The following is a 144,179-nucleotide window of genomic DNA, read 5'->3' as shown; positions in this document are numbered from 1 at the left end:
TATGCAGACATATACGAGCTACGAGATACATGTGTACGATTGCTGATGGAAAAATGTGGGTTTAAAAATGTTGCTTGCAATTGAATTCTTTTGTTGGTCAAAATCAACAACCAGTGCAATCGTGCCATTTTGAGATGTTGCATTTTTAATGTGGCAGAATTTCTTGTAAAATGAAGGCCAAGAAAAATATTCTGAAAGAAATACGAAATACCAAAAAGGATATTCACTACGATTATAGATGTAGTGTAGCTAGTATGGAGCGTAAAAAATACTATAAATAAACCAGTAAAAGGACATTGATGCATTTGCATGAAGTCAAAGGATAAAGGATAAATAAATGCATTCAATCAAAGTATATTTTTTTCATGTTCAAAGCAAAAAATGTCGGAAAGCATGCACAAGTAATTGTGGGATGTTGGCAATGCCGAAAGGCTACAGTGCTCGGATTTGATTTCTTAGAATTGCTTTAGTTGTTTGTTGTCAGAAGCAGTTGAGGAGCAGTTGCATTAGCTGCTAGGAATTTGTGTGCTCGTTTGTTAGAACAGTAGTCTATGTGCTTACGTCCTTTGTTCAAGTTAACTTGTTAGCAGCCATTTAGTGTATGAAAAACAAACTGCAAAATTGCACATTTTTATGACTATTTGTCCGTTTTGCTTTCTGTCTTTATGCCATTTTTATGTTATGTTGTCTTTATGTTAGTTAGTGTTGATACAAATGATTCTCTGCATTCTGCATAAGTACAGCGGGATTACTTGGAATACACGTCATCCGTCACAAAAAGAAATGCTATAAAAAATTATAGACTACTAAATCTAATGATGGAGTTAGCTTTAGAGGGCCAATGAACGCATTCAAGCTAAAGCAGACAATCGTAATGACAACAATTACTTTAATAACTACTCTTCCATTTGATATGCACTTTGCGTTTTAGTGGGTATAAGCACTTGCTGGCGACGTTTATAATTTCAGAATAAAATAGAAATACACATTGAGTCAACAATTGTAAATACATCGAAAGGGTGGTTGCATACATTTTACTAGAATATCTAAAACTTTTAGTATTGGTAATAGCTGAGCAGAAGTGACTTTTATTGTAAGAGTGTTCGCTTCTATTGAAGCGCTACCATTGAAGTTGTAGTGTGAACCGGAAAGTAATTATAGAAAATATGTATGCAATTTCGTTACGTTTTTGTTGACGTACAGATGTAGTATTTAGGTCATTTACTCACGACTTGTCAATTATGTAGTTAATGATACAATCAATCGTATTTAAATAAATTGTTTTCTGAAAACTAATAGAGTGGAACATGCGAGCCATTGCTCATTTAGGTAAAGGATTATTATAGACTGTAAACTGTTGAACATTTATCAATTTTGTAAATTTATTTGAAAATTTTTTGAATGAAATTCATTGATTTAATAATACAATTATTTTTATATTTATTTTATTTATCATCTACTATAACACTTTTTTTTAACATTTATGGGGTATTTGAAAACATTCGAAGGATTCATTTATTAATTTTGAAATGGAGTATATATTTAATTTTACACACACTTAATAGATCATACAATATACTTTTATATTTCTGTAGCCGAAAGAGTTCTCATTTGGCCGAAATAAACTTACTTACTTACTTAGTTGGTCATTAGAGACGTGAGTCGTACTTGGGTGCATCCAAGTAGGATTAAGTAGGTGACGGAGAATGAGGTAGTCTCCGTCAGCCAACCTAATCAGTGGCTTGCAGTTGTAAGTTGATAGTACCATATGCCTTCAAGTCGTTGGCCACTTGGTCTTGCCACTTTAGATGCAGTCATTTTTTACTGCTCTTTCAACCAGTGGATACCTTCTCGAACTCCATTTTAACCGGAGCGCTTTTTTTTGTACGCTCTGTACCGGGACATTAACATAGAAATTTAAAGCGGCTTCGCTGGCTTGGTGATATCGTGCGAATAAAAAAAAGTGTTTCGGCTAGAAAGGTTCCATTTAATTTGATACTTGTTGCTAACGTGTAAGGGACCATAGACATTCCATAGATTTTTGTTTCAAATGCTCCTAACAATTTCTCATCACTGTTGGTTACTGTCAAAGCTTCAAGACTATATACTTTATAGAAAAACAGGCATGACAACAGACTTGTAGACAGTAATTTTTGATTGTTCAGAAAAATAAAAAAAAATAATTCAAAGAAATTACAGTTAAAGAGTTGCATTTTAGATTTACAAAAATGTTTAAAACGTTTATGCTATGTATTAAATACTGTAGAGAAGAGGGAGAAACTGCATACCATGTGCTTGGGGAGTGCCCAGCACTGATGAACAAGCTAATCATTAGGGTTCAAGACTAGGAAAGATAGGCTTTATACTGTCTTTCATCAACACGACACTTATATCTTCCATCTTGACATTAATGACTGATTACAAAAAAAATTATTAAAAATTATTTTGAAAATAAATTGTTAAATAAAATGCTTTATAATTTTGATCTAATGAAAATGTGTATCAAACAAATTTTTTTGATTAACTTTATTATTATTTGTTTTTTTAACAATAATATGATACGAGTGTATAACTTATATTATTTTCTTTTATTTCAGTTACAGAAAAGGAAATAAGACAATGGTAAGTAACTAGTGCTTAGTAGATCTTTCCAATAATTAATTTATATTCTTTTGAATTTGCTTCTAATTTCATTATTATATCAAAAGTTTCATTTAGAAATCTACATAATATTACATTTAATTAATATTTTCGTAATTTTTTTAAACAAGGCATAAAGGATTTCTCAAAGACTGTCCGAATGGCTTGCTAACAGAGCAAGTAAGTATTATTTTGACTAACAAAAATTACAATTAAATCGTTTTTAATGACTTATTTTTAACTATTCTTTTTTTCTATATTTCTCTTTTTATTTTTTTTAATCAACGAAACCACAAACAAACCAAAATGTTAATGTCAACAATTAAACACGTGTGGCACGCTATCATAAAAATAATGAAATGTCAATTTCCGAAATAAAAATATTATTGAAAATTAAATTACAATTTATTTTTAACAATTTTTGTGCGAATAAAAATAAAAATCCTTTGGAATTATTAAAATTGTCGACGCTTTGGCGCTTATACAAAATTTATGTTGTTATTCGCACATTCTGCAATGTGGCAACGCTTCGCTCTCACTTGTCAACTGTACACAATAAAATATTTTACAACTAATGCTACACTAATAACAACAATAATCAAACAACAAAAATAAAAACAACAAACCATTAACAACAATGTGTACATAATGTGACATTTGATCAAATGAAATATTCTGCTGCCGACGACGCCATTTTCTAATGTGAATGTCACTGCCGTTACTATTTTTGCTGCCTCATATATGCTATTGTGCTATGTTGTTGCCTTGCTGCGGTGCTTGCTGCTGCCTTTGTGGTTGTGGTTTAACAAATATCAACGAAACTCAAAAACCCATATACAAATGCATATATTTCACCGCACACTTACAAACATCTACATCTACATGTACATGTACATGAATTTATGTGCAATTTAATGCTTATCATGTATTCATACGTACGCCGTATATTACGATTGTTTGCTGGCTTGTTTACCGTTCATATGTATGCGTGTGTGTTTGTCTGCACGCGGGTGTACTCTCCTTAGGGTTTTATTAAAATCTACAAACAATTCTTTCCACAAGGAGATCCCAGCAAATTTGCGTCGCTTGTGTTTCGCGTTTTCGACGAGAATAACGTAAGTATGAATGTACTCGTATAAATATGAATAAATAAATGCCCAACTTAGTTTATACGATTTGAAGGGGTTTTGAGGGATTTGACTTGAGCGCGAGTCAAATTAAGTTAGTTTGAAATTAAGTAGCGTAACCGCCCATATGTGTACTTTAAATAAAGTTAAATAATGCATAAGCAAATTTAAATTAATTTTGTGCTGCAGTGCGTTATTATTGGTTGGTTTGGTGTTCTAATGAAATTTTTGGCTAAGACACAAGGAAATTTAATTATCAAATAATTTAACAAATTTCGTAGTGAAATACGAATGCATTTGATCAAATGCAATTTTAATCAAATGAAAATTAAGCTGATTAGTGCTCTTGAAGAAATAGGTACTTTATTAACAATTTATCAGACTCTTCTTTGGTGAGACCGAAAGATCTATTAATTTATCTTAATTTAATAGAATGGATTTAGATTTTGGCTTGATGCGACAGAAAAACGGTGGCAAATCATTAATTGCAGTCAGTGGAAAGTTACATGCATAGCTCCTACTGCAACCAACCAACCAACCAACCAAACTGAATATGAACGTAAAGGACGGTATTGCTTTAATATTGACAATTCTGATTTCTTTAGTGACAAAAAAAATTATAGACACTAGGAACACTATTGATTCATTAAAGGATTACTGTAAAACTACTCGGCATAGATATTGTTTTTATTTGGTATTATACATTGAACACACTTGAGTTGGCTAGTTTCGAAAATTTTAACATTACCAAAAATTTTCTAGGGCATTAGTTCTAGAAGAAGTTAGAACCTTTGCTGCAATCTTAACCATGATTTCGTTAAGATACACCAAGAAGGCCGGAAAAGGTTAGTAGAGGTTCTTTGATGGAATATGACACTAAAATGTTTGAAGAATATTGGACTGTATTGAAACTGAATAATATAATAATATGTTTGCTACTTTAAGAAGCTATAAGCTTTGCTGCTATCTCAGCCTTTGATTTATTTAATATACATAGAAGGCTTGAAAGAAGGTTGTTAGATGGGACATGATCCTTAAGAAGCTATAAGCTTTGCTACCATTTGAACTCTTGATTTTGTTAATGTAGGTATATCAAGAAGACTTGAAAGGCTGTGTCGTGGATAAGAATAGATAAGAATGGATAAGAATAGGGAAAGCGTAGCAAATTTCTTTGCTATTAAGTTTTCATTGTATTTACTTGTATTAGGTTTTTCAATATTTTATTAAATTTTTAATTAATTACATAGTTGTTTTCAATTTTTTTTCTTCAAATAATTTTTAGTGTTTATGTGTCATTGTAGAAAGTCTGTTACTTTAAAGTGATGTTTTTTTGTTTTAAAATCAAACTCATATTTAATTAATTAATAATTAATTAAATTGCTCGAAAGGAAGGGCTATTTTTGATTACATTAGTAATTTTTAAAAATGTTTATTTTATTAAACAGTCCTGACATATATTCTGCGTACGTATTTTAGCCTCAGTGTTGCTAGAATTAAGGTCGCTACACTGCTGTTAGTTTTAATCTATGTTTAAAAGAATGTAACTTCTTTGTATGTAAAAGAAAAATGTAAAAAATCATGTATTTAAACGCCAATTCTTAGTTTATTCAAAATTTTTTAATTACTTTCCTAATACTAAAGCTAAAAATAATTCATTTCTGTTTTTCATTCCGTTTTTTGTGAATATGTACTCTTTTCTGTTAATGTGCCTAAGATTAAGTTGATTATTTCTTAATTACTTAATTAAGTTATATTATAGTAATTAACAATTTACTGAAGTTTTTTCCAACCAGCATAACTGACACAATCAATAAAAAGTAACAATTAGCACAGAGTTATTTGGAGCTACTTCTCGTTTCCGACTTACTTACTGAACCTTATGAAAATAAATCAATTCCTATGAGCACTCAACCCAGAGTGAATTAATCGTTATTAGATTGCATAGTTTAGTCTGCTTAAGTAAAGCGTTTCGTCTCGTCTCGTCTCATCGCATCGCGTAAATGTTTGAGCTAATAAACTTTTCTCTCAGTTGTCCTGTTCCGTTTGCTACTTTGGCGGTTCAGTGTTTGATTTATTGACTAATTTCGTTCAAAACTAATTACAAAACTTTGAGGTTATATTTTCAGAAATGTCTCGCAATAATTTTTCTAGCTACTTTCTTTCCAATTGTTTATCTAGCAATAGGTTTTGTCTTTTTAATTTTTTTTTTTCTAACTACTCTGATTTTAATGGTTTTTCTGTTTTCTGTGTTTTTAGGATGGTTCAATAGAATTTGAAGAATTTATACGGGCTTTGTCGGTAACATCGAAAGGAAATTTGGATGAGAAATTACAATGTAAGTTGTGGAGAAATCATAGAAGACACAAAGAAAACAAAATGAAAAAGAAAAAAAAAAAAGAAAATCAAATAAAATTGTACAATAAAACATGTCCGCCAAAGAAAAATTTATGTTGTTCTTTTTAACATTTTTATTGGTATTTGTAATTGTTTATGTATTAAAGATTTATCGCTTTATTTCTTGTGTTGTTGGCTATTTGCTTTATTTTGTTATTTTCGTAGAAGAAAAATGATTTATGTTTGAGGTTATGTATCCATAAATGCAGAAGTATGCATAATTGGCGTGTCTTTTATACCCGAATATCATTCCACTTTACGACCGACTAATATCACTTTTATGCGTATTTTTTGCTACATAAATTTTATTACATATTTTTTTTTTGTGTGCTAAATTCTTTTAATAATGCAAATAAAAGCATTAAGTTTAAATGTTTCAAAACAAAATAAATCTTTTGGAATTATTTATAAATATTCAGAATAAATTATATATTTATGTATGTTTGGTTGTAATTCAGTTGCTATAAACTAATGCATATTGTAAGTATTATTAAAAGCGCCAAATTTTATTTTAAAGTGCATGAAATTGTTAATAATAATATAATAATAAATTATAAGTAATAATTGTAATTTAATTACATTTTTGTATATTTAAGGATATATAAAACAAAAAATTAAATTGATATTAATATTTACAAAAAAAAAAAAAACAAAAATAAAGAAATTATAAATATAAAAAAAATATATATAATAAATTATCAAACCAATCAATAGAATCTTTCAAGCAATCATTTCGTTTATTCTCCCCTTTTCAAAATTGACTCTAATATTTCTTTGGTTAAATTTGCATTTTTAATATAAATTTAATGTATTCCGTGCTATTAATCATTTACAGGGGCATTCAGATTATACGATGTGGACAACGATGGCTACATAACAAGAGAGGAAATGTACAACATTGTTGATGCAATTTATCAGATGGTGGTAAGTGTAGTACAATATGCTTTTGTTGCTCTTTAAATAATAAATTATATTAATGTAGTAGAAGAAATTATAGATGAGGTTAATGAAGTGTTTCTTAAAAATAAGCAAATGTACAGATAACTAATAACATTATAATTTGGAATGTTTCAAGTCATCTTCAAAAAAGTGAAAATAATTTATCAAATATATTTAGACTTTTCTCCATCTTATTTATTAATTTTTATTTGTCTATTTAGTTAATAATTGATTCTAAAAATATTTTATAAAATAGTTTAATTTTTATTATGATGTCAGAAATTATTGCTATTAATTTAGAGTGCATTTACAATAAGTCTACATTTTAATATGGAATATTAATTGAAATTAGCCAGACATATTTAATAACTATACTTGGTTATTAAATATTAAATAAAAATATTGAGCTTTTAAATAACTATTGGATTCAGGCTGAAGTTTCAGTCTTCGATTTCCATACCAATTCATTGAGAAGAGTGCACATATTTATATTCCTGGATATTTATACTGATGGTAAGTTATACTTCGCGATTTTGAAGCGTTTCAGCACTAGTTTAGAATAAACTCTTATAGAATATACTGTTGACAGTACTCGTCATAGGCACAGTTTTTTTGAATTAAAAGGAAAAAACATCTTCCAGAATATGGAAATACTATTGTAGAAGGATTGAAAGCAACAGATGTTGTGACCATTTACTATAACATTAAATACCGTGAATACAGTGATTTGTGAAACCGTGGTTCGAAACCCTACAATTCGTATATATGCCGAACTATGATAGCTGATCATTCACTATTGTATGAGATACACAAAAGATATGTAATACAATGAAAGAAACGTTCGAAATCCTGCAATTCGTATATATCCCGCACTACGATAGTTGACCATTCACTGTAGCATTAGATACATCACAGATTTGTAATGCAGTAAACAAGAAGTTCAAGACGAACCTGTAGTTCGCATGTATGTAATTATGGTACGTCAACATTCACTTTTCTATTCCGTTAGATACTTCGCCATTAGGTACTTTTGTAAGGCATTCGAAACCTTATTATTCACATTTATCTCTAATTACAACTATCTTTTCACCTGTTATTCTATTAGTTTGTTTGCCTGATATTAACTATTTACTAGCTAACTTACAAAGCTCATAAATTAAAATATTTAATAAAACCTTCTTATCATTCCAAACAGTTGCAATTTCTATAAAAATGTAATTGTGCAACGATAATTCTAAGTGCCTGACTAAGACACTGATCTAAAATCGGTCTATGTTTCTAATATATATTCTATATGATTTAACCTCAAAACGAAATTTAAAAATATAGCTGAAAAAAGTAACTTGTTGAAAATTTATGATTCACAAAGAGATGTTTCTTCTCATTAAGACGGAGATAAAATTGTTGACAGGTTGCTTGGCTGCATATCTTAGCCTTCGTTCTTATCTTAACAAGATTAGTCCGCTTAAAGCCTAAAATTGTTATTTCGGCTTAAAAGAGCATGAGACTCATTTTATTTAACCTCAGCATATTGGTAGTTGTTAAATAGACGTAAAAGATCTGTCATTTTAACGACATAAGAAATTGTTACGAGTTTCTTTATCCTTAGTACAGTGCAGTGCAAATAAAGCTTTATCTTCAGTAAATTCAGTAAAATCCATGCTATTATTATATGGTAGAAAACAATTTGCTCTGAAACAAAATTAGAAAATGTCAGTTATACACATAAATTTCTTTACTATTTTAGTAAGAAAGTCCCAAGTGTTTCTACGCTGGAGATTGTCTTTAGATTTTATATTATCCTTTAGTAATACCTATAATATTAAAACTATATTATATTTAATAGTATAGTAATAAATATTGTTATATACTTAGATAATAAACCTATTTATTTTTAGGTTTATACAAATAGTTTTTCAAAACTATCTCTATCATTTTTATAGTAGTATCTAAACTAATTATAATCACTATTTATATAGTTATTAAAGTTTGTTTTATATATTATATATATTTGAAGACCCTAGTAGTAATTACTTTAAATTTCTATACATTTATTTCTAGGGTCAGCAACCGCAAGCGGAAGATGAGAATACGCCACAGAAGAGAGTGGATAAAATATTTGATCAAATGGATAAGAATCACGATGGTAAATTAACATTAGAAGAATTTCGTGAGGGTAGTAAAGCTGATCCACGTATAGTTCAGGCGTTAAGTTTAGGTGGTGGTTAAAACATCACAATGATTACCTTAAATCTTTTAAACTCACTTAAATAATAAATTTTTCCAAAGCAATAATTTTCTTCTTATATTTTTAACTAAAAAGCTTTAGGATACACTTAAATTGAAATTTACTCAATTATTTAAAGAAATCTTTCTCTAAAAGATTGTCAAGGAAGATATATTCGAGAGCAACGTTAAGCATTGTTATATATACTCTTTTAAAAAGATATTTGATATTGATTCTAGATTTTAAAAGCACAAGTATAAAGTGAGTTTGGGAAAATGTTTTGTGAAAATCAAATCTTTTCTAAATCATATTCAAACTGATTAAAATCAATTTAATGATAAATAAGATAATAATTTTTAAATAAAGGAAGTTAAGCTTTAGTCTTAAATAAATAAAAATGTTCATAGCAATTAAAAATAAATCAATTAAACAAACAAGAAAAAAAAAGAAATACACCAATATTTAAGCGAGAATATATTATATATATATATAAATATATAAAATTAAAATTTTACGAAAAGCCTTTAATAATAATAAATTTAATAGAATCAATATGTATCCGTAGTTTAAAAAATATTTGATATTAGCACAATTAGCCTTATTGTTAGCATAGCATGATTTAGCGTGAGTATAGATAATTGAAAAATAAACAATATTTAAGAAATATCTAAATCAGTTGAACTTCTTCCGCAAACGCTACATTTTTTAAGAAAACTGTAAATCAATCCATCATACTGATTTAATTTCTATTCTATATGCGTTTCAGCTTTATTATCATTTGCTTCGATAAATAAAAAGTATCTATGCTAATTATAATAATTTATAAGAAATGATATATATACATATATATAGACTATAATGTAAGCAAATTGAGAGAAAAACTTGCACCCTTAATAAATATCCTCTTACCACTTCAAACCTTTGAACGCAAATATATTTGCTAGAAGATTAAGGTTAAGATTTATGAGATCTTAAAGGACATAACACATTTTATATACTAAAAAAAAAATCAGAAGAAAAAATCAAACATAAACATAAACCTCACTGAAATTCTTCAGAAATATTAAATTTATATTTACAGAAATAATTGTAAAAATTGAATAACCAATAAAAAGCTGTTAAAACAATATCTTACATAAATATTTACAACAATAATAATTTTTTTTTTTATTTTTGGATTCTTTGGATTATGTGAACAAAATCCATTTAATATATTTAAAGCAACTAAATGAGCACAAATATTTTTTAATTTTTCAAATTTTATGCTAAAAGTATGTAAATACTAGAAAAACATAAATAAAACTTTATATATTAAAAGAAAAAAAATATTTATATTGAATATAAAAATAAATCTTCTAAACAAGTTAATTAAAAAAACTATATATATACATATGTATTTAAAATGAAATTCAAATAAAATTTTGAATTAGGAATTTGTTAATAATTTTTTAGTAAAATAAATATATTGCAGCAATTAAAGTCAATTCTTAAAATTATTTAAAAAAATAATAAAAATTGAATATAAAACAATTCCGATAATTAGCATAAGCAATTGTTTCAAAAGCAATATTTTAATCTTATATACATTAAAAAAACAATATGAATGATGATAATCTGTATTAAATATTATAATTATAAGAAATTGAATAAATGAAACTTTGCAAAAATTTAGTGATAAATATAAGCAAATATGATGAAATATGTTTATTTAATTAAATATTTAAAAATAATAAGGTTTAAATAAAAAAGAAAAGGGAAAAGTTTTTAATAATATGTACGTTTTTTTTTCATTAATTCATTATGAATTTTATTTTTTAAATTTTGATTAATATTTTATAATAATAATTTTCTTGTTATACTTTTAAATAATTTTAATAAAATATTAAAAATTAATGGCATTTTATTTATTTTTGTGAGTTTGTAGAATTAAACATAAAACTATGAAAAAAGAACTTAGCTCTGAGATGACTTTTCAAGATACCATGGTACATTAGGACGTACGGCATCCTCAAGAACCTCAAGATTGATCCGTTAAAAAAATATATAAAGAATAGAGCCCTGAAATTATTTACGAAAACTGACAGGCTTACCAACACCGCGTTATCAAATTTCAGAATGGTTACAGGCTACGCGGAGAGGTATGCAGACCTGAGCTCAGTTATTGCTTAGTCTGATGAAGTGATAAACAATAAACCAGTCAAGGCGCAGAGAGGGATTATGAATAAACCTCGCAGTTAATAGACATAATAATAACATAATAATTATAGAATTAAATATTAAACTATGAAAAAAGAAATTAGCATTATAATATAAGATTATAAGTTTACATTAGTTGGTTTTCTTTCAGAATGCTCGAAACAAGATTAACTACTATCTTGATAAGGTATCTTGATTTAAAATTTTATATTGTACCGTTACTTTTCAAGTTTTTAACAGAAAAAATCATCAGTGGCTAACACCTGTTAGGGAAACTGAAATGTTTGCTTACAACAACTTCCCTATGGTATATCAATGAAATTGCTTCTCTGCTTTATATCTAGTGCCAGCTTAAGAGCATAAACGAGACTTTGGAATATATCATATTTATGCCTTACTTTGTCCGTACATATTTAAAGTGTTTGTGGGCTCCATAATTTGGAAAGTTGTAGGATGTCTTCAGCTTCATTGACATTTAACTTTAACTCCTTTTAGCATCTGGCTTCAGTAGCGATTAGTGTAGCATGTTGCCAGAAAGATAAATTAACCTTACTTAATGGCAGTCCTAAGCATACTGAAAATAAACTCTTTAGAGGTGCATATCTAGTTATTAGTCTAATTTTTGTTGTAACAGATTAGTGAATCATTTGTTGGAATAGACCCTATGTTTTGTCGTGTATACCTTGGCGTAGAAATAAAACCTTTGTTGCTCTGTTGTCAATATATTGTAGGTGTGAATTTCATTTAAATCTTTTTTGAACTTAAAACTTGAGTATTAAAAGTTTGTGCAACCTTAACTATTTGTAGAAAAGCCCGATAAGATATAGTTTGTCATTTGGCAGGTACAAGTTCTTAGCCTGGCACTTGCAGTTCCACTAATTATATACGGACTAAAACTAATTAAATAAAAAATTCGAATATTTTCAAGATCACTGATGGCAATACTCGAAACAGCGTTGTATGGTCAGCCAAATTTCAATAAATTAATTAAAAGCTTAGTTGTTGTTTCTTCAATACTATTCGAACCCTTCTAAATAATTTTTCTTTAATGACAACAAAGTAGTTATTTTTGAATACATATATTCGAAATGAAACAATAGCTTATAGATTGTGATTTGTAATTCAATTGAGTTGGTAACAGTTAGTACTTTTATTGATTCCTTTGGTTGTGACTTATTTCATCGACAAACCTACTTAACTTTTATGTAACATTTCTTTCAGTTTAAATTATCGCAGAAAGGATAACAGTTAAACCTTTCTTCATTATTTGAGCTCTTCTGAGTGGTGCTAAAAAATTCCAAGATGACCATTTCACTGAAGACTTTACGGAATGATTTAAATGCTTCAAATTGTATATACTTCGTAATAGTTTCAATAGAAAGATTTTTATGAATATCAGAGATCCTGCTATAGATTAGGATAGGTTATATCGGAGATCCATTAGGGATCAACTTCGAACTATTGGGTTATTAATTACTATAAGCGGAAAAACTTGAAGATTTAAAAATCATCATGAACCTTTGGCGAAGCTCGAAATGCTATTTGATGGAAGATCTTGTAGTTGATCAAGATCCTCAAAAAAGGAGATCCATAGAATAGTAAGAAACGAGCCGCAAAGAACACATTGAAAGATAAATTTTGCTAAATGAAAAATAAAAAAAATAAATTAACTTCTTTGAATGGGTGCGCATTTCTACTGACGTAAAAAGTGTTATTTATAGAGAAATTTTTATAATTTCAACTCATTTTTTTGCATATAAGTTTATTAGGGTTTTTTTTTGTGACCAGAATGCAAAACAATTAAAATTATTTTTTTAAATTTCCGCATATATGTATTTTTAGTTGAATATCTCAAATATAAAACACTCAACAAGTCGTGAGAGGGCTTACGTTTTTACTGTCGCATTGGTACGCCTCGACGTATGAGCAACACAAAAACTACTTGAAATTTGTGTTCCGGTGCAAAAACTTATGTGAAAGGCTTGTGTCTGCGGTGTTCATAGTCATTCTGTGTTACAGAGTTTCAGGCTCTAAATCCGAGTTTGTGTGTGACTATGCGGTCTGCCGGGTTCCGTATTCTGTATTCCATATTCCGTGTTCGGTGTTGCATGCATGATACATGAAGTGTGCAAATTTGTGTGTATTTTTAACTTGAACATATGTGAGAATTGTGCAAAAATAGTCATTTTCTCTGTGTTCTTCTTCTGCATTTGTTAAGCGATTAAAGAACAAAAATCCAAACACGTAACAATTACTTTTTGGTTTTTATTTTAAATTTTGCATGACAGTAATAAACCGTCGTTCTTTCACGAAAACGAAAGAAGAAAAGATTTATGAAAAAATTAAATGAAAAGTTGAAGTATATTTATTTAAATGAAATATTTGCATATACATTTTAAATTATATAAAGAATATAATAAACGGAACACAGAAATTTTTAATTAAAAAATTGACATTGAAATGTTTTTTTTGTAAGCAAAAGTTGAGTTGAGTAAAAATGTAATTAGCCTGAGGTGTGAACTTTGTTGACGTCATAAAAGTCAATACTGAATTCAATACGAATGCTACTAAAAGAATATGCAATGGTTGGTTGATTGGTTGCAGTAGCAGATCAGCATTAACTTTCCACTGACCTCAATTAATGATTTTTTTACCGCTTTACAACCATATTGCTCTCATGAAATTCTAAGCTATAACAAAAGAAAAAAACAAATCCAACAAGTTATCTTAAATCAAATTTAGATGCTTTAATAGATAGCTAATCGCTTTGTTAATTTTTCGTATCATTCTTGCCAAATTGTTTAAGAATTTGTTTATGTTACCCCTATTGGTTTATTTTTTTTTTTGCATAGTGTGAGACCTGAACCCACTAAAACCACCTGTTTGGAATAAATATGGAAGATTGCAACCATCTGCGCATACAACCCCATTCCAGTAATCAAGAGAGAGAGATTAAAGCAATAGGCTTAATACCTACTGGATTATGTTCTTCTAAGCAAGAAAGCATGAAAGTCGTGGTTGAAGAGATGAAGGGATGATACAGGCGTCAGAGTTCCTATCCCTATCGAAGTAAAGGCATAGGTATTGGGGGGTTTGGGCGTAGGGTTTGGTCCGCAAGAACGGTGCTAGGGGCTGAGATGTCAGGCGGGAGGTTGTGTTATGCTACTCTTTTAATATTTTTTACTCTTATTGGGCCTATTTACATTATCAGGAACGTGAGATGAATTTGACGACAACATGAACTGTTGTTCAGTTTACACTATCATAAACTCTCATGAGCGTGAAATTCACACTCATTCTCTTTTCTCTCTCATCAATAAGCAACCGGTTTTCAAGTTCATATTCATGATAGTGTAAATAGGCCCATTCGTTTGCTGTTTTGCTCAATATTATTGTTGTTCTTGGCTATTTTTGGTGCCTCTAGCTAGCACTTTTGTATATATTTTTTGGCTGTTCTGTAAAACTCTTTTTTTGTTTGGCTTTTATATAAGTGTATAAAGTAAAAATTAACTGAATATTAAATGTATATTTAATTATTAATAAAAATATGATATTAATAGACCGTTAATATTCATCTTGTGCGGTTGTTCACTTTTACCTAATGTTTGAAATACATTCATTATGTTTTAAAAGTACAACACATAAGAGATGTGACAGTTGTAACATGTGACTTAATAACTTCAAAAAAGATGTCGCAGATTTTTAAATATCCAATAATCAACACACTTCATGTTTTTTAATATGTCAAACTTTTGAGATAAAAGATACAATTTATTTCCGTGATTAACATAGTTATTAATGATATTTTTTCAACTAAAAAGTTAACTTTATAAAAAAGACTTCCATAAATAGTGTAAATTTCTTGTTTAAGAAAGTTTCAACAAAATTTAGATATATTTTAAAACTCTTAGTTTTCGCTTTGAGAATATAAATTATTTTTATGAACTTCAGATTTGTTGCTTTCAAGTTTATATTTTGTTTTAAGCTTTTATACTTTCGCATTTATTTATTTTAATACAAAAATTCCATAGCTCGGTAGAGGAAAACCCATTTAAAACCTGAAAACATTCTATCCAAAGTAATATCTACAGCATTCCGAATTAAGATTTACGCTTCTAAGATAGACAAAACCTTCAACTGCAATTTTTGTTTGTTTGAGTTTTTTTGTTTGTAAAACGTAAGAAATTTTTCGAAAGATTAAAAACTATAAACTTCATCATCAAAAGATTTATGAAAACTCCCGTAGGATTTAAGTGAAATGAACATGACAGTCTTTTTGAAATTGTTTTTGAGTGAATGGAGGAAAATCTTTTCAATGGGTAAAATATTAAAGAAATAGAGTAGTGCCGAAAAGTATTATAGACGAAAGGAAGTATTTAAGTACTTGATGACAAGAAAAATGAAGAAAGATAGATGAAAATAATACGATATTAAACGTATCTAATAAAGTGCGGCAAAAGGAAGTGGCTGTAAGGAGTTATTATCCATAAATATATTTGCAAAAGTGCAGTTTAATATAGAAGTATTATTTTGAACGACTTCAATCCAAAAATATTAAACGTAAATAATGCTGGGGATGATATTTTGACTATTGTTGCAGTTTTTTGAAAATCTTAGAAAATCTTAGTAGATAGAATATACTTGCTTTTAGTTTACGACAAGTTTTTTTAAATGGCTTTTAAGCTATTTATATATTAGTCTATATAGGTAGGTGTGAAAACAATATATTAATGACCACATTCAAAGATAGAGTACAAGCTGGGAATAAAGCCTATTATGGATTAAACTGACTAATCACAATTAATAATATTTCGCAGAAAAAAAAAATAAAAATGTACAAAACATTGATTCACTCAGTAGTAATAATAAGGGTGCGAGTCATGAAGATTAACTGAAACTGAAGCAAACAAGATAGCAGTGTTTGAAACGAAAATACTCAGAAAAATTTTTGGCTCCGTGATAGAGAACAGGATGCATAGCATAAGATACAACCACGAGCTGGAACGTCTAGCTGAAGGTGATACAATCAATGAATTTATGAAAAAATAGCAATTAAGATGGGTTGGACATGTGATAAGAATGCCGGATATGAGAGTATCGTTTACGATTTATGAGAACGAAGTAGGAAGCAGCAGAAGAAGAGGGCGCCCAAAAAAAACGATGGAAAGACAGTGTCCAATAGGATTTAGATGAAATGAATATAAGAAATTGGAAAACAGGAGCAAAAAAAGAGAAGAATGTAAAGATGTTGTTAAACAGGCTTAGAGACTACACGGATGACGATGATGATATAGTTAGGTAGATTATACTGGTGATCCCAAGGGACTCAGGCTCTTGGCTTATAGGCTCATTAGTAATACAATAATTAAAATAGTAATTTATATATTTTTTTAGAAATTTCACATATTAGCTGAAATATTTCAAGTCAAAAATTGTTGAAGTGCTGCATGCAACACTTAAGCAAATAAAATCGATTAAAAAGTTAATAGTACTGCGATTTATATGTTTATAATCTATTAATTTTTATAAGTTTAAAAACTATTTTTAAACGTTTGAATATGAAATTATTTTTAGAAATTCCATAAAATAGTATTTTGTTAAAAATTTGAATTTTTATTATTTCTGCATATCAATTTTATGCGGGAATAAACTAGTATAAAATAGTAATTTAGTGTAAAAATACATATACCATAAAAATTGATATTAAGAGTTTGATTCTAAAAATATGAACTTCAAGGGAATATGAATATATGAGTATATGAATATATGAGGGAATAAGGGATTATCATAGAGTTCGCAGAATTTACAAAACTTTTCACGTATTTTTAGGAAATTTGTGTATCATAACGACTTACTTCAGATTGTTTCAAATTTTGTTATGCTTTTTTGATTTTAGATAAAATTCTTTTTTTTTGTGGCAGGAGCATATTTTTACAATAAAATTGAATTAAATAAAATACTGCAGTTGCACATTTAAATATTATTTTGTTGAATTTTTCGATTCATGCACAATATAGCAGCGCACTTCAGACTGCAGATATTTTTGCTGTTGAAAATATTTTCACAAAGTACGAGTACTATTCACTTATATTGTGGTCCGGCGGTCTGTTGTTGATACTCATTAGCCGAAAGGCAATGTGAGTCACATTACTTTGTGCCTCTGATTAATCTAGGCATTCTTAATTAATATTAAAAAGAATTTATTTGCCTTTAATTTTCAGATTTTATTTATAGCTTAAAGGGGAAAGTATACAGTAAATGGCACTAATGTAAATATTTATTTATTATTTTTATGTTTATTTATTGTAATAATTTTTGGTGTGAATTGCTTTATTTTTTAATGGGGATAACGTTAATTTACTCTTAATAAGTAAATAAAAATAATTTAATCCCTTTTGTTTGCAGAAAACAGCTGAAGCTGTTGGTGCGATACTTAATGGATCACACTTGCTTCACCAACTTATTAAGTTGAGTCTGTCTCAGCTTACAGTATTTCGTGTTTTGCTTGATATAAATGACTATTGCAGTAACACTCTTTGACACTGTCCATCTTCAATATGGGCCTGGAGAACTGGTTGTTAGTTTCTATTGTCCACAAATATTTAGAAGTCCTCGACTAGATACATTCTGACTATCGTTCGAAAGTGACTTCTGTTTGGGTGTCTTTTGTTTGGTTAGTATCAATTGTCTGATCTTCTTTTATTTGTGGAGGAAACTAAAAAATTTCAGCTTAGAGTAGCCTAATCTATGTTATGTATTTAATGTCTTGTTGGGTTTGGGCTCAAAAATAAACATACAAATTTTCTAGATGTCAAATGATATTATTTTTTGGATAATATCATTTGAAGATCACTATTAGTTACTGGGTTATTTTTTTTTTTTTTTGGCTGCGGTCTAGATTATAATTATAAGCATCACTATATCGATTTGTTCAATTTTTATCATTATCAATTTTTATGAAACAGCCCAACATTTTTTTGCTGATATAATATATATATTATAGGTATATATTATAAATTATATATATAATTTCTTTTTCTGTTAGAGATGATGCACAAACTAGCATATTTATTGCTGAAGTTAAGATCAGATATATCACCATAAATATTCAAAATTATCATTTTTAACATTTAATAATGTTATAGGTGTTTCATATATTTCATAAATAATATTTATAGTTAAGACGGATAATTTAAACAGAATAGAATAAGTATTTATATAATTTCAATATTTTAAGATTTTGCTTTCTACTCTAGTAAAGCTGTCGAAGAGCCTCGAGTTTATTACTTTTCAATATAAAAAAAAACTTAATGTTATTCTAATATAAACTTTGTTGTAATTAAATAACATTTAAGACTTTTTTAAATATCTGCACTAAGTCAACATATTTGAGGAACACATATTTCTCTCTAATACTTCTAAATTCTGCTTCATCACTTTCCTAACATACAAAATGATGTGTAATTAAATTTTCGTAAATTACTATATATACACTAACTTAAATTATAAACAAACATCTCTTTAACCTGAAATGTACGACTCTGCAGATTTTGCTGATTTGCATTTAGGATTTATTTATGTTGATTTTCTGTTGGTTTCACTGTTGCCAGTACAACTTTTGCTCTGCTGATTTCGCACCGCCCAGTACGATTCCGTAGCTCGCAGTATCGCGTTTGTGATATATTTTGTCTGTTCTCCTCAGTGCTTAAAACAATAAAACTTAATATAATTTTCCTGTTAAAATAAATCTATTGATATGTGTTTTTTATTCAGAAATAAAAGAGCAGAAACGAAAAAACCAACAAAAAATATTTCAATTTTTATATTGTATCGATGCAAATGAGTTTTCCATTAAATAATTGAAGCTGAAAATTTGATTATTCATGTGGACATGAATGTGTTACTATTCTGACATAAAGTACATATTCAAAAAAAATACATATTCAAATAAAATAAAAATATTTTAAAATTATTGTTATTCCATATACATATCTATATCTATATGTGCTCCACTTAATGATTTGTTTATGTAAAAAAATTTATGGAAAATATCTGTTCAATAAATCCACAAACGTTGAGGCAATTATTTAATATGGTTTTTAGTGTAAAAAAATGATAAAACTGTTAAAATTTTGTGATATGTTATAAAATAAGTGTTGGTAAATTGTTAATTGTTGAACATTTCAACAGTTGTAAAAGACACATTTTATTGGTTTTCGTATATACAATGTAAGTACTTGAAGAACTGTAGTCCATTTTTTTTGTCTTATGAATATGGCACAGGCATGCAGTCATATTTAGTATATAGTATAGTAAGGAGTGTTCTGAGTATTTAGATTTATTAAGTGTTTAAATTATTTAATATAAAACGAATAACGTCAATATATCCGGCTACAATTTAAACTATTTGCTGATCATATCATAACATATATACAATATTGTTGTATAGAAATAGTTGCATTTGTAATATTGAAAGGATTAATTTATAAATTATTATAAAAAATTTAAATAGTAATTTGTGTGGACTATCTTGAGTCTCACTGTTTCCATTAATTTACCTTAGTTTCCAAATCTTCCAATAATTCAGGTACATGATTTATTGTTAGGGGATGTGGAACTGCGACCGTCGTTTCTATTGTACCCGGCTCATGATATGAGACATTATTATTGTTAAAAGATCAGAAATATTCAAATACTAAGAAAACTTAAAAACATATCTAGTTATAAACCTCAAATAAATGTTATGAAGATAAATGAAAATCGTATTGCTTAGAAGCGTTTAATCTAATTTATATTTACATTAAATATATCTATATATACCTATAGAAAAGGAAATAAACTTTTACATAAAATTTAGCTTTCCAATGTATTTTGATTTTGGAATACTATAGTCGTGTTGAAGAGTATAACATTTCTTCTATGACAGTGTTAGGTTAGGTTGAACATATGTTTATAGCATTCCATAACCACAATAGTAGTTATTGTGGTTTCCTCAAAGGTGCCAAGGAAGGCGAGTTAGACAATTGTTTTTTTTTATTATGATATAAGGAAAAGTTTACTTCTGTTGTCTATTTCTCTCACTTCAGTGAAAAAACGATAGTTATTTTTAGATCTGAAAAGAAATATAGGTGATTGAACCATCCACTTCATGATGATAGCTCGTGTGGACTTCGTTTATTATTCAGAAACATTCGTTCTTAATTATGATATAAACGCTTAATCAGTTATAAAAAATTTATAATGTGTTATCTAACAAAAATTGTTAGAATTCTTCTGGGAATTAAAAAGACCATAGATGACCAATAGGGCAATCGACCATAGAATTATGGTAGAAATATACAAACCAAGAATAACAAATAAACGTGTTATTTGTTTTGAATTTGTACATCAAAAAGTTAGGCTAATTATATGCAAAGTTGATAATTATTGTATATAATGACGTTTTATATGGTAAATGATATCTACAGTAAGATTATTTCCTGGTCTCTTGAATCTAGTCATCACATATCTATTTTAACTATATACATTGTTATTGCATCATAACTAGTTATAACTAACTAGTAACTAGCTATAGCAATTATTATACAGCAGCAAGAACTAGCTCATTGTTAAATTCAGTGTTTATTTATAAATAAAATATATTTAAAATATTTTTCCGTTGTGCATTAAAAAGTATTTATATTATTTTTAATAAAACATCACGAATGTTTGTTTATAAATTTTAAAATAACAATTTTCCATTTCAAATAAAATCATTTTTTTATTTTTTTTTTATTTTGTTAGATAAACTGAATACCCAAATAATTAAATAGTTACCTGTGGTGCTATTTAATAGAAAGAAAATATATTTATTTTTAATTTTTTTTTTATTAAATATTTCTTTAGAATATGTATTCATAAAAAAAATATTATTTTTGATAATTGTTTTCTTTTAAGTTTTTAATATCACTTAGAACTTATTAGGCTTAATGTGCACTATAAGGGGGTTTAAGAAAAGATTTTCCTTATAAATGAAGTAAATGCTTTACAGAAATATTTCTTTTTGAGTTCAAGAATAATACTTCAAGAGGTAACCTTCCAAATTATCAGTTGATTTTGCTATAGTTACAATGATCTTATTTATATTATTTATTTATCAGTTGAAGTTATATGTTTATAATAAGTGCATTAAATTGCATAAAATAATCATCTAATAAAAAAAGGGAGCTTGTTGAGTTTCATCTTCATCGTATATGAAAAATGTTGCAAGAAGACTTAGTTATAAGAGCACAAGAGTTTAATTTAAAATTACAATTACAAGTAATTAGTAACGCATTTTTAAATAATTCCAAAAGTAATGGAGCTTATGGGTAAGCTCTCCATAAGGAGAGTTGTTGGGTGTTTTTTTACTGACTTTGGATTAGACTGTGTGCTCTTAAGCATTTTTTACTGCTTATTTAAAGTGATTTATAACTTACCTTTAGTGATCAAAGGGTAGAATCAAAACAGGGGATTGAAAATATGTATGACCTTCCTGGAAAGCTAAGACTATATTGTTAGTTGGAAAGGTTTTGACTGAAATTTATTGCGGTTGGCCAGCGCCTATACTGATGGTCTTCATAAAACAGAATCGGAAAATTTTTGAATCTTATACAACATTATTAAATATGTAAGACATCGAAATTGTCAAATAACAATTTCTTATGTAAAGGAGATGTGTTTTGTTTCGGTACCAACAACAGCTTACTTTTACGAATAGTTTATTAAATTCATTGTTCATCGTTATTCAATAGATCTGACCCATAGTGACTTATTTTTAGTTTGATTGAAGAAATTAAATTCTTGTGAGACAGACAAAACTCATATTAAATAGACACTTTAAAAATCAGACGAAGTTAGTTATATTAAGGCAGTCGTAGTATTATTAGAAAATATGTATTGAATTAAGAGGAGAATTTATCAAAAAAAAAAAACAAAAAAAAATTCAACCTTAAAAAATATTCATTGATATATATAGGACTTTTTAATTAACCCTCGTTTACTATAAGATATTCTATACAAAATAATATATATTTTCTGTTTAATAAAGTACAATCAACTGACTTGGCATATAAAATGTTAGCACGTACAATTGTTAATTGAATTCACATTCCAAATTAAAATTTATTTCAGCTCAATACTTTTCTTATGGTGAGACAACCTCTTGATATACCAAATTTGTTAACTTTTATTAAATAAAATTTTCTATTCAGTTCTTAGTTATTTCATTCAATAAATAGTATCACGTTGTGATAATTACTAATAAAATTGCTTATATTTTACGTGGGTGCAAAGTAATGGAAACTCAGTATACTTCGGTTCATATTTTTGTGTAGAAAAGTTTGGATATCTGTTTAAACGTTTGTATATAAGAAACTGAAACTGTCAAACCCTTGTTCAAACTGACATGGATATTATAAGATATTTGTATATATATATATGCTACTTACATATGTATAATGATATATATCAGTATGTTATTTTAATAAAACATATTTATTTTGAACATATGAGAAATATATTTTGGATTGGGAACAAAAAATTTAATAAATGGAATATTTATAAATATATATAAATTTTAAATAAATGTAGTATTGAAAAACCATTTAGTCTAATTTTCATAAAAAGTATTATATTATCTACAATATTATATATGCATGTATATATAAAAATATGTGATATATAATGATTTACTGAATGTATGTTATACACTTAGTCAACACATAATACTAATATAATAATAATAATAGTAATAATAACAATAACAATAAGCCTTGCTCGACATCAATGATTTCGAGCAGCCTCTTATACTGGGCATAGGCTGCCTTTAAGTTGCTTTCACCTTTTACGCCGCAATGATACGTCCTTTATATCAGTAATGTTGCTTATTCTTTTCCTATGGGCTGCAAAACGGTATTTATTTCATTTAACGTTGACCTTCTCCATATTGTTTTGGGTGACCTCTTCCTTGCGCGTTGTATACCAACGCCTGTTGACAAATTTCGGTACGAGCTTTCCGAAGTGTATGCCAGATGCATTCAAATTTTCTTTTGAGAATTTCAAGGCTGACATCTCTAACATTTGATCTGGTCCAAAGGTTTTGATTTGATATTCTGTTTGGCTAGAAAATACAAAAAAATCTGCGGAGACAGCGCTTAACGGCCAATGACGACTCAAGTCCTTATATATGTTATATAAGAATATATATATGTATAAGTATATATATAAATAAGTAAAAAATATATATATCTATTTATCTTTTTTATTGCTTAATTAATTTTTCGTGTTGCTTCTGCAATATGTTACTAAAATATTGAACAAATTTGTCAAAAATTGATCGTGATCAAAAAATTTATATACATTCATAAAGTTTTTTCTAAAGCAGTTACTAGCTGCAGCTGCTATCAATTACTAGCGCTTGAGATATACTACTGTATTCAATATGTCCAAAATTACTGTATCCAATAATTTAAGTGGCTTTTTGAAAATTTTTAAAAAGTTTTATATCGCTGTTTACTTGAATATGGTCTGATCCTGGTCTCAATTTCATAAAAATTTTGATAAATCCGAATTTCTTTACATCTCATTGAATAATTTCTCATTCTAATATCGCCTTTCTTTGCTTGACTGATTTTACTACCTTATTCATCATAAACTTAAATATGAAATACGAATTCCAGTAAAATATCCAGTAACTGAACTGAAATAAAATAATATAAAATAAATAAAAAATAAAAAATAAAAGAGGAAAAATAGCAATAACTTAGTAAGCAAAAAAATTATAACATACGTTCTAGTCTCCTTATTCGTATACAATCATTTGAAGGAGGAATAGCACTACTCGAAACTAATGTCACAACACATGCTTATCGTTCTAGAAGCGATTTTTTGCTCTCGTACCAAAACAAGGTATTGTTTGGATTTAAGGATAATAGTATCTGCACTTGCTGACATGATAGTTGTTTGTGTATCGCTGTTCGCCAACAGTTTTGACAGCAGCGTAAGGGTTTTACTACTTCCATCATGTAAGGAAAACTAGAAAAAATATAAACTCGTGTTAAAGCAGAACAGCGATAACTTTAATGTTGGTCTTAACTGGTTCCGAGGATGTGAAGCCTTTCACAACGTGTAGTAAAAAATCCCAAAAATACTAAAATCACTAAAATCTCTATGCACGAGCACTTTAAGTACTAAAGTTTCATAGATGCGTCTGTGTAAGTTTCTTTTTCCTATATACATAATATATTTGATTGTTTGCTTTGGCAAATTTTTTTTAGCCAACCAAGGCAATTATGGGAAAAGATAATACAGTCAAAATAAAAAAGAAAAAAGAATAAGAGGGATACAAAGTATGAAGAGGAGCATAGTGTTCTGCTTCAGTGTTCGGGAGTGTTTACGAAAAAATTCTGTCGCCATCAGCGTGATTCACTTAAATAGAAAATTCGGTGGTGCTGAGGGTGTCTGTGTGTGTACTCAACTCATGCGTTTGTTTGAACAATGAAAGCTGTAGACGGCTTTTCAGCGCTTTTCCAACACTAACAAGTAGTGGCTGATGCTGCTGTTGCTAAAGGAGCAATGATAGCAGCCAAGTTTTGAATTGGTGTAGGAGCAATAGTCTAGTATCCGTAATAAGTGGCAGTAAAATCAGGCATTTATAAAGATTTATGAGTTGTTGTTATTGTTTAATTAAAATGAAGTACCGTGTATTTGGCAAAATTATTTTTACTACTTCATAAGAAATTTGACTAAGTCGGCAAATTTATGTTTGTTTGTAAGTGTCGCCTTGTGATGGTTGCTAAACAGGGTTGTTTTTTTATATTGATAGGAATTGATTTATTATGTTATGTCATATTGTGTAAGTTTGTTATTGATTAAAATTTAGCTTATAGTAGATTCAATAATATAAATATTCTGGTTTTACTTAAATTAATTAAAATTAATTAAATTAAAAAATTTAAGAGAGATCTAGGGTTGAAATATTAGTAACTTGTCTTACCATGAGCGCAGTCAGAAGCGATTGTTGAATAACATTTGCTATATAAAAATTATTATAAAAGAAATAGTGTCGCTTTAGAGAACGAAGGGCTTACTCATTTAAAGGTACTTGTATAACATTAAAGCTAAAAGTTAATATGGCAGAAACGGTAAATATAAACAATCAAAAAAATTGCTAGGCCTTTTAGCAATCAAAAAAGGAGTGCGGCTTCAGACCTGCATGGTTTACCACTCACTCACTGAACTTGAAGACCAAGTGGTCTTCTCTGAATTATGCAGACAATGAAGAGCTAAAGAAGAATATTACTCTGTCGAACACTTTTCTATTATAAATTGCGCCACGACTATAGATACCTTCGTCTTTTTTCGAACGTGTTAATTCCAAATTTACTGAATTTAAATGCTCAAAATATCCCTTATTTCATAAGTATATTGTTTTGTGTGATTTAAGTACCAAGTTATGATTTTAATTTGGTTAAAAGATACGCTTGTGTCAGGCTATAGTCAAAACTAGACGTTTCTTGAGCAATCATGCTTTTACCTCTCTTAAAAAGTGTCCAGCATTAAGAAAGTCATACCTGATACTTAATTAAGGTTGTAAAAAGTTTAGATAAGTAATAGAACTTAAAGTAACATGTTAAGCAGAGTTATCACTATGGTTAAAGCTATTTATTTGAACGATTGCTACAATAATCTAATATAACTTAATCTAACTCATTATCAATAGTGGACTTTATGTTTACAATATTGTCAGAAACGTTATCATTATCATTATGTCAGAAATATTATCAGAAACTGATATCGGAAGCCTTAAAACATGCTCAAAGAAAATAAATTGGTAAATTGATAGTAGTAGTTCTCGAATCAGGAATACACATTTCATAAAAAAGTCTATGGAAAACTAATTATTAGAAGGAGGGGCATTTTAAAAATAAGAGCTCCAGCTCTACACAATGAAGCTATAAACAGCCTATGTTGAATCCAACCTTGTTGTTGTAAAAAATAGTTAAATAGATGCTAGACGAAGGATAAATTACTAAATTAAGACATTGTGATTTCTAAATTGACTGTAAAATTTAAAATTGCTTTCGAACTCTCAAGAATCTCGTTGTAATACGAATAATAGATACTTTTGTTTTTCTTAAATGTGTTGGTTTCAAATTAACTCAATTGAAAATATACCCCAAAGCCTTAGGTATATAATTTAAGGCTTTTTGTTTTTATTTTTTTTTTAATTTAGAAATAAAAACACCTACATTACTTGAAACCTGAACTCACCCTGTAAGCGTAATTGTTTCTACTTATTATGGAAAATTTACTTTAATAAGATTTTTGGCTTAAATTGAGATGTCAAGTGTTAATAAGGAAAATCAACATGAACAGTAAAATAGCATTAAGCCAAGTCAAATATTATCAGTTCAGATGTCGCCAGTGGAGAATTATTTCCAGGAAAGTGGCTAAAAGGCTGCTGGAGGGAGGACGTGAAATTTATGAGGTAATCAGTTAGCAAAATCGACATAATTTGCATTTCTATGAAATTTTCACGCATTTATTTTCGTAACATAATACAAAAGTATATATTCTCTATTAGTCGAGTAAATGTCGAGATACATTTCTGTGATGTATGTGTATGTGTGTGTGTATCTTTGTTTTATGTAGGAATCGTGTGACTGTGAAATACGTGCGAACGAGGTCAATGATTGTTTACACTTCCTTGGCTGTGGAAATTGTTGTTAGGTGCTGCGCCTACGCAAAACGCAAACACTCATGGGCACATGGAATAATTGCACGCAATAGTAAAATTTAATACTTTTTTTTTAATTTTTATTTGGTATGAAGTAATTGTTTCTAAAAATTGTTCAGAGTACAATTTAAATTTAGCACGTATTTGGTATATAATGACTATAATTATATGTTACATATGTATGTATATGCTCCTATATGTGCATTTGAAATGGAACAGTATGTATATAGTTGTTTTACACTGTATAGTTGTTGGAAATAAATACTTGAATAAAATTATTTTTATATTAAAAACAATAAAAGTTATTATAAATTTTAATTGCTTGTTTTAAACTAAAACAAGTAGTTTTAGAATCCAATTTTAACTACAAAACTTTCAGCGAAATTGTATGTGTAACTTATATTATGTTAAATATGTATGTTAAATGGGTATGTTAAATAGGTATGTTAAATATGTATGTTAAATATGTATGTTACATTTGTATGTTGCACATGCATGTTACTTACATTAATTAACACCCTGAGCTGTGCGAGTAAACTAGTGTGCTAATGTGTTTACTTGCCATGGATATGGAAACCTCTAATGTGTAACTAAAGTTCTGTTTTCTTAGTTAAATTATTTATTTTGTTAGTTTAGCATGTACCTAAAATTAAATTCTCATATTAACATTTTTACTGGTTAGATTCTGTATAATCACAATTTTAAGATTTTGTAATTAACTAAATAAATACACTAAAGTTTTTATTTGCGTTTTGCCTTTTTTCTTTTTCTACACAAGCAAATTAAAATTATTTATTTAGCTCGTAAAACGACTATGATGAAAGAATTGAGATAAAAATTCGTAAAAGTATATCTCATTCGGTAATTGCAATTATAATTTTTGTTTATTACACTCTACACATTAAAATGGTTAAGGTATATTAAGTTTGGAGAGAAATTTGCAACATAGTAAAGTTGAACTCAAACATTATGTTTGATTGCGCATATTGGATATTTATGGTTTCCTTTAATGTGTCTAGAGCTGTATGGGCAAACAATATCTATTCTGGGATTCTGGGGCACCTGAAAAGTCCTTAGAATTTCGGAAACTCAGAATTTTGCAAACAAAAAATGTTAATTAAATAAATTAAGACTGATACATTGATAGTCATGTAATAAAGCTATTTACAATCTCGGTAACAGCGAAAGTTAGTAATAGAAAAGAGATCGTATGGGTCGTAATATCCCTTATATTATTTTCTGTTAGATTGTATATGTGTCGTATCTAGAGTAGTTAAATAGTGCATTACTATGAGTAGTCAGATAGTGCAGGAAATAAACGTGGAATAAATTATAATTACCACTGCGGGTAATTAATGTCAGGAGCGACTAATGTTGGAATCCACTTAAACTATACTATGAGTAGTCATATAAGAATTTATGGCATTTAAATAACTGATAAAAAAAGTTTAAAAAAAAGAGCTTTTGAGCTATTAGTTGAGATCGAATTATTTTGTGGGCTTGGCAAGAGTATTATACTGTATTATACTGATTATACTGATCAAATAAGAAACCAAAAAACAACTTTTAGAACAAAATAGCAAGCTTAAAGTTCAGTGATAAAGCAATTGGGACACTTTACATTCTTAGGACCTCTTGAATATATAAATGTAATTGTTATATATGGATTTTAATCGTATTTGTGAATATTTGCATTTTTCTGTGTGCGACGTCCAGGTTATAATAAATATCTTCAACCATGACTCGTTATTTAAGCCATTTTCGAAATTAGAATTGTAGTAATGAAGTTTGTAACAACTTTTTAAAGCTGAGCAAAAATGAATTAGAAAATTTTTATGGCTTTCTTACAAAAACTGTCGGTTCTGTGATATCTGGTACTTGTTGCCAATTATCTCTTTCCAATTCCAGATAGCTCCCAACTTACTTTATACTTTGGAGTTGTAAGTTTTCAGTGTTAGTTGAGATAAAGATGTGCAATATACTATTATTATATTTTCACGTGCCTGTAACTACCATATATAAGTGATACTGTATATAATAGGGTTTAGATTAATCCAACCAACTGTTCCAGTTTCTTTTTTTTTTGTACATTATTGGATAGCATTTTAAATTCCTCGAGCTGTATAGAAAGAAATGTCGAGTCGGACAGATAACTTACCTTGTATCTAACCAAAACTGAATTACAATCGGAAGACGCCAGTTATTAACATACAAGAAATGATTGTCTTAGAAGATATAGTGTATATATTGAAATTGTAAGTAGTGTGAAGGGTGTTGAAGCTTTGTTAAAATCAAAGACAAAATTTGGGTCTTCTGGTTTTCTAAAATTTTTTGTACTTTGCTTTGTTGAATAAATAAAATGGGCATTAGGACTAATTAAATTTCATTAAAATATTTCTAAATATATTATATTATTAAAGTGTTTTTTCTTCGGTCTCAGAACAATATTCACTTCTGTATATAATACAGAAATTAGTAAGAGAAATTTAAAAGAATTATATTTCTAAGGTTTATTGCATAGTATCGATAGGTGTTCGTATTTTTACTCTAAAGTATATTTATTATAAAGATTTGAATTAAAGATTTTGTTAAACTATAAAATATTTTAACAATTTGTTTAAACACTTGTTTTGTGTGGTCATGCTAGAATATTATTCTTTTTATTATTAGTCACAAGAGCATTGACAGATACATTGCCAAATAATAAGATAATAAAAACCCAATGGCTGCTAAAATTTTACTACTAGGAAAAACCACTAAATACAGAATGAATCATGAATTAAAGCAATTTTGTTGGATTGGTGATGTCCAGATGATAAAACAAGGTGCCATACCAAAAACGGTATTTAAAAATGAACTCGAAAGAAAATGAACTCGAATAGTTTTCTCAATGATAAAAAGTTAGTTGAGAAATGAAACTAGTATGAGGGAGGGAGCAGAAAACACATGTGGTGTAAAAGCATCTGGAGAAAAATTATTCGTCAGGTTGTAAGTCAGTAACGGACTGTTAGTTAGGATGGAACTATGTACCATAAATGCATGCATAAGTACTTGTATGTAAATCTCTTATATTTATTTGTACATGATTATTAAAAACAGAGTTGTTTGCTTCAAAGTTAAATACAACTGGCATACAAGTTATTATTGTAAATAATATAAGAAAAAGAAAAAAAGAATAAATACAAGAAACTTTTTTATTTTAAGCACAATTTTTTAAATTTTAATCTGTAATTGATCTGAATATTACGATTAAAAATTTTATTGAATTAATTTAATTTTAATATTCCTGTAGCGGCTATAAGATATGTGGATCTAATTGAAAGAACTACTTTGTAGAGGATATTTAAGCTCTGGTTAAAGGTACGGTTATGTTTTTCAGTTACTGGAATTAAGTAGTGTAAAACTCCTAAAAATAAAAAAGAATACTTATAAGAGAAGAAAAAGACCATATTAACAGTTGAATTAATAGTTGAATTGAATAAATATTATTATATTTGGAATTTATTTGGACAACTTTTCTATTAATTAATTTCACTTTAGCAATTAATTTTTAATTTTGTAATGTGTTTGTTTAAATGTTTCAAATTTTGCTAAAATTATAAAAATAGAACAATTCTTGTATCAATTATTTATATTTGATAAGTGAATGCTATTTCAAAGTAAAGATATTTTCTGTTTATTCAAAATTTGAGCAAATTTACAATATAAGTGCATACAAGTGTATGTACTCTTGTTCCATAATAGAAACTACCATCAAAGAGTTCAATATTCCCTTGAGTGCGATTTGTATTGCATTGTAATTGAATTTTGTTTAAAATAATTATAACATGAATTGATGAATCAGTTCATCCATTAAATGAAATTTATTTACAAAATGTTTAAAGTTGTATTTGATGGCAGACGTTTAATATTTCACTTCAAATCTGATTGATTTGCTTTAAATGGAATCATTAGACATTCATCATTTTTATTACGATTTTAGTGATTTTATTAAATAAAATTTATTTTAGGTTTGTATAAATTAAGGAAAGAAAGATATATACATATATGAATAGATTGTTCAATGAATCTTATCGAACTGCAAATAAACATTACTGTATATAGTCGTTAATTGTTTGAGAAAGAAATATCAAAAAGGAATATATCCAATAGAATATTTAATAATTCATTAAACTGCAAAATTAATATGGCAAAAGTGTTCAAATTAATATCATTCCACATCTAACACTTCAATTTAATTATTTAGTTATTTGTGTTGTTTTTGTATTTAAATATTACAAAAAACTTATATATAATTGGGTGACACAATATGAACATATGAGTATTTGACTCCCTAAACATTACTGGTTATATTCCATATAATTTGAGTACAGAACTTAATTTTTGAAACGATATTAGAAACATATGCCGTACGTATAGTACGGAAGCAGTTACGAAATCAGTCTAAATCAGAAGGGTTATTGAGAACTTTAAGTGTAGCTTGACTGTCACTGCATACATGGATGTATTTTCTATGTCATTTATTTACAATAATTCAGCAAGCTAGCTTCGGTACGGCATGGATTTCTAGTAAGAAGTTCTGCTTCTTCTTGTGCTGAATATATATTTGAGCACATATCTTATTAAGATATACCAACTTAAATTTCTACATGTATTGATTGAAGAATATTCTATTAACAATCCGACTAAGTATGGAAAAGGGTTTTTTAATTAATTTTTTTCTGAAGCTACGTTGAAGCAGCGTTACAAAATTATTGATGCTTAAAAGGACATTGTAGAGAATTATATTTTATTGTAGTTTCGAAAAAGGTAAAAAGAAAATAGAATTTTATTTGTACCCAGGATCGAAATGCAATGAGATGCAAGTGTATATTTATTTCATAAAGAGTAAAATTGTTGACGTGTTAGAAGCCACAGAGCTAAGTTAACGTAGCTTAGAATTTAAAAAAGAAGAAATTTACAAGCTACTTAACGGCAACTCATTTATTTGGCCACAAAAACTCTTTATTGTCTTTATCTGAATGCAACATTCAACTTCAGGCGCCACTTTTGAATACTTGCCTCTTTCAATCTGGTACATAATTTTGATGAGTGCTCTCGCAACTTGACTATTTCAGTGTAGTCATGACCTACTTCTACGACAATGTATATATTTACATACTTATATGTCCACAAACACTCTTTATTGGTTTCATCTGGACGCAGCTTTCCTTTCTGGTACATAAGCGTGGTGAGAATTGCTCCCCTTGACCTTTTCAATGTAAACACGATCTACTACTACTTTTCTTCCTTCAACTGCCACTTCAAATCTTTTTTGCTGAGGCATCTTCAATTAATCACACAAAAGGAGATTAGCGAAACCGCTGGATGTTCTTTTGCTGAATGATGATGATGTTATAATAAAGCACATTTGTTAATTTAAGTCTGGTAACCGTCGCCAATTCGTAGAGGATCTTAAAGATCTTATTTGCTGTTTTCAGTAGACTCTCGAGAATGTTGGAGTTAACAAAGCAATGTGTCATAAGTCATAAAAAAATAGCAGCGCAGTCCTTGTCGTCTATAATCGCAGTTGTTGCATAGTTTCTACTAGATATCGCTTGGTGGTTATTTAACAACCGCTGGGTAATTAACGAATAGTTCATCCCGAAAAATTCCTATTGTGTTTGATAGAAATGATAACATTCTTTCAATTTTCCGTTACAGTGGTAATGGGCATCTTAGTGAGATAGAATGCTTTACCTTTAACTGTAATAACAGGATTTAGATTAACCGAAGCAGTTGCTCTTTCTATTGTATATTCTGCATTTACTATTCCCGTAGAATGGAGAAATGTAAATTATTGTATGGTGTGGGTTTAATGAGTAAAGTGAGACCGAGCACAGAAACTGATTGTTTATGTTAATATAAAAACTTAAATACATAGTTATTAGTAGTTCACTCAAAGATATTCATGTTTAGTTGAACTTAGTTAAAATAATTATTTGAAAATTTTTATTATAAAATATCGTATCTCCAGTTCCATTTTAGCTTTTTATTACATCTTTCAGAGATAATAAAATGTAAAAATCAGGAATTACTGTGTAATTTCCTTATAACCTTTTTAGTTTATTAAGAGTATATAAAATTCTCTTTAACCCGTAGTACCAGATTAGCATTTAGTAAAATTTACAATTCACTTAGTGATCTGAAATTATGTGCGGTTCTAAAGCAATTTTACTAAAGGAATTCTTAGTGAAAATAGCGTGACTACGTGAAAAATATGCTTTCAGTTAAACTAAAGTGAGGAAGTCAATTAGGTTTTATATTTCACGGCCAATAAAATTTAATTAAATATTTTCTTTAAATTTATGTTTGCTTAAATTTTCGAGGGTTTTTCCTTAATTTAAGTTAACTCATGCAAATTAATAGTTTGCAAAATTTCTGACACCCGAAATCTCGCACTTTAGAAACTTCCAACATCAGGTTGAGGAGGAGTCGGTCGTGTCGTTTCACACTTTGGAAACCAAAACAACAGATGCAGGCGAAAGACGAAAAAAAGGACAATTCTGTAGAAAATTGAAAGTTCGTTCGTTAGTTGCGATGAGATAAATACAGCAGGAATGTTGATGCTTATGCAACGTCAAAGAAAACAAAATTGCTGACAATAGAACACAGAGAGATGACAGATAAAACGTAATTTGGCATTTAGCTGCGAAGTACGCAGAACTAGCAGAACTAGCACAAATGCCATCAAAGAAATGTTGATTTTTGAGCAAACTGTTACCATAAGGATATTTCGACTGTGCTTAAAATACTTGAGAAGAAATATTTAAAACTTAAGTTTTTGATTTATTAAAGTGTGAAGCTAAGAAGTTCCAAACGGTGGAATATAATATTAAATTTCCATAAATTTAAGAAGTAAAGTTTGTCCGAACACATTAAGCTCGTCTGCTTCAATAAATTACATCTGGATATGTAATCAAATTAATTGCAGCTCCAACCTTTTTTTATTCATTGGTGGATTTAACTTTTCCAATGAAATATTTTTCTGTCGATGAACGTTAACCTTGCGGATACACAAACCAACATTGCAACAAAGCAGCAGATGCGCATTTAATTCATGGAGCGTTTTAAGTAAAAATAATTGTATGGCTTTATAAATAATTTTTTTAAAAATTTTTTCACACTTGAGTTTATTTTGCAATACGAGATTAATTTGTGCAACTGTAACGTAGAAGAAGAAAAAATAATCATTATATTTACCTTTAACACAAAAAATACATGGAAAAAAGTTGTATGTTCCACGTTTATTTGTTCTCAATTAAGGATTTTAGTTTTGTTTATATAGTTTTATGAAAGGTCGCTTTAGGATATTAAATTTAAACAAATAATTTTTTTTTTAAAATATTTAAAAATAACAAATGCAATTAATAGATTTGAAAAGAAATGAGTAAAACACCGCTTCTTTAATAACATATGCATAGGAAGAGGTGACAAACGCGGAAACTTCTGGAGCTAGTTCGTCCATAAAACTACAAAGATGCACGTCTGTTCAGTGGATAGTGACGAGCTTGAAACTGAACCTTAGCTTATTAATCTGTGATACCCTTTCCTTACGTTGAGTTTATTAGAAATGGTAGGTTATGACGTCCTCTTTGCCTGTAAGAGAAAGAACCTTCTAGTAACAGTACATGAGGATTAAAGGACACATTGGTATTGAACAAAACGAAAAAATAGATGGACTTGTAAAGTAAGGATCAAACCTAAAGCTCAGAATATTATTGGGCTACAATTTCGACCTATGTCGATAGGTAGATAGTTTCACTTCATCTTAGCAGGTGGAGAAAGACAAGACTTGTAGACAAGCTAAACATATGATGTTAGAATCAGTGTTCAGTGAAGCGATAAAAGTGTTTAGCTATTCGTGCAGCATCCTAAGTTGCCGGGTCTCATTGATAACTGCACATGAAAACTTCCTATATTACCTCAAAAATATAGCTCATGTTACGAAAAACACTTGCAGATTATGTCTAGGAGATAAGGAAAAAAACGGTGCATATATTGTGCCAATGTAAAGCACTGGCAAGTAGGAGTGTGACTGTCTTGGAACACCATTGTGTTGGTGATAACTTAGTAGCCAATCTCAAGCTAAATGAACTGCTTGCACTAATTAGGGTGATGTTATGCGAACAGAAGCCATTTTACTTTTATCTCAATAACGTTATTCAAGGATCAAAGGAAGGAAAAGGACGTAACGTCACATGGTCTACTTACCCCAATTCTGCCCCACAATAATATTAACATTAATATAATGAAATTCGAGAATCAAAGAAAGAAAAAGGACCTGGTCTACTTTATCTAATTCTTCACTTCAGTAGGGCCATATGATAGAGGGTGTGCTGTCCCAACGCCCCACAAAAATTTTAACATTCAATATGAGTGTACGGTATTCATTTGGATAAAGAAGAGGATACTTAGGCGGTTGTGTCGTTGTTCAGTAGTACTCATTTCATGACTGGATATCCTAATCTGCGCTATCAGATTGGGATGTTTGCTAGAGATGATAGTTTATGATATGGTTTATGCCTGGAAAAGAATTTAAATTAAATTCTAAATTCACCTTAATTTGAATTTCGGTCAAAAAAAGAATACTGAGGTGGCTCTGTCTTTGATCAATAAGACAGTGGCAAGGTTGTAACCTGGTTTCATGACTGAACATCTAAATTTGTGCTACCTTAGTATTTAATACTATGACAATGTTGGAGATGGTTGTTTATGATATTACCTTTGCCTATAAAGTTTTAGTAACATTCTTTGTGACTACGATTTTCAATTAGATCAGAAAGAGGATACTTAGATAGCTCCGACTTTTCTTAATATGACAGTGGTATTTTATCTTATTACCCTAATTACCATTTCAATTAGATGAGTTTGTTCGAAATTGTAGATAATGGCGTTCTTTTTGCCTGGAATACAAGGAAACTTCTAATAAATAAATAAAACTTATAATAAATGACTGTTCGGTTTTAAATTGGATTTCGGAAGAGAATATGTTTTTATCTAATATCAGATATTACTTAACGAGGAATATTTTGGTCTGTTTATTTAAAATTGCCAAATGGTTTATTGTTATCACCATGAGTGATATGACCAAATATTATTTCTATTAGGGAGTTCTTGTTCTTATTAGTATAATAATCTAAATTCCAATACATACATACTATATAGTGTTGTAGTTGCTATCTTTAAGAGAAAAAGTGTCTTTAGTCATCTTTCTAATTGTAAACGAAATATATAACCATAAATCAATCGGCATCCATACTTTTAGTTAGTAATTTGGTTTTTTGTTCATTTTTTTAAATATTAAAATTAATTTTAGTTGACATTGTACCACATTATGCAATCTTGCTCTGTTTTTCTATTTAGATCCGCCCGGAAAAACTATAGGAAAATTTTATATGGTAATTAGCCATCTACTTAAAATGCAGGAAGGTTGTTTCTGACAGTTAAAGCTAAACTTTCGCTCAACGACAACTGTTAACCGCGCCTGCCAATTAAAAGTTTCACTTTAAAAAAGTACAAAAATAAAATAAAAAAAAGAACAAAAACAAAAAAAAAAACAAACAGAACTACAATATTTAAGGAGCATGTTTTGCTTACAGTTTTTACAATTTTTCCGCTAAGGCACCATAGCAAACGCTTACAATTGCAGGAGGAACTTCCGATTCACTTATTTCCTTCGTCGTCGTCGTCGACACAGTCGTACACATTTTTTTGTACTGTACTTTTCAATACTTGAAACATAAACTCGTATTTTCAAGTTGTTGCATTCGCTCCTGTTGTTGTTTCTGTTGCTGTTTTTATTGTTATTGTGTTTGTCGCTGCTTGGTAGCATGCCGCTTTGTTTGTTATTATATTGTTGTTGTTTTTGTTATTGTTCTTGTTGTTGTGGTTATTATTGTTGTTTTTTGCAGTCATTTTTGTTGTAAACATTTAACCACTGATAATTAGTTTGCAGTCTGGGTAATTACTGGGTGCCTAGGTGCGGCCGTTGGTTGCCGTAATGGCTGACTGCTCTCCTCGGCTGTTGGGCTGTAAGGCGGCTAGGCTGTAAGACTCTTTGGTAGTTTGGTTAGTTATTTAGTTTGCCGTTTGTAAAAACGTACAAACAGGAAAAGGCTTCAGTGAGTTTGTAGTTTTTTATGAATTTTTTCCTTTTTGTTGTGCTGTTGTGTTAAAATTTTTAAATGCGCTTAGCTAAAGGCTTAAAAAATGGAATATGGTAAACAAATGACTTTATAATTATAATGGAGTGCAAATATGGTTGATTGTATGAGGTAAATATTCATGAAGTGTACTATGTAAGTATGTGAGTCAATGGATAATTCTAGGTTGGTTTGCTTGCATAATTTAATAAATGATTTTTTGCATTAAATCTTTGACGTTGTCATGAATTTTATAAAAACTGTTTTGAATTCTAAACTATTACTTAGAACCATTAAAGTTTTAATTGCGGATTTTTTTTAGCTCATTTCAAACAGATATCTTAACATAAGAGTAGATATAGCAATAAGCGGCAGAATGATTTAAAAACAAAGTGAAAGTACGTCGCTCAAAAAGTTGGTAGGATGACATGTAATGTGCATTACTGTTGACAAATTAAAAATTATTTATGAATTCAAAAAATTAATGTTAAGTACTTTGCTTAGTATAATTTATTTTAAATATTATACAAGTTAGAGTCCGTTAAAGTAAAAGTTAAAAGAACGCAGGTTTACAACCTCTTGGTATTGCATTTCTTCAACCGCTAATTTTGCAGTGTTGTTAAACGTTTTTTTAATTTCTAGAATTGTAGATCGTGGCAACCTTTAAAAGATAATTCATGAGTTTTGCGCATAGCTGATTCTTAACATTGGATTAAATTTTAATATAATTACAGATATCAGATATAACTGATTTTTTTAAAGACACTGGAAAGTCAAATACATTTTTTTCGTATATAAAATTTGAATTTTTAAATTTGAAACAAAAACAAACAGTATGTTGACGCCACTTAACACTACTTGGAGCTATTTAAACATAATATATATGGAGCACATAAAAATATAAAGCATAAATCTAAAACTGCACTTCAGAGTCATATTATTACTCAACTAAGTAGATGATTATTTTCTTCATACTCTATGAAATGACACAAAATAAGTTAAAAATTTGTCCAAAGCTACCAGAATCCATATGACAGTTTCGGTTTTTACCAAAAGATAGATCATTGATCAAAAACTACACTTTAGAACTAAATTAGTTATTGACTAATGAAGTCACCCAGAGCTACCTTACCTTAGTGAAATATCATGTTTTTTTTTATTTGACTATAACAACCCGCTACTGAGTTTTGGCCTGATACAGCATGGCACCTCAGGCGCCTCTGCTGCGTGCGCATTTTCTCTAGTCTCGTACATCAAGTCCAGTAAGTTCCAGTAAGTTGCTCCCACAACTTGAACACTCCACCGGAGACACTGTCTATCTCTACGTTTTCATACGCCAACTACTGCTTTAAACGCCTTTTTGGCTGGAGCATCTTCATCCATTCTCACGACATGACCAAGCCAGCGAAGCCGTTCGATGTTAATTCGTTGAATTATAACAATGCTGTGATAAAGCTCGTACAGCTCGTGGCTCATTTATATACGGTAGTTGTCGCCAACTCGTAGAGGACCAAAGATCTTACGAAAAACTTTTCTCTCGAGCACTCCCAGCGTTACTTCATCCATATTCCATATTTTCATATTCCGTATAACAAATAATACGGAATATTACATTGCATTATTGATAAATGTAAAAACAAAATGAAATTCGAAAAATATGTGACCAAATGAAGCTAAATATGAGTAATGTGATGCTTAAATAACTGTAATTGTTATTAAATGCTCTTTAAATATAATTATTGATATCGCAACAATTTTATTGTACAATAATGCGAAATCACGGATTCTATGACCTGAATTGATTTTAAAATAAATAAATAAAATATAAATACATTTTAAAATAATTTGCACATAAACCATTTCACCATTCCATAAAAATTGCATAAAAATCAGTTCATCACAAATTGCTTTCGAGTTTATTCGAGAGTCGAATCGCACACGTGTAGTATTGTCTTCAGCAACGCATAAGGACGGACGTGAGTTTATTTTAAAGTTCATTGGGTTTGCTTTTCAAGTAAAAATAAAATATAATTTCGGCAATTAGGTTGAAAAATTTATTATTAACTGATTTAAAGCTGTCGAAGACAAAATTAATCAATTTGTAAAGTTCAATAAGAGGTAAACCAAATAAAAGGTAAAATCCATTAAAACAATATTTTACCTTTATTTTCTTTTAAAAAGTATTTAGACCTTCGTCAAATTAAAGCCACATTTTCACTGAAGGAGCCATTAAGTTTAGTACTTTTACCGGACTTTTCAGTTAAAGTGATAATTCAGGCATTGTCTCGTGCTTTACAAAGGGTTTTTGCCTTTTTTTATTGATGGCATATTCTAAACTATACTTGCTTTGCTTTCTATACTTTATGAAAAAGTAGAATTAAAACAAAAAATGCAAGAGAAAAAAGAAAGAAAGAGCGGAGACAGGTGCTAATGAACGGACGCACCGCGTACGCAATATGCCAAACATAAACAAAAACTTTACGGCAAACGCGAGGTAAACGAAAATAAAAAAACTCACACTTTTACTTACAAAAATACATACACTGCACAAGTAGTGTAGGTATAAATAAACGGATATGATATCACGTCAATTTATTTATTTTTTAATTTTTTTGTTTTGTTGGTTTTTTTTCTTCGATGCTTAGGAAGCACATTAATAGGTGAGCACATACACTTATAAATGCCATTTGGACTGCGAATTTTTGTGTACACCGTACTTTCGTACTTGTGTAAGTATTGCGTGAGTATTAGTATGCGGCGTATGGCGTCTGACGCATTCATTACGCATTTTGATTCGGCATTTAACATTCCTAGCACACTTTACGGCAAGTGTTCAGTTACACTTATCCGTCCGACTCCAGCCATTTATTTATGACATGGCATGCCATGCCATTCGTACATGGGCGGCGTTACATTCAAACAATGGCCAATTCAGCGCCGTATTATTCATTTCGCTTTTTATTTTAATGATTTTGTAGAGATTTTGGAGTATTTGAAGCCCTTCTTTCGAGTGGCAATAAAATGAAAATTAATTTTTACACGCCAACATTATCGCTGTTGGAGAGAAGTTGTTATGAGAAGGAATATAAAAATTTTATATCTGTCTAAATGAACAAATAAACATAAATTAAGTGTACTCTTTTATGTTTTTTTAACAAATTTTCTATTGTCATTATAACGCTTAGGTTTGTTATTATGCTAGTGTAATCTACGTGGTCCACTGAGCGTATGAGCAATATTAATTCGGGAAACTAATTAAAATCCGAGTACGGATACTTGCCCAACAATAGCACGAAAACTGTTTGAATTCTTGTGTTAATTAATTTGTTTATTTAGTAATACTTATATAAACAAAAATTCTATTTAAATTTATTTTATAAACATTTAAACTTAAAAGAAAATTTTTAAATATAATTAAAATAAAATAAAACTTTATTTATGTAAAAATGTTTTAACAAATCCATGTTTTTTTCAAACAATTCTATTTCTTATTATATTAAAAATTTTAAAATTAAATTTAGAGTAAAATAAAATTTTATTTTTATTTTATTTTTTTCAAACAATTCCATTTTTTATTATTTTAAAAGTAAATTTAAAGTAAAATAAAATTTTATTTTCGTATAAATGTTTTAACAAATTTTCATATATATTTAAACATTTCTATTTTTTATTAAACTTTAGTAAAATTTTGCTTATACGCTATAATTAGTTTATGGCTAATTATTTCGATGTTTTGTTTATAAGCACTTGAAATCTTTTGTCGTGCACTTAACCTTTAAGAAGGTGTCCTTCGGTTGGCAATAATATTGACACCTGAAATAATTAAATTTACTAAAGATTTCTTTATGTAGACTTTTTTCTTTTCTTTTGATTTTGTCAGTGTTGCCAGCTTTTGAGTTTATCACATAAAAAAACTTCACTTTTCACTTTTCATTGACTAAACCTAAAAACAAAAAAAATTTAAATAAACGTTAGCAAAATGAAAAAAGGCGCCGAACTTTAAATTCGAAAGTGACTTACATGAATAAAAGAAATAAATTTTATTCAACTTAATAGCGGTACAAAGCTTTTAAAGCTTATTAACAGAGCTTTTAATTATTTCAACACAAACAAAATTGAATATCAAAAGCTTTGCGGTAATAATGTTATGTCATTTAATATATTTTATTGGACTATTATTCTTGGATATAAAAAGGTCATAAAGTCTTTAAATATTTTTTAATATAATTATAATTTCTATAGTAAATAATTATTTAGTTTTTTATTACTTTTAAATTTTTGTTATGTGATTTATTTTTATCTTTTACGTAATATTTTTCATGAAACCGCTAAGTTTGTGCTTTAAGTTTTCTTAAACTAATCAAGAGTTTCAAAGCTTGTGGTAAAAAGCTCCTTAAGCTTGTTTTCTCTTAAATGTATTATTTTATTGTGAAAAATATTCTCTTGGGATTATTAATTGCTGCGTACAGTGGAGTGAAATTAATAGAATTACATGTTCGTAAAACTTAATAACATATTATTCGTATATTATACATACTCAAATTGGTTTAAGGGCCACTATATTCAGCACATTGTGTAAAATTCGAAGAAATCATGGAAATTTTATCATAACATATGAAATAAGTACTTCGTAAACTTTTAATAACAAAGTAGTCTTTTTAAATAATTTAGAATAAACATTTTAGTCAATTCAAAACAATAACATAATTTTGTTAATTCTATAAAATAAAGACAAAACAGAAACAGTGTTTACTTAGAACGCACAAAATATTTATTTAAGATTAGTTTTTTTAAATTCTTTATTATTGGAATAATTACTTTATTCTAATAGCGATTGAGGTTGGGTGTTTATGCAAAAGTTTTCCACAGAAATTTTATTTGTTATTTTTCAGTAATTTCAGTGCAGTTAATTAGCATTCATTTCTTCAAATTTATTATAATTTGGTGCTTTGGTGCAATTAACCAATATTTTGTTACTTGTTACAATTATTTGGTACTCTTAGTGCAGTAAACTAGCACTTTCATTTATGTAATATATTATATTTAATTAAAACATAAAAATATGTACTTAAAAAAAACTCCATTTTGACTTACAGAATTTAATTTTTCCACATGTTATAAAATATTTATGTATTTTACTGTTATTAAATATTTTGTAATTTTTTTAATAATGATTATTTATTGCTTTAATATTTAAATTTTGTTGAACAAGAAATATATGCCGTCTCAAAGGATCAGATTTACTGGCATACCTTTAATGCATCCTAAATGAATTACCACATTAAGTTCAATTATTATTAAAAATCAAAAGTTAGGAATCTTACGTTTTAAACAAAGAAAGTTAACGTAGTGACATAAACTTTGAATAAATATTTTTAGTATGTAAGATTTAAATAATTATTGTTAGACTTTTTAAGTGATGCAATAAATAAAAGAAAAAGAGAAAAAAAAATTTTTTTTATTTATAAATTTTTGCATGTATTAATATGACAATCGCTTTAATAAAATAAAACTTTTCAAATTGTTTTTAAATATATATATTAATATTTTTAATTATTTTTAAAAATATATTTTCATAACTTAATTTTAAAAAAATATGTTTTATTCTTACCAATATTTCAACTATAGTCAATAAAATTGTTATATTAGTATCCTAAAGATGACCATAGACTATAGCTGAATATTAATAAAAAAAATTATATTTTTAAAAAAAGTTCAATATATATTCTTGAAATAATTCAAAAAGTTCTGTTTTATTTAAACATTTTAACGATTAGTTTGTGCAAAAAAAATATGAAACAAATTATTTTAGTTTAAATTCATTCATTTAATTTATTATAAAATATAAAATAAATTGTCAAACTATGCTTGTACATATGACTTAATAATTTCAGTGGCTTGACGTCATTATTATATCACCTTTAATAATAATATTGTTTTTTAACATATGTGAGTCATATTTAGAAGAGTTTCCCCACGCTCACTGCTTTTTTTTGTAAAAAACTGAAAAGTCACACCACCTGCAGCAACATTTTGTGCTCTCCGTTTGAGTTCTTTTGTTGCTCACCTAAGGGATATTAAGAGGCTCTAAAACACGCCACAAAAACAGCAACAAACATACAAAAACAACAAACAGTTGTTGTGTCATAGACTTCGGCTATGCATGCAAACATCGTGTGCTTAAACTTCGTCCTTCGGGCTGATATCAACAAGATAGCAGCAGCACTCAAAACGGCTGTTGAATTCAAATTGAAGCTTTCAGTTGAATTTCAGAACGTGCCGTGAGCAGACTGCGTCGTTCTTCGAAAGTGGTCTGTAAAAGTGTAACGGTTTTTCAAATTCAAGTGCAACAAAATAACAACATCAAGTGAACATTGAATACACGAAGGCACGTTGAACGGTGAACGGTGAATGAAAGTTCGTTCGCTGTGTGAGCTCAGAATGTGTAGTTCACGTTGATACTCGTTTAAGTAATTTTTTTTGTAAAGAATTTATTGATAAATCATAAAGTGTAGTCTTTCAACCTTTCACCGCTCTCTCACCCACATACTGTCTTCCTCTGACAACGAGAATTGCGGCTCGGTAGGAATACTTTTAGGGAATAAATAAATTGTTTTTGTTTATTTTCCGTTCGTTGTTGTTGCTTGTTTATTGTTGTTTCGGGCGATAGCATTTTACCCTTTCAGACATTAGTGAAGTGAATTTTGTTGTGTGTGCGTGACTTTTGAACGGTACGGTACCAACAGAACCGAAAGGATTATGTAAAAAAAATTTGAATATAATTTTGTGAATAAAAGAATTTGTTGTGCTTTTGAAAATCAATATTCAATATTTATTGAGATACAATAAGTTTGTTTGGTTTTATTTATAATATCCACATCGTGCTAAGGATATGCGGTTCTAATCTTATTGCTAATGGTAAATAAAATAATTTTTTTTTTTGAAATTTTCAATTCCTTCTTATTTATGTTAACTAAAATTTATATTCAGTTGAGGTGTTGCATAAAGACTCATGCATTTGCATTCATTACGTATTCAAATATTATTCCTCATTTAATGCCTCATATTGCATATTTTACGGCTACCGACTGTTGCACAATTGCTCCTGCTGCTCTTTCTGCTCCTACAGTATTTCTACCCGTCGTATGCAGTTTTCAGTTAATGACATTAGAAATGCACACAGACCATTAATATGAAGTTCCAACAGTCGAGCAATTATTTACTTACCAGTTGCCCATAAACAATGAGCTTAACAAATGGGTCCATAATGTTAACAAAACGAGGGCACTAATTGAATGCAAATGGAAAAGGTTGTCACGGTAGTTTCATACAAAATTTATGTCTAAATGGAATTTATTCGTAATGAAACTAAAACTTCGAATAATACAAGAGCTCTGGGTCAGCTAAGAAGAGGGTATTATCTGGAGGACAGGTGGAAACATTGAGGAAGTGAAATTAATTGAACAATTTCTGAGTTAAGTTTTAATTGGAATTATGTTTTTTCTTATTTTAGTTATTGAATGGGAGATTCTATTATTTTTGCGTTAAAATTACTTTCAATTTCCACTTGGATATTAGGATTTTTAAATAAGAGCTTAATATCTAGTTAAGGATAATGTTTTGTATCCATTTTGATATTATATCTGATAGTTCTTAAGTTAAAGAAATTTCATTATTGATAAAAGTTCAGATATGTGTTACACCTGATGTTCTCAGAAAATCCGTCTTAAAAATTGACAAGTGAACTGTGCCCATGTGTCCTAAACCATCAAAAGCTTGCAATTTCGGACAATTAAAAAGTGTTCTTTTAAATAGTATTTTCTAGTGATGGAAATTTTTTTTGGCATTACTATTAGTACAATAGTGCAATAAAACAGAGAACAGCGGGATGGTTTGTACTGGATTGAAGTTATAGAAGGCCTTTAAATCTGCCAAATATTTCATTGCATTTGTGCAAGAGTAAGTAAAAAGCAATAAATTATGGCAGTTTTTAGGAGTATAAGAATCGAACGATCTTATAATTATACATAGTACTTTTAGGCACTAAAATATTAAGTGTTCTTTTACAATTTGTTCTGATGTACACTAGCAGTATTACTAGCTCTTCGGTGTTTTAAAGAACGGAGAAGCGCGAAGCCTCCCTCAAGTTTTGGAGAACCTGAGAATGTGAGATATATTTTAATGTAGTACCATGATGAGATCTTTAAATTTCATGACATTTCTAAAATCGTAAATGAATTGCACAATCATTGCATTCTTATTAGAATGAACACAGAATCATTAATAGGAGTATGTTATTATATATAATTAAAAAAATAAAAATTGTTTTTTTTAAGAACCAGTAAGAATTCCATATCTTTTCGAAAGGAGATTGAGGTTATTGATTTCATACCAACACCATTCACAATATTTTTTTTTGTAATAAAATAAGAAACCATTAAAAACTTCACCGCTCTAGGTCTTTTATTTGCTTGGACTGCCATTATCTAATAGTGCTACGTTATTATTAGAATGTCAAGCGAACATTTTAAGAATTCGAATTTGTAGTAAGTTTATCCATTGGAGATAACATCGAATCTTCACTTGTATACTGTCAAAACTTTATAACACTTGGCTGAATAAAAGCGAATTTATTGCGTTTGAAATGACAGTCTTCCATGATTTTGGAATGCTACCACAATATATTCTTCTGCTATTGTCATATGCAATTTTTGAAAAGATAAAAATTTCACAACACAAATTAAATGAATGCAGAGCGTGGTTGACAGTTGAAATGCAATTTTTAAGAAAAAAATGGGCAACAATTATCAATCGATGAGAGCAGATTTTGGTAGTCAGTAAGTTTGGGTGGAATAATCTGTGCTCATTTTATTCAGTGCTAAATATTCAATTAAATTACAAGAATTCTATGACTTTGCGGCACTCCACTCCAAGTCCTGGAAGACCGATAAAGAGTGTGGCATGTCGTAGATGAATTCGCGCACAGTTTTAATAAAATCTGCTGGAATGTCTGTTGGTTAACATTTTTAAACGGTATAATCAATAAAAATAAACAAATAAATAAAAAACCGAATAGGCTGTAAATACAGGATATTATTTAAAAGAAAGATAATGCGGAAAATATATGGGCCGGGGCATGTAAATACATAGAATACATCGTGAAATCTATATATTTATGAATTTATTCAGCTAATAGAGGATTGTAGGGCATAATAAAAAAGCTTGTAGTGAATATAACACGTTATAAGTATGCCTTAGACAAATATTGGAAGGTGAGTTTAGAAAAGCTAGAAAACGAAGAAGCTCAAGAAAATATGAATTGACGGTGTAAGACAATATATCAGAGACACAAAAATTAGCAAATGGAAAGTGAAGTTAAAAAATAAAGTAGAGTGGAAGAATTTGGTGAAACCTGCTTAGGTTTTAAAGAGATTCCTTAGCAAGAAAACGAAAAAGACCAAGAAAAAGATGAGGTGACCGAATAAGACAATTATCTCAGAGACATGGAGTTCAAAAAGTGTAAAGTAAAAGTAAAAACACATACAAATTTGGAACGATGTCGTGAGACAGGCTTAGATTCTAACTGGATTGTATAGTAAGAAAACGAAGAAATAAAAATGATTTGATGGAGTCAGGCAAGATGTTAAGGACATGAATATCAGCAAGTGGAAAATAAAGGCAAAAGACAGAAAACAATGTAAGGATATTGTGAAACAAACTCGGGTTCTGAATGGACTTTGAACTTTCTTAGCTCTAAATTATTTGTGCTTTATACTAGTCAGTTGGTAAGTTAAAGTAGAGGGAGGAACGAATATTCCTTAACTAGCTAAGAAAGCCGTTTTGAATCCACAATCTCTCGTAATAGTGGGTAGAAGTTGGTCGAACTAAAATTAGCTGGAGCAAGAAACTCCGCTTCTATTTGCCCAAGCGTCATAAAATTTGGCAATAAAGAATTTACGTTACTGAAGTATGTAGTTCTCAATAGGTAGCCAGAAAAAAATAAACACTTGCTTATAAAAAGGCATCTTTACTTTGGTATACAATTTGTATTTACTTTTTTCTCGTGACCCCAACTCACTAAGTTTTTCAACTCATTTAGTTTAATTTATAACAAATTTTTGCAAAGTTTTCTTTCGTAGTTTTTTAAGCAATTTTTTTAAAGTGAATTAAAGAGTTTCAAAGAAGTGCTTTTAAAAGAATTTGATGCAATTGAAGTGTAAAATTTTCTTCTATTCAGTATTTCTCAAATCTATTTGAAATTTGTTGAATAGTATGTCGTAACAAACTTTTTATTTATTTTATTTATTTATTGCAATATAAGTTCTTATAATATTATTTTAATAAAAACTAGATCTAATAAAAAATAAACATTTTTTTTAAATAGGGCCATAATAAAATTTTTTGGGATAATTCATCACTCACATAAATTTATACAATGAGTGACTAAATGTACATAATTTTCACATATTTGAAGCAATTTGAAGAAAATGACTACGAGTTTTGCGATACTAAGCTGAGGACACTTAGCAAATATAAATTGAACCACAAACAAAACAGATCCATCAACGGCGGCAACAACTACAATTGCTGTAACTGTTGAAGCATCCTTCGCCATATCATAGTCCTTCCATTGCACGGGAGCAATTTTTGTGTTGCCTGTCATTCTCCTTTTATATGTCGTTATTGCGCCAGGATGCTTTTGTGTCCTCTTCTATTATTCCATTTTTGACTTTCGTTTTTCTTTGACAACATTCGACATTTCATTTAGTTCTTCTCTTCTACAATTTTGTTTTCCTTTTTAATTAATTCTTTGGCTTTAGAATTTAACGATTGCTCAGTGCCATTTCATTGAATAATGTATTAAACAATGGTAGATTCTAATTCGAAAATTAGATTTTTAATGTTCTGGAACTAAAGGAGATATAAAAAGTTGTTGGAATATTTTTTCAAGTGAAGAATTTCATTAGAAACTATACTCATGTGGTTTACACATTGCTTAAAAAAAAAGTAAAAAATGTTTAAATATATTGATATTTCAACTTAATTTTTAATGGCATATTTATTGTCTATATATTTATTATCTATTGCACTAACACCAAATGAATTCTGTTAAATAATACTTTTCTTAACTGAGTTCATATATGAATATGGGTATACTAAGATCATTCCCTTAATTTTGTAAAGAAATTTAAAAATCTATTATATTCAGATTTTTAAATTTCTTTAAAATTAAAATCTAGTGAAATTTGTTGTTAATGTAGTTCGGATATATCTTTTCTGCTAGAAATCCCTGATATTCATAACTACAAACAGTGCTATGACGACATGTTTATTAGATCAATTTAAAGCTGTGGTTCTTAAGTCGGTACCTGTTTGGGAATTTACCATAATAGCCATAAAAATCTTTATCAAAATGTTTTGAGCTATAATTTTAGTGAATGTATCTTTTACTAGAAGAAGAGGCAGTGCCTCGTCTTCTGTACGTCTGGACGTTCTCTTAATATTGTATCACATGCTCGGTTTTGAAAAACTAAGTTTTGAAATCAATCTGCGCGGTTGATAAGCAAGGTTAGTTTCTGTAGATCTATATTTAAGTGTTTATACATATTTATATAATATGTATACCATATAATATAATATATACAATATGTTCCTGTTTAGTGAAAGAATATAATTTAAGCAAATTCAGTGTTATTGAAACGGTATATATTACAAAATATATTACAGATTTAATTTTTAAGATAATAGTTTTGTTCGACATATGTCACTTAAATATTATTTTTAAATTAGAACTATAAAGTAAACAACCACACAATGTTTAAAAAAATGTGAAATAAAACAGTTTTTAGCACATTCTAACAATTGATTGGTATGGTAAATTAAATTAAATCTTACACAAATAGTTTATATTATTTATCAATATATGAGCACAAATCTCATCTTCAACACTTCACTAACAGTATTTATTATTATATACCAAATTTAAAACAATATATTGTAAAAAATGCTGTTATGTTGCATTTAAATCTTTGATACTTACACTAAAAAGATATATTAAGTGTGACGTATTCTTAGTAACATGTGTATAATTTTTGATACCATTGTTATTACTAATGGTCGGTGAATATGCTAACACATTCTTTGATTAATATGGAAAGAATCTTTTTAAAATGATAAAGAAATTTATATACCAAGACAATTTATCTGTAGATGCCTAATACTAACCATAATGTCGTCAGCAATCGATGCATTTTTAAAATTTTTTTTTCAATCAAGGTTCACCATTCTATTAATTAAATTATTTATTGAATAGTTTATTGAATATACTCAACTTCTCTAATTTTAATTTATTAATTCTAACTAATAAATAAAATAAAAAAAGTTTACCCTTAGAGCCTGTTGAAGTGTCCTATAGATACTTCAGATACAAAATTATGATTAAGAAACTATATGTTAGAATCAAAAATGTTTAAAATTTAAATATTTAAACATATATAATACTAAATTTATATTAAGTTCATATTTCAAAATAAAAAAAATAAAGAAAAGGATATTTTCTCTATGAAGCCCTTTCTCTTCACTTAACTGTAAAGGAGAAATTTGTATGGTATGGTTATTGCAGTATTGTATGGAAGTCAAACTTCCAAAACTCGAAGTACCATTTTGCAAATAAAAGGTTTGACTTATGGCGACTTCGAGTTAAAGAACTTTTTGTAAATGTATCTAATTTGCTCTTTAAACCCTGTGTTTAAACCATTGTATTTAGTTTGAGTTATAGAAAATTCAAGTTACAGAAGTTGGAGTTATGGAAGCTTCACTGTAGTTTAATTTTTATAGATATAGATTATTGATATAGATTTAGATATAGATATAGATTTATAGATATATTATTTTATTTGTATATATTATTTTTATAGTTAAAATTCTTAGTTACCGTAAACTAAATATTTACTAAATATTAAATATTTGTAAAAATTAAACATTTGTATTGCCTAGTTTGTTGAATTACGCTAATAACCCAATTTTTGGTATTTTTCCAGTAAATGTTCTTAACGATTTGTTTACGTTTCTACTTTTCATTAATAATTTATATATCTTATTTGAGTCCCTAACAGAAAACCAAACCTTTCACCATTAATTATTCAAAATTTAAAATAAAAACCTCAATAAAAAAAATATTCCTGTTAAATTGTAGCAATTATTATAATGACGCTATACAGTTCCTGGCAGATGAGTAGCATAAATGTCTTCAGCTGGAAACAACAAGTATGAACTGTAGAGTAATTGCTTTTAAATAACAACACCCTCACCCAACGTTCCCTGCCCCTCGCTTAGCATATCTGCTAAGAATTCTATGTTAAATTTACGTATCCCAAGTCCGCGCTATAAAAAAGAAACTTAATTTGTAGGGAGTGAAAGCAAATTTCAAATTTCAGCACTTAAACCATAAAATGCCAATGGCAGTAATAAATTAAACACTTTACGGGAAGTAACAGAAGAAGATATGGAATTGCTCTGCAACTATTACAATTTTTATGTGTTTTTAAGTTGTTTATTTAAGGATACAATGACTTGTGTAAATTCAATTTATCTAATTAAACAAAGTCAGAATTTATTGTTAACAGAATTGCTACTTTTTCTTGCATAGAAGAATTATTTGTCTTGCATTATTTAAGATTAAACTAAGTGGGAGGTCGAGCTGTTATCTCACAATCTGCTCTATGATACAATTTCATTACAAAGTATTTTAGTTTTTTCGTTTTTTGATCAAATAAAATTGGCCTAAATATAAACTTTTGAAATGCTAAATGCGCACGATGAGGAAGTATGACGTTTTGAGCAAATTACTTTTTCGGATTACTATTCTACTTTATAACCTAATCAAGGTCAATTTTTTCCTCACAAACAGCAACAGTCTCAATCGAATTTCTTTCATTTTTTCCAACGTCAAATCTCAACTTTTAGTTGCCTAATAGTCTTTCGAAACAACAGCCCCGCAGACAAAGAGACAAGAACAGTTCGAGCTAAAAATGTTGAGCCAAACTGAAATGAAAATCATGCCCTGCCATTCAATTTCGTCACATCTGCAAACTTTTTACGTACGAGTATTTTCTTTGACTCTGCAGTCTACCGCAATCATCGACACACAACGAAGAAGAATACATTAAAAATGAATTGCCAAAATGCCTAAAAATATGCTACGTTTCATACTTAGTTTGTCATTTGTCGCGTCTTTTTTGTTGCTATGTACATGCTTAAGGCCAATTCAGTGTAGTGTTTTAGGCTGCGCTAGTGTTATTGTATTATCCTTTGCTATTATTTTTATCTCAGATATTCTCAGCAGATTGTCTATAATCAATTTTCTAGGAAAAGTGTTATTGTACTGCTTTCGTCATGTTAAATAATTTCGTTTCTTATCTCAAAGCTTAATGTTCTATACCAAAGCAGTGGAATTTTAGTTTTTTTTATTTTTATTTGGCTTACCAGACCTAGTGAGACTATACAATAAGGAATTTCTAAAGCAATTTCAAATCTGCTTATTTCACTGCTTCAATTAGTATACTTCTTTCTTTGTTGGGCCTTACGTTTTGCATATAAATTAAGTGTATACATTCGTTCTAATGAACGAAGATTGGAGTCAATTTGATAAAACAAAAACAAGAAAATGTTAAAAACAAGAATTAGAAACTTAAACAATAGAATCACAAAGATTGCTTTTAGTACAGCAGGATTAAATTTTAAATTTCATTGACGTAAGCTTAATACTTCATAGGTTCTAAGCTGCAGGAATATGTGGTCGTAAACCCCAACATAAATGACGTACGTAATACTATATGTGGTCTTCTTTGTATGGACTAAGTTTAGAGTGCAGATGTAATGTGCAAAATTACTTTATCCTTTATGAGTTGCACTTAAAAGCAACTTTGCTTTTTGATTACAGTGAAAGGGGAAAAATCAAAGTTAATTTCATAAAAAACCTTACATAATATATAATATTTACGTAAATTATTGAAGAGCTTTTAGTAATGCAAGCACAGAAATAATATTTGTGAAGAATATTTCTAAAGTTAATTTTTGAAGTCCTTGGTTTTATACCTAATAGTTACGCCATAAATTAATTTATTAGATAAGAAAAATATTGGTTATATTGCTAATATTACATTTATTAAATGTAAATGTTAGAATTTATGATTAAGTTAAATTTGATTATATCTAATGATAAAATCAAGATACTTAGACCGTTAATTATGATGTCCAAGCTCTCATAAGAAACTTACAATAACGTACGATATATGTAAAGAATAAATATATTGTGATATGCTTTCAAAAACTTAAAATACACTTAAAACGGATTGCTTTATATTCTTGAATATAACACATAACGTAGACAGAGGTGCCGAGACAGAAATATATTCATTCCTGATATTTTTAATGTTAGGTTAGGTTATACCGGCGAAACCTTAGGTTCCACTTAAGCTTATTACTCCATTTTGTAACCATATAGGGAACTTAGGCGTTAAGGACGTGGTTGTAGCTATCAGAATTACTGGTTTGCGTCACACCAACGTCGTTTTCAAGAAAAGGTGTTCCATCTCACAGTTACACGAAATCAAAGTAGTGATTTTTTGATAATGCATTATATCTGTTATTTGCAAAATTTCATCGTCCAGATGTCAGTTTTTTCCTCATAATTCTACAATTTATACACGTTCAATTGACAGTGAAGCGTAACATATTTTAGAGTGGCAATCCTGAAATTAAACAATACCATATATAAAAATTTAATTTGACATATGCCACTTAAATAGTATTCAATCTGAATCATTAATAAGTTACCAACATAATAATTTAAAAATGTGAAATAAGACATTTTTTTTGGCACATTCAAAGTATCAATCAGTATAATATGTTGGGAGCACCTATTTTACATTCATAATATATTTCATGTATTAAAATATGAGGACTAATTTTATCATCAACACTCCACAATCTGAAGTATATATTATTAAACACCAAATTCATAGCGATAAAGTGCTGTTATGTTGCATTTAAAACTTTTATACTCACACCAAAAATGAAAAAGTGATTTAATTGATTGCAGATGTAGTCTTAGTAACTTATGTGTATTATTTTTAAAACGATTGCTGCTGTTAGTGATCACCAAAAATGTTTTTGCGGATAGGTTCCTTGGTAAATGTAAAAAAGAATATTTTATAAGATTATCAGTAATCTATGAGAACATATATAGATGACCAACGCCAATCAGAAAATCAGCAATGATCGGCACAGTTTCAAGTGTCATAACTTCGTTTGTCCTGGTCACAAGATTGTTTTTTACGGAACTGTTGTTGTGACTGTGATTAAATCCAAATCTGTCACTCGATGTAGAGTCGCATTTGCCCAACCGGATGTTGTATCTAATAAATAGCACAGATTTAGATGAGTTTGCAATAAAGAGAATTTATATTCAATGGGGACATTTATCGGCTTTTTCTCTTAATTAGTGTATTCGGAATATCGTAGTATTAGGCACACTTGGCATATGAGCACTTTAAAGAACTGGGGCTATTGTGCTATGAGATTTCTTTATTTTGTCGCTGCTAAGTACAGATCACTGCTATGTTCTGACCATTCTTAGGTATATTGATAGTGAGCTCGATTAAAGGGTTTTAGTTAGAAAGGGTTTTATGCCATAAAGAAGAATTTCACAAACATGCTTTATTTAGTGGCTAAGTTTTCCATTTAAAAAGTGCTACGTGATTAAAAAGATTTGAGAACCTGTAAGTAAATAAAATAACACATATTCTATATTGCAATTATAAAGATTGAAAAATACAAATTCCTTCATAATTAATGTATTAATGTATTAATTAATGTATTAATGTATTATTTTAATTTCTGCAATTTTATTTAAGAATATTTACTTGAGAAATATTTTTTAATAAGAGGGAAAATAATTTTACCGACATTCTTCCCAGAAGTGCTATATTTCCATGTTGTAATTTTCAATTTGCATTGCTGCACTTCGTACCAAAATATTTAATTAAAATAAGCAAACATTTACTTGACTTGAGTGATATGTTTCGCAGAGCTCAACTTTGTAGTACTCGTACCTGTTAACATGGCAGGAAACCAACAATAAAATATGTCAATCAACATAGTTCTTCCTTCAGAAAAATATGAAAATTATTCCAAAAAGTGTTGCGTGGGTGTAGGTTTCGACTTCTTTCATTTTTGTATGTGTTTAACATTTTTTTCAGTAATTCCTCAGAGTCTTTGATTTTGATCCTAGATACATATGTCATATATTAAATAAAAATAATATTAAAAGTGGGAAAAGTTGTATTTAATATGTGTCAAAAGTTTCCCTTTTCAAAACGAAGAAGGCTTTAGTTGCATCCTATTCAGTTCTGCATATATTACATCATGCGGTACATGTGGTTGAAGGCTTTTTCCTTCATTACAAATGTGTTGATAGTGACTCCGTAGACCCAACAATTTATGTAAATATTTTATATTGACAAATGTGTACACTTAAATAAAAATTATTTTGAGTTATAATTTGTGCATAACTTTAGCACCTCCCTATATTCAATTTATTGCAGTTTTATGACAAAAACTTAATTAACTGAACTATATACTTTTCAAGGGATTTTCAAGGAATTTTTTTTTTGAAGGCATTCGATTTTTAGATGTTTGGATATTTTTGTAGTTCCTTAAGTCTCACAGGCATGTGATATGACAAAATTATAATTGGGCATTCCAAATTCAATATTTTTTGCACCAGAGGTAGGATTAAACGGAAATTTTCCTTAAATATAGATTTTGAGATGGTATTTATTTAATTAATATGTAATATCTTTGTTTCTCTTTAATCGATTTGCTTATTATTTCAAACTGAATTAAATAAAACTTGCGTTCATTCATGATTATTAGCACTGGAACGATTAGGATTTTAATAAAGCTTAACTTTTACTCCTCTATTTAAATACTTAGGATCTTAACAAAATGGGTCTCTCCGAAGAGACAGCAGAGTCGACTCTACTTAGGAGCAGACGAGACTTCCAGTATTGATCTGGGCAAGGAGGAGGTCACTATGTCGAGAATTACTCTTCTCGTCTCACATTAGGAGATTCTCAACGGCCGACATTTTGGCTTTTATTCGGAAGGCGGAATGTCTGCTGTTCGATTAGGGTCTGTTGCAGCACAAAAGATCAATCATAGTCGCAGTGTTCCGCTCAGTTGAGAGCTAGTACCCCGCTTATTGCTATTTCCTAGAGATACTGATTACTAAATTAGTTACTCATATCTTTATATGGGTTGATTGAGGTTATTGCCTTGTAATTCATGTCTTATTTAATATCATTGTATCAGTTCATTAGTTTATCAGTTATTCAAACTCTTTCGTAGTATCAAAAATGTATTCTAAAAAAACTATAAAAATTTTATTAAGTTGAGTTTCACCATTCACTAAGCGAGTATAGGTGGTATAGGTGGTGTTTCAAGAGGGACTCTCTACTAAGAGTTCTCTTTTCTCTTTTAATTCTTTGTCAAATTCGCTAACTATTATTGAGTAATATAACTTAATAATCAATAAATCAAAATTTATCTGATTTCTTATGACTATTTAATGAAAAGTTTAGTAATCCTAAAACCAGAATACTGCTCGTTACTGCAATTAAGTTCCTTAAACCAATACAAAGTCTCCGCATGAGGTCCTTAAAGAAGCATTTCCTTGCACACATCTGTTGGGTGAGCGGAAATTGTCTATAAAAATGCGCTAAAAATAAAAGTGAAATTAATTTAAGCGGAAATGTGTTGTGACACTTAAAAAACAAATTCGCTTTTTATGTGTTGCGTTGCAATTGATTTGTAATAAAATGATTTTGTGGTTTTGCAATGCAAAGCGCCGAACGATATGTTACGAAAAATTTCCTTCTTTCGTTGTCCTGTTACTAATATTTTGGCACTTTGGCGCTTTGGTGAAAATGTGAAAAATATATTATATGTGTGAAAAAAAGGAATTCAAATTTATTTCCTGCCAGTGTTGACATGTGGAATAAAAACTTTTTACGACACAAAACAAAAGAACATGAAACAAAATCCGGAAACAAAGCAAATGCAAAACCCATTTCAATTTTGCGTGCCATAAAATTCAATGAATTATGAAATACTCAATTTCTCAAAAATTCACAAAACAAAATTGAATTGTTGACATTTTCGGTTGATTTGATATTTTTCGTTTGTTTATTATATTTTTGTGAATTATCATGCTTGTTCATAAATTTATTTTACATTTTTTTAAAAGAATTCATGGTATGGTTTTACAGGAACTCATTCCATTTGTTCATACCACCGCATACCATATATAAGGGTATTGGCTTTGTATGTGTTAAGGAAGTATATACATTCTTAAGTATATTGAATTTAAAGAAATTTTTCAAAACGTCAGATTTCCTGTGACACTGCATAATTTAACACAAATGTCAACACTTCAAGTATTTTAATTTAGTGAAATTTGTTTGGCCAAATATGTGTAAAAATCTTGTTATTTTGTGTTGTCGTGTTGTTGTTATGATAAATGGGATGATATTTTTAGAATGAAATTCCAGTATAAAGTCACAATCTGATTATAATCAGAGTAACTTGTTTTGGATTTTTTAAGCAAATAAACAGAATTTCTTCTTGAATTTTAATAAAGTAATTTTTGTGGAATGAAATATTTTAAAATTTTAGGCGAGAAATATATTGATAAAATTATGCAAATTACATTTTTTGCATAAATTCACTCAGAACGACAGTAGCCTACATAATGTACACAAAAATAGAAAATTACATGGTACTTGTACTTGCAGAACTTACCCTAACCCTACCCAGCACTTGTGCCGGCTTCTAGTGGAGCAAATGATAGAAATCATTGTAGATTTTTTATACAAACAATTTCTACTAACCCTACCCAGCTCTTGTGCCGGCTTCTCGTGGGGCAAATGATAGAAACAATTGCGGATTTTTTATGCTAACAGCTTCTATTAATCTTAATCTTACTCTTCTAATAAAGGCCAAAATATTTTCCCTTGAAAATTTATTAATATAAGCTGGGACTAAATCACTTGTATTCCCATTGTTCACATGGGTTATATCGATGCATTAGCGGACAATTAAGTCGATATAACAATCGGACAATAATAATGAATCTGAGTAGTGGTCTTATTTGCCGACGGTATGTCTCCTTAGACAGATGCTTGTTATCTTGTGGAAACGGTAATGCAGGCCGTAGGCCATGATGCACCGTCAGATAACCTGAGAGTAGAATTAGCTAAATTAACTAAAGAATCATTGTAGTTTTACGAACGAATAAATTTTTTAAGCAGGTGCATCAACTACGATTTCTATCGGTTAAAATATACTTATCCATAAGAGAGCTAATGAGAGAGAGAGAGAAAGAGAGAGTGAAATAAAGAGTGAGAGAAAGAGAAACAGACAGAGAATGAGGGATAGAGGGAAAGAGAGAGAATTTCATTTAACCTAAAAACTTAAATATTTATCTAGTTTCTAAACTCGATTAGATGTTTTCACTTATTATTTTTCATGCTATTACGAAGATACTACGATTTGTGTCTAGATATGTTGAGTTATTCATGGTGTTTTCCAATAAAAGAGCATGTATGTCAGTAATGATTATTACCTCATAATTATAAATAGTGAAGAGAACTTTAGCTATTAAAACTGTATACGTCAAGGGGCCGAGAATTTTATTCTAGTAATCAGGGGACAGTTTCGGGTGAATTGCTTTGGTGCTTTTCTAAGTAAGTGATTTCATCTAAGTCAGAAATCATTAAAGCTGAGTTTAAAGAAAGCGATGAGATGAGCAACCGAATGCAGCTCATTGAAATGAGAGGTATAAGAGTGCTTTATACCCTATGAAGGATACTAAATCATAGGTAATCTTTAATGCGAGTAATTCTTGCAGTAAAGATGATTTCACAATCCAATAATATTGAATTTCATACAAACTCAATTCAAACGTATATAAACTGTTTAAATAAAACTAGCTACACACTCCTTGAATAATTAAAAATACTCTCATCAACATATCTATTTGTAAACATTTTAATACCATTAAAATTTCATTACGAAATTTGAACTAAACTTTTAAAGGATAGCCTACGTTCTAGTTTGCATTTCTTATTATAGAGCAATTAACCAATAGGTATATAAACAAGGATCCAAATCAAATATTTATTAACAAATAAAAATTAATTGAAATTTCCGCAAACATTTCCATTAAGCAACTGTGCCACAAACAAATAACCTGCAATCCACAGCAATTTTGGGCAACGAAGGCGGAGCAATTTTCGCCCAATTTTGTAGGACACAAGGAAAAACTCATATGTATAGAGCCGTACTCGTATTTTATTATTTTTATGTGAGTCCGTCGATGCATAAAATAAAAGTAAAATTTGACGCAAAAGCAGCATAAAAAAGCATATTAAGAAAATTTATTGAAATGACGCAATGACATCGCATTGGACAGAACGTGACTTTCCGCTGGTCCATTGGTTTTCACATGCAACATTTTTCACTTTAAACTGCTTTAGTGAAAATGCGAAAATCTTGTAAAATTTATTGAGTGCTGAGTTTTTGCGTTAAGTGTTCTAAAATGAAATCATATGGATAGTAGTAGTTTTTATCGATCAGCTCGATTTACACATACCCAGCTGAAAGTACATTTGGTGAGATAATATAATTTCTTGCACAATTCCTTTTGCACAATATTTTGTACTGTACTTTTGAGAACTGCATGTGCATTCAAAGAGTTCAAATCCTCTTATGTCATTATGAAGTTCCTTATTCCAATTTTTCGCAAAAGAAATATTTACGCGATTGCATAACTCACAAAATCTGCAAGTATGAGGGGGCGTGTGTGTGTTGCAAGTAAGTTTGTCATTACGAAAAGTTTTTCATGAATTTTCCTGTTTTTCACAAATTTCTGTACTGTACATTGCCTGTGCCGAAAAGTTATGTGCTGCCTTTAACTTTGTCTTCTTTGTTGGACGTGCTCGGCATATAGAAATTCAGAGTTTGGTTGCATTGGCACGTACATAAAATTCTACTCTCTTATGTATGACCTTATTTAGTGCGATGTGTATATAATTAACTTGTAATTAACTTTTTCGAAGGTGCTGGTTTTATGCTTTAAGCGACTCAAGCACCTTTTTTCCTGACTTTATTATTGCAGGAGCAACATATACAAGGATATTTAAGTAATTAAAAAATTTTCTTTACATTGAAATTTTTACAAGAGAAAGTTTTTCAAATATTGCCTCTTATTAACTTCACTATATTAATTTTTGTATTAGTACATAAACTATATCCTTCTGTTCATTCATGTTTTAGATTAAAATTTCAAAAGTTTAATGATTTCATATTAGAGACTCTGCAGCAAGTGAAACCTTATGGTACACGACCTAAGTTCCCTAAACTTTAAGTATAAGGTCGTATATTAATAAGTATATTTTTGATGTACTTCTAAAAAATCAACTAAAAAGGCCAACAAAAGTTCAGATTAGATTAAAGGACTCGTTAAAATATAGTTGGTAATCCCAACGTTATAATGTAATGTAATGACTCTCAAATATCAATGTCTGCACTTTAGGATCCATACGCATTGTAAACACTTTAAATTAGTATTAATTATTTAATTAAATAATTTTTAATTGGATTTTGCGAAAATTCAATCATAATTAGTTTGTCTGGTGTAGTGAAACTAATTTCCTCTATGAAAAGAAAAAAAATTAAACTGTTTCAGTAACAGAATATTTACATAATGGTATTCTATTTGGAGTTTTAGTCCATAAAATTGTCAATAATAGATAAGTAATTTTACTTATCTATTATCTAATTTATTATAAAGATCTCCAATCTAATTTATTATAAAGATATTATATATATGAAAAAATTAGGATAGTTTCTTTCCGTAGAGAATTTTGGATGTATAGTACATTATTTTTGGATAAAGAATTATATATAATAATATTTTTACCTATGCCTTTTCACCTACGGAGGAAGGCTTCTGGCAACTTCAGAAGAAATTCAGGAAATCAGTAGTAGTAATAGTAATCATTTCGAGTTGGAAATTGCTGTGAACCAATATATGTAAAGTATTTGTGGATATCGACATAACTAGGATTGTGCCAAGGTTGGGAAGGAAATACTATAAAACATCTTCTTTTGGTACCATTTTTGCAACTGATTATCTTTAGATAATTTGCATTTTATACATATCACTATATAGATATAAGACAAAACAGAAATAGATATATATATTGTCAAGAAAGAGTTTCATACCCTCATATCTCAGTAGACACCTCCCAGATATCTATACGTATTGAGTAAATAAATGTTAGTAAGTATATGTTGTGCCTGATATGAATAAAAGAAACTCCGAAATTGGTATAAGTGAACCTCACACCTCTATATAATTCTCAAAGAGTGAGAACTGTTGTTTGAATCTTTAGCAAGATCTAATATGCTCTTTAAAGGAAGCACTTATTCTGTAGCCATAATAAAAAGAGAAGAAATTTGCAATCGTTTTCAATGTGCTTACATAAGCTGCTGAAGAAGCGGCGGCTTTATAGTTTACGATACTGTTTTTTCAATGGCTTGCAGTGCTAACGAAGTATACTGGATCTCCGTTATTTATATGAAAGAAGAATTGAAACTTATTATTTCGTTCATACAAGGTTGATTTTTGATAATAATGGTGGGTAGTATATTTTCTCATCACAATTTTGAAAACAATACCACGCAAAATATATCTCTCCGGGTGTAAGTTTTGATGTTTTGATGTTTACATATGCAATTTCAGTAAAAGCTAACTTGAAATGTTTTTTTTTGTATAACAAATTCTATATTCATCTACATATGACTAAATGCAGGTGTGGATACTTATGCATATAAAATTATGCATTTCAAAGTCTTGTGGCTTGTGTTAACATATGCTATTTCAATCCAATGTTATTTATATTCTTGTACAATAAATTCTATAATAATAATAATTTACATATATATATATGCAGATGTGATGCTCTTGCAAATATTATTACGCATTCAAAAGTGATATTTTTGTACTCGGAGTGATTTTTATAAGAAATATAAGTTTAACCACACTTTATATTTTAAGAAGATATGATTTTAGAATTTCAAATTTTTATTATTTTTTCATTACACAGCTTATAGCTGTTGAGTTTATCATTAGTTTGTACTATTTTGTAACCAATTTTTTATTAATTATTTGATTATTGACTCATTTTTATTATTATATAATATTATTTATTTTATTTAATATTATTTATATTATTTAATATTATTAAAGTGATTTTTCGAAGAGTAGTGAACTACAACAACAAAAATTTATTTTATATTATTTTAATTAATTGAATTTTTGGCTGACCATACAGCTGTTTCGAGTATTGCCAAATACTTATCATTAGTGGTCTTGAAAATAATTCTTGTATTTAATTATTCGTAAATAATTTGTTTGAGACTGCAAATACCAGGAATCGCACTTTTGTCCTGCCAAATTTGAACCTCAGAGTCAGCGCACCTTAACCAATTGACCTAAAGCCGTACTAGACTTTTATGTTCGCACATTTTTCTGTGTAATTTTAATATTTTATTTTAATTAAAATACTGAAATAAAATTATAAAATTAAAACATTATTTTATTATTTTTATTATTACTTAATTAATGAATTACTTTATTTCATTACTGAACTATGGAACGAAAACAATTTTTTGTTTCTCATAAATCTATTTTAATCGTAAATTCGAAATAAATTAATAAATTAAATGATGTTATAGCATTATGGCTTAAATCGGCATATTATGTCTATTTAGAAAATAAATATCTATAAAATAAATCCTTTTAAAGCCTTCCAAACAGTACAAAGTAGGCGTAAAATCTGTGCATCAAATAATAAATAAAAACCATGTGGACTTTAGCAATAAGATTTTTTCATTGTAAACAATATAAAGCTTAAAAATAATGTTCTTATATATAAATTTATTAAAAAACTAGACTAAAAAAAATTACTTAATGAAATGTAAATAAATTAATTATGAAAAAAAAAATACTATTAAAATTGTACGTTCCAATTAAATGAAACAAAACAATTATAAAAAATTGTTTTATTAGTATTAATAAAAAATATTCCCATTATTTTTTCATTAGTTCAATAACAATACAAATATTCATTATAAAAAATATTTTTTTAGTGTTTAAAAATATCACTCATACGTCACGTAAGCGCCGTCCAAATATGTCAGCGTGCATGATATGGAATTTTGAATGCAATAATTAATTTATGCAAACAGCTGTGCGAGGGCTGAATTCATAATGAAATACACATCTGCAAAATACTTTGTTACTGGGAGTTTGTAGTGCCTTTGTTTTTATTGGTAATAACGCTAGAGTATTTACTGCATTTTATAAGCCATCACAGATTTAATCGCGTGAAAATCGTATCAACTTTTATTGCTTGGCACATAAGTGCATTTAACAAAATTAATGAGGGAATAAAATGTCAAATAGGGTGAGCTCCATGCCGATGGTATCAGTATTTCACCAAGTATTAGTAAATTGACTTAAAATTAAATCAAATGATGGAAAATTAATCTTAGTAATAACACTAGATTATTTCAGATAATTGATTAAATTCTTGTAAAAGCGAACAATTGTATGGTACAATCGATTAATAGGGGGCTGATTTGTTCCAGCGATAAAAAATTTTGTTTGTTCAATCATTATTAAAAATCAATATATATAAAAGTATAAAAAAATATAACTTTATAATTTAAGCTCAAGTTATATAATTTTTTATATTTATATATTTTATGAAGAGATTTTTCGAACAATAGTGAACTAGAAAAACAAAAAAATCATATTTTATTACTTTAATTGATTGAATTTATGGTTGACCAAATAACTGTTTCGAGTATAGCACATCCTTAACACCCATGATTAGTCGTCTTGGTAATAATTTTTATATTTATTAATTCGTAAATAGTTTTTTGAGACTGCTACTGCCAGGAATCGAATTCGTGCCCTGCCAAGTTTGATGGTTAGAGGCAGCGCACCTTAACCAACTCACCTAAAACTGTACTTGACTTTTATGTTCGCACATTTTTCTGGAGTTTTGTTAGTTTGCTGTGAAAGTTTTATTAACAAATTCACTTGAATCTAATTTAGGAACGGAATACTGAGAAAGTCATGCTAATATTACTCCCCGAGTTGCACGGGCGGGTCTAATATTTTATGAATAAAAGTTGCAATTTAATGTCAAATTTTTTTTTAACGGAAGTGACTACTATATTTAATAGAAACTAGTATATTTCATAATATAAATATATATATATTATTAATATTTTTAGATTATATTTTGAACTTATTTTGAACTTATGTTTTGTGACAAACTATTGAGAATATAAATTATTAACGGTTTTCCTGTCATGTTATGTGTTATATATCTCATTTTCATAAAAATAAATTCCTTAATTGTAATAATTAAAAACAAAATATCTAAATAAAAAGTTTAATTAATTAATAAATAAACAAATTTTGAATCACTGTTGTTATTGCATATATTAAATATCGCTATTACTGCTTGTCTATTTGTTTACATGAAAATTTATGACACATTTAGTTTACATAAAACAATTCATTCTATTTTATCCTGACAGTGATAAGTGATTTCCTTAAGCCATTTTAACATTTCTGAAATATAAAATTAAACTTTTGTTTGGGGATTTCATGTCACAATAACTATTAAAGTTTGTCCCAAAGCACATATAACTTTTGGAAAGTTGGTTAAGCTGAATGCGTAGAATGTAGCATTATATTGGACTAAAGGTTTTTATTCTCAAATTAAAAGTTGATGTGGCTTTAATTAAATTATACTAACTTAATAAGATTTAGACGTGACATATACAGTTTTTTTTTTATTTTAATTAAAATAGTAATTTCTATTTTAAACAACTAACCAAGATGGAAAGCATAGTGCTTTTTACTTGTTGCAATTTTTCTAAATGAAGTGTTAAAAAAAATAAAAATTTAAATACTATTTCAGTAGCTGAAATTTTCTACTACAGATAAAAGAATATATATATCCTGCAGAGAACTTATGAATATATGTATATGTGTATATGACAACCACATGACTAACGACTTAAGTTAACTAAGTTTATAAAAATAAAAGTCTCATTTCATTTCGCCCATAAGTTTTATTATTTTAAACTTAGACGAAAAAGGTAACAGTTTTAGTTTGTCATTGATTACACCGTCAAGTTAAACAAAATTTAACATAAGTTAAAAATACATGACGTAACTTCAACTATCTAAACGATCTGAGAGCTACTCAACGGAAACGAATCTGGAAGTAACGTAAATCATCAGAACGACCTGAGATCTGCTCATCAAACATGAATCGGGAAGTCGAAATCCTGAGTGCAATCCAACTAAATGACATCTAAAATTGGTTTTTAGTCATAATCAGGTTTTCGTTATATCCGAGAGTTCATCTTCACATGATAATCACCACCTTCAACTAAATATTAAAATTTACTAAGATAATTAAAAGATAGTGTAAGATAGTGAAGTATTGCATCCTATTAATAAATTGTGGGCACAGACCCTTAACGATAATGTAAGATAATGCTGGACTATGCAACTCTGAAGTATTACATTGTATAATGCTATTCGTACCAACCACTACTAAAGTATTCCATTGCCCTAGAAGCTAGAAACAGATCTATGCAATCCATGATTTGCTATTTGACATTCATGCAAATAATGTGGATACATATATCTACAGCTCTGTGGACAGGTATTATAAATTGTATTCAAAAATCAAGATGTTCCATTATTCTACTTACCAATAATTAACTGCATAGAGATGATAATCACTTATCTGTTAAGGCACTAGGATTGCACTAGGAAGGAAGTAACTGACAAGCGAAGATAATGAATACTGAATATATTTTCCTGCGTAAAAAAAATAATTATTTTTTAAAATCGAATAGTTTTTGTAAACTCACCAGTATTTGTGTAAGTCTTTTCCATTTACAATGCCAATAAAAAATATATATTATGATGAATCTCAAGTAGAAATCACACTTGCTGCCTAGAATTTAATTGGAAGTGGGTTTATAGTTTTTTTTTATGGAATATTTTGTATACAGTACCTTGATTTATTATTTATTAATACTTGTCACAATTACAAAATGTATTTATTTTTATAAGTTAATGCAATTACTGACAATTTTGATAAAATGGCCAAAAAAGTTGAATTTTAATATTTACTGAACGAAAGTTATATTCGATATAAAAAATATAAGTTTTTATTTCGACTGGTCAAATTTTTAAAAATATCACAGCCAACTTTTCTATATTAAAATAAACAAAAAAATATTTATCAAAAAAAATTAAACATTTTTTAAATATATATTCAAATAATTATTTACAGAAATGCTTATATATATATATTGCATAAATTTCAGACAATTTTTTCAAATGAAAAATCAAGGGAACCTTAAGTACAAAGAATTGGACAAAAAAAATTTTTTTCCCAGTTCCACAGAAATTTCAAGATTACGCAATTAGATGAAGTGTTGGCATGGCCTGCATCAGCATCGTCTTTAAGGCTTGAATATCAGTTTTAGATATGATGGCCCATTTAAAAGCAGTAGGTTTTTAAGAAGTAGTTTTATCTAATACACTCGAAATTTCGTCATGAGCCCTTGCTGTTTTGAAATAAGAATTTAATTACTAAAAATAGAATTGAAGAATAGTGTTATAGAATCATAATCCCAATAATCCTAATCATAGTTGTACTGCACAATATTCTTTCAGTAAGCACGCTATAAGACTAACCATGTAGTTAATTCAGTCTGAAGAATAAATGTACTGTCTCGTACTTAAAGCTGTTTTTGTTCAGTTTTTGATATTGTCCATCTCTCTGATCTCTTATCGTAGCGCTATAGAGAAGTTAGTATAAAGGTATCTTCTAGGTGGGTATAAGAGGTCACTGTGTAAACTGTGTGACAATTTTAAACGTTTTACAGTTACAAATATGTCTTTATACATAGAAAAGAACAAAAAAAAAACAGGCTAGGAAAACAAATATTGAGTTTAACGTTATAATTTTATCTCTGTAAATTGAACTGAGATCACGGTTGCCACTTGAAAATTTTTTTCTGTACCAAAATTGGTTTAAAAAGGTACCATTTCTGTAAAAAAAGGTCCAAAATTTTTCTATTGTCTTTTTGAAGAAAATACAATTTATATAAAATGTACAAGAAGTATAAAACAATACAATATCCACAATAAAGTTGGGTCGCCGAAAATGTACCATTTTTTGAACATGAGTACCAGAGTACCAAACGGAAAAAAAAGTACCAATTTTGGTACTAAAGTACCATAAGTGGCAACCGTGACTGAGATTAAAGACTTTAAAGAGGAATTACCATTTATTAAGAATAGTATTATGCTTTTATTATAATTAATCTTTTCTATATTCCTATAAGCTGTATAACTTTAATTTCTCATTAAATTCCTTCAGGATTTTAGATAATTTCTAGTAGACTTACTTTACTTCTTGGTGGACTGACTTACTTCTGGTTGTTAAACTTTTGGCTGAATAATTACTAGCTAATTTTTTTCAGCTAACTTACATTCAGCTGTTCAACTTTTGTCAGAATATCTTTTGATTGGTTTACTTCTAGTTATTTTAATTTGGCTGACTTGGTCTCAACTGAATTATCCTTAGTTGATTAATTTTTGGCTGCATAACTTCTAAATCAAAAATATTTTTACTTTATGCTGGAAATGACCAACTGAGTATTTTCAAAACAGTTTATTAGTATTGATCACGGCTCCAAATTTTACGGAATTATATAATGCTTAACTTACGGTTAATTAAAGAGAATTTGTAGAAACGCAAAAGTACAGAATCAAACTCAGAAATCACCTAAATCCACTTGCATGCAATCTCATCTAAAGCACTGGTACCCAGTGGATCAAAAGAAACTATATAAACACGGCTATTGAAGAATAACGCATAACATGGAAACGAAATTGGACGAAGTTTTGGCTAAGGACAATTAATTATCTAATTCCTTTCTTCAACTATTGCAATTAGCGATTATGTATTGTTAGTTTTAAGTTAATTCTTAGAAGATTCAATAAAAAACCAAACTAAAAAAGAAAGAAAAGAAAAAATTTGAAAATAGGCAAACTTCCGGATCTCATATCCCTTACCAACTCTTCGATATAAGAGCTAATGCCTGGGAGTGCTTGTTTTGGCTTGCATTTGAGAATTTTGAAATCTTGTTTATTTATGCTACATCACGTTGTGTATATATTATATTTAAAAAAATTATAAAAAAACAAACTATTTCCTAAAATTTGAATATCAAATTTATTTACACTTTTAATATATTTTAAAACCAGTTCTACAAATTTAAATATAAATTCTATTTTCTAAAATTTAATTAAAATAATTTCTAATCAAAATTATGAAATATGATTTGTACTATAATATGTACAATCAATAATTTGTTATAAACATATTTAATATTTGAATTATATAGTGTTTTAAAAGAAAATCCTCCTTCTCTTACAGATGCATATTTAATAAATAAATTTTGGAATTGAAAAAAAAAAAATAAAAGTGCAGAAAGCCACTTGAAGCCAAACGTCATCAATTCGAAATTCTTGATAAAACTTATATAAGTAATAAAAAATAAAATAAACACAAAATGGGAAAGAAAAACTCAAAATTGAAGCAAGACACCATCGATCGCCTGACTACTGACACATACTGTAAGTAATGAAAAAAAAAATTAAAAATAAAAAATAATATTTTGAAGTATATTCTGAAACAAATATCATAAATCAACTTCATATAGCCAATGTAGCACTTGAAGCTTTTATTGAATTTATACTAGCAAAATGAAGAATTTTATCAATAAATTTTTAAGTAAATTTATAGGACAAAACTTTAAGTTCTCTGTTTTTTTAAGTTTACATCCTTGAACTTGATGAAATGCATTTTCATATAGAAAAATTCGAAGCCAAAATGCAAATTGTAATTTGTATAGTAACAAAATACTGGTTAAGGCCAAGTTCACTTTTAAAAGGATTCATAAAATTTAAAATACCAACCATTTAAAATGTAATGAAAATTCCTTCACACAAATGAACAGAGATTTTTCGGCAATTGGTGCGTGCCTGACTCTACTTCTCTGCACTTAAGTCATGAAATTTAATGAATATGAATATAAAATGCCAAATGTCATATTAGAAAATTAAATTTTAAAATTGTTTCTGTCAAGCATAAATATATCACACATGGGGTCCTTTTAATGAAATTCATGCAATCAGTACAGCAAGTTAAAGAGCGCCAACGTGACTGCATGAGCGTCACAAAATGCACGGAAATGCAAACCGCTTACATGTATCTTCTTTCATTTATTTTGCAATTTTTGCTGAAAACCGCTTGAAAGTCACACCAACTTGTAAAATTAAAATAAATCAACAAAGTTGCATAGTTCCTGTTTCGTTTGGTTGCCGCGCGAAAGGCGGAACTAGCAGTGACTCTAATCAGTGACTTTGGAAACTTCAGCACAATCGTCTATTAAAGGCAAATAAACTCTCTGGCAGGATAAACAAGCTTAATATAAACAAAACTGCGAGTACAAGAAACAGAAGTGGCAATATGTGCTGTGGCATCATTTTAAACGCTTGTACTCGCATATCACATCCTTTGTATTGCTCTCAAAGGATACAACATTGACACTTTGTTTATCTCTTTTAAATGCTTCTGGTAGTCTAGTAGCTGCTGGGCGCCATTTTGTCTCAAAATTTTTATTTATGTAAAGGATATGTGGAAACAGAAAGAATATATAAAATAACATATATATTATATATGACTGGCAGAATATTTTTGGAAATTTCTTCCTTTAAGTCACTTAAATTTTATTGTCGCAAAATACGTTATAAGCAAATAAATATATCTCTCCTCCCATTTTTACTTGGGAGTTTTTGTTACTTTTTATTATATTTTTATTGTTAAAAAAGTTGTTTTTAGTATTTTAAGTCATATGTGTGCTTGTATGTTCAGCGCTTATGGTTTTACCATGTTGATCCTTATTTTTTCATATTTACTGCTTTTTCATATAATATAATAAAGGAAACTACTTGCAATTCCCATAGCGTGCCATCAATAACACTTTAAACTTGGTTCTCTTGTATGAAACGACCAAATCCGCAGCTGTGTTGCTTTTAGTTTTATTTTCAACTTCAGTAATTTGTTTGGCAGTTTGAAGTGAGCTAACTACTCATTTTTTTGCCATAAAATACAAATTTTAAAATGTATAATAAAAATGGCAATATAAATTTAAAAAACTTAATTTTACATGACTATTAAAGCATAATATACTTTGGATGACACTAGCATGCTGAGTCTTATGACAAGCGAATTGAATAGTAATTCAATCTGTATTATCTTCCAATGTTGGATGTATATATTATTGATAGGAACTCGTAAAAATTTAATATCATTTTTTATAGCAGCCTACACTAGTCAGCCAAAACAGCATATAGTCACAAATTTGTACCAGCGAGTACTTCACGAGTTCATTACCTCAACAAAGGTATGTTGTTGAACTGTTGATAAAGAAATCGATGATGCCGGATATACGTAGAATAATATCACAATGCCGGTGTCAAACAGAGTATGATTAAGATTGATATTGGGGACCTTTAACTTCAGCACCAGTAAAGGAGGCAGTAAGTAAGGTTTGTAGCTAATATTGATAATCAACGCCCAAACAGCTTATAGTCACAATTTTGTACCAACGAGTACTTCACGAGATCATTGCCTCAACAAAGTCATGGTGTCGATCAAAGTCATGAAATCGATGATGCCGGATATACGTAGAATGATGTCATAAGGACGGTATTAAACAGAGTACGATTAAGATTGATTAAGAACGATTAAGTAAAGTCTCTCGCTTATAATAATAATCAACCAGTTGTTGTCCGTGAATTTGATTACAATTACCATATTGTATGAGTCTGTATATATTCTCATTGTATGAAACCCACGAAATGTACTTCCACAAAAAAAAAATTTGCACAAAAGATGCAAGTATCGCACAACACTATAAGGATTACTTAGTCGTTGGTGTAAATTTGGCGTAGAGTTTCAATATTTTTGTCTCTTAATCACATGACGTCTAAGTTGTTGGTATGCCGAATTCATATTCACACTTCGCTACCAGTAATGAAGACGAATATAATTCAAAAATTCGATGTTTGATTCAATATTACTTCGGAGATTATCTCAAGGTGTTCCTTTTAAGCAAAATTTGGCTTATTACGATGTTGTGCATAGTTCGTTAAAGCAATTTATTTGCAAAATATCCAGGTTGGTTCATTTTATAAATTACTTATAGTAAGACTTGCGATATTCGATTGAGATTAAGTGGTTCATTTGAATGACATTTATATGTTAAAAAGTCATTCTCAAGAAACAAAGCTTTAAAAAGTCGCTAGCCCTTTGAATTATAAGTACTGAGTGTGTTTCTTTAACGTATACATATGGTGTATATATATATTGGTTTGCGGCCGTATCTTGCACTGCAGCATCTTTTTAACACATCATAGATAATACATTCTTATGTCTTTATTTAAAGTAATAGTCTAAATCAAAATAACAATCTTAAAACTCACTCACAATTCAGAAGTAGAATTCAAAACACAGACATATTGTTGTGTCTGCTATACGCTTTTATCAAAATTTTTCTCTCGTACAAATCGATCTTCTCTAATTCATGTAAGTGTATAGCCTTTTATTTATAATAGAAAGGGGATATGGCACTGCGCCTATCAGGTCTACTGTGTCTCTTTCTGGGCTTAGAGTAAGAGTCTAACCAATGTTGCAAAGATAAAAAGTAGAATAGAACCTACTTTACAGAATTTTATTGCCTCTTCCATAAGATTATATATTCCCAGGAGTATATTCCGTATGTGCATTAGCACAGAGCATTCTAACAGACCATGCGTGACTGACTCTTCATTCTCTTCGCAGAGTGCACAGTTTGCATCCGTATATATGCCCAGTCTTGTAAGGAGGTGTTTTAGTTTACAGTACCCTATTAAGTTCCCTATGATGATTCTAAGCTTTTCTTTTGATAAGTCCACACAATCCTGTCCATATCTCCTGTTATTATAGCTACCAATAACTGATTTGAATTTGTATCATTCTGTGTTGATGTATTGTCCCAGTATTTCTTGTTATTCTGGTTTTTTTTCATTTCTATGAGATGAGGGTATTGTGTCCTAATCTATAGAAAGGTTCTGTCCACATCAGCGGTGTGGATGCTCCGTTTCTGGTTCGTTTATCTGCGTATTCGTTTTCTCGTCTGGCGTACGAGAAAATGAATGTTCTGGTACCCAGAAAATCGTCATTCGATTACATCGAAATGTTCATAGATATTTGAAAATAATTTTTCTCTTCTGATTATATATTTATTTAAATCTGGTGTAAACTATTTCAAATTTGTGGTAATATACATATATTTTAAAATTACACTGACAAATTAATTAAAATTAAATTAGTGTGAAAGGAAAAAAGATTTTTGCCCTGCAGGAATGTGGAAATAATTCAATAATTTCATTTGCGGTCGCTTTTGTTGAAATATAAATGCAGTATGTGAGAATGAAAATAAATAAATAAAAAAAATATTTCATGTTTTATTCATAGTGCAATTACACAAATAAATATTTTGAGAAGAAATATTTAACTTTGTAAATACTTTGTTAAATGGATTAATGGTTTAACGAGATAAATTCTTTTGGGAAGTTTTTGTTGTTTTTTAAATTAGACACAAACTTTCTGCAATAAACTTTACCTTCGTTCAAATTACTTTACACGAGTTTTGAATAAATCAATGCAAGGTGAAGGAAGCATTTTGTTACTTTCATAAATTTACTAACAAAGTTCCAAGAGTTGACAAATTCATTTACTTCACTATAATTTCAAAGTGTTCGTTGTTTTTGTTACTTAGTATAACTACATAAACTAATTTTTTATTACCTAACTATTTTATATACTACATGCGACAGAAGACTCTTAAAAGTTAGTACACAATTTGAAGGAATTAAAGTGTATTCACATGCATGAACATGTCACTGCTGCGAAATGATTAATGACTGTTGGGATATAAAGTTACATTTCCACCTGAAGAGATCAGGAGAAGAAAATTCAGTAATGTAAAGCAGCAGGCAAGGTTAAGTATTATTTAAGAAGCAATAACTTTTGTCTTACTCGTAAATGGCTTTCGAAATTTTTAAACCACAAATTTATTGTTCCACCCTGTTGTCGAAGTCTTGTCTTTGCTCTGTAATCTAGCAATATATTCAAGTCTTCTTATACAGTAGTTCTATTTACTTTTCACCGCTGGACACTTTATTCAACTGCTGACGTTATAATCAGACATATATCTAGCTGTTGTTTGGTGGGAGTTGGTATCAATCAACAAATTTACTCCCCTTGACATGTAGACCTAATGATGAGATTTATAATAATAAGATAGTTAAAATAAGATAGTTATTGAACTTGTTGTAGTTTGTTTTGAATTAGTGTTAGTCAACTCCTTTACTTGTCTCTATATGTGAACCCATAGATAAGTTTTTGATTCTATTTATTACAATATACAGAAATTAGTGTTAGTCAACACCTTTACTCTTCTCTATATGTGAACTCATAGATAAGTTTTTGATTCTATGTATTATAATACATAGAAATTAGTGTTAGTCAACACCTTTACTTTTCTCTATATGTGAACTCATAGATAAGTTTTTGATTCTATGTATTACAATACGTTATTCTTAACGTATTGTTATTCTTTTAAGAGCTGTCAGTGCCGCATAGCTTAAAAGTTTTTTATTTCCATAGGGGAATCTTGAATGAGCACACTAGACATTAATGTGTTAACCACACCAGAACTACAATTACATTTATAATTAACTTAAGTCAGGATATAGAAATATATTCGGAGGTTATTCCGGTGTATTCTCCTCAAACGATAGTAGATATGCATTAGAAGTGAATCGACAGAGCAGGTAGAGCCTGCCTCATTGCAACTCTACAGTTCAGTGCTCCGTATAGATAGATATTTTCTTAGATACTTTCTTAGATAATTGTAGTAGATTAAAAACATGACGCGGGCCGTGTAAACGTTAGACGCGGGCCGTACTTTGGACAGCCCTGGTTTATATGATCCACTGTAATGAGAGTTGTGTTGAATTCTGATAAAAAGTTTTTTAGATGATTTTATGAAAGCTTACTTTAAAGTACAGCATATGTTACTAACCGAATAGATACTGCATTAGATTTGAAAGAGTGCAATTCTGCATTAATGTACATACAACGTATAGTGTCTAATAATATAATTAAAATATTTTATAATAAGATATATTTGTTTTACTGATTATATTTGTAATGATGTTATTAATGAGACATCTCTTGAGAAAGTTTGGTAAGGCTGACGCCACGTGCATCAATACAAGTATCAACACATCCCTACAGAGACATCTATTGCTTATCGTGGTGTTCTTCAGTTGCTAGTGGTGAGGAGCTCTCCTAAACGTTTTGTCCTTTGAATAACTAGACTTTATATTCTCTTTTAAAAGTTAAATACCTTTTAATCTCATTTTAACAGCTGCATTTGAATAGGAAAATTATTTATTTACATTAGAGAAATCTTGTTCATTTTAATCTATCATTTCTATTCAGCACTGCGTTGTTTTGCATAAATATTCCGACTTCTGTTCGTGTTCTTCCATTGGAAAATCTTTAAAGGCAAACTGCTGGGTGTAATAATGTGGACTCAATGGATACAAATATGCAAATAAGCATGAAATTCAAATGCCAATGCGAAGCTGAAAAGCAAAAATGCTGTAAACGAGAAAATCAATGGTCAATTTTGCATTTAACTGCAGGCCAAGCGCTTGACAAATATAGTTGGCTTACACTTTTTCTTTTCTTTTCTTTTCTTCTCTTTAATTTCTATTTTTTTATTATTTTCCCTATTTTCCTAAGATCAAAAGAGTAGAGCAAAAGTAAAAGCGAAAAGAAAATATATTAAAATAAAAATGCAGCATCAAGTGTGCTGCATTAAAACGACAGCTGCACATTGAACAGCGCTGAGCTCATTTTTAATGTGTGTATGTATGTATGTATGCATGGGTATGTAAGTACGTAAATTTTATTTTTTTTTTTTTAAAGAAAAACGATAAAATGAGAAAAGAAAATGTTAGTTGAATGCAACAAAGAAAAATGAGTAGCTGAAATATAGGAAATCCTGCAAAATACAGTGAATAGAAGAGCGAGGCTGGAGGGAAGATTAAATTGTCGTTGAGGTAATAAAAAAATTGTGGAGAAATAAAGCATGACATATATTTTTATATATAATGTAAATACCTGTTCGGTCGTGCAAGAAAGTCTGTTGACAAATTAGATGCAATAACCATTTAGCAGATAAAGGATGTCAAAGGATTTGCTGCTTTAATCAAAATGACATTCCAATTACTTGTGATGAGGAGTAGTTTAATTGAATTGTTGGCGTAAAGGATAATAAAAGAAAAAATTGATTGCATTTATTTATAAAATATTGAAATAAAATAAATAATAATATCGCTGCATTTGTATGGAGTCATGTGTTATATAATAATATTCAATATATAGATATATATAACATATATTTTTAACAAAGCTACAAAAATTTGTATGAAATCCTATTACATATCAATAGCACCGAATGACTTGAGGGGATTTTTACAACTAAAATTGTATTTAACAAAGAAATACAAGTGCAAGATATATATATAATATTAAAAAAAAATCTGAACATCATTTACTAAAGCAATGCGTTAAGACACGAAAACTGTCTTTTTTACAAAATTAACATTAGTGGTACTACTTTTATATTTCAAAACAAAAAAAAAAAACCATTTGAAAGAATAAATTTGGAAGAAGACTCCTTCACTTCACTAACGTAAGTAGTCAGTGTTCAATTTCGACTAAATATATTGTATAAATAATAGTTGAAGTCTCAATTAAAAGCACAGGGTAAAATAAGAGAATATAAAATAAATATTAATAGAGAGAGACAGAATAATAGAGAGAATAAGATAAAAAAAAATCGATTGTACTATTTTCTATATTAAAAGCAGAAAATATTGAAACCAACGGATTTTCTAGTGCTAATACCATACACAAAGATAATGATGTTATATATGCAATAACTCGCTTTCATTAAGAATTTAAAGAAACTTTGAGAAGTTGGCAGTGTATGTCCAATAAGACATATTATAATGTTATATATTTGATTCAATTATGTTTAATACATCAATTATCTTTAGTTATAAATTGCGATAATTTTTTTTTATATTATATCTGAAGTCATTTATGTTAGTTTTTAAATATATGGCGTATCACGTATTAACTAGATTTTATTCGATTGTTGATCTATACAAATCACAAAAGATTCCTGTTGTGAGTTTTACTTAAGCATAAAATGGGTTTGATTATTAATGGACTTAAAGACAGATAGATAAGGAAATGGAAACCTATGATCTTATTTCATTTTAATCTAATTGAATAACTAATTTAGTACCCTTCTTTTGTACTCTTAGTATGTATGGTAAAATTTTATAAGTTATACTTTTTAGTTATGTGTAATAGATATAAATCCTCCTTCTCATGTTAGACAAAAACTGTTAAGTATATAGAATAAAAAATATACGAAATGCTCATGCCCAAAGGAGCTGATTCCTAGGTTCTTGAACGAAAGACCCTTGCTGATTTCTAGTTATCACGATTATGGCTGATCTCTTATACTGTTTACCGACCCTAACTCATCGATGCATATTTTGTCCTATTAGTAAGTACCATAATTTCAGCTGATGCTATTCTTATATCAGAGGGATACAGTAACTGTGATACAGTAATCTCTCCATATCCTAAATTATGGTCATAGTTAAAGTAAATAGATATACCATTCGCCTACAAGTAATATGTTGTTTTCTCAGACACACCAATCTAACGTTGGTTACAATAACACGTTAGATAACCTGCCGTAACTTTACTTCTATTACTATTGAGAGAAATGCGCTACTGCTTAAGCACGGATATGTCAGAAACATACATATTTGGAATGCATACTTTGCTCTCCTGAAATAAGTAGGGAAAAAGGAATTAACTCAACTTTTCTATTGTTAGTTTTATTTCTAGCCATTAGTATATATTATAGAAGTTAAATTAAAATCCAATGTCTATGTTTCAGTTTCATTTAATTTCTTATTTTTACAATTTCAAAAACTGTTAATCGTTTAAGTGCACCAAATTTTTGTGAAATATTATTTGACCAAATTGTCTTGCTTTTGTATTTTCCTCATGCCCGGTGCAAACTTTTTCGATATCAGCTACTTTGTCTTTCACAACTTCAAACTAGCTTAAACAAACTATATTGGCAGTTGCAAACTGTTTCTTACATTAAACATGTAATCTTTTTAAAGCTGAAGAAATTCGAGTTCAGAACATGAAATCCCTTACGCATAGCAACGCTGCTATTCTGAAACGTAAGGGACAATTTTTCTTAACAAACTTTTTCCCATAAAAATGTTCATTCACTTGCACTCTGTAGATTTTTAGTTGCTCTTGTGCTGCAATGGCGCGAATTTAATGGCTGCCGGTCTCAGCGACAGGATATTACTTTTTATTTAATATTGTCCCTTAGGAGCACGCGGTGGTTCCTATAAGCCAACAAACTGACATATTACTTTCGCGATGTCCCACGTTGACATAATATTTTTATCAATAAATTGGTTTTCATGACAGGTTAACTTATTTACTTAAATTTAATAGGTTTAAGGTAATTTACCTTAAGAAAAGTAGCATAATGACGGTAATAAGTATTTTGGAGATGGACTAAAAGAAGTGGATGATGGAGATTATATGTTATGTCATAATGGATTACAGCAAATTTTGATGTAAAAAGTGTTAATAAGAAAACACTTCAGCGATAAATAACTGAATAATTATTTTAAAATTAACCTATTCGTTTTATATATGCATAATGGACTTAAAAAAGTACGTGTAAACTACATTCGAAGAATTTTAAGTAGAAAAATTAACGCAATTTTAAATTCCCAACAGGCCGATTCGACAACGAATTCTTAACTTGGAAATAATTTTATATCAAACATCATTTGTAAATATTATCCTTTATTAATTATAAAACAGTCAAAATTACATAAACCCAATAAAAAGTTTAAAATTGCGATAACGTTTACCATCTGATTTCAGTTTCAGGTTCGCATTTATTATAATATTAATTAAATAGGTAACATCAATATTCATTGGACTCTTAGTGTAGCTGCTTCCCTTATAAAGCGTCGATTCTGTAAACTAAATGAGAATTAGAAATTATGATTCTTGCTTATATTAAGGAGAAATTAAAATCTTTCTTTTATATTGACAATAGCTAAGAACATTTGTCCATTCTTCAATATCTTTTTTAAAATTTTAATATAACTGCAAGAATTAAATAACAAAATAAAGTAATGGACAAATGTGTATAAAATTTTGGGGGCAAATTTTTATTAAAATAAATTTTCGAACGGTTTTGGTGGAAACTACAATTAAGAGTTCTAATTCCTTATACCATTAATTTGACATGCCCATTTAAAATTTATTACTAATGATTAGATTGCTGGGTATTTTGTTCTCAAATCTGAATTAAGAGTGTTTAAACTGTATGAGAATTATAATTTTAGAATTTATTATAACTTAGTATTAGTTTGTAAAGAATTTAAATTCTAGTTAGTTAGTTAGTTGTGGTGGAGGGAGGACGAATCCTCCTCAAATAGCTAAGGATGAAAGCCGTTTTGAGTCCACAAAAACCTCGTAATAGTGGGTAGTAGATAGAGGGTCAAACTAGAACCAACCAGAGGCATTAATCTCGCTAATGCTGATGCTGGAGATATCGCTAAGTGAGTTGAAGAAAGGAGCCCCTAAATTCTAATTTTTATACATTATATGATATTTAATCAGAAAAGGAATGTACATACATTTGTGTGTATTTTAGTCATAAAAAAAACATTTAGCCGTATTTTTGCTAATTACATTATTCTTCATATACACTGTGTTATAGTTACAGTGCACTGGTTGACTGGAGAGGAAAATATTAATAAATCGATAATTCTTTTATTAATAAAAATTTTTTTCTATTAAAGCTTATAATAGGTTTATAAGAATCTTATTTTCAAAGTTGAATCATTGCCAGAACAAATTCCAATATGGATATAAAAAATTCTATATATGTCAATTAAAAATAAAATTGTTTTCGTTATTATTTAATTAATTGTCTACTGTTAAATATAATCGTTCTCCTTTTAAGATTTTTCAATAGTTTTAAAGAACTGATTTAATTATTTTAAATTAATATATAATACAAAACTTCTAAAGGATTATAAATTTTCAATCTTTCAAGATATTGTTTTTCGATATAATAGGATTTTTAGTTCTTTTTTATCCGATTAATCAATTTAGTTATACCTTATCACTATAAAATAATATACTTACTTAAAATAATGTTAGACACGTATACATAAAGTCAAGTCTACTTTTAGCTTTTGGGCTTCATTTGCAAGCGCGAACCTGACAATCTCTGAGCTTTAAATTTGGCAGGACACGAGTTTAATTTCTGATACTTACAGTCTCAAAAAATTTTTTACTAATAATTAAATAAAAGGAATATTTTCAAGACCACGGATGATGGGTTTTTGGCAATACTCGAAACAGCTGTATGGTCAGCCAAAAATTCAATTAATTAAAATAATATAAAATAAATTTTTGTTGTTGTAGTTTACTACCGTTCGAAAAACCTTCGTACTTAAAATATTTAAAGTCTGTAACTTTTCCCATTTGATTATGTGTTACATTATTAAATTAAATCAATCACATAATATAAATACTTATACTTACATTTTCACTTCGGTACTGACACCGTTTTCAACCATCAATCAGCCATTAATTAAGAAATAAAACTATTTTTTTTTCTGGTTTTTTGGTTGCTGGTCTTCTTATCTCGTTTTGATTGTGGAGTTGAATATAAATGCAGTACTTCCGTTGCGGCAATACACAAAATTTAAAATTTATGGTAATGCCACAGAACTACAAGCAAAACCACTAACGGAAGTACGCCAACGCCAATTTAGCGAAACCGGAAACACCCTTAAAAACCACAAAACCCACAAACAGACGCAAGCGGTGCCATGTACCCAAATAGACAAGCATACAAACATACAAGCATGCAAACCTATAAACTTTGAAACTTTTATTGAGGTTAATGTCAGTGGGGACACTAAAAATAAATTGGTACTAAAATTTTGGCAGTACCTGAGTATATTTGAGTATATTTACAAGGCATAAGAACATTTACTTTCGCTCTATCACCTTTGGTAGATTTTTGTTGAAAATGTGGGCGTAATTGCCGTTGAGCATGAAAGTAATCATCCACACCTCTTATTTTGCTTAACATTTAAAGTAAACACGGTAAACACGGTTAACAAACTGAGAGCAGTGTGCCATGTATGCACTGCCGGCATGTGCTGGCCCGACGTGTGTTAAATCCTTCTCCAGTTAATAAGTTAATAATTTCATGTCAAAATTATAAGGCAGAAGCATTAAATATTTTTTATTGTCTGACATGTTTGCCAACATTCTGATAGGCGCGCAGGGAGGCTGCTTTTATACGGTTAAGCAATGTTGGCATTACTGACTGACTGCACACGCACTCCCAAAGTCTCCGGAATACCTTATGCGAAGTGCAAATTAACATGAGACGCCGAAGTTAAAGAAGTTAAAGTTTGGCGTGTTGACTTGCCTTACTCCAAACGTCACAAGCGGTACTGGAGCGGTAAGTGTGCTTAGCGAATAGGCGCATAAATCATTTCTAAGCTATTTATGAGCAGATAAATGGAAAGTGAATTATTGCATGCAAATAAAGCATAAAAATATGAATAAAATTAAATAATTTGAATAAACATTTTTAGTGTAAATGAAAATGAGTAAATCAGTTGAGATTCGAAATATCTTATTTTGTCTAACTTCTGGGGTTGTTTCTTTTGTTTCTTGTTTTTTGGTTGGGTTGGGTAAGGTAAGTGGTGCTATAAAATTATTACTTACTAGTAATTTGTAGTGGAAAAGTTTTGATAGACATGGAAAAAGAAAAAGAGCACAGAATTTATTAATATTCAATCGAAAAAGCAAAACTATTTTTATATTAGAGACATTTATAACCTGAGCAAAATTAATTTATACTTAATTCAATGTCATATTTTACACAGGTTTGACAATATTCGATGGATTTTTATTTTTGCACACTCGTGTCGTATTATAGATTTGTTCAAACTAAAATAACGTTGGTTCAATGAGTCACCTGAACTTTAACCTTCCACGCACATAGCTATAAACAAGAGTTTTTTCAAGTTTTGAATAGGCTTTACTTGGTTTGACTTTTTGAATTACTACACCATCCAAATATTTCTAATAATTTTATTTTGATTTAACTGATTTTAATAGTACATGTATAGTGATGTAGTTATCATCAAATTTTAAATATTAGCAACATATCCAGCTTATTGAGTTTACATAAATTTAAGGTTTTGATGATGTATTTTATATCTTAATATATTTGAAAGAATTTCACAAAAAATTAAATTACCTTGAACTTCACTTTTTTCTATTGTGTGGAGAGAAAAAACTTTCATAGTGTTAGACTTAACCACCTCTCAGGAATGTGACTGTAAAAGACTTTCGGCTGAAATCACATTTCAGTAATCAGAGATTAAAAAATAAGAACCATAGTTTTCGTGAATGGGTGTTTAGTAATGAATGTGACTCAGGAATGAGACTGTTAAAGACTTTCGGCTTAAGTCACATTTCAGTAATCAGAGAGTAAAAAATAAGAACCATAGTATTCGAATGTCCAAATTCATAGTTTATGGGTGTTTGGTAATGAATTTTACTATTAAAATTACACCCCATTCTAGGAGGTTATAATAAACGTGGGTAAATATCAGAATTGAGAAAATATTGTGGATATTCATGTAGTGGAAATATAATCACAACGATTGAAAAGGCTAATGAACAAAACTTTTAGGGGCTTAGCGGGAAGTTTCTCAGTATACAAAACATTACGAGAGAGACTGTTTCCCTTTTTGATTGGTTATGGTAACTCAAAGTTAGCAAAAACTACAGTGTGAGACTTGAACTCACTGAAATAACCACCAAGTATGATTAAAGGGGTCAAGTTATAATTAGTTAATGAAGTGGGTTTAGCGTACTCAGCTAGGAGTATGACTCAGGTAGGAGTAAACTCTACTTTCGGAGCGGGTGTCTAGTGTTTCTTTTTAATATAGATAGCAAGGAATTGAGGTTAGTGTTTTATGGTCTTAAGCAATATAAAATACGGCAGGATCATGATTCTGAGCGACATACATGTTAACAAGTGAAAGCTGCTACACTTGTCTATTCCAGTAAACTTAGCTAAATTGCTCACTTAAGAGTTGTGTTAGAGTTCGTCACATTGTCAGTGCCTGTAGTTCACACAATAATAGACAATTCATTTCTCAGTAACCTTGATTAATTCCATCTGGTCAGAGCTACAAGGAATATTGTAGCAATAATTTTATTTTATATGAGTTACTTGTTGCGAATATGTTACGAAATATTCAATAATTGGATTATTATCATAAAGTGAGTTTAGGCTATGATCTAATACTTGTGGGTTACCTATAAATCCATAAGAAAAGCAAAATATACGCATTCTCACATACAGAGTTCAACGTAATCAAGTGGCGTCGATGTAATTGATAATTTTTTGGTCAAAATGAATGCAAGACATTGCATAAAAGCAGCAGGTACTTTTTCGATATTACTAGAGATATATAGTTTCTGAAAAAAGTATATAAGAAAAAAATTTTATTAAAATAAAATAACACTGTTATTAAAATAATAGTTTAATAAAAATAACTCTTTCAGTTTTACTAATTTAAAATTTTTTATATTAATTCCTTAAATATATTTTTATTTGACGTCTGATCTATTGCTTTATTAATAAATCTGGAAAGTATTGTGGTTAATAGTTTCTTAAGTTTTTTTTTGGTATATGAAATATATTCTGTTATTTTAATGTTTGTATAAATTATTTAAATTTATTAATTTAGAATCCAGGAATTCTATGCCTAATAAGTTCTTGCAAGGGTTGTAGGTTCAGAATTTGTGGTAATTCTAAATCGATTTTTTGTGGAAAAATCGTTTTTTCTGTGAAAAGCTGTGTTTCTTTACAAATTTTTGAATTTTTTTTTTCACTTCATATCTCGTACATCAATATTTTATTTTTTTAAAACATTTTTTTGGTGACGATTTTTCCCGTGACACAATTATCTTTTGAAGCGAACTATCAACTGTTTTTTTTGACAAAAATGCACGTTTTAATTAAAAAAAAAACTCATACGCCCGAGAAATTTATGCATTTTTACGAAAAAAAAATAGGATGTGTGCTTCAAGGAACAATTGCAGGAAAACAAGGTGTGATAGAACGGAAATTTAGTAGCAAAAAATGTTTGGAAAATAACAAGGTGTTAATGTTTGAAAAATGCCCAAAAATTGTACAAAAATTTTTTTTCAAGAAAAATGAGATTTACCATTGATATTAACAAAAAAAATTCCAAAACAAATCAATTATACACCATCATAAATTTTGAACCAATTTTGATGCAACCCAATATATGTAGACTAAAGCACATATCAAGCATCAATTTAAGACGTACTTGATGTACTCAAAATTGATATATAATGTAATTTATTCGCATGAATGGGTTTTGAAATGTTGGGGACTTATTGACTGTATATTTTTTCTAGCAGAGTATTTTATTACACCCAGTATTTTAGGTATTGATAGTAAAAAATATATCCTCCTTACGATTTATGCTTCGAAGTATATAACAGGACCTAATGTGAAGTATGTAGTAAATACAAGAAAGACATAAACAACATACTTATAAAAACAAAAAATAGTTTGTGGTACTTTAGTGTTTTAAAATAATATATACGTACATAAAATATTACATCTTATTATTAAGAGAAGGGGATTGTACACTGCGACCTAAAAGATCTATTGTGCCCCTTACTCAGGTTAGAGTGTTTCTCCTAGTCCGATTTCTTTAATTGAAGACAGTATAGAGCCTACTTTTCTTAGTCTTGAATCTTTATAATCCATGAAATACTCTCCTAGGTGTTTCTTCCGCTTGTGCATCAGTGCCGGGTACTCCCCAAGCACATGGTATGTCTGAGTTGGATTTAATTCCTAACTTCGATAGATGATTATTCAATCTACAGTGACCAGTCAATAATCCCGTAATAATTCTTAGGTTGTTTTTTGATTGTCTTATGCAATCTTTGAAAAGTTTTAGGTTGTAAGTCCATAACAGCATTTTAGATTGTAAGAGTCCTGGTAACCTCTTCCAATAGAATTCTCTTTCTTCTTCCTCTGCACCATTCATAAGAATAGATAGAATTCCTTTGCCTAGACCACAGAATGGTTCTGGGCCTATCATATCATTCTTGGATACCAGCATGTCCCGGAATACATATTAGGTGCACCTGATTGTTCCAGCCAAGTATGTTCAGCTTATCAATGCACTCCCATACCAGTTTAGAATATATCTGGTAGATATAGCATTTTACTTTATTATGAAATTTTCTTATATTTATTAATTAAATTTATTTAATCTTTTTAACAACACAGCACATGCATACAAAATATCTTATAGAAATAATTTAAATAAAACTCAGTCTTAATTAACAAAATTCTGAGTTATTGTGACAACCAATAACACTGTTCTTCCCATATCCTCCGACCAATTCGTTTAATGCCAATTTGAGACATTTGACGTTGTCGCACATGACCCTAATGTGGTGTCAGAAATTTCATTTTCTGTTTGTATCCCTTGTAGAGATGAAATAATTTCTACTCGTTCATTTTCTTTTCTGAGTTTGATTAAATATTTTTCTAGTTCATAAGCAAAATATCGTATAACCCGTAAATGCAAACATATTTGATCCTTGTCGAACAAATATGAAAATATGTCCCACAACAATAATTCAGAAATGCTTTATTCCTATATGGTGTGAGCATATGTGGTAGGATATTACAGATTGTAATACATACCATGAAAGTCAGTTTACATACATGTACATATATTCGAATGGAATATATACTCACGTCTACAAACAATATAAAACAAACGACACTCTCGATAGTCTTGGAGGCAAGACAAATGTTTTTTTGTTTGCCTAAAGGATTAGTTGCGGTTATTTATGATGTACATTTTTATTTGTTATAATGAAATTGATATAATATTAGTAATATGAGGCTGTTCAGTTTTATATTTGCTTTTCATATAAAACTGTTCTATTTCTAATAGGCTCCATGTTATATATATAATATTATGTACAATCCTTGTTTGCCAAACTCATTATCGTCATGCCAACTTACAAAAAAATATACCATAAAATTTTATTAATGTTTTTTATTTTCCTGAAGTGAGCAACACCGACATTGTGATTTTATTTTAGTCCTTTGAAATTGTTGTTAGCTGTGTAGAAGGATTTCAGTGGTTTAGTGCATTTGATAGAAGTAGCAAAGTGGATTTATTTAAATTATTCAAAATTTTATTTTCAAATTTTTTTTTATAATTAATTTAACTGAAATTTCTACGTGTTTTTGCTTTAATTTATGCAATTTTTTCAACGCTTCGTAACTTTTTAAAACGTTTTACAATTAAATTTAAGTTTTATAATGAATTTTTTACAGGTTCTGTAACAAAATGTGGTTATAACACAAAAAATTGTTAACTTAAGTAAAAACTTTTAAAATGTTTTCACTATTAATTTAAATGAATAAAATCACTGGTTTAAAATGAATACCATTGCATATATATATATATATATATAAATGAATTTATATATTCTTAGAGTACTAGAACATATAATTCTAGTACTTATTAAATACATATTTTATTCAATAATAATACTAAACATAAACATTTTTATTGAATAATAATAATACATAAATTCAATAATTAATAAATGAAATTAAATAAATAAAAATATAATTAATAAATTAAATTACTCTACAGTTGGTTTATGATTTTAATCTACTAAACCACAGCAAGTATTTTCTTAATGATTTTTAAAAGTAAATTAATAAAACTCCATGATTGAACATACAAATACGGCTTTGTGTCAGTTGGCTAATGAACGCTAACTCTGAGCTTCTAATTTGTCAGGGTACGAGTTCAATCCTTAGTACTTGTAGTTTCAATAATTAATATGTTGAAGCTATTTGAGGCAATGCACTTGAGCACTTTTACTCTTTCTTAACTCGAGGTATATTGAAAACTCCTTTCTACGCCTTGACTACATTATTGTTTATCACTTCATCAGACTAGCAATAACTGACCTCTGAACGGCATAGCTCCCCGAGGAACCTGTAGCTAAATATAAGAAATAATTCCAAAACCATTGATCATGGGTTTGGGCAATACTCGAAACACCCGTATTGTCAGCCAAAAGTTCAATTAATAAAAAAATAGTATAGTTTTATTGTTGTAATTTATAATATGTTCGAAATACTTCTGAATTGAAAACAACAGCTTATATTAAAAATATTGATCTTTCATTAAAATGGACGTTTAAAATCAATTTAATAATAAATTCACTATGAAATTTCCACTTCTAGTTAATTTTTAGTAATCTGCATCGTCTTCCGACTTGGAGAATTGTCCACTTATGTTAATTTTTGGTCAGCCATATAAACTTCGGCCCTACCAGTTCTATTTAAATAAAATGTGCTATTTTTCATTAGAATGTTTGTTTTTTAAAGCATGCCACAAATAGATACATTTTAATTTAATATTGATTTGAGAGTTACACTTCAGTTAATATGCTCTTTGTACTTAGTTTTGCCTTATTATTTTTAAAGAATACTATAACCTCAATATCTTCTATAAGTAGCAAAATTTTTTGGGACTGTTAAAAAATAAAACCAAGACACCAAGTCAGTTGACCATTGTGTCGCACATAAAAGAAATGTTAAATACACAAAACAGATAATGTTACTCTCTCGTAATAACTTTACTTTCTTCAATGAATATATAAAGATTTATTAAAGGTAGAATGAAGGTTGTACATATATATTATTTTCACACATTATAACCCACACAGTAAAAACGTTCACAGCTTAAATCAAGTGGTAACTTAGATTAATACCGCCCCTGGTTATGCGATTGTGATATTTCATTATGCTCTTTTTTCTTCTCTTTGTTTCCTTAATTAATTTATAAAGATCTTGTAAATAATATTCTTGCATAGATATTTAGCTAAGGACATCTGGAATTTTCTAAACTTGTCCCTTAAACATGGTGAGTTGGTTAACTAAGTTTCAATAGTAATTCTATATTAAGCGATACAACAGATCGATATATAAATTTAACTATTATGGCAAAAAAGTTAATAAGTATATTTAAAACTATTTTAATTTTTGAGAAGTTAATAGAAGCTAAAGCACTGCTGAAACTATGGTCAGTAATATATAATATAACTATAATGTGATTTATTTAGAGAATCTTTTCCGCTGTAAAACTAGTCAAATTGCATTTCATTCATGTTATCAAATTTTGCAGTAACACAGGCTAATGGGTTGAGTTGTACTCGATGAATAGTACAACTATGAACCTCAGATTGTCCATATGATCTGTGATTTGTGGGTATTGTTAAACATATGCATGTTCTCTGGGCTATCTATTATCAAGGTGGTTCACTTATTTGTTTAAGAATTATTTCTTATTTGCGTTTATTTGAATTAGTATAAAATACATGTATCTCACACAAAATTTAATCAGAATTAAATTCTATTCCACTATTATGTCTTGTCTTATTAAATCACAATTAAATTCTATTCCACTATTATATCTTGTCTCATATGAAGAGAGAGTGATATTGAGAACCTCAATATAAGCGCTACAAGTGACTTATTTTAATCAGACCCAACTAGCAAGCAGAGAGTATCTTAATAAACTGCATTATAGTGGATTTTTTTAAGAAAATGAACATTTATTATTTTTATTTAATGTATCCGGAAAATAACCCGGAGCTCTTTTGTTATTGTGATTGTGATTGAAATTGAAATTCCAGTGGATTTGTAGTGTTTTGTGCTGAATGCTGAATTATTGGTGTTATTGCCAGCATAAAGTGTATTTCATTTTTCACTTATTTCCTTTATTACTTTTGAATTTTATTTATTTTGTGTGTAGCTTTCGTATTGTTCACGTAAAGACTAAAAAAATGCTATTAAAGTTAATGGCATGAGTATTACTTATGCACTCCATTGTTTGCAATTCAATAGGGAGAAATTGGAAATTTATTTAGCTAATTTTTTTCTTACGCCACAATTGTTTTGCAGCGGGAAAACTGAACAAAAGGACTTTTATGTGCACCAAATGCTACACTAAAATAAATTACTTAGTGCAGTGTGAGTGTATCCCCAAGATACTTCACCGAACCAAGATGTCACATATGATGGACATTTTTATATCCACGAGTATGTCTGCTTTTTTCTTGTTGTTTTTTGTAATGGCAAAATTGAAAACAAAAGTCATATATATATTTTTTTTTTTTATGTACTGTACAATTGTTTTAATTAAAAACACACTTAGCTGAAGAGAAAAATAGAGTTATTTTAAAATTATATTTAAGGCATTTTGATTAAAGTAGAATTAATTCAAGTACTGCGCTTATGCCCAAAAGCAAACCATTCACAATAGACAGGTTGGCTTCTACCATTACAAGTAATCATGAGTGTTGGTAAGTATGTGTATGTGCGTGCATTTAAGTGTTTACGTGCCAGTGGCATTTCTCTTTGTCTACATTGTGACCGAAAAGCTTCCGGAAATTTTAAATAAAACGCAAAATTCTTAATCTTCATCAATATTTATTTTATCTCACTTCAAAATATGCTCCATTAGAAGCCGATACACAAATGCACGGTTTTCTCCAATCACAAAACATTTTTTTTATAGGCGCTTTCCGGTATGGCTTTGAGTTCCCTCTGCGAATTCTGTTTTACGTCTTCTATGGATTCAAAACGCGTTCCTCTGAGTGGTAATTTGAGGTTGGGAAACAGGAAAAAGTCACACGGTGCAAGATCAGGTGAATACGGTGGCTGTTCGATGGTATTTATTGAATGTTTGGCCTTAAAATCGTTGATAATGTTGAACAAATTGAGGTGAATCGGAACAAGCCGGGCGTTGACACGTCGCATACACAAATTGTCCACCAAAATCAAACGAGCCATCTCACGACCGATGCCTAGCTCTCGTGCTATCTCTCTAACACTCACATGAGGATTTTTGAACACGATTTCCTTTGCCTTTTCAATGTTTTCGTCGGTGGTAGAGGTCGAAGGTCGTCCAGAACGCGGCATGTCTTCGACGGTCGTACGACAGTCCTGAAAGGCTTTGTACCACTCATAAACTTGAGTTTTCGATAAAACTGATTCCCCATAAGCCTTTTGTAGCATTCGCAACGATTCTGCACACGAAATTTCGTTCGAAAAACAAAATTTGATGCAAACTCTTTGTTCAATATTTTTTTCCATTGTTTTTTTCGCAACGCACTACTGAGGTGAACTGGTTTCAACAGCTGCCGTAAACGAACTGTCCTGACAGATCGCGCTCATTTTTGGCATAGTAATTAAGGACAGTGCTGCAAAACTACATAAACTTAAAATATCGAAAAATATACAGCGCGCGAATTTTAAATGAGAACCTCCGAAAACTTTTCGGTCACAATGTATGTCTCTGTGCAATTTTTCTTTTATTTTAAATTTTTTATTATTTGTGTGCTATTTTCTATTCGCTCATACTCAAGAGACTGCAGCAAGTGAATTATTTTATGCGTTAGTGGCTTCTTTGTATGATTATAAATGAATGTAGGTGAAGCAAAGGCAATGTTGCGAGTAAAAACAAAATATTTATGCTTCTTTGTTGATATTTTTGCTTCATAAACACACATGTAAGTATACATGTGTATGTACGTATGCATACACCTACACTATAGTACACTTGCATGCGCTTGTATAAATTATGTTTACTTTTTACTTGAATGGCTTACGTATGAACACTGTGTATACGTTCTGACGGTATGACATTGCTAACCTTGTTGTTTGTTAGTTTGTTGTTGTTGTTCTTATTGTAGGTGTTGTTGTTGTTGGTGTTGGTGTACCAGTTGTTGCTTGTTGCTGTGATCAGTATAATAAATTGTAAGGATTCTTAACAGTGTAGCAAAATTATTGCAGATAAACAACGCATTGGCAGAGGTTATTCGTTACTTAAGTTCTATATATGCGCTTGTTTACGTTTATGCATATGTGCAAGAGTGTGGCTTTCTGTGTATTTCTTTTTATTTGTGTCATGTAAAACTGCATTTTTTTTCACTTTGCTCACTATATAAAATATCTTATACAAGCTTTTTAAGGATATCATTTTATTTGGTCGTTTTTAAGCATTAACTTTGAACAAAGACATAGATTAAGACAAGCTCAGCATATAAAAAGGATAATGATGTTTTAAAAATGATTATCCAAGATGTTGCTTTATATTCTACATGAGTTTTGGATACTCTTGTTTCATTTTTAATAAAAGCAAAAATCAGAGAAAGGTAACAAGATACTTTTTTGATGTAAAATTTGCAGCAGCTTTTAATATCTTTTTTCTTTTTTTTATGTATATTATTTTGTATTTTTTGATTAAATCAAAAAGAATTTTCAGTTTTGACTTTAAGGGATATCTAATATGTGAGCTACAGCGGCATAAATAAATGGTGTACAGTATTAATAAAAAATTTTTAAAAATACTACTAAAAATAATGTCATCGTATAAATTTCAGGTTTTTGTTAAAGTTTCCAAATTAATCTAAGTCAAAAATAAAAAAAATTAAAAAACTTGTTGCATATTTCGAAAATGTTTGACTTTTAAAATAACAGTTAATATTTGTAACTAAATATATATATCATTAAAATATATTAATTGCATTTATTGTTTACAAAATAGTTGGATTTATTCTCTTTACACTGAAAAACCATGTTATGTCTCTACCATTTAAAGACCCTAAGATATGGTCATTTAAAAATTGGTTTAAAATGCAAAACTCAAAACCTCATGGGCCTGCATTCCCTAAAAAAAAACTTAATAATTTTCTCTTAAGACACGAGAATTTCTATTTAAAAAAGGAGCTCATAAAAGAAAATTCAAAGACGGTATAACATACAAATTTCCCCATGCGTCTGTTGTGCAGTATTTATACAAAATTCAGTTAATTTAGCACATTAATACTATGGTAGTAGTTTTTGTAATATTTTTGTTTTTAGTGCATAGAGAGTTAATGGATTTGGTAAGAGCTAGTATCTTTACTGATACCACCGCGCATGTCTAGTTTGATTTTCATTGAAAAAACCAGGCAATCTACATCATTTTTACTTTGAAACTCTGTTTTGCTTCAATCTGGCAACACGAATTACGCAAATCTTTCAGCTGTCGCTTCGATTCTTTTAAGCAGAGCGAAAGATTTGTCCGAATGGCCATTTATTGTACTGAATAGCTTGGCCACTGGGTGTGCTAGTTATTTTTCTAACTTTTTCCTCACCAAAATATTTTTACCACTAAACTGAACTGCTGCCAACTATCACACCTGCAGCGTTACCACAGATGATTTGAAAGATTACCCTTTTTAAAAGACCAGATAATTTTAAATATCTTTCTAAGTGGTTAATTGTGTATTGAATGAAATGTTGAAGTTATTTTCAATCGTTTCTGTAAATACCATAATGATGTGCTATTGTTGAGTTTTAAGATTTAATCAATTTTAGATTTCACTAATTTCATTTTCCTAATTACTTTTCTGTATATGGAAGACTATTAAATTTCATCAATTTAAGATTTTGCTTAGTTGATTTTCTTAATGACTTTTCTATATATGGAAGACTAATATTCTAAGTTAATACTTACTGCAATTGCACTAATGATAATTGCAAAAGTTTTACTTATTTTTCTTGTGCAAAACACACTGTAGTTTGCTGTTTTTATTGCCTACAAACTAAACTGATTTCCTCATATACATTGAATATCAATTTAATGAAATTACTGCTTCACTGCTTCTAATATTTTCTATTTGCGCATAAATATGATTTTAATGAACTTTCATATACAAATTGAATTTAATTTTGTTCAAACGCGAACGCAACTCATTTGTCGTTAATAAGATTGCAATAATTGCAAGTAATTGAGTTTTCTATTGCTCCATCAATAATAAATGCATTTATGTATAGATTGTAGCAGTAATAGATATGCTAAAATGCAAGTTATTAAAATTTAAAATTGCAATTGTACACCACAAATTGCAATTAAAGTGTGTATGGGAATGTAGAGAATGTGGATCACCACGACGTATGAGTGACGTGTTATGCATTGTGTCAGCTGTCTCTTCTGCAATGCACTACTGACAGAGTGGCGTACACAGCACAGACAGGCATTGGATGTTGTGATTATTTTTCATATAACAAATAAGTAACAATATAATTTTAAAATACAAAAAAAAAGTATGTGGTATCCGGTTTGTAGTCATATTTTGTACTAAAAGTATGCAATAAAAAGTTCACTTCAAATTAAATAATTTAATTTGTTTTTATTGCAATTGATTATTGTTGAATTATTTGCGTTTATGTTTAAGTATGCTTCGGTCTGTGAAATTATTTGTAGCACGCTGTGTTGTACTGCACTTTGCACAAATTTAGACACTAATTGCATTAGTAGTAGCAAGGACAAGTGCAATATTTTTAACAAAGTTACAACCACATTTTGTGCAACAACATTGCAACAACATTGCAGCTTGTTCGCACGTTGCACATAGAAACTGCAGCATGTAAAATAAACAAATTTGAATTTAAAATAAATTTGCAATTTTATTTGCCACCGGAAACCATCGTTTTTCAGTGCGTGTGTCTAAATGAAATTAGTTGTTTGTATCTAAAATGTATGATCTTTTATTTTCACCATAAATATTTAGTTGACATTCCCGAAATTAGGTTAGGTTTGTTTTCTGTGTGGCAGTGTTATTTTCACATAATTTACTATGAATAATAAAATATTGTTTATTTGAATAAAATAATTTAAATATTTATGAGTTCATCATGTAGTTAGCATAAATTCTCATTTCATTTATAATTGTAAAATATTTAGAGAATGTTTATTGTTTCAGTTCAAATGATTTAAAGTTTCTCAAATATTTTTAATGAACTTAAAATTTATAAGTTCCGGTTTTGTTCATTTAAATAAAATCTATCATCAAATTATGTATGTATGTATACATAATGTTTGTGTGTATTATTAGAAATACACTTAAACACCATGTGTGTTTTTGAGCCAAGTTTTTTCTAAGATTGAAAGCTTATACTATAGTACACAAAATCATTTACTATGAAATTAAATAAAATATAATTAATCGACTTTGGATAACAGTAAATATTTGTAAACAGTTGTCCTGGCCCTCATTATTATACTACTGAGAGCTTTATCTTACCTTCTAAACTAACTACAATAAACCATTTGATATTGATAGATAATTTGTATATGCTACGTATAATATAATATTGGAAATTCATATGATCATGTTGGTTTCAGTATAAATTTTTTACATTAAATTTATTGTTATTGTTCAGTGACAGCATTGATAGGACGAATGTTAGAACGAAATTATATTATTTATTTATTTATTTTTATTTGAGCAAGTGCACTTGAGCACTTTTACACTTACTTAACTGCGAGGTTTTTTCATAACCCCTTTCTACACCTTGACTGGATTATTGTTTATCACTTCATCAGAATAAACAATAATTAAGCTCAGATCTGTATACCTCCCCGAGAAGCCTGTAACCATTCTGAGATTTGATAACGCGGTGTTGGTAAATCTGTCAGTTTTAGCAAATAGTTTCGGGGATCTATCCATTATGTATTTTTTGATGGGATCAACCTTGAGTACCTGAGGATGTCATTCGTCGTAATGTACCATGGTCTTTTCAGAGCCTGACTTTGTGGAATATTTAGCTGGCGAATAGTAGCGTTTGAAGCTTTGCTAAACACTATACAACCATATAGAAGTGACGGACTAATTATTTGGATATATATCAGTTTCCTGTACTTAGCATTGTAATTTTCATTTCTAAATAGCGGTTGGAGGTAATGAAGAATTTTGGCACAGCTAATTCTTTTCAGTTGAACATGTTTAAGCCATGTGAATCCTTTGTCCAGCGTGATACCGAGATATTTAACGCTATCCTCCCAGTTTATTACCATATCACCCACTCTCACTCTCGACGGATTCTGTCTCCACTTACGCATTATAAACAGAGCCTTAGTTTTTTCATTATTGATTTTTATTTTCCATTTCTGGAAATACTCCAAAATGAGTATTTGAATTATAGTCATAGAAATTATATTTGCTTTAAATTTGTATAGAAAGGCTTCGTCAGACTAAGTACTTTGTTTGGCTAGTGTGTATTACTTGAAACTGACTTGAAATCATTAGTATATAGGTCACATATTCACACTTGTCTTTATTTTAATCACTTTCGCAGCATCTGGATGTAAACTGAACCTAGCTATCATTAAAATTACTGCAGTGTCAATTGCTACAGCAACTTTGAAGGGTTTGTTAGTGTGGGCCCTAAAAAATTTCTAAGTTTCACTAAAGCTACAGTTCACTAAAGCTTTTGATTTAATATTGCATTGCAATAATGCCCAACTGGTAGGTGACAGCTGTGGATACCAAGTGGCTAATATCGTTGTTGATAATAATAATAAAAATTTACTAGTACAGATTTTTTGTTTTTAATTTAATTTTACTAAATAAATAATATTAATGAAGTTCATTTATCTGTTGAATAACACTTAAATGCAATGCATGCACTGAAGAACCTTTTGTAACTAATGGCAGTAGTCTCGTGGGTCCCATTTTAACAAAAAAATCTATGGACATTAACACAAAAAACTGTGTATATTTTCGTTTATGTCCTTAGTACATTTTTAGTCGGTTTGTTTATGTCTCTAAGGTAATTTTTCTTAATATGCGCATTTTAACTGTGTTTGTATAGCTGAGTTCCTATATTCTCTACAAGCTTGTTTTTAATATAATTTAAAATTTAAGTAAAGGCAAATAACATATTGTTTATGATATTTATTTAGTTTTCAATTCAAACAGCCTTTTATATGAAATGACCTTTATTATCATTATACTATGTATGTAATTTTACTTAATAATCTATACTTTCGATGAAATTTTTTTATGAGTTTCGAAGGGATTTTTACACTTAATTAAACCAACTGAGAATTACATATGAATTGAAGTTCTTCCAATTCGCTTAAAACTAAGTTTAATATATTCATGATTTTGTGTATAAAAAAGTGTTTAAAGCTAATACTTTGCTTTTATAATACAATATTCATAAGCTTAAGTAAAGTATTATGAAAAAAAATATATTATCTTATTATGTATACTTCACTTTACAAGCTTTTATGTGGACTCCTTATGCATATTTCATTGCAGCATTTTAATTTGGTTGAATAGCTATATACGTAACATATACCTTTTCGGAAATTTATTAAACTTCATCGAAGTAACAATTGATTTTAGTCAACAGGAAGTCCCTTTTATGCGCATATGCAATGAATTTTATATAAGCCCCATGAATTACTATCGAACTACTAGCAGGAGTCGTGGTAATATTATGTGAACCTGCAGGCATTAAAAGTATTCATACGTCTATTGTGAAACAAACAAAAGCAAGTATATTTGCATGTGAAACTGTGTGTTTCTTACATTGTGGCCCTCAAGGATATTTATGTGTTATCAAATGCTCTGAAAATGTTACGGCCATTGATTTTTACTTGAAGTCTTTCATGCCCTTAATTGTGCTCTTGACTTAAATTTAAAATTTGATATTGAAATGTTTACAGTGTAGTTTTCCTTAATATGCAATCAGTGCAGACATTTTTTAAAATATTTTCCGAAAAGTGTAAATTCCACTTCTACTGCATTAAGTGCTTTTCGCATAGAATGCAGCGTATGAATCAAAATAATTATATCCTTGAGCAAATCGTACCACAATCCGACATTTTTTTATTGCTGCTGAAGCATTTAGTTTGTATATCCTGGAGTAGAGAGTAGTGAAATGCGGATAGTTGTAGTTGTTAGGTAATGGCGTCGACAGCTCTCTTCACTTTTAATTTTCCAGACCATTACCTAGAAACGTGTCATTATTGCAAGAAGTCGGTTAGGAAAAGTTTGTGGCACGTATGCATATTTCGCAATCAGGATGTCCTGTCAGGCATAACGCGGAAAGTAAAATTAATACGACGCACATATCAAGACTTTTTATGCTCCTTATGTGCCTTTGTAGTTTCATTTTAAGGCGTTCATTATTATATATTTTTTTTTGGTTTTTTTACTGGAGATTTACGATTTGTAATAAAATGAAAGTAGATACTTATATAAAAATTTTTATACATCCTGGCTGCTTGGAAATTCATGTCTTTGGTTGGAAGTTAAAAATTAAATTTTTAATAATTGCTTTATTGCAGAGTAGTGATTTAAGAGCAATCTAGGTAAGGGTATATCATGTCAGTTTTCAAGTGGTTGCTGGAATTTATTTATAGTGTTGTTATTTTAAAACCTCAGTAGAACAATTATTTAAATGATTATGAGATTCATTTATTAAAGTCGGTTATAGGCACTAACATTTTTCCTAGTATGAGATTGATAAATTTAATAGAGAAAATCAATCTTATAGTCATAGTCGACAACTTATATTATTAATTTAATTCTGCAGATTATTCATTACTCTGCAACGTTTAATAAAAATTTGTTTTGAGTTGCTCTATGGGTATGAAACTTGGCTTGTAACCGACTTACTTACAGAAAAAATTCAAAGTTTTGTCAACAAAATTTCTTCGACATATACTCAAGGTATAGTGGCTAAATGTCATCAGTAAATCCGGAGTATGTGAAAAATGTGAAGTGGAAACAATGGCCAATTACATAAAACTACAAAAATGGCGGTGGCTAGTTCACACATTGCGAAAGGACGTCACAGAAATTTGTCGATAAGCTCTTGTTTGGAACCCTCATAGCAGTTGTAAGAGGAGACGTTCTAAAAATAAATGAAGAAGAACATTGTAAAAGAAAATTGAGTAGTCCGAAGAACGTGGAACGTGATGAAGATTTTGGTGAAAAACCGAACCTAATGGAAGTGCTTTATTGAGGCCATACGATCCAGTTGGAGATACAGAAACTGATGATGATAAAAAAGTGGTTCAATGGATCTTCTTCTGATTTAAAAGCTATTTGCATATATTCTTTAATTATTTATGGTATTCTTTGCAAGACTGTGAATGGAAGGTTATAAATTGTCATTTGAATTAATATGATTTTAATGATTTTAAATCAATAACAGTATTTAGTTCGCATTCACTTCTTTACTGAGTTGTGGTTTACTGCATACGAACATGCATTGAAGAGATTATTATTACTCAAGATTCATTTGTTTTAGGAACCTGAAGTGCGAGCGAGTGAATAAAGTCACTGATTTATGATGTTCTTTATGACATTGTGAATCGAAAATTGAGGCACCTCATTAATTAAAAAGCAATAGATTATTTGTGATACTGTTTTATTTATTACTTTCAACATTAAATTGTTCTTTTATTTTTAATCAACGGTTTAGAAATTTTTAAAAATAATTGAATATAATTTTCAAAAAACTCTGTTTATTTTAAACAAATTTTTTATGAAAATTTAATTTATAGGTATTGACATGTATATGAGTTTCAATTTCAATTAAATGCATTATTTTGATATATTTTCATTATAAATATAAACAATTTACATTTGTGGATTGAAACATTTCTAAAACAGAAATTGAAAACTCAATTTTAAATTACAACAACTATTTCCATTAAATTTTTCATCACAAACTAAAAGAAACTGTTAGTCCAAAAATAACCAAACCATTACGGTTAAAATGATTTGAATAAAATTACCATTTAAAATTGAAAAATTTGTTTTCCTTTTCCGGCTTTCTGGTGAGGTCCACTAACATAAAAAAATGGAAAATTGTTATAATTTCCAAAAAACAAAAAAATCCATTTAAGTTTTTGCCTTACGTGTACGGAGAGAAACGCATCTGCACAATTCGAACAGAATTCGTAAAGAATTTAATCGTTTTTAAAATTTTTTCGTTTTCAACTCCTTTTTCTGCTCCTTTTAATCCTTTTTTGTCAGTGTGCGAGAAAGTGCTTTTAATGCCAAACTGATTAACAATTCCATTTTTATTGGCTTTCCAGCTTTTCACATCGTGAACATGCATGTTTAATGCATTTACTCGTATTTGTTTCAATATCGAATGCACTTCCCATCGTTTAATGAATGCAATTTTAACACTTACTCCAGTAAAAAGGGAGAACGAGTCAAATCTGCTTGCATTTGCTGTTGTTGCTGTTATTGTTGTTATTTCAATTCATTTATTTCAAACCTGAATGTCGTTGAACACATCTGTACGGCGTTACACACGGCAATTGTAATTATTTGCACGGCAATGCCATTTAAGCTGCTTAAAAATACTTTGCAAGTATGCAAGGATATTCGTACATATAAACTGACAAACATACACTGGCAATAAATTGACAAGTTTAATCTACACATATAAATAAACCGAAAGTAGCATTTCTGGTTGGACAGGATGCATTTGGACACACACCTGATCAATTTACAAGTGGACACAAATGCGATTAAACATAAACACTTCATCCAACCAAAAGTGCAATTTTGCCAGGATACGTGTATCGCTAGTTCGCATCATACTTTGGGTTGTAAATCAATTTAATATCGAGCAAAAATGATTTAAATTGAGTGCTTTGTTACATGTACAGGATACCACATCCATTGTTATCTGTATGTATATGTTTATAAGGATATGTGTTTGTAAGGGGAGGGATATGGTCATGTTAGAATACGTGACTTCGTTTTAAGTTCAGTGAATTAAACCGATTTGTGCATAAAAGTTTTATTGTTGTAAATTCTGGAATTATGGTCAGTAATATCTTTTTATTGTTTTATATAAACGTTTTGCTTTATTGACTTTATTGGTTGTAAATTAAGTTTCAATTTTCTTTTATGTGTTCAGATACATTACACAAATCTGGCTTTGTGGCATAATAACATGTCAGTGTAATTGGTCATTTCACATGTCGGTAAAAATAATTGATAGTTCAGTTTAATTATGGGTTTCATGACTGAACTACCTTCAAATTAAAAAATTTTAAGATGTCATTTAAGATGTAATTGTGTTGTTCAATTAAGGAAATCATATTTGCATTCGAAAACTAGATTGCTTATAATACAAGGTGCTTTCATTTTTTGTAGAAATATACCTATGATTCAGTGACACAATTTATCGGTGAAATTATGACATCTTATCGTTTACAAAATCGATTAATATGGTTGATATTATTGGTCTAACATAACTATAATAATAATATACTTACAATGCATACCCAAAAATTTCAGTTTTGAAAATAGTAGTAAGAGTGGAAATACTAGATATAGTAATAGCATTAGTACTAGTAATAGAAGCACTGAAATGAACTATAGTCAGCGGAAGAGTCAGAATTATTCCCTCAAACTATGTAAGATCAAACTTAATCAATAGAAGTTAATTGATGTTTATCATCAATAGATTGTAGATATAGATGTTAACGAGACTAATTTATATTATTCGATCCTGTGCGGTAATTTCCAATTATATGATAGCACAAATTTGGCAATAACTTAACCACAACTTGACTACAAGTTGATCACAGCTTGACCATAATTTGACTATAGCTTGACGAATGTTAATTCCAAAGCGTAGAGATTTAAAGAAATTCATCATGATGAGAGATATTGATATTGACGAGACCATTTAATTTTATTCAATCCTGTACAATAATTTTCAGTGATTCGATGGTATATATATCTGGATATAATTTGACTATAACTTGTCCATAACTTTACCATAATTTGACGAATGTTCATCTTCAAAGCGTACTTAAAGGGTTACCTGCGTAAACACGATTCTTAACATTACTTTTCAAATGGAGTTCAACGGTGTCAAAAGATATGATCTATGTGACCAGATCACACCACTAAAATGTAAAACTTTAAGTCTGTTTATATGAATTTATAAAACGATGAAGGACATTAGTAGTTAATAGTTTAATTATTAACTCAAAACAAAAAATAATAATAAATATAAACAAAGAAGTAAATATTTACACTCCAGAATCAAAGTACACTTCACGAATAATAGATATAGGCAATATATATTAGTAGATATAGATATATATACCATAGTATATAGACTCTTCTTTAAAAGACCTATGATTTAGGGGAATGTCCAAAATAGCTAAAAAATTTTTTCCACATTTTTTGTTGGTTGTTTAAGCCTTATTATCATTATTCCACACTCTTTTAGAAGCTTGAAGACTCACCAGGTTTGCCAGTTTTATGAAGTAATGTTTTCCTCCAGGTTCTTTTAGGTCTGTCCCTGCGTTAAATTTCTTGTGGGTTGGGCATTATGTATTGTAAAATGGCAATTATTAGACTGAACGTATGATATCTTACATGACAGCTCTCTTGAGTGAGTGTTCTTAAAGCAGTGCAAATCAGCACCAAGAAAGTGGTCGTATTTTATGTGATTAAAAAAGAAAAGCTAAAATTTCCTTGACATTATAACTCATCTGCTATCTTTCAAAAAAAAAATGAACTACAATTTTCCCTCCACTTTTATCAAAACAATAAAAGATACTTATCTATTGGTGACTTGTAATGTTTTTTTCTTGTCCTAAATTGAAGTTCTGAATGCGTAGTAGGTGTTATCTATGCAAAGTACAACAGTTGTGACATTAAACAAGTCAACATGCGAACTTTGATATACTTTTTTGCATAAAATCTTTTATGTTCTTTGGAACCAACAGTACAGCGTACCGGATTAAAAATACTGATCTGAAAAGTTTTACATCATTTGTGTGAAATTTTGTATAAAAAAAAACGTATAAATTAAGGAACTTTATGTGCTATAAAGCAAAATTCTTGCTTCAAACCCCAGGTAATGTCGCAAAAATCCATTAATTCATATATAAAAGATGAAATTAAATTATTTGCGTTAATAAATCCACACATTTCGGGGCAAAAAAGAACGAAAATGTAAATAACATGAAATTTATTATGTTGTTCTTACCTTTAACCTTTGGCCTTAGGGTATTGTTGTTGGAGTGTTACTTCCGTTCGGACCGGATGCTAACATAGCACCTTGAGAGAATTTTATTTTCATTTTTATTTTTATTTTTATTCTGGTTTTCTTTTTACTTTTATTTTTCACTTTTATTTTTCAGTTTCAGTTTTATTTTTCAGTTTTATTTTTCAGTTTTATTTTTCAGTTTTTATTGTTGTGTTGGTAACACTGTGCCATATTCGAATGAGGAAAATTTTAAAAATGTAGAAAGTCAAGGTGGCAATTAAAATTTATGCGAAAAATATGAAAAGCAGATAATGGAAAATGGAACATAAAATGTTGTGAATTAGTATGAAAATGACTTGGCGCATTACTTTATTGCCAGTCTATAATATGCAATAAAAAGGTGTAATAAATAAATTAAAGCAGACTCAACAAAGAAGTGAGAAGTAACACATTAATTAAATAAAGTTAATAATTTATTGCAATAAATACTGAAATTGAGCTTAAGCATTAGCTTTATCTTCCAAGCAATTGCTTTTTTCTACTTCTACTTCTACTTCTGCTTATAAATGAAGTTTTTCATCTCGATTTCATTCTAACTAAGAAACCAAAACTTAATTATTTATATTTGTTAGTTGGTAAATGGAAGCTACTTCTTCTTAGCTGTGTTGCTATGCAAGTGGTTACTTGAAGTTTAGTTGATTTGTTTAGCAAAAAGTTTGATGTTCTTCAAGTTGTGGCATTAATTTTTTTCATTCTCCAAGTTGCGAAGTAAATTTGATTAAATTACAGATTTGCTTAAATTCAGCAATCACTTGTACAATCCAAAATATCATCCTAAATCTACTAGAAACATTGTGGAATTGTGGAAAGTTTGAGGAAACTTTAGTTGCTCTGTGGAAGTTGTCTTTGCGGAAAAAAAATATCGCAGCAACATAACGAAGTGTCAGAACAGTAATGTTCAACATTCTCTGACAGCGGTTGCTCTTAGAGGGAAGCAACAATGTGGCAAATTGCTTAAACAATACTAAAGTACAAATCATGGAAATTATGGTTTTAACTCGGAATGCCAACAATAAAAAAAAAGAGACAAAAAACTTAGTAATGCAAATGCAAAAGTTTTTAATTAACATTGCTTAAGTTATATACATGTTTTTTCATATGCACTGTATTTCACAATACTTACGCTTACAGATGTACATATAAACTAGATTAAAAAGTAGTCATGGTCGCAAAGGATGTGGGTAGTATTAAAACTCTAATTAATTTTTCTTCTCTTGCTCTTTTGCTAATTCCACATTTAACCAAAAAAATGTTCTACTTAAAAAGTTAGAAAGAAAAAATTGTAATTACAAATTGCTTACAAATAGCAATGGCTATAACTTTTTCAATCTTGAAAAACATTTCTACAAATATGTTTTGGAAAATCAATTTTCGGTTTAAGTAGTGCAGTTAGAGTGCACTTTTTATATTAGTTGAATTCTACTATTCTAATATTTTATGTAGTTTGTGTGCTATTAGCTGACATTGTGGCTATTGTTACTACATATTCTCGTCTTTAGCGCTGTCAATCTACAATTCGATTGTTTTTAATATTAATGTTTGTACATAATTAAGCTAAGTTAGCGAAAAAACAAATGAATTTACAATTAAATCAAGATGCCAGGCTAGACAGAACAATCTGCTATTGGAAAGAAGACTGCTGTTCCTATTGTTGATCGTTGTTCAATGATTTCTTTTAAAGACACAATGACCAACCCTCAAGCTATAACTACTAATCTATTATTTGGTTTATATACGAGTACTACAATTTCCAATGATTTTTTATTCAGACACGACAACCAACCCACAAGCATTAATTTCTAATCCATTAACTGGTTTATATACGACTGCTAGAATGTCCAATGACTTCTTATAAAGACAAAACGGCCAACCCATAAGCATTGATTTCTGATTCATTAACTGGTTTATATACGACTGTTAGAATGTCCAATGATTTCTTATAAGGACAAGACGACCAACCCATAAGCTTTAAATTCTGATCCGTTTTCTGGTTTATATATGAGTGCAAAAACATATACTATATGCTAATTGGAAGAAGCAATCGTTAAGAATGTACTGCTGCTGCAGGTGTTAGATGTAAGGATGATATGAAGCCAGCAAAAAATATAGATTGATGCTGTTGATAGCTATTTTGATATGATATATGTACGAAAATGTGGCTTAGTATTCGATGATTGAGGTGCCGGTAAATAAACGAAACTTGGCTTGGTTTACCCAGGGTTATATATTTGAACTGAGTTATTATTATTTCAGTAAAGAATCAGGTTAAGAATTTTTTAATTATACTTTTAATCCGAAATCATTATTTTAAAAATTATTATTACTACTAGTTTCCTTAAATCAATTTATTTTAAGGAAGCAGAGGGAGATTAGAAAAGAAAATTTTGACTATTGAGAGCGAAAAATCCATAGAAAATATTCCATTATGTCATCGTCCTACAAACTAATTGGACTTAAGCATTTGTTAGCAAGGCCAAAACTGGTACATAGTGCAAGTAGCATAACCAGTGATTGCACCAATAAGTAGTTTGTAGTACTTGCGATATGGAGTCACAAGAAAACATTTTCACTAATTTCAAGTGGGATTAATTTGGTGTACCTGCATCCATCGTGCTTACGCCATTTATTTTTTGATTTTAATTCGATTTAATGGTCAAACGCTCAAAGGCACACAACAGAATATGGTAAACTAAGATTTAAGAATTATTGTGGTTCAGAAAGTTTTGTATTAGTATTAGCATTTATGGATTCATCTGCTATTTTTTTTTTCCATAGGCCGGAATGGCCAACAACCTAGTGAAGAGTTAAGTTTTTGTGTCCAAAATATGCAGTATAACCACATTAAAGGACTAGTTTTAATAACGTAAACGGATTGATCAGTGTTTAAGGTGCATTTTAGCTATCTCTTAGGAATATGATCATTTTCCGTCTGAACTTGGATTTAAGGTTAATGGGGCAGCTTTGTCTTAAAGATAGATCCAAACCTTTTGTAAAGTTGTACTTAATCTTCAAACACTCAAAATATATTCTATTATCGGAACCCTTTTTACATTTCGAGCCAAAATTTGTTAAAAAGAATCAGATGTTACTAAGTAATCATTATAGTTCATCTCATAAAATATTGTAAAAATGGAAAGCCAATGTATACATTTCAATATTTGCATTATTTCACCACGAGCTGCTTCTATTCTAGCATTTCATTTTATTTAATATAAAGAAATAAAGTATAATCTGCAGTTAGTAGTACTAACACAAATATTCAACGCTATTTATTTGAGAAAAGTGGTTAAGTCCATTTCTCTGTTTCCTTTATTTTAACATACGACATCTTCTCTAACAACAAAATGGAATTAAGTCATATCGAGCATTTGGGTAATGTTTCCACCTGGTTTTAATGTCTGTTTTAATTTCAGTTGAAAAGCGAAAATTGTCATTTGAACACAACGTTCAGCCACATCCCACATACTTTCCTTGAACTCCAACCGATTAAGCGACATTCCAGTGCACTTAGTTGCACGAATACCGAGCAGCCGTGTTAAAAACATTTTAAAGAAGTTCGCCAGTTGTCCGTCTGTCCCCGAAATGAGTCGGAAACGCAGCTGCTTTATCATTTGTGAGTTTCCGTTTACTTTAGAATTTTTGGTTTTTAGTGCCTGCAAATAGCCGACAGCATTTTTAATTTGTGCCTTGACAGTTATTTTACTACATTTCGCTTTTATTTTGTCATTTTGATTAAAGCCAGAACGAGAATATTTCAAAAGTTTTTCTTTGTCTTTTGGAACGTTAACTGCCGCTGATTAAACACGCGGCCGCCTGCCTTATGGCATACCGACACCATAAACAGAACAGCAAAACAACTTATATAATATAAAAATTTATAAATACATTCTATAAACATATTTAGATACGAAAACTTTAGAAAAAGTGTATTTAGGACTCCGTTAGAATTAAGTCACTTAAAGCCAATAAAAAACCGCACCCATTTAAGGCACCTTTTGTATGCTCCTCGCAGTGCCTTTTCAACGTACATTGTTGGCTTTTGCAAGGCTCCGGCATATTGGATGACTGCCTACAGTGGAGCAATGTTTGCTGAGGCAGTGCCTCTCTGATGGGGCTTGGTGCGTTATTTAAGCTTGGTTACACAATCGTTTTTGCTTTCTAATTTAAAATGCTCAAGTAACACGCACTTATTTACATATAAGAATGTATTTTAAAAATAAGGATACGTACGTACGCACATACATTAAGTATTTTTCGTAGTGTGTATCCTCGTAAATCGTTGAAAAAGGTAAGCTGTTGAGAAAATAATGTTATTAAATATTTAAAGAAATTTCATTGAATTGAAGCTTATGTGGATTTCGTTAATGCGTTCAATGAGCTTAGGTTTGTAAATACTCAAATAAATAAAGCGTACTACGGTCTTAGGCGGAAGTACAGTACGCAAGAAGATAATATTTTTTGTGAGATGTGTGTTCATTTTTGGTTAATTTTGACTTTATTTGTGTTTTATGTTATGTTTGTAAGCTTATATTACAAGATTTTGACTATTCAAATGTTAAATAAAACGAACAATAATGACACACATTGGGTTACTTAGCAAATAATCCTGTTTTATTCAATTTACATATGAAGAAAAAATGTGCAAAGAAATATTAGAAGTTATAGAAGGGTTCGAATGAAACCCTAGTAATGAAGAAACAACAACAGAAACTTCAATAAAATAATCACATTTTTGTTGTTATTTCTTCGTTACTGTTCGAATCCTTCTATAAATTCTAATATTTCTTTGAAAAATTTTTCCTCATACGTAAATTGAATAGAATTGAAACTTAAAATAGAATTGAAACTCAAACTTAAAAAAAAATATTAGAGGTTATGTTCTTAATTGATTCTGAAGTTCCTAAAGAAGTTGGGGTATGTAGAAATCTAAATTTATCTGGAGTTAATAATTGGAATAGCTGCCTTATAGATATCGGTTAAATTTTTGAACGCGAACGCGAATGAATTTAAAATTTCATCGGTGTGCAAATATATCTCGAGACAATCGACAAGGATATAATCGATGTGGGTCGTCCTCGGCCAACATGAGCCTTAGAGACTTCTCTTGTTTTCAAAAGTCAGACTATAATAGACTAAGTCAGGCTGTCATTACTATTACTATTACTGAAGACGATTCAAATTAATTGCGGTTAGGTGATCAGCATGGATGACAACCATATTCAGTAACTGATATATGTATGACTTTTATTTTTCGCAAAACTTGAAATTGTACGTTTAACGTTATGATGATAGTTCAAATTGTTAGCATCTATATTAGAATATGATTTCCATATAACACCATACAACATTTTTTAGGCATACTTAATAGTTAAACTGAGGGTTGCCTTAAAAATGTTTTATAGTTTTATCAATTTTATATGCAAACAACATTTAGTTATTAAAAGAGGTTGCCATCTGAGCGGGGCAATGGAAGAAAATTCGATAAAATATTTGATTGCCTCAACGTTTGAAATATATAAAGGATTGAGTAAAGCACTAGCATGACTAGTGGTAGTATAATCTGATATTGTACTAGATGGGCTCCTCTTGAACGACAAAATGGGTTTTGATAGTTTTGTGATTTTTTTTTGCTTTATTAAATGATTTTGATTATAAAATAATAGCTAATATGTAAGATTATAATACTACAATGTTGGTTTGTACATATAACATGCGATAAATAATTTTTTTCGCGGACACCAAACGATGATACCAAAATCATAATTTGTATGTTGCTTAGTTGGATTATATGTTTGAGGTTTAAATTAAATACTCTGGGACCAACCGAGTACTCCTTCTCCTTCATTTTACAAAGAGGAAGTCAAGATTATTACTGGTTTGTTGAGTAGTTGTGTTACATGTATAGGGATTGTATAGAATACGTGAATTATAGTTAGTCTAATGGAAAGTGCACCGATTGTTGTCATGGATAATTAATTAAAACAAAGACTTGTTAAACAATATATAGCATTACACAATGTATGACTCTAAAAACAACTCTGTAAAAACGTTCTTATATGGGAATAGATGTCTCAATTGAGGATTCTCATGTGACTCTATAAAAGAAAGCAAAGAAATTTAAACTTCGCTAATAATGATTGATGATCAAATAGTTGTGATATTAAGTGCCATCTAAATAAAATTAAAAATTAATAAATTCTTAAAAATAAATAAACTGATAAAAAATTTGTTGATTGTTTTAATAATCTATTTCATGAGAATTATAAATAAATATTTAAAAAAAACAAGTAGTAGTGTGTGTTTTACTAAAAAGTTTTATTGCTCTCAACTAAATTCTCTTCCGTTTTTCACAAAAATTCTGTTGGAAATATATAAATTGATACTGAAATAAATCTAACTTTTCAAAATCCATTTTTATCTATAGTGTGCTATATCATGGTTTCAATTTCAGTTTCAATATAAATTCCCCTAAATGTTAACACTAAAATGTTTGATATTCAGCAGCATTAGAATAGAAAAAATTGAAAATTTATTAAAAATATGTGTCGAAAAAGTGCTTAGCACTGCTGAAAATATCTTTCAATCAATCAAAACTGTTTGTTGGTGCAATGAAATAAATCACAGTGATTCTACTGTACAAATCCCTCACAAAAATGCATAAAAAATTTGTGGTAAAAAATCTGAGCTGAGTATAGCCAATTTTAACAATAAAAGTGAAACATAAAAGTTAAAGAACTGACGAACTCAATATACTAAAAAACTGAATTTAAAATAAGATGGACAAAAAAAAGGCAGGAAACTTTTTACCAAAGTACATTCAAAAATTTTTTGGAAGATACACGAGGATAAGTTGAGTAACAAGAAAATATCGAGAACGACTGGCAAAAACATTTATACTAAAATCAATAAATAATTTTTTGCTTGATTTTGATTTCAGTGCAGCACAAGTTTATCAAAAATAAATATTTTTTTTTTTCACAATTTATTTTGGCAAAGTTTCCTTTCGCTTATCCTTAGAGTCTGCCTTCAACAGCTACAAAAACCCGTGCCCACAAAGAGCTGGTATGATTACATCAAGAAATCAATGCATGCATAGTTCCTGCACTGCATAGTTCTGTTGTTGTTAGTGGTATTTTGAATATATTATCCTGCAATACCCTGCTGGTCGCTGTGCAATTTATCCTCCACATATGGCCAAGTTCAATTCCAGCATTGCATATGTGAGTAAATTCGTTGAATTCGTTGAATTTGTTGAATTGGTTGAATTTGTTCTGCTGCAATGACGTCGAGTTGCACATAAAAGAATTTGTTTCTGAGTTATATAAGCAATTTTCAGAATTTTAAGTGAATAAAAATATGCAATAACAGCAAATCAATGGCTTTGGCAACTGTTAACAATCAAATATCCTCGGCATTCCATTCTTCACAAGAATTGTTGAATTCAGAAGAATTTTGTTCTATTCAATGCTTAAAGAGAAACGCGTTAAAAAGAGGTTTTTAAAATATATTACTTACAGTAATGTGCCAAAATATTATTAAAATGTAGTATCTCTAATAATAGAAAATTAACCATCAATCTTTTTCTTTTCTTTACAGTCACAGAGAAGGAAATCAGACAATGGTAAGTGAAAATATAATAACATCAAGAATTTTTTTTGTATGCAATAAAAAAAAAATTGAATGTTAATATTTTTGTCGAATGTGACGCGTCTTATGAAGAATATGAATATTTATAAGTTAGAAGGGTTCGAATAGTAATAAAGAAACAACAACAAACGTTTTTTAATTAATTTAGGGAAATTTGACTGACCATACATGGTGGTAATCCAAATTGCGTTGTATGGTCAGCCGAATTTCAATAAATTAATTAAAAAATATTTGTTGTTGTTTCTTCATTACTATTCGAACCCTTCTAAATAAAAAACACAACATTGTACCAAAAAATAACGAAGAAATTTTATATCACCCAATATATATACTTTTTCATATTTGAAACTAAGCCTGTAGACATAATCTACAAAATGTCTACTAGTGCTCTTGAGAGAAACACCAGAACAGCAATTGTGTTTGTGTTCAGGTTTATTAAAACTAAAGCTGTGGCTAGGGTGTATCCAGTGGTTGGTAGTGTTATCTATTGTGTATTGAATACCCCTTTTTTGACATTATAACCAACATATAATACACTACAAAGTACCTCCAAATATATTTCTTAGTATAAGCTCCCACATTCACAATCCTTTCTGGGTCAGTAAATAACTACAAACGTGTAGATTAATATATTTGAATCAATTTGTTGTGTTGATATGGTCAAAAATACTTATCACCTATTTAATTAAATAATTAGTTGTCGTTTATAGTATCATAGTAGGCTTTGTTAGGTAGTCCGATTAGCCATAGTCAGTCGGTAGTACTGACAGTTTTTAAATCATCTGTCTTTCGGTCAAAGATGTGACTATTTAGCATTGGATACCAATCAAATACTTTTTGGGTCAGAATATTTTCATCTGTTTGCTCAATATGATGAAGCTAATTAAGCTGAAGCTATGGTTGACTCTAAGTTGAGTTATGGTTATTCTTTGATAACTGGTTTCTGCAGAGTCCCACCTATCTCACTAACTAACTTGTGTACTCCTCATAAGCTTCGTAATTATTCAATGACTGATTTAAAATCTGCGTACCGCCCCGTGCTGTTAGAGATTACTCTGAGATTAGATAACACTAAGTAGGGCAGCCTGTCGGTTTTCGCATACATTTATATATATATATCGTATATTCGATATCGTATATCGTATCTACATATGGTTTATTATAAAAAGTCTGATATCTTTTTAAAATCTGCAAGTCTTTAATAAAGTTAATAGTAATAAAAGTTCAATTTCAATTCGACGATAAGCTTTTTTATTTAAACTTATTCGAAAAAGGATAGCAGTTTTAGTTTGTCATCATCAATTACATATTCCAAAAAATGTTGACATTTAAGCAAAAAAATATATATATATCTTCGACTAGAGCGTAAAGCAACAAAATCACTTACAACGAGCCCAAACGTTAGCGTCACCGTCAGCCTATCTGCCATAAGATGATATGCCCCTGGTATCTCTCTAATTTAGTCATTCTTTAACGCCGTAAGAGATACTCTAGAAATGCACCAGAGAGACTAAGTTTAAAGCATACTCCTATATGATGACATTTCAAACTGATGTTTAGCCACAGTCAGGTTTGTTACACATCCAAGATTTCTTTTTCATAATATATTCGCCTCCTTTAACTAAGATTTCAAATGATTGTTAGGAGGTTGAAAATAACATAATCTAGAACTTACTATATTTTAACTGTTATCTTGTAGCTTTTGATATCACAAATGGTATGATTCCATATTTGATTCAACATGCGCTTGCCAGGTTTGTAGTTATGTACTTTAGTAGTTCTGTGGAGTTTTAAAAAGTTTACTGTTTATCAATAAATAAAGAATTAAAAGAACTTAGTTTACTTCTTTCGGATAAGGAGGGAATAAAATAATAGCCAGTAATTATATATAGTATTTGTCTGTAAAGAATAGAACTTATGACTCTCTATTATATTTTTGAAGACTGGAGACTTACCAATGTTTATATCCATGTAATCATGAGTGTTTGGAAACCCATGAGTCAACTATTGACATAGTTCGCCATATTTCAGAACTATAATTGATTTTAAAGTAATTGAAAGATTTTCCACCAAGCTACTCTTGAAATACTTTACTTACTGTTTTGTTAGTATGTCTATTTTGATTTATACATTATAATTTTGATGAAAAGGCCAAAAGTTTACCAAAGTTTCTTGAACGAAAGTTATTCAATACATAAAATAAAATATATTTTTTCTGAGCTGGTAAGAAATTTTACAAAACTCAAAGCCAACTTTTTTATTAGAAAACATATTTTTTTTAAATTTGTAAATAATATAAATTTTAATATTTTTTAAAAAGCATTGGTATAAAAATATGTTATACTTGCTAGAGAAATGAAACGAAGAATATAGAGAAGGAGGCAATCTCCAAAACAATGTAGTCGTTTCTTCACTAGTCCCAGACAATTACATAGAAAGTAATAAATATAATCTATCTTCTTTTCAACTCCTTCAGCGCCCACTTGTCGAAATACGCCATCTTCAATACAACGCTGCAATGGTGTCAGTACTCCAGATAGTTAACCTATTTCCGGCTTACTAAAGCAATAAGGCCGTAGGATCCTATCCACCACGTAATTTTTGCGATTAATCCGCAAGTTATTTGCTACTCATTTTGCGATTGTACATTTTTTTATTTTCTGCATGATAAATAGTTAACACATTATGGTATGCACGATGAGTCGGACTTACTTATGTATATTTAAGAATCTCGCATGCTATAGCGTTTCCTCTGCCCAGATTTCGATCAATTTTATAATTTTTTGATTGTCTAAAAAGTTACGACAAAGTTCGATACAGGTTTGAAAGTGGAATTGCACTTACTTGTACTAGCATGTTTGCTTTTTCGGTCGCGTTTTCTTAGCCACAAACACGCTGCAAGTATTAGATAGTCAAAATGCCTAGTAATCTACTAATCTATCGAGTAGAAGCTGAATCCTTCTAATCTCCATTTCCGAGCCATACATGTGAGGGTGACCCCCGAGTTTTCTATCAGATTCCAGAGTTTTCTCGATTCCTACTTATCTCTGGTGAAGCATAATATAGGAATGTAAGTAAAATCCATTATTGATATCATAAAGTTTGCAGGAGGTCGCAAATCAATTTTGGCTAAGACACAACTCTTGTTTGATTTTCATCGAAATTGAATCGTGTGCGTAGTTGGCGCTTCTAAGTAAACTCCTCACGTAATTTAAGAGTACTTTATGTTTAGTTAATTTTATAGACCAAGTTCGGTTACAATCCCTATCGTTTCTCGACTCGTCATATTTAATTGGGTGCTAGTCCCTTTCTTCTCTGGTTCAGTTTGGAATCCGGAGCTGTGTCATTTTCCCGTGTGATGAGAATGAGCTCTGTCTTAGTGAAGTCTAAACTTAAGTCTTTGGTTTTAGTTCAGCTAGGAATTTCGTCAAGAGCACTTTCGATGACCTCATTCATCGTTGTCGTATAAAATATTTGGTTTAGGTTGAAATAGCTTAGTAGTCAACTGTGGAACCATTGTTCTAACCTAGGTCTCACTAAAAAGAAAAAATGTTTATGTACGTATTTATGTAGGTAATTAAAATTTTTTTTCTTAATTTCACTTTTTGTCTTTTAGTTTAAATTTAACTCTTAAAACTTTTGCAGTATGGCATATGAAAGCCACGCTCAGAAAAATTGAAATATTTAAAAGTTTGATTATTTATCTGAAAAATTCAATGATTCGCGTATATTTAAACCAACTTTTTCGAATTAATTAATTACTCTTAAAAAAACCAACGAAGTAAATAATTTTAAAAATAACTGAACCAAAAAGAAAATCGTATTAACTGTTAAAAGTAATTGGTATTGATTCTTATTAATTATTTATTTATTTATTGTGTACGATTATAATGTACGAATATAATATAATATATATAGGAATACACATTGTACTTTCTATAGCTTGCTAAATGTAATATAGTGAGTACAAAGCCATTATATCATATATATATAACATTTTGTGTGCTTTACGTAGTCGTGACTGAACAAAGAGTAATTAAATATAAAAAATAATTGATCCATGTTATTTAAAAAAGCGAATAATTGCATGAATGCATACAAGGAGTAGCAATTAAAAAAAATACTGAATCCTTTGTGAACATTTCAATCAAAAAAGAAATATACGATATTGCTTACAATACTAAATGTAAAATAATTTCTCTATAAATATTGTATATGAATATATTTCAACAATAGCGAAAAGTTTCGTTCCGCTTTCATAGAGAACTATATCCCTCTTGCAACCTACCTGCCACAATTTATATTTCAATTAAACTCAATAAAATCTCAACTGCATTCAAGTGAGGCAATTTAATAAATTTCCAGCAGGTGAACTTCCCAATGCATTAAATTAGCTGCCCCTCCAGCCCCTTCGGCTTTCGAATACGAATATATTGGACGGGAAGTACTTACGTTTCGTAGATTTTACTGATATGCTAATAAGCCCCTCTCAAAAGGACATTAAATGTGATTTAATTATAAAGTCCTTACGCATAAACTGTAAGCATTTTACTTGTATTATTCCGGATTAAACATAAATAACAAAACATTCAAATGTAATTATCCTTTAAGACCGTTACTTATTCTCGTTTCGGTACTTAAATTTACTGCGGAGTTAAGGTTACGATTTTTGCATAATTAAATCTAAATAAATTTTCGACTTCTGGTTATGTCTTGCTTCATTTCTTCGTCGGGAAAAATATGCTATTATGGGGTCTAGAAACTTCAAGCTTTTCGGAAAAAAATTTTTATTTTATTGCTTTAAAGTTTTGGGGTTTTTAAAATTGATGCATATTTTTAATTTTATTAAAGCTAAAAAATTTTAAAATAGATTATTTACAAAAAAATTGCAAATTCTATTTAGCACTTTATTGTTAAAAACAATTTGGAATAATATAAAATTGATTTTAATAAAAAAAAAATTGAGTAGTTATATAAAATTATCATACATTATCTTTATAAAGCAGATTAGAAGAAATAATGCCATCACTACAAGTTTCCAATTATTTGAAGTATTGATGCGAGTAGATGTTTTACTTAAACAAGTAACCCCAATCCAGAGGAAGTAAATATTTTTTAAATGAAGATTTGAAATTATAGTTTCTTACGTTAAGAAGTTCCTTAAACGATATGGAATGTTAGCTCCCGATACATTATTTACATTTCATATTTATCAATGATGAAAATCTGAAAAAAAATTGAATGTTTTGTTTAATAATAAAAGAATAGAACTTCAAGGGGTTGATGAAGAAGATAGGTTGGTCAATGCATATGGGGAATAGTTTTGTATATAAAATGAGTGGCAAATTCCTATAGAGTTTCTCAGACTGGAACTGAGATGGCACTAATAAATAATATTAAAGAGAGACTACTTTTCTACTTACACTCAGAAAAATATGCTCTTACCACATACTGGTTAAATTGATCTGATCATTTTGTTAAAGAATTTTTAGCTTATGCGATAAAAAAAATGTGTAAATCAACATGTGGTATGGTTTCACCAACACCATGCGTCGAGTAAGAATATTTTGACCTGAGATTATTTTTCTGATTGCATTAATAATTCATTAAAATTTTTAAGAATACTATCTTAGATCAGAAAGGAAGCTAATAGTGAAGGAATATCAATGTCTACAAATTTAATTAAATTAGTCTTTTGGTCAGCTATTTAGTTTTTTTGGACATTGCAAAATACGCATTAATAGACGTCTTTGGGAAATAACTATTGGTTTATTCTAAACATTGATTGGCACAAATCAGTAATTGGATTTTCTCTAGTGAGCACTTTTTGAAAAAATTTAATATGCCTCTTAGGTTTTGAACACAACGCTTAAATAATATATATGTTAAATGGTAATAAATGGTAATACCAAATACTGTAGTCTGCTCATGGTATTTTATACATAATAATCAAGCTTATTCATTCATTGGTTGCTCATTTTCGACAACAATATTTCTTTTCATATAATTTAAATTTCTTTATTCAAGTACTTTAAAGTTATTTTCAACTTTCTTGAAGCCTAAAATATTTTATGGGAATTAGAGATTCAATATTTAAACTTTAACTTAATTGTAGAGTTAAGCAAACAATTTTTGTTTAGCATCCAACTGATTACTTTTCATAACTTTTCCGTTTGTTTGTTTTTTCTTTTACAACCAACAGGCACAAAGGTTTTCTGAAAGACTGCCCGAATGGTTTACTAACAGAACAAGTAAGTATACAAAAAAACAAATATATATATATATAAAATAAAAAAAAAAATAAAATTATGCAAAAAAACATAAAATAAGCCAATAAGCAAAAGCTAAGCAAAAATGTTTATATAAGTTTTACTAGAAAACTGATTTGCATAAGACGGGAAAACTCCCGCCGCAATGTAATTGCGCATTTTAAGTAGAAAATTTCTTTCGGTGCTTTTATCTGCTGTTGTTCTTTACTACTTTATTGCTATGGATAAATATTTTCCTTAACTCCAAACATGGTCGTATAAGGAAAATCAACAGAACATTTGCAGAGTAGGACAAGCATGCATACGAGGCCGTATTATTATTATTGCTTTCATAAGTTTATGTTATTTCGAATATAAAAAGTCCCCTCATCGTCTCCTCGTCTAAGCAAACGAAAATCGTGCCGGAACGAATTCGAGTATCGTTAGCAAGCCCACGCATTCGAGACGAGTGCGCCGAAAAGTATGCCTCGAGGAAATTCTTAATGATATGTTGTTCAACGCCTTACACATTTTTGCTGCTTCGACAGCCAACGCCAATGCCGTTAACAACATTCACAATAAAATTGTGGCGCCATATTTTACACATATTTTTGTTTTGCTCCTCGACAAGATGTTTTAACGCTTGTTCCGTTGTACTTTTCCACATTTCTCCTATTTTTCTTATTTATTTTTCTTGTTTCGAGTTTTATTTATTTTTATTTTTATTTTTATTCATTATAATAAAAAACATATTTTGCATGTACGAGTAGGTTTTAAACTTCAATAACTTTTTGCAGGGTTTTATTAAGATCTACAAACAATTCTTCCCTCAAGGAGATCCTAGCAAATTCGCGTCGCTTGTATTTCGGGTTTTCGATGAGAACAACGTAAGTAGTCGAAATTAAAAAAAATATTTCATATTTTTACTTCAATGTGACTGTTCTAATTTTAAGTATTTAATGTATTAATTAAACCAACATTCATATATATATATTATTTTTATATGTGTGTTCTGCATAAACAATTATGATAAATTTCACTTTATTTGTCTTTTTCTCATCAAATTGAAAATTTCATTTTTTCTAAAAATAATTTTTTGATATTTTCTATTTAAACCTAATAGGATGGTGCCATTGAATTTGAGGAGTTCATTAGAGCGTTATCAATCACATCGCGCGGAAATTTAGATGAAAAATTACACTGTAAGTAGCATTTAAAATGTTATTTATTTTAGAGTTATGAGTTATGAATGCGAAATGGTTATTGAGCTGTTTTACATATTGACTTATGTGATATTATAGCTTTGACATTTATAAAAAAAATATTAAATTTGTACAGAAATGTCATATGATGCGAAAGATAAATTTTCGAATAGATAAGAATTTCTGTGGTCCAGATATTTATAATACGTCAAAGTGAAAAAGTAGTTTGAAGTGGTTACCATATATTTAAATTGTCATTATCATTTATTAGTGGTGTGGAACATGCTGCATATATATAACGTGCTTTCCATTATGTAGCTGCCCCAATGTTTTGAACAAATTTTTGTGCATATTTCATCGTGATGTTTCCCCGTTAACGGTTACTAAGTACTCAGCTGCAGTTGCCTTGCTTAGAAAATGATTAAGCTACACACTTCTTCATGGTTTATCTATTGCATGAAGAAATTGTTTCTATTGTGTTTAACAATACTTAAATATATCTTCTTTTCACTAATGTTGACCTATTATAAGTTAATACAGTATGCAATTTACTGGCTAATTTATTATCTTTGAATAATTATGTAAAATCAAGTCTACACATTTTTATAAAATAACTCCCATGTGAGCCACTTTTACAAACCTTAATATATGCTTTATCGAAATCTTTATTATAAATAAATAAATAATAACTGTGGTAACAGTTCTCTTAGGATATATAAAGCATTCAATGTCATCAGTGCTTGTATCAGAGCTTTTTTGTTGTTTGTTTTTGTTGTTGCTATGCAAAATCTACTCACCTATTTCTTTCGATTTAATTTTAATAAATAAAAACTTTATTTTTGATTACTTAAAGAATAGGAATACTAAAATTTTAAATTTTGAATTATTATAACTGATATCAGAGTTACTATTCTAAGCAGAAAAATTTTAAACACTGCTTTTAGGGGCATTTAGACCGTATGGTATAGTCAATGATGGTTTATTTTCAATTACCTAAAGAATAGGAATACTATTATATTACATTACTATTACTATTAAATATATATATGAAATTTTTATGTTCTTTTTTTTAATTTATATTTATTATAATATATAACTATGATTGATATCAAAGCTATTATACTAATGTGTTAATTTTTAAATACTGCTTTTAGGGGCATTCAGACTATATGATGTGGACAATGATGGATATATAACGAGGGAAGAGATGTATAATATAGTGGATGCAATATACCAGATGGTGGTAAGAAGATATATTGGTTTGATATATAAACAAAATAAGTAAACATATAAGAAAAGCATTTAAATTGCTTATTATTTGCTTCTACATACCATTCTACATATCATTTACTTTCACATAAATTGCTGTTAATTCATTTACTTCTCTATACGTTATCTTATTATATCCATTTACATATTTCTAAATTTTACATATTACATATATATTTACATACTTTATATTCTTTTATTTTTTATTTCGACTGAAGGGTCAGCAGCCACAAACCGAAGATGAAAATACACCACAAAAGCGAGTGGATAAAATATTCGATCAGATGGATAAGAATCATGATGATCGTTTAACACTAGAAGAATTTCGTGAGGGTAGTAAAGCTGATCCTCGTATAGTTCAGGCGTTAAGTTTAGGTGGTGATTAACCAAAAGAGTCTTAGTTTAATCCTGACAAAGATTAAACGAGCCAATAAAAAAAAATAATACATAACACTAACGAAGTACACAAAATCAAAAAATCAAAATAAAACAAGAGAAACAAAACAAACAACAGAATAGAACATAAAAGGGATATCATAGAAACTAAAGAACATTAACAGGTATAAGAAGAAACATGAAACATATGCCATATGCTATATACTATATATAATGTAAGGAAATAGTTTACAGAATTATATTCACAGAATCATCACAGAGTACACTGTAAAAAATTGAATAGAACATTTCACATACATAACAAAAAAACATTTAAACAAAAACAAATACACATAAAATCGTTTATAGTTTATTAAGAAAAGGAAAATTAAAACTTCAGTACTTGATTACCACCAAAGTCGAATAAAAAGGTGCGTTTTACAAAAGCAACATTTTTGAAAATTTTAGATTAGTTTTATTAAACAATATATTAATAATTAATATATAATACACATTTAATTGCAAGATATACAAAATTTGCATATGAAGCTTAAATTTAATTGAAAGCTTAAATTTACTGGCATAAGGACGAAAATTTTAATGTCAACAAACAATTTGCGGCCAAATGCGAGTTCAACAAATAGCAAAAACTAAATTTAATTACAAAAGAGAATATTATGAAAATTTAACACCAATTTAAAATAATTGAAATTGCTTTTATATATTTAACATATATTAAACTAAAAAAATTATAAGGATATTATATTATAGTAGTTGAAAGCGTGTTCGATTGTTATTACATTAAAAAGTTATAAAAATGGAATTTTATTTTGGCAGTTGCTTGCAGTTTAAAAATAAATCACAGAAACAAAAACAAAAACAATTAAATTGAACATTGGATATAGTTAACAATATAATAAAATATATTTAAAATTGAGTAAAAAAAATTTGACTATAATCATTTCATTACAATTCTATTAAAATATTTTCATTTGCAGCGCTTTGCTTTAAAAGGTAACAAATTTACTTAATACATACATTTATTATATAAATTTTTAAATCAAATTGATTTTATTTATCAAGTACATATTTTAAAATTAAAATTTTTCGCTTGATTTTAATACAACTCATTTTAACAAAGCAATATAAATTATTTAAATATTTAAATTAATTTTATTATTTATATTTGGTTTCGCATATTTTTCGAAATCTAATATTAATATTAATAATTAACATTAAATTAACATTGATATTAACAGTAGTGTTAACGCTATGTTATGTGTTTATGTTATTAACAGAACTAATCGATAAAATGCTATGCAGCTTTAAGACGATTTTGAGCTGCGGCGAAGATTCATTAACAAAACAATTTGTATAATAGAAATGTTATATATTTGATATATATTGAATCGTTTAACTCCTAACTCCTGTTAACTCCTGTTTTTAATATAGATTTGTTAGAATATGTCTGACAAAGATATAAGTTCATAGTTTTTTTATGTATCTGACTTCACTTTCAAGAATCTGCTTCTTCAATGCAGAGCATTGAGTATTATTGTGAATATTGAAGTGTTAGATTATTGTATAATAATCTTAATTTTTAATTTATAATCTATTTATTTTCTAATAATCTCAGACAATATTTTAGATGGATTTCTATATGTAGCAGAATTCATTTCAAAAATCTACGTCTTCTTTAGAGTGTATTGAGTAGTCTTCTAAAAAGTGATACGTTACAGTACTCCTAATAAAGATGCAGCTGACTTTTAAAAATCTGCTTCTTCTTGAAGGTGCATTGGGTTATGCTGTATTGAAGTGTTAGAATATTCGTAATAAGTACCTTAATTTATTATATTCAGTAGTTTGTTTATAGCTGCGTTCATCCTCAAAAATCGGTTTCTTACTTGGCGTACACTGGGTTTTATGTTAAATATAGTTACATTAGATTTTTCTAATAATGGTCCCAGATTATTGCTTAAGTTGGATTTTCTTATTCAGCGGAAATTACTCTCAAAAATCTGTGTTTTCTCGGGAAAGTTTCTGGTAGTGTTCTAAAATCATATGTCTTAGAACATTTTTATTAATGATCTAAGTATGTAACTCTTTGTAGCCGACTTCATTTCCAAAAATCTGTTTCCTTCCTGGGATGCATTGGATAATGTTGTAAAGACTGATGTACTACAATGTTTATAATAAAGATCTAAGAATATTGCTTCATTATGTTGAAGCTGTTTGAGCCAGTGCACTTAAGCACTTTTACTTTTTCTTAACTCGAGGTATTGTCAAAACCCCTCTTTACGCATTGACTAGATTATTGTTTATCACTTCATCAGACTAAGCAATAATTGATCTCAGATCTGCATACCTCCCCGAGGAGCCTGTAACCATTCTGAGAATTTATAACGCGGTGTTGCTTCAGATAGTTCGCATTATGAAGATGACTTCAAAAATGGTCAACATTATAATCTGAGTGTAAGTACAAGTCTTTTTTAATTAAAAAATATTGATCATTTGCTGACAAAGTTGCAATAGTGACACTTCTTAAAAATTAATTTTATTTTTAAAAAGTTTTTTTAATTTTAATATTTAAGTATCTAATTAAATTAAATAAAATTTATTTGCTTTGTTGAAATGAGTTATTGTACAATTTTCTTAGCATGTATATAAATTACTCAAATTTTATTGTACTATACTCAATACTTTTTGCATGTTTTAATAAAACGTTTAACAATTTTTTCTTCTTTATAATATATTTAAAATATTTTTAGTAAATAAAATTTTAGACACTTTTCAAACGACTACATATTCTCTTCTACTACACTTTTTACTTCACAGCTTAATAAAGTTATATTTGATACAATATCTATTAGGGTTATTATATGTTTTATAATCTATATATATGTAAAGCAATTCATTTACATATATATCGTATTATATACTTGGATATTGTAGAAAATATATCGGCATATTAAGTACTTGAAAGAACAACACGTACTATACAATTATATATCACCATTCTAAAATAATTTCTCTTTTATATGTGGTTCAGCTTTATTCTTTTAATCTTTGTAATAAAGTAAAAAAAAACAATATTTAATATTAATTATAAATATAAAGCATAAAATTATATAAATCCAAATATTAAAAATAGTAAAAATAAAAAATAAAAGTATTTAGCTCTAAATCGAAATACACTATTGTATAATTAAATCTAATTAAAATTGCTATGCAAATATCCTTTTTCTCTATATACTATGTTTCCTCCTAATTCCTCCCTTGAAACTTATTTGTATATTTAAATTACTTCTCAAACAATACTTAAAATATGAGAACTAAGCTATTGCTTTGCTTTGTACCGTAAAAGTTGTTGCTCTTAATTTTTCATGAAAAACTTTTTAATTTTTTCTTGAATTCTTTTTATTTCTGAATAATTCTTACAGCCAAAACAATTGCAATGCTTTATGTTTTAGTGGATTTTAGTAAAAAAGGATTTGTATATTTCTTTATCTGCATAATCCCTGTATTTAATTTGGCTTAATAATAGTACTTTTTTGTTAGCACATTTGGCTTTAATATTTTTGCTATTAAAAATTAAATTCAAATTAAATTTTTTTTTTATAGAAATTTTAACGCAAATTATTTTTTCTTTCTTCATATAATCATATAAAACATTGAAGATACTTAGGATTTATTTATTTCGAATATGTGTAATTGGTTATTAAAAATTTGTCAAATATTTTAATTCGATTTGTTTTCTTTTTTTTTATTTAAAACTAATTAAAGTAAAAAGTTTTGAAAGCAAAAAGTTCAGTTGTAATATTTCAATATTTATATTTGTAAATATTTATTATTTTTTTATTCTTTATTATTTTAATCAGATGTATTTATGGTTAAAAATTCATAATGGACTTCAAATCAGCATATTAAAAAAAATTAAAATTTGACGTGGAGTATATAAATGACTTATTTTTTCATGTATTTAACATATGTTAAGCATTACTTAAATATTTAATTTAATAAAATCAAATTTTTAAAATATTTTTGTAATTATTAAAATATTTTTTATTTTCTTAATTTTAATTTTATTTTAATTTGAAAAATTCTTAAAAAAATACAAATTTTATTGCAAAAAAATATTTGTTCCTTCATCGAAAAAAAAAACATTTTTACAGTTTTAAAAATATCATAAATTGTTTTTATTATTTAATTATTTTTGATGTTCTTATGTATTTATTTATTTTTTTTTGTCACACATGTTCTATTAGTGCAGTTTTTTTAAAATAATCTAAATGATTAAATTATATTATCATATACTTTGCTGAAATTGCAACTGAACTTTTTTGGATACATTAGAATAATAAAAAATTAACTTAAAAATAATTTTAATTTTAATTTTATTTAGATAAAATTTTTGCCTAAGCTCAGATTAATGAAAAAAACTGCTTAAAAAAAAATCAATAGATATTTTTAACGCACTGCACTTTTACTAATAAAAATACGACTTACGAAAATTTAAACTATTTTTTACTAATAATCACCAATTTAATATAAATATTAGTTTAAATCTATATAATTATAAGTGCAATATTTAATTGAGATAAACTCTCATTTAAATTTATGAATCTATAAACTTGACTATCAACTGTGAAAAATTTCTTCAGAAGCATAATTTCACAGAACACACTTAGCAGATTGGGTTTAAGACTAGTGGGGAAGTATGTTATATTGAGAATAAGGGAGACAAGAGAGAGCAACGTTAATAAAGTTGAAAATAAAACAATAATTCTCAGAGACAGTAGATAGATTAAAAGTAAACTACAAAATCAGTCTATAAAAATAATTAAATCAATGAGAGGTCCTAGTCATGAAAAAAGTTGAATTAGTGGAATCCGAAAAAAAACTGTCACTCAAATTTGTTCAATAAACCAGTTAAGAAAACCTTTCTCTATGAAGTTAGATTTGTTTTATTTTATATTCGATATAATATAATCAATCAAACATTATAATGAATATAATAATTTTATAATAATAATATAATATATATATATTATTTTTATTATACTATTTATTATATTATAATACATTAATTTTATAATCAATTAAGAAAAGGTTTGGCTTCTGAAGAAATTTTTTCTTCAGTCCTGATGTGAAAGCAATTAGCACAGTGATATGCCATATTTCTGATAGCAAATTTGTTAAATCAAATTTTATGTAAGTTATAAGATTATCAGAATAATAAATAAATACTTATGGAAAGCACAAAAAGTTAAAAAAAAATAAAGTCCTTGCTAAATCTAGACACCGAAGTTTACAGCTGTAAACTTGGTAAAAACTTTAAAAGTAAGTTTAGATCACAGCAAAACTGTATGATTGTTAATAAATTTATTATACAAAAATATTTATAAAAAACATTTAAAAATTAATTTTTATCTAAATGTGTTTTAAGCACAATTTCTTATGCCTTTATCCTCACTGAAATTCTTCTAATATACACAAATATAATTATAAAAAATATATACAAAATAAAGCTAACTAATAAATTATTATACTTCAATATATATATAAATAAATTAAGTCAAACTTTAGCCGCAACAATCAATTTCAACGCTTACTTTATTTTACTCAAAAATGCTATATATACATAAAAAAGATATAAATTTAAATAAATAAAAAAAAAATATTAAATTAAATGCTTTTATAATTAAAAGTAAGAACATCAATTATTTGCTAATGCAAGCTACGTAAGAACAAAAAATTTATAAAAAAATTTTAATACTAAAATTGATATCTAAAAAATTATTTGTATATAGTTAAAATAAATAGTTTTAAGCAAAAACAATGAAATAAAACACCGAATATATGTTTATAATAAAATATATGTTTTATTTTGAATTGTAAATTAAATTTTTAAACAAAAATATTACATTTAAAATAAAATAAATAATAAAACAGAATTATGCAAAATTAAAGCTTAAAGTTCAATCATTAAATATATTTAATATACAAAGCATTAAATTATTGTATTGGAAAAAAATAATTTTATTTTAATTAATACAATATACATGATAGCTACTTTATGTATATTTACTGTGTTAATTAATTAATATTATTAGAAAAAGAGAACATTAATGAAAAAGGCCTAAATAATGATTAAGCAATATTATTTCATAGTAAAATATTTTATTTTTAAGAGGCGATAAGGTTATTAATATGTAAATTAATAATTAAAAATACATATATCATATTAAATTCATAAAATATATATTATAAAAAAATGATATTAAAGTTTTTTTGAAAAATTTTAATTATTATTTAATTATATTTGGTATAAATACATATTGTGGCATTAATATTAAAAATATAAAAAAAAGAAATTATGTTCGAAATGAGCATAAAAAATAAATGAATTATTGAGTGAAAATGCTAAAGTACGTAAACAGAGGTTTTTCGTGTTATATTATTAAATAAAGAAATTTAAATTTTTTAAATATTTTAAAATTAAAATAAATACAAAATTCGCAATTAAATTATCCACATTATTAATTCAATATAAAGTTTAAATAAAATCTTCTGTTTTGGTTGATACGAGGTTTTTTAAATTTTTTTTCAAGTGTATTAGGTAGGTGTCAACAAATTGGTTTTTAATTATATTTATAAGTATTTTTTCACATTTTAAAATATTTTTAAATTTTTTTTATAAGCGCTTAGTGCTTGCTTTTGCTTTTAAAAAGCTTAGAGGGATTCAAGGTGAGTTGTCAATATAATCGGTTAAATTATTAAGTGTCAAGGTGTTAACTTAAATTTATATATTCCAAAATAAATTTTGTATTTTAGACTAAAAATTTTCACAAAAACTATGTAGGCGTTCAACACAATAAGTCAAGAGATCTTGGTCGATCCTTAAAATCGCCGGTATAATCCTAGTAGTCGTACTTATTTTTAAAAATCATAAATAATATAATGGAATTGTTTTGTTATAGAGAACTGTAACTGTAACTGAGCGTCTACATTGGCAAGACTTTGGCAAGTTTTTAATGTTCCATTTCAAATACGTACAATTTTGGAATTTAAAAATTTAGAAATCTATATAACTTACTGAAAAACTGATAGTATATGCAAAAATTTTACTAAAGTCTAACTAATATAGATACATTGTGAAGAAGAACAGTGATGTAACGAAAAACTATATATTGTAGAATTGTTTTCAGCTATTTCTTTAATACATGATTTATTTTTGTTTAGTTTCCTTTCATAATAAAGTACACTACATAATCGAAAGACTAACTATATAACATAACGATAAAACAGCAGTTATTCTACTGCAATATAACATATATATTCGTGTTTCAAAGTATTTGAGCATAACGATATTCAAGCAATTGGAGTGAAACAAAATATGCATCTCCTATCTTACGAAAGAACGAAGCCTTCCATGTACAATAAGAACTGTTCTAGTTCTTACTAGGACAACTGTCTTAACTGTAACTGTCTTATGCAAGACAGTGTGCATGACATAATATGACCATTCGTTTACCTCCCCTATACTAACTTGAGTTCAGTCGATTGTTGGACCGCATTGAAGTGGCTAGGATTTTCTGCATTGATCTTGTTTGACTTTAATTTAAATACCAGTCGTCTCTAATTTATTCTCACTCCTAAACAAACTTTCACACTATTATTACCTATCCACATCTTAATCTATGCATACGCCTTTTAAGCTATTTTCTCAATAGAGCTCTGTAGGCTACAAAAAACAAAAATTAACAAAAAAAGGAGTTCGGATATTAATACTTATATATATTATTCAAAACTGAGCTTTATGCCTAAAACGATATATCTTATTTACACTTTTAAGACTATAAAATCAGTAGATGCATTACAGTTGTTACTTACTATATAAGGGCACTATTTCTAATTAAGCAAACATAGTTATACTTAAACTTAATCTACATTAAAGCTTAGTCCAAGCACTTTTCACTTAACTGTTATTTTAACATATTCAGTTTAATGAAACTAATATAAGATTATACTAAAATTAAAATTAAGCAATTAATTTCACTCTTCGAAGCATTCTTAAGCTTAAGTTTACATTCCTTAAATAATATTAGATAAGCATAACGCTACTTAGCCTGACCATGGCCGCCAAACGCCCTCCACTTTTATAGCTCTGGCATACGGATGCAATCGTATTTTGTGTGTTGTTGCAACAGTTGTGGTTCCGTAATTATGCGCAGCAGGTGTGCTCTGAGCAGCAATTTCTGCACCATTCATGTTTGCCGTTGATGTAACGAACTGTAGTTTTGGCGTAAACTGGCTCATAGCCATGGCATATCTTTGGTAATTTGCTGTTGTTGCCATACTTCCATTGGGTGTAACTGCATTCACTGGTAGAATCACATTTCCTGCAGCATCCTTTCCTGTTGGCGTTGTTAAAATATTTGGCACATAATTTGCAATATGTTTTATTAAATCACTGCTAATACTGCGATCGTATTTATTCAGAAATTGTGAGACCTCCGCTGCACAATGCTGAAAGCCAGCCCAGAATTTTTCCATATTAATGGTTTCATTGTTGCGTACGAAAAGTGCATTTGTTTCACGTAAACGATGCAAATGGCGCACGGTTAGTTCAAGTATGTCCGCTTTCTCTAGCTTCGATATATTTTCCCCATCCTGTGTGCGAAAGTAGAAAGGAAGTGGATATAATTTATGTTTCAAGACATTTAAGTTTCAAATTAGAAATTTTTTGAAAATATTACTGGTTTGTGCTCTCAAATTGCTTCTCTTCTATGAAAATTGCTTGAATGTATAATAAATATTAAACAGAAATAAAATAACTTTTCATAATAGTTTTTCTCAACAAAAGTTTCTTAAGTTCTTAAAATTCCTCCACAATTTATTTGATTCCAAAAAGTTTTTAACTTTATGAGATTTGATAAAATTTAACAATTATCATATAAATATATATGCACAAAAATTCTTTGTATTGTTATTTTATGGTCTCATTTTTAATATCTCTAAAAATATTTGAAATATAATTGCAAATTATTTCTTGAAAACGAATTGGAAATAAAAAGATTTTTATAAAATATTGAGAACTATCCATTAACTAGAAATTTAATTAGGGGGTATTTAAAGATAAAAAACTGAAAAATTTTTAAAAACTTCTAGAAAATTTTTCTGTAAAAGATCAATCAGTTTAACTGGATGAACTGCAATATCATTTTGCATCAAAATTATTGGAAGCACACATTTCTTGGTAGAGGTATTATTCTTATAAGGATAAATAGATCATTGGATAGATCATTGAATGGTGGAACAGTTAAAATCGTAAAAAGGCGAATACTTCACTGCCGAAAAAATAAATTTCCTGACTGTAATTCAATTATTAACCTATTAGAAATTATACTGCACACAACGACATTTTATCTGCAATGAATTATTATTTATTATATATATATAATTCTTCGAATTTTTTATTATTTACATTCCCAGCGGAATTTGTCTTTCTATATATTATTTAGAAATAATTAATAATAATTAAATAATAATAATATGCAAACTGAAAGAACTGGCAAGCAAACTAAGAGTCTAACGTCAACTATATGAACCTCACGTATTCTGTAATTTAGAATACGTGAAATATGATAAAAAGCATATTGTAGAAGTTTAGCTACTGGAAAGACTTAATTCTTTTTAATTAACTAAAGAGGCAAACTGACATTTCATTAACTATTCAAGACAGTCACCAACAGACTCATTACTCCGATCAAAATTTTTACGGAATTTTTAACTTCAGGTAATGGTTCGATCTGAAAAATATCATCAAATATTTTATCAAACTCTTCAAGACAATCTTGAACAGACTCATTGTACAGGAGAGGGATGATATTAAAATTCTCATAGGAATTCTGTTAGAACTCTTTAGGTTAAGGTACTATCGGAATAAATTCTATTTATCAGGGAAGAATACATATATCTGCTGCTTTTTTCAAATAGATGTTACAAATAGACGTACGAATATGTACATTGATTGTAAATACTCAAAATATATAATATATAAAATATCTAAACAAAACCATGCAAGATGCTTACATTCCTAAAAAAGCCTAAGATCGATTAGAACAAATGAAGTTAGCATAAAGTGCATAATATTCACTACATAATAACTTTAATGTACATATAAAATTATTGCAAAATCTATATGTTAGTCTGTCTTTTACTTGAAACGTTTTTAGTTTTACTGTCAGTTATACAAATAGTTAAGTTCCGATGGCAATTGTATGGGTAGTTCCGATTTCTCCTATATCGTTTCAATCACATTAATCTTTTAGTTGTCCAAGTATTTCATATAAGAATATCAAAGCTGGAAAGAATTTTAATTCTAAGACAAAATAAAATGCCTTGAAATACTTTTAGGTACGGGGATGAATAATTATAATTTTGTTTCTGGCTGGTATGGTCACTTCCAGAATATGGAGAATACAGCTCCATATTTTTTTTTATCCAAATAAAGCATTTTTAATAATTAAAAACGAAGATTTTATATGCGGATAGTTACAAAATCCAAAACACAAAAAAAAAAGAAAATCAAATTGGTTAAATTTTAAATAGTTATGTATTAATAAATTAATATATATTATTAAATTAACCTTTCAGAGGAAAGGAATTAAAAGGATTTCATTATTATTAAGCACTCAATATATTTTCTTGTATGAATACTCCTTTTCGCTTGTCCATACTATATAGTACTACTATATGTATGTAAGGGTTCTTCTGAAAAACTTTTTTTTTTATCAGTTAATATCAGTTGAAATTATTTTCTAGTACTATAAACAGAAATAGATTCTAAAAATAATCTAATTAATAAATGTGCCTATTAATCTGTTGAATGAAAAAATGCGTAAACGTAATATATAATATATAAAACCTTTATTCTACAACAGCGAAGCTTATTTAAAAAACCCTACAAAGTTCATTGGATTAGCTATGATCAAATGTCTGTCAGTTTACCAGTAAGTCAGGTAAATGATAAATGACGTCGGGTACTGTTGGTGAGTTAATACGACTAGGATATTCAATGGAATTTCTTTTTAAAAACAATGGTACTTCCTACAATTATAGAAGGATGAAGAAACTACTCCACAATCCTTTAGAAATATATATTCAGGAGGACTTCAGTCAGATTAAAATTTTATTTTAAAAAGTGTTTTAAACTTTATTAATGATTTTAAACTTTTCGAGTTTTGTACGATAATAGAATGGTTCAATAGACTTAGTTCAGTTCTTATGATCGCAGTTATAAACTATTTTATTTTTAATGATACTCTAAGGATTCAGAAACTTTACTACATCTATTAAAAAATTCTAAAAAATTTTTCACTCAATTTTTAAAGATTTTTTCAATAACTCACCGCTTTCAAAGTTCCCGTCATTAGATCCTTCAGTTCATCCAAACACTTGTTGATTCTGGCACGGCGTTTTCTCTCCAGCATTGGTTTCATTATTTTACGGTACTGATAGGTACGTGACACCGGTTCTAACGGTAGAGAATTTAATAAAAACTGATGATTTGGCGCCATTTTCTTTAAAAACTTCATTCACACTATTTTGAAGTAATTTCAAGCTTTGGTTTTATTTTTGGCTTTTGTTTTTGTTTTTATATTGTTTTTGTTTTTTTTCTTCTCAAATTTACTGATTTTGGTGCATGTAACTTACAAAATAGTTTGCAAAATTTTCAATTGGTTGGTTTCGCGAGCACTTCTTAAGGTTAACGTCTTGACACTTTCGCGTTGTAGTAGAAAATGATCGTTAAGTTGTTGATTGGTACAATTTTATGTAAGCACTTATCTCTTAACGCTTTCTTTGCGAAAGAGATAAACTTGATATTTAGAGCACAACAGTGGCTTGACACGAGCGCAGCAAACAGGCTTGGCAAACAGTCACACACACCGTGACGATGCTTGAAAGCTGCGGTGCGGTAGTGAATACCAAACTTAATGCCGAAACACGTTCCAAGAAGAGTGAGCACTTAAGAGTAGGAAATCGGCTACTGAGTGTGCTACTGGACATAACAGAGTAACAAACTTCTACGTGAAATGCTGGGAGAGGAATTCCATTTTTATGAATGAAATCTGCTGATGATTTCGATATGAATGAAGTGAGCTTTGTGCGCCAAAACACAGCATAAAGTGAAAAAAAATTGCACAAAGTATAAGCACGGAAGGAAATGACAAGCGACAAAGTATGCCTTGTGTTGTTAGAGCCATGCCTGCCTGTCAGAATTGTATGTATGTATGTGTGTGTGTTGGGTTTGATATAAGCGCACAAACAGCGTGCGGCTTTTATTTGTTTGTTGACGTTCTTTATTTTTTTGTTTTGAATATTTTTTTTCTTTGTGAAATATATGGCAAAATTACATTTTGTTGTTGTTTTTATTGTATTTTATTATTGTCTTTTGAAGATTTCTTCATTGTTTTTGTTTTCTAGTTGGAAGTGTTGTGAAAATAAACAAAACAATAAAATGAGAAATTGTTGGGAGTGCGCTAATCTCGTTACGGACGTAGTTTTGGAATTTGCTTCTGTTTTTTTTTGCTTTTTTGGTTTTGGTTAATATGTTTTTGCGTGTGTTACTCAAGGCATTTTTGCTGTGTGGTAAAATATGACAATGACTCCCGTGGGATAGTTGGCGACTTCAAAGTGGGCATAAGCACCAAAGCAATAATATTGAGTAAGAAAAAGTATCAGCGGAAATGGAGCAATAAATAAAGAAGGAATTTCAAAATAAAGACAAACGCAGATCAAAATTTTTATGTTTTTGTTTTCAAAGAGTTTTGATGAATGCAGGTTTATTCTGCCTTACTAAGTAGATTTTATGGACCCATTGGTATGCAAAATTTATAAAGAGGTGTTTCGAACAGTAGTGAACTACAACAACAAAAATTATTTAATATTATTTTAATGATTTAAATTTTGGGCTGACCATATAGCTGTTTCGAGTATTGCCAAATATCCATCGTTAGCGGTCTTGGAAATAATTCTTGTATATAATTATTCGTAAATAATTTTTTTTTTGAGACCGCACGTGCCAGGAATCGAACTCGTCAGGACAAAATTTGTAAAATATTTATAATATTATATTATTTTATTTCTTAAACATGTTAAATTCTATCATCATATGAGATCAGATCAGATCAAATGAGGTTATAATAAAAAAGAAAAAAAAGAAAAAGAATAATTAGTGGACAAATGATCTTGACATATGACGATTTTCATATGAGGTTATAATAAAAAACAAAAAAAAAATAAAAATATTATTAGTGTACCAATGATCTTGACGTATGACGGTTTTCATATGAAGTTATAGTAAACACAAAAAAAAAGAATAATTAGTGGACCAATGATCTTGAGGTATGATGGTTTTGTTACCAAATAACAATTTAATAGAATGCACACTTAGAGATGATTATCAGACACTTTTCTTCAATTTAAAATCAGCACCACTTGCTAACGTAACCGTAACTAAAAACATAGTCCTTATATCATGAAATTTCGATTAAGCACATTTTTTATTTTGATCCATTCTATGGAGGATTAGCGAGATAGGTGAAGTTATTGATCTTTATCTATAAGCTGGTAAATCTTATGATTTGACATTGTCGTAAATTGAGACTTGCGATGATGTAGGTTCAGCCTAGTAGTATATAATTTAATTTTGATAGTCTAGTGTTTTATAAGAGCCAATAATATATTAAGATATCTTTTTTGTTTTCATAGAATAAATCTAAAATTGTTATGTGACGATAAAAGTCACGGTTATACTAGCTGCTCTGGCGATATTCAACCAATTTCTGTTAGTCTGTACCACATAGACTAATTCCAAAAGCTATGATATTTACTAAAAAGGCTATCTTATCTATATTACCTGGCTGCTGTGGCTATATTTAAGTAACGTGTGTTAGCCTATGGAGTATAGATCCAATATAAAATTATATATCTGAACAATAAAGTCAGTGCCACCATGGAAAATAACATACAAGTTTAAATAGAGTAGTTAAAGTAGATTAATGCAAATAAATAAATAGATCAAATCCAAAATTACAGATTTGGACTATAACTGCCATACCACCCTGAACCTGGCTTTTGTATTAACTTTTAAACAATCTCTGTTAGCTTTTAGCGTATATATCAATTCTAAAGGATATGATATTGACTATGAAGGCTATGTTATCTACATTTAAGTAACTTCTGTAACACAGATTATATATCTGGACTTGTAAACACAGCGCCATCATTGGCTTTGATATAGAAAACAAAAAAAAAAATAATTTATAGAGTAGGTTAGATAAAGAAGAATTATTAATGTAGATTAGTTAAAGCGGATTAGGTACAGTAAATTGAATAGAAGAGATTAGCTGTTTGAGTCGCTCGATTATATATACAAATAGTTGAACTGTTTTCGATCATTTGAGGTGTTTGATATAAGATTTGGAATTATAAGATATTCAAGCAATTTGAGCATCGTGATATTCAAAATATGCTTTGAGTAAATCAGTAATGTCTATTATTAAATAATAAATAAAAAAATGAAGCTGATTTGTATGATTCATACTATTTAACATCAGCGCATGACAAATTTCTGCAATATGAATCGCCTTTATTGACTTTATCTCACTTCTGGCAGCGTAACAGTTCCCACGGTGAATAGCACAGTAACATGATCATGTTGAATCACAGCATCAATGATGCGATAAGGAAAAACAAAAAAAAAATCTAAAGCTATGCGAGACTGACAGTCCAACAAACATCAGTTTCTGCTGATTAGACAAGCACAAAACATAAGCAACATTAGCAACACTGGCAACAGTCGCAACTGCAGAAGCTATAACATCAGCAACAACAACAACTACAACAATAGTAACTACAATATGAGGAGCATTGGCAAGTTATAAAAAAAACATAGTGGCAGCTAATACGATTGTGCCCCGCAAGCATTTTCACATCTTTCGAAGTGTTCTTATGACAATAAAAGTAATTGAAGCTTAGCACCGAGCACTGAAGTTGCTGGCTTATGTCGAGTGCTTACAATGTCGAAAGGAAATGTGATTTTTACTACTGCTATGCTATCTTGCGGGTGGGCTAGGGGAGTAGAATATGAGGAGAGCTCATGAAAGAAGTTTCCATTTACAAAATCTGATTAAGCAGAAGACAGCAGATTGAAGACTTGTTGCGTAATTTTTATCTAAATTTTTTTAATATTTTTTTATGTGAATTTCAAATGCGAGCAAAATTTACGACTTTGGCGCACAAAATGAAAACTCACTTGACACAGCTTAAATAAACAAATAATATCGTAAAATATTTTATAAACAATTTTAATTGTTTACTATATAACACTTATTTCTCAACTTAATGAATTAACGATAACTTTTTTTTGCTGGCAAGTACACAATTGAAAATTCTTTTAAATACAATGTAGATAAAGCTCTTGAGATAGAAGCAAATAGAAGACAGTGAAGAAATTAATTCGCATTTTTTTAATTGGAGACAATATCTTTAACGTTACTTATTGAAAATGACACACTGTGTATTTATTGACTTACTGAACTAATATTATATAAATTGTACAGTAAACCCCCTAGCACCTGTCACACAAGCAGTCAATGTTCACAGTTTAAATAGAGGCTAATGTAAAGCAATACTCTCCAGTTGTGAAATTTTTATAAAATAATAAATAAATTAAAAAATTTTTACACATCAGAGCTTTATTTGTAAAAAATGCTTTCATAAAAAGGCCGATATCTGAAAGTCCTTATTCTTATCTGAAATGTACGGTTAAATAAAACTTTTTGAATAGTTCATTTGTGACTGATTTAACTGAATAGTGCTTTAAGAGTAAAAATTAACAATATTAAAAATGCGAATAGAATGAAAGAGTAATTGTTTTGCATGAAATTTAATTTGTTATAAGTTTTTTTTATCAATGAATGTAAAATATTACAATAAAATCAAGTGACTTACATTAATTAAACCCTTTAGCTCAATTCAAGCACGCAGTCACTTTTCAATTTGGCTAAAATTTCTACAAATATAATTAAAAGTCAAAATATTTGCTCATAGCTTAAGAAAAGTAAGAAGAAAAAAAATAATAAACGAAAAAAGTGCTATACAACGACACTAAAATTAACTCCTAAGTGGAAAGCACTAAATAGTGAACTACTGTAATATGAAATCCACTTCATCTATAAATTTCTAGTCGTATAACTGCAAACATAGAACTACCAACCCATACTCTGACTTTACGTATGCAATAGTCTGTTAACACTTAATTGTTGGTTTTCATTCCCTCAGTTAGTTATCAGTTACCGATGCAAATAATCTATTACTCTTCGATTACAGAACAATAGTTGGAGACGTTTTGATGTATAGTCGTAGGCTATGTTTATCATCAAACAGATTTGTATAAAGCGAAGAGACTGGAAGCGAAGAGTTGGTCAATACCGACGCTTATAATCTATTACTCTTCGATTACAGAAACAACAATAATGGAACGGTAGTTGGAGATTCTTTGATGTATAGCCGTAGGCTGTATTTATCACCAAGCGGATTTGCATCAAGCGAAGAGACTGGAGATCTTTACTAATTAAATGTATTTAACTAGAGCGTCCTAGAGCATTTAGTGTGCACTATGGTCACTTCAGGCGACTTAAGCAAATTCAGCGATCAAAAATGAAAAATGTTTAGTCACTGTTCCATTTTGTGTACCGCTGTCGCATTTCATAAGCAAATTCCATCGATTAAAAACAACATCTTATGCGTTATTGTCCATGTAGAATCTGAACGGTTATAATTGAGTCAGAATGTAAACAATATAAACAATGACTTGTTCCACACATATACGAATCCATTTAGTCAAAATGTTATTGGTCAACATTTAAAATGATAATCTTAAAGGGGTTTAGATATTTTGATTTTATAAAAATATGTTAAACATTGCAATTTTTAACATTTTTGTTATATAATTTTGAACAGTTAGGATTTAAAAAACATATATTATTTTTATGTGCTCACAAGCACAAATCCAATTTTGTAAGCAATCATCTTTCTATCAAGACTGAAAAAATATTAAAAGAAGCTGGTACGAGTAATAAAAAAGTCATTAGCTAATAGAGCATGCAGGGCAATCGTTTGATTTATGCATTTGAAGTGGAGCCGCTGTCTAATGCCGGCAACGATTGCCGCACACTCGAAATCGCACCAATCGATTTAATGCAATTCAGTTGCATGTCATGTGCATTGCACGCAACAAACTGCAAAATGTCACGTCGCTGGGAAAGAAAGACTGGGGAATGTGCACCAAATATACTGTGACACTTACCACACGAATGACTACTGCAAACCATGTGGCAACCGTGGGAAACTGTTTCAACAGGTGAGGAGTACGCTTGGCACTGCAAACGCGTTCTGATTATTATGCACAAGTTGGGCGAAAAAATTTGTATTTCAATATTTCCACGAAATATTTCAAGTTGACACATAAAATCATTTTAAACTTTTATTAAAAATTCACAAAAGCGTGTTAAATTGAGTTATGGCAAAGGCGCTCAAACATTTTCATATAGACTAAGAAAATATTAACAAATCTTGCATATGATTAGTTTAGAAAATATTCCACATCAGAATAATGATATATATATGTATATATATATGTGCTTTTATTCTGCTGATATAAAAAATTAACAAAAATTTTAAATCCGTTTCAATCATCAGCAATTAATCTCACGCATACTTTTATCTCACGCATATCATTCATTCATAAATTCTAGAAAATGCTGCACTGCTGGCATAATCTCATACCGCAATCGCCAAAGTATCTGGTATTGAGTGTCTTTGTTTAAACAATTTTCGAACTACCGCAGTTACAGCCAAAGCTAGAGTCACAGGCGAAATTGGAATATCAATGCTGACGTTGAATAATCGGTATTTAATTTCTGGAACGTTGCTATATTTTAATAAAGCTTCACACAGTCATTTTATTATTATTATTGTTTATGTTAGGTTAGGTGAGGATAAACCTATATACCTATTGTATTAGTCATTAACGTCCTACGAGAGTTATATATAATCTGTAATAGATTAAATAAGGTGTAGTGTTAATGACGTGTTTCTTTGAAAAGTACACGCAGATTGCAATAGAATATTGTGGTAATCAATAGTATTCTCCAAAGTCTATTGAATAAAGAATAATGTGTAATCGGCCAAATAACGTAGTGTCATTGATGCTTACCTTTAAAGAGCGCACTCAGGTTAGGATATATTATTAAAATAGCCTTAGAGATGCTGGAGTAATGGATAGATAAATATTGGTATGACTTTCCTTATCATTTTAAAAAGCACTACTAAATATAAAACACAATCGTTTATTTAACAATTAAATTGGTCATCATTGGTTATGATAGATTTGTGTAAGAGGAAAATAGAAAATAAGGGAACATTGGTCTACTACGAAAGGTAGTGATAAGAAAAACTGAACTATAGTGATTTAATAAAATAAATAAAATAAGTTCAAATGTCTTCTTAATCGTATTGCTTACTAAATACATAAAAACTCTTTGTGCTATAAAAGAAAGTCAATAACGAAAAAATTTTCTAATTTAAGTATGTGCAATACTATTTTTATGAAAGAATTCTCCCATTTGGTATATATACTATATAATCTATCTAACGCAATTTTGAAAAGTATTTATTGCTTACTGAAAGAACTAAATACTGGTATTTTCGTGTAGCAGATAATTGCGACACTAAGTTTTTTAATTTCGAAGACTTAGGTCCTTTCGTTAAGCAATACAGATTTTTCTATATCGCATATGGAAAATTAGACATGTTGCATATGAGAAGAAGTACACTTCTAGACATTATTTCACATGTAAAAGACAAAAGCGAGAGGGAAGAGTGTTTTGCGAGTAATAATCGAAAGTTTTTGTCAGCAATAACCTAAAGTTGTTGATAGTTTTAAAAGAAATAATGCATCACATATAATATATGTTATGTGGAATCCCAAATACAAGCTAATATCTTTGATTATTCAAAGAACAATCGAATAAATCTGAAAGCAGTATACAACAAGTATAATGGCAACAAAACATCAGAAATGTCAACCAGACCAACCAGACCAGAAATGTCACACAAAAAAAAAAACACAAAAATAACTAAAAACTTATTATTTTGTTAAAACATTTATATCTTCACAAATACCTTAGATACATTGTATAGTACTCTTTCTATTGAAACTGAAATTCAATTAATATGGGAAAAGGGTCTTATGATCAACGGTATTCTGAACAGAATTCGATGTACTTAAAATCAGCTAAAGATAATGGATGGATTTCCAGGTTATTGTAGGATATAAATAGATAGAAAGACCTGTATTAATAGTGACTTGAAAGTGTTTGAAAGTGTTGAAAGTCGAAATGGCATATGAAGAAGCAGAAGGCCAGCCAATCTCATTGTGTTCAGTGAAAGCCAGATAAAAGTATTGGATGCATTTTCAGAAAATCGTTAGGTTGAAAGACAACATCAAATGTTACTTAAAAAGGGTTTCATTAACATTAACTCTGACAACGGAATTGTCATATAAAGAAGAAGAAGAACTCCTAATCTTCTTGGGGTCACTGAAAACCGGATAAAGATACTGGATTCATTTTCGTAGAACATGTACAGATGGGAATAAATTTGACAAATGTTATATGATCACTAATGTTTACAATAAAATTCTTATAAAAAGATAAAGAACGATTCTCAAACTCAATTGGTTGACGGAATGTCAGATGAAGGTACTGGTTGCAATTCGAAGCAATTGTATGACATACACAGGTAAGAAGGTAAGAAGCTTTTAGATATCTTACTATTTTGATTAAGTATTTAAAGTTTATATTAATCCAAATTTATATGTATATATATGTTCATATATATATAACATGCATAACAAAATCTCTTTTTTGAAGTACTTAATATACCAATCGACATTGTATACATCACGTACATTTATAAATAAACATCATTTCATTAATAATTTATAAATTCTATTCAGCAAAAAAATCGAAACAGAAACTGAAACAGTTCCAGAAGAAAGAGGTTTACACGTCTTCGACCGTCAATTGTGCACGAAATGTAAACAACAGAAACTGCATTGCGAATTCATGCTGCGCATGCGGACACACAAATGCGAAGAGTTGACACGCTAACCGTTGAAGAAGTGAGGGAACGTTTCTTGCACACTTTTCGCAGAGCTATAGTCCATTCAACGCTGTATTCATGCTGGCTACAATATCAGAAGCAGAAAGATAAATTGACATAGTGGCATGCGTATATAAGTAGACAGGCAGACAAGCGTCCGGACAGACATTGGCGCATGCGTCACAGAGCCGATGATAATTGACAGTAGTCTTTTATGTGCTATTTTATATGTTTTGATTATGATTATCTGCTTTTTTTGTCAGGTAGTCACTCCTTTTGTGCACTTTATTATTATGTTTGTTTAGGAGTATCCTTTTCAGATTGATTCCTTTTGTAGTTTAATATGTTTAGCTAAGAAATAAGATCACCGACTAGTTAGTTACGATTATCAAGTGTAAGCTGAAACGTTGTCTCAAATAAGTGTCGTTAAAATTTACGAGCATTAAAACGATTACTAATATTAAATAATATTTTTCAACAACTATTATCGGAAGATTTTTAAGTGGAATTGATTGATTATTGGACTAAGAACAGTTTCAAATTGTAAAATTGTAAATAATTTGATATTGCATAAATGAGGTGTTAATATATTATTCCGAAATACACTGAATATTTTGATATATTATTCGAGTCGTTCTTTGGAAGTCATTCTACAAGTTCATTTTTCTCCACAAAGTATCGGTATGTTAAACTTATTTTTCTAACTTTAGAATTTTTTAAATAAAAAAAAATATATATATTTATTTAACAGTTGTGATTGGAATTCAAACAATATTTTATCTAATGGTTATGACTACTAACTCCTTTAGACCAAAAATAAAACATAATTGATTATTTAGAGTTAAATTAAAATAAATTTTCGCCAGGGGACTTGGTGACGCTCAAAAGCTATAATGCTTAGTTATAATATCTGTTGGTACAAATTATTTACATATGTATAAGGTATTTTTTTGATTTAAAATGCAAAAGTTAACAGATCGCTTCTGGAATCAAAAAGAACTATAAAATCTCAATCTTATGAAATCTATAATTTACTTTTTTATTATTAAATATGTTACAATTATTACATATTATTATTATTATAATAATATTAAAATGTATTAATTATATATACTATTAAATATGTACAAATTTTCTTAATACGGAGTAATTGTCATCAAAACTAAGAACTGAACCGTATCTTTCAATCATTGTTAGGCCAGGATCTTGTCCGAACTTCCACTTTCACGCTTTAATTTTTCATTTTCCACGTTCCTTAAGCACCGTCTAACACTGTTTATGATAGGTAATCACAATAACATTGACTTTATTTTTGAACACAGCTACGAATAGCGACTTTCGATTAATGTTCATCGCAGCAACCCAAACTCTCACAAGTCTTGACTTCTTTGTTGAGTTCATTTCAGTATTTAATTTGTCTACCAATTTAGAAATTTTTGTAATCAACGAAGACGACACTGGATAATGACTTCTTCATTGAAGCCAAATCTGTTTCTTGGAGGATTTTTTTGAGGTCTCTGAACAGGAAATAATGACTGTGTGTAGTCAAATCTGGGTGCGGTAATAGTTCAAAGTCTATTTCATTAAATTTGACGGCCCACGACTTGCAACATGGCGCATTGTCGTGTGGAGAAAAGGACGTTTTTGGCACACTATATACGTGTTCGAGAAATCCGTAATAGCTACTAATCATTTTTTTTTTAAATATAGCAACGTTTGATTGTCTAACCGATAACATTATTTCTACGTAACTGAGAAGCAAATGCTTTTTCACTCTTGTAACAAATAAAATCATCTATCATTGATCGAAATATGGACATAATGATGCTGTCAGTTTTAAAGTTATAGTGCTGTACTTTAATATATATAGAATTATTACTACTTAGTGAGTATTCAGTATTCGAACTGATCCACGACAGCTTGGTTTGCCCCTTAATGAATGGGAATTTTGGGACTCGATAAGTTGTGAAATGGAATATTGAGATACATTTCTGTTCCGTGAAGATCAAAATGTGTGTTCATTGAGTTAGTTTCCTTAATATTCTCTAAACATATCCCAGATGTGGACATATCATCAAAACCATAATTGAATCTGTTCCAATGTAAGTTAACTTATATATGAAGATAGATTTTTTGAGAGACAGACTTGCGTATTTGAGTCGAAGTCATACATTTGTTCTTCATTCTTTTTTTTTTTTATCATCTGCAAACTCAATTGTGATTTTGATAATAGCAGTCCAAACTGAAACCACACCAGTGTTTATAATAACATCAAGAGTAATCAGTTGCAATAGCAATATTAAGAGCGAGTTAGGAGCGTGAATTGCCAGCAACTAAAAATGAATTGTAAATTGCGCACGCGTAGCTTCAACAGCTCAAACAGTCGACCAGAGTAAATGAAGTGACGAGTCGTTGACTATAACGCGCCGTCGCACAGACAGACACTTAAGCGAACGCATAGAACATACGTTGAATAGCAGGAAAGCAAGCAAGCAAGCAAGACCCCAACCAACTAAAATATCGTATTCTGTACTGGAGACGTGGTACGAAGAAGCAACTCTAGTTGTCGTCATCCACAAAGTTGAAGTTCTTCATGAATTTCTTACTTCTGCTTCAGTGCCTTGTATCTTTTAACTCATTTGAAGCGAGCGAGCGCGTGTGCAATGTTAGCTACCGTGGGAATCTGCGGTTTGCCACAATCCCAAAACCATTTGCAGCTCAATGACGAAAGACAATAACAGCAACAACACAAAGTAACGACAACAGCAGCTCAAACAGTAACAGCAACAGCAACAGCACAGCAACATTAGCAATTACAATACAACAACAACAACAATAATCATTGAATTTGTATTTCATCTGTATCTGCTGTTGCTGTATGAGTACGATTGCGAGTATCTACGAGTAGTTTGGGTATGTTTGCTCTGATTCTGCCTGACTAAAATAAATAAAAGAAAATTAAATAAAAAATTGTAGTGTAGTAAAAAATTTAAAAAACTGGTGAAGCATCAAATTTTGTGTCCGATAATTTGTAATGCAAAGCGAAGCGAATTTTTTAACGCTACTCATACCCGCCGTCCTGTATTTAGTACCGCCGTGCAATAAAACCTTTAGTTCTGAGTTCTGAGTTCTGACTTTATTTGATTTTTGCATCTGCAGTACTTATTTGAATTACACATCTGCTGATTGGACGAAAACTATGTTTTTTTAATGTTCACTTCAATGGATTGAAATACAATGAAATGGATTAATTCGTTAATTTGAAGGCAATAAAAATTTAACGCCTTTGCAATATAATTACCAAAAATTAATTTGGAGTTTATAATTGCACTCGATAATTTTTGTTGATATTAAGTTACGAGATGTGTTTTGAAAGCATACACATAAAATTGATTTGATTTTTCCATTATAATAAGGCGATACGCATTAAGTATATAATATTTGTATTTATTACAAAATATATTGCATTTAAAATATTTTTTATGATTTCAAAATATACTCATATTAATAATATTTCTCTGTTACGTAAAAAAGACACGTATTGACTAATTTATATTAAATGTTGTTGAAAAGTACCAAAGACACTAAAAATTGCTGGGTATATTGTTCCGTCAATGAAAGTAACATAAATCGAACTCTGCTGCAATACCTTTAACAAACTGAGATAGAAAGGCCACAAAGGCAATAAGTAAACAGATGCAAAACCTAACCAGTGTCGAAAAACACACTAAAAGAAGCTCAAAAGTATTAAACCAAGTTATCAGAAGGCACAATACATATTGGCATCACAGAATAACCGTAAGAAGTATCACAGATCCAATATGTTAATCATGTTCAGAGAAACTGAACATTTTGTCTGGTATTGACCAGCATTTGCAAGAACAGTTTGTTGGTATACGATGTGTTGAGTATCAATCATGTTTAAATCCTCTCTTTTTCACTCTCTCTTTCTCTTTCTATCTCACTCTCCTTCTCTCTCTCACTCTCTCTGTTTTTCTCTGTTCTATTTTCACAGATTTTTCAAGAAATTCTAGCTATACTAATCTAATTTATTTTTGGTACTCATTATTTTTGTTGGATTTCGTCACAATAGTCAACTGTGATTGATTGATTGATCCTACTCTATACTTAAGATCCTACTCTATACTTATACTTAACTTTTATAGCACCCAGCTGCATCTATGATTTTTCAGTAAAACATAGTTAAATACATTTATTGAAACGACTTAAATGCTATTTTATTTTAACAACGGGGGTTTATAGAAACAAGAATACTTATGCTATTTAACAAAAAAAGTGGAAATAGAAAGGAAAGTAACTTAAAAGACATGATTAGAGAACTCTATGTGGATTTATTCCGGAGAGTATTAAAGTTGATACCACCACCTAGATAAATAAGTAATTTTTGAATAATATTGCTGTAAATACGTAGAGACAAAGGAGCACGTAATTTAAAAGTAGAATAAAACTTTACTGTATACAAAATACAGTAATAATAATTGCTTAGTAATATTTTGGGGTGGACTATTGATAATTGGAAAACGCGATTTAAGAGAAACGCGACCATAATCAAATGGATCATATAATTTCGAAATTTGTTGCTTTATTCTGGGCTAGACTATTGATCCTTGGAAAGCATAAGTTTAAAGAAATGGACTATTAGTGAATTCTATAAGAGAATCTAGATCATTTTCTAAAGAAAATAAGTTTTGCAAGGTGCGCAAGAAAATCACTTGTAGTCACAATAAAGAATTATATACTTGGGATCAAGTATACTTTCTTTCGCTATGAAACTATTTATATATTAAGTTTTTGCATTTATATTGTAAAAATATGCACACCCTGATCTTTCCATTATATAAAAAAAAAATTACTATTAAACTAAGAAAATTATTTTGTGACAGAAACTTGAATATTAAAGATATTGTTGGATTTTATGATAAATAAAATGCCTTTAAAGGATAGTTTGATTTTTCAGAAAGGTCCATTTTTTTGACTTTCTAAAAAGATAAGAAATGAATAATAAATGAATTATTCTGAATTGAAAATATGATTAATTGAACTGCTAATCTGCAAGTGTCAGAATTTTAAGTGTTAAGAATCTTAACAACCAATATAACTCATTATTCAATCTCTGTAATGAATTATTCAAATAAACAATACATTATCGCATGTATTCGGTGTTTACCTTTTTCATGTAGACGAATATACGATAAGCAGTAAGAGCCTAGACCCTAATTGAGGAACAAGGTTAATAGGCTTGCGAAGTACATGTGTGGCGGCATATAAACTGTCACGCCATTTTAATTAAGAAAAATGAGATTTTTAATTTATGACTTTGTTGTGTAAGCTGTTGCCTTAATGTGCCAACAAATAACAAATTTATGTATCCTAAATAGTTTCAATGCAAAACAAAAAAAAAATAAATAGATGAGATGGGGAAATAAGGAACAACTTTGGCAACACACGCGAACCATAATATCAAGAAATTAAAATAATATAAGCCGCCAAAAGCAATTAGAATCGTGCAACAACTGCCGCGCACTGCACGAGTTGAGGTTGTGGTGCATCATTTGGTGGAGTGGGAATAGTGGAAGTAGAGGTAGTAACATGCTATGAATTAAACTGGTCGAAGAAGGTGGCACTTCAAGGTGGAAAGGCACAAAATTACCCAACAATTCCCATGTGCATGCCACGGAGGTAGTGGCTGAAGGTTACAACACGAACTTGCCACATGTGATCGCATGTGCGGAATGCTCAACAGTTTGACTGCCTCAACTTAAACTGTCAAATTGGCGAAAAGCTGTTTTTATTGTTGTTGCTACAAGTGCCATTATAACAATTATTGTTTAGCTTATTGTTACTGTTGTTATTGTTGTGGTTGTTGTACACGAATTACTTACATTAATTGAGAATACTTATCTGGAGGCTTAGTAGCGCTGAGACAGTAGTTCACATAATAAAGGGAATTAGAAAATGGCAACGAAATACTAAGTTTCTTTGAAATTTCTTAGTAAATGGACAAATCAAAAGAAATTGCTTCCCACGTTTATTAAGCATCCAAGTTGAAATTTTCTACAATTTCCCTAAAAGTGAAAAA

General features: G+C 29.0%; 3 protein-coding genes and 3 long non-coding RNA genes across 6 annotated transcripts in view; 2 read left to right on the top strand and 4 right to left on the bottom strand.

Moving 5' to 3' along the window:
* LOC119667033 (frequenin-1-like) overlaps window positions 1–9,593 on the top strand; it is an 18,386-nt gene extending 8,793 nt beyond the window's left edge. The window contains exons 2-7 of the mRNA XM_038076313.1: window positions 2,598–2,622; window positions 2,772–2,820; window positions 3,666–3,755; window positions 6,024–6,102; window positions 6,997–7,085; window positions 9,162–9,593. Coding sequence (XP_037932241.1) covers window positions 2,598–2,622; window positions 2,772–2,820; window positions 3,666–3,755; window positions 6,024–6,102; window positions 6,997–7,085; window positions 9,162–9,329 — 500 coding nt within the window. The 3' untranslated portion in view covers window positions 9,330–9,593. The remainder of the gene's footprint in view (window positions 1–2,597; window positions 2,623–2,771; window positions 2,821–3,665; window positions 3,756–6,023; window positions 6,103–6,996; window positions 7,086–9,161) is intronic.
* Window positions 9,594–65,188: 55,595 nt separating this feature from the next.
* On the bottom strand, window positions 65,189–65,828 carry LOC119671195. Its single transcript, XR_005251774.1, has 4 exons — window positions 65,707–65,828; window positions 65,560–65,645; window positions 65,398–65,506; window positions 65,189–65,292 (listed from the first exon to the last, which is right to left on the bottom strand). It is a non-coding gene; the product is annotated as an uncharacterized LOC119671195 (long non-coding RNA).
* Window positions 65,829–68,280: 2,452 nt separating this feature from the next.
* LOC119671192 (frequenin-1) lies at window positions 68,281–117,915 on the top strand. The gene is made up of 7 exons (XM_038081746.1): window positions 68,281–68,344; window positions 108,700–108,724; window positions 114,953–115,001; window positions 115,796–115,885; window positions 116,122–116,200; window positions 117,355–117,443; window positions 117,688–117,915. Exons 1-7 carry the CDS (start codon window positions 68,281–68,283, stop codon window positions 117,853–117,855), a joined length of 564 nt encoding a protein of 187 aa, XP_037937674.1. The 3' UTR covers window positions 117,856–117,915.
* Window positions 109,974–110,532, bottom strand: LOC119671194. Its single transcript, XR_005251773.1, has 2 exons — window positions 110,426–110,532; window positions 109,974–110,371 (listed from the first exon to the last, which is right to left on the bottom strand). It is a non-coding gene; the product is annotated as an uncharacterized LOC119671194 (long non-coding RNA).
* On the bottom strand, window positions 110,566–110,886 carry LOC119671193. Its single transcript, XR_005251772.1, has 3 exons — window positions 110,849–110,886; window positions 110,706–110,783; window positions 110,566–110,649 (listed from the first exon to the last, which is right to left on the bottom strand). It is a non-coding gene; the product is annotated as an uncharacterized LOC119671193 (long non-coding RNA).
* A 7,995-nt stretch (window positions 117,916–125,910) lies between the features above and the next one.
* LOC119673520 (enhancer of split mgamma protein-like) lies at window positions 125,911–129,454 on the bottom strand. Its single transcript, XM_038084817.1, has 2 exons — window positions 129,259–129,454; window positions 125,911–126,517 (listed from the first exon to the last, which is right to left on the bottom strand). Exons 1-2 carry the CDS (start codon window positions 129,442–129,444, stop codon window positions 125,969–125,971), a joined length of 735 nt encoding a protein of 244 aa, XP_037940745.1. The 5' UTR covers window positions 129,445–129,454; the 3' UTR covers window positions 125,911–125,968.
* Between the last annotated feature and the right edge of the window lie 14,725 nt (window positions 129,455–144,179).

The sequence above is a fragment of the Teleopsis dalmanni genome, chromosome 1, assembly GCF_002237135.1.
Source record: "Teleopsis dalmanni isolate 2A chromosome 1, ASM223713v2, whole genome shotgun sequence".
Classification (NCBI taxonomy): domain Eukaryota; kingdom Metazoa; phylum Arthropoda; class Insecta; order Diptera; family Diopsidae; genus Teleopsis; species Teleopsis dalmanni.
The sequence above is the reverse complement of the archived record's forward strand: the minus strand, read 5'-3'. Positions and strand labels throughout refer to the sequence as shown.

Coding starts and splice junctions, on each gene's coding strand:
- LOC119671192 (XM_038081746.1), top strand. CDS start 68,281: ATGGGAAAGAAAAACTCAAAATTGAAGCAAGACACCATCGATCGCCTG. Junction 115,002..115,795: donor ATGGTTTACTAACAGAACAA/GTAAGTATACAA, acceptor AACTTTTTGCAG/GGTTTTATTAAGATCTACAA. Junction 115,886..116,121: donor GGGTTTTCGATGAGAACAAC/GTAAGTAGTCGA, acceptor TAAACCTAATAG/GATGGTGCCATTGAATTTGA.
- LOC119673520 (XM_038084817.1), bottom strand. CDS start 129,444: ATGAAGTTTTTAAAGAAAATGGCGCCAAATCATCAGTTTTTATTAAAT. Junction 126,518..129,258: donor TGACGGGAACTTTGAAAGCG/GTGAGTTATTGA, acceptor TTTCGCACACAG/GATGGGGAAAATATATCGAA.